At 39.4% G+C, this 144,179-nt stretch overlaps 1 protein-coding gene across 4 annotated transcripts; it reads left to right on the top strand.

The window, feature by feature from the left end:
• Window positions 1-50,079: 50,079 nt before the first annotated feature.
• MAPK10 (mitogen-activated protein kinase 10) lies at window positions 50,080-132,629 on the top strand (the record flags this gene model as incomplete). 4 transcript variants are annotated; one of them, XM_081998953.1, is made up of 12 exons in its annotated part: window positions 50,080-50,151; window positions 62,587-62,756; window positions 82,096-82,225; window positions 84,504-84,562; window positions 86,123-86,261; window positions 87,746-87,911; window positions 91,216-91,287; window positions 108,896-109,078; window positions 111,265-111,389; window positions 125,552-125,615; window positions 126,203-126,280; window positions 132,487-132,629. In XM_081998953.1, 12 exons carry the CDS (start codon window positions 50,086-50,088, stop codon window positions 132,627-132,629), a joined length of 1,395 nt encoding a protein of 464 aa, XP_081855079.1. The 4 variants fall into 4 exon arrangements, with proteins under 4 accessions (XP_081855079.1, XP_081855081.1, XP_081855080.1 ...); XM_081998955.1 differs by lacking the exon at window positions 91,216-91,287 and adding an exon at window positions 101,923-101,994 and having other exon boundaries at window positions 50,086-50,151; XM_081998954.1 differs by having other exon boundaries at window positions 50,086-50,155; window positions 62,531-62,756.
• Window positions 132,630-144,179: the final 11,550 nt, after the last annotated feature.

Genomic DNA, 144,179 nt, shown 5'->3' with positions numbered 1-144,179 from the left:
TAGACACTGTTTTATTCTTCAAGCCATTTGTGCAGCAACATTTTTTTTTTCAGTGTGAGAACTTTCCTTCTCATCGCTGATTCTTCTGGTGATCTGTAAGCTCAAAACTGTTTCTTGCTTAGTTCTGTAAAGCAGAACTGTGTTAACAATGATCTGACAAATTACTTGGTAAATGCTTATTGAGCATCTTTAAAATGGATGACATATTAGTTATGTCATTAGTTATTAGTTAAGCTTTTATCCAAAACTGGTTTGAGAGAGCCCCACTTCCTTCATATGAAGTGCATGAATTGGATGGAACTGCTGGTTTGAAGGTTCTACATTTTACTCGTTATAGGAAGGGTGCACATGTAACTGTTAATAGGCTAGTCCATTTTGAGTCTGCAAATGGAGTTCAATCAGGAACGTACGTGACAGTATAGTATTTAAGACATTTGGATACTTGACCTCTGTCTACTAATCATTTCAATCAGCAGCAACATTTCTGCATTTCAGCAGCATAAATACCTACTTTTGACTTAATCACACTGTTCTGAGATCAAAATAGACATAGTCCATACTAACAAGTTTTTGCAAAGGGTAAGGCATGAAAGAATTGAAGTCCTCAGAGTCCAGAGCATGCTGGGCTGGGTGTTTTGTTGTGGTTTGAGGATAGTCACATCTTGGAAACCCATGTTAGCAAGTGTAGGACAACATTTTTATCAGCCGAAGGATATATTTTGTGTTTGTTTGTTTGCTGAGCAATACAATATTGATGCAATATGAGATACTGAGGTTCTCCACATGTCCTGAAGGAACACTCATGTTTTCCGAGTGGAGAGGATTTTGGTGGCGTTTCAATGTATGATGTCATTGTGCGTGAAAAACATCTAGTATGTGAAACAGAACTGACCTTCCACTTCTGCTTGGGATAATTTCAGCATGTAAAACGTCCAGCTGAGTGAAAACCTAGTTACAGACTACTCAGTCCCTTGTTATGAATCAGAATGACAAATGTAGTCAGCAGTTTAGATAGTTCAGGGTCTAAGCTGAAGAAAATAATCTATATTATGTTGAGGATAAGTGTTTACTGACATGGGAAGACTTGCTAATACCATTAAAGTGATCAGCAACAGTTGCACTGTCAGCAGTGGAAAATGTTCAGAGTTAATTTCAAATTGAAATCCCAGAGCTTTCATGTGAACACCTGCTGCTTAGACTTGGAATATGAAACATTAACTGTGATTACTTCCCCTCCCCCTGCCCCGCCCAGCACCCGAAAATGAGCAGCTGTTACTCCTTAAATTAAGATTATGTTTAACATCAGTTTAAAAACAGTAATACTAGTGACATGGCTAGATTGCATACAAAGTTCTTAGGGTTCACTCTTTATAACAAACTAAAATTACAGTGTGCTGATAGATCAATGAGTAAATAGCAGTATTTTCTTGTGAAACATATTCTGTGAGAAATGAGAACACTGGCTATTTTGCAGTGAAGTTGAGCAATGTTACTAGTCACTGTGAGGGACAGGAGAAGAGGCAATAAATGTTGTTTTGGCTGCCCAATTAAAAGGCTAGGTTTATGTAGACTTCCATGCTCAAAGGATCATATACTTTCAATGAGTATGACCAGATAAATTTATGTAGTATACATATAGCTGGTGTATGTGCTAGGTATTGCAGTATAGTATGGGCTTTAGAAAGAAGTGCTCTTGATTTAGGAAATAGAAATAACATTAGTATGAGCAGGGCTTTCTTTTTGATGTTGCATGTGAGAGTCTACCTTTTTTAACTATTTGATGGGATTTGGGCCTGTGTAGAAAAGGCTTTGAATTGGAGTGTGATAAAGTGTGACTTTTTAATATTTTTTTTTCTGCACAATCAGCTGAGGTGGTGTTTGTTTAGTTGCCCAAGGTATTTCATACTTTAGATTTTTTCCCCTATTTTCAGTTTGTAAAATACAGGACATGAGCAAGACAGAAGTTTTATGAAGTACTTAGAAATAAAGGGGCACAAAATGTTGTTCTGTAATCTTTCATATTTCCTATTGATACTTTTCTGTTATCTGTAAAACTTTCTTGATAACGTTGACTAGTTCATTGCACAGTTGTGATAGTGAAGGCAAAAAGACAAACGGTCTGTATTCTGGTTTCTTTTGCGCCTTTGTATGTCTGGTCTTAGTCTTAGCTTTCATCACAGTAGTTTTATGGAGCAACTCTTTGAGGAAATTAGATAAGAATTAGCCCTGGATCTTTTTTGGGTTTTTATAGTCCAGTTTTGTTTTCCATTAGCCTCAGGTCACTGGGTAGTTTGGTTAAGGGTGGGGAAAAAAAGGGAAGAAAGATCTTTAGTTTCTACCTTTATGCACAAAGGTTAAAGCCCTTTTATTTTTTTTTTTAATGTCAAATAATTTTTCTTTTTCCTATCTTTTGTAAAAGATGCTAGTTGCATGCAGGCATTTAGGAAGTCTCACAGCAATTTAATTAGACACATACAAAACTACCTTAAGAGACATGCAGCAAGTGTGCTGGTTTTGGCTGGGATAGAGTTAAATTCTGAAGGATTCCACTAATTTGGAGTACTTCTCGCTTTTGGGTTCCTAATGAAAGAATACTTTGGAGTTTATTTTCTGAGGAGCTGATTGTACCCAGACTCCTGTGGGAGGTTATTGGATTTTTGAGTTTTCTACTAGCCCTAGATTTTTGCTCTTGCGAACAGTTCACATAGAGCTTGTCATGGGATGTTTGAATGGTGTGCTGAAGAGAATTACTAACATTAGCTGTCCCCTGTAAGCAGTTATCCATTTTTATACCATCAGAAATGCTGTGGTAGCAACACAAATGATATTGTTGCCTGGAATTTAAGGTGTTGTGAAACCTCTCAGCCTTGGAAGATTTGAGCAGTTAGGCACAGGATGGCATCAATGTTAGCCAGCGCAGTGGGCAGATAGCTATCTTGTGCCATTTTCTCTCTGTTTCCTGTAGTGGAGTATGGCTTTACTGGATTTAATTTTGTTTGTTTTATCTGACTGTTCCTAATATCCATGTGGATATTGTGATTTATGTTTGATTTATTTCCACTTGATTCCGTTTAATTATGTTTGTTTATTTCCAGCCTCATTTACTGTGGGTAGAATAGTCTTAGAGAAATGCATGTACAACGATAATTTACGACAATAATCCGAGTGCTCCCAGATAACTAGATTTTTTACATTGCATGTGCAGGTAAAAGCAGCCTCATCTGGATTGTTGGATCATTTAATCTCTGAACATCTTGAGTTCTGTTAAAAAAGGTGCTGTTATGTCAATTCTATTTCAAGCTGTTTGTCCCACTGCACTTTATTTCCACCAATATGTCATCTTTCAAAACACATCTGTTTGTAGGACATCTTTGTCAGAGACTGCATTTCACTCATAAGTGATTGAAGGTGTAATTGCTTTTTGAAGTCCTGTTTGTGTTTTTCTTAACATGGTACAGCACTCGTATTGTACATGAAATATCTACCTCATCTGATGTCTGCTTATTAATATGTTCCTATGATGAGAAGTAATTTCTAACTTTCCTTTTTCTGTTCTGGATGCAGCTTGTTTGTACCTTAGCTAATGTTTTCTAAATAATATTTTGCAGGATAGTGCCCCTTGTCACATAGGAAGATGAAATGGAAAATGTCTTAGGGTCTGTATTAATTTTGGTTTATTTCACTATCAGTGCTTCTTGTTTTCTTTAATACAGTGGAATGTGTGGGGCAGCTTCCTAAAAAAATTTAGATTAATTTGCTGTAGATTTTAATATGCCCATTCATCTCTAAGCTGTCCTTTTATTCAGAGATTTTTCTATATTTGCAATGGCTTCATCTTTCTTTATCCACATTAAAGCTATGCTCTGCTCACATTATGCCATCCTAACAATACAAAGATACCATATACTAGTCAAATAAACACATTCACATCTACCTTTATCATCAATGGTGTTGATTCAGAATTGGTTTGCTGTGTAGTGTGTAAAAACTTAAAATACCCCTTAAAAGTGACTTGTGTACAATTCCAAAATTCCATGGATGATGGTTTTATATAAGAATAGGCATTTTGCTATTGTCAACAGCAGGAAGGAGAAAGACTACAGGTATTGTAATAAAAAATTTCTGGGAAGTTGACTGGTTAAATGTTTTCATATAGATAGATTGATTTATCCTAGATAACATTCAGATATGCAGTGTGCTGGTAGATATAAGTATTATTCATATGCTTTTTTTCCCCTTGGAACAGCTGATGATACTTTAAAGACAGACAGAACTGTGGTCATCTATGGCCCTTCCAAATGAGGCTTTCTGTGTTGTACCAACAAAGTAAGGCTATCTATTGTACATAAAACAAGCGGAATAATGAAACAAGGCCAGCCTGGGATGTTTGTTCCCCATTTGCTTTTGCAAATTCTTGTGTTGATTCTAGGGCAAGAAGTATGGCCTGAAGCTAAAGGAGGAAGAAAGGTTTCACTGGATATTAAGAAATCGCTTCCAAAAGGAAGAGCAATTAGTAAAATAAACCAAGGTCGTCATTGAGGCATCGTTACTGCAACTAAACCGTAGCTTTCCCCATAAAGATTGACACGGTGCCACACAAAGAATACAGGCTGGGCTCTATTAGCAAGGGTGTGCTGTGCTTGTAACTTTACCATACAGATTGTTTTCACTGAAATGTCTCTGGACAGTCGCATGTGCCAAAAAGCAGGACCTCATTCTGAAATCACATCACAGTCTGTCACATTCAGTTACTTTTTCAGATATTCCAGTGAATCTCCTCTCTTATAATGTGCTTTCCGACATTACATTTTTAACTAATCATAAATTTAAGCCTTCATACAAAGTGAGTAATTTCAGGTCAGGAATGCACTGTTGCTCTGTGTTTTTGTTGCTCTGTGTACTGCTGTCCTTAGTGCACACTGGCAAGTTCCTAAGCACGTGAGAAATGTCATGGAAGTGAATGTAATGCCTGTTATCTTTGAACTTAGACTTATATTAAATTATTCTTCTGAATCGGCACAATGCAGACAAAGAAAAATATCTTTGGAATAGGGAGTATGTTTTCTTTTGTGGGTATTACGTTATAGACATTAATAGCATGCAACGGATACCTTGGATAGTTTCTTATTAGGAAACAGTGGAAGGTAGAATTTCTTGTAGTAGTAGTAGGGTGAATTTTGACTATAGAAATGGAAATTGCTGGAATAGATATTCGTCTTTTTGTAAGTAGAAGGTAAATATAACTTGTGCCAGCATTGACAAGTTGTTTGCATGTGTTTCTACTTAACTTTAGATATTCTGATGATACACCTAGTCTTTTAGAAAGCTTATCAACTATATTGTATGGTCTCATTGTTTTTAATACTTAAAGTTCTCTGGTAATAATTACATTATCATGTCTCATAAGTATTGTGTTACTGTAGGTATGTTTTTGGTCTTTTTGGAAGATGCCAGAAAATGTTGTAGTGTATGATCAGAGGTTGTGAAACAGTTTCATTCAAAATATTCCCCTTTCATATGCTGCAAAGTAGTTGTCTTGAACTGTTAAAGTGTTCTGTTTTAGTGAGTGCAGGGTCTGAGCTTCAGAAAAGATACTACCAAAATAGCATTCAAACTTTGTTAGAAAACTACAGGTACTAGCTTCAGTGGGGAAACACTTCACCCTGCAGCAGTCTGCCTTACCTCCTTAGGACTTGGTATATAAGAGGATGCAAGACACGTTCTTCCAGTTGGTAGATTTGGAAGGAGATCTAACAAATGTCTCAAAGTCGAGTCACTCAAAATATTCAGTCAAAGGTAGCTGAAGTTGTGTTATCAGCATGAGTTTTGTCACCAGAATTATGAGGTATGGGACCTGGCTGATGGGTCAAGACCTCTGGAAAGCCAGGTTTGCTATTCTTGCAGGTGATAGGAGAGCTGATGAAGGGGAGCATAGAGAGCAGGGACTACAGAAATTGCTTCCATAGTAGCCCTGACTCCATATATGCTAACTTTTATCGTAGCAGCAATAGGAAATTTGTCTCTCTAGGACTTGGGCACAAACGTATTATCCAGAGGAATCAATGGGTATGTGCTGCACCAGAACCATCCTATTGCAAGTAATTGCTTATTTTGCGTATGCCAAAGTTCAGGCCTGAACTTAACACCCCAAATTTCCTTTGGTCAGCTTTTGCTGACATGTGGGACACGTAAACTTGTCTTGTGTGAACTTAAGTCAGTCCTTAAAATGGTGACTAATGTTCAGTAAGATTCTGCAATTTGGGATAGTGGAGGTTTCCTTGGGACAAAAAAAAATGGTAACAAAAATTGGGAAACGAGAAAGGAAGAACAGTGGTAGAGTGGCAGAGAAATAGAAACAGAATTTTATTTTTGTTTATGATGGTGAATAGAATGTCTTTGTATGAAGAACTTAATTTTTTTAAAACTAGAACTTGGCATCTTAGGACAACCACTGAAATAATGAAAGGGCCATTTTGAAAGGACATTCTGAAAATAATTAGTATCCTTTGCATTCCTTCAATAACTTGAAAACAGTCAATTTCTGCTTATATTCCTATTAATGAAGAAGCAATTTACTTTTTGATACATGGTAAACATTGTTGCACTTCCACCCTAGTGAAAAAAACACTTTTTATAACAGTATGACTCCCTGTTTTTTGAGTATGAAAGCTCATTTCTGGAATTCAATGAAAGAGAAAGAACCAGCAACTCCTGTAAACTCATTACAGTAAAGATGGAATCATTAAGGACGTGATCAGATATCATAATGTGGACCTAGGAAACAGTTTGACAAGCTTTTGATTTTTCTATGCAAGTAAAAATGTCATCAAGAAAGTATATCTGCCCACATTTGTAATGGACTTAAAAGAATCTAGGGAGAATGTCAGCGAGGAGAAATTTTGCACAAGGAGGCTCAGCTACAGGAATGTAGCTCTGTAATAAAGTTAGACCAATTAATTCTTTAAAGCAACCACCAGTCCCCATCCAAAGATCATTACAAGATGGGCAGTAGTCTGAGAAAAGGAAAATATATTGCCATTTCATTTTTAATACTTTAAACCTAAACTATATGTAAACACATTGAATGCTGAGAATAAAAAAAAAGGCTTTTTGAAGGAAGACCCTCTACTTGTGCACTTCTCATTTATTCTACATTTTGTACATGTTTTTTGATGTGTGCACATGTCAGGATGATCAGACAGTTTCAGTTGTAATATGCCACAAGAAAATGCCCTCTGCCTCCATCCTTACTACCTTCTTGTTTTGGCTTTTCACAGATTTTTTTTCTCAGTGGATCAGACTGCTTTACTGCTATGGAAAGTTCTTTCTGTTGACTTCCATTAATTTTCTACAATTTGCTGTTGTCTGTCCAATAATTGCGCTACAGTAATATATGTGACTGCTTGGTATGGGACACTGACAAGCTCACACTGGACTTTTGTAGACCAGAGTATGATATACAAAAATAGCAAAATGTAGTTGTGTGTTGCATCTGTGGTCTGGTTTCTGGTACAAGAGTATCTGTAGTTCACAGTCCATTCCCTAAACCATGGCTTATTAAAGGCTTTGACTGATGGGTAATAAGCATCTCAAAGAAGAAGGAAGCTGAAAAGTCCATGTTTAAGAATATGTTCCAAGGTTCAAAGTAGTTGTTTTTTCTGTGTCAAATGGAGCTCAACTTTAAGGGGTTACTGAATTATGACCATTTTAGTTGGTTTGATGTACGTTTAGACTGAGCTGCCATTTTTGGAGGTTACATTTGTTACGGGGCCTTCAGGCCACTTCCAGTATTCACTAACAGATTGACACCCAGTAGAGTTCACTTCATTTAAAACAATGCAAAAAGTTATCCAACCCTTTTATGAAACTCATAAATTTGTGTAAAACAAGGTCTTTGGCATTTTGTTTTGCAAGGGAATTATCCCCCATTTCTATCGTCATGTCCATTACAATCATATTATAAGGGGGATTATAGAAAAAGATATTAAAACTTCTGCTTTCCCAATAATGTTTTTCATGCCAAGTGTTCTTTTTTCACCTTAGGGAAGCTAAAAGATTAATCTCATGAATGCAGTCTGGGTTCATACGTTATTTTGTCATGCTAGCAAAACTTAGTGGTTTTCTAGCATGTATTATGTGTGGAGAAAGGTGGTTGACTGACTTTTTTTATATTTCTCCTAATTACATTGGTTTCTAATAGCTGCACATAATATTGTAAAAGAGTGGAGGAACAAATCAGCTAGCCTTGAACTGTTCTAACATTCCCAAGCACTGAGAAGAGGGCCAGGAAAAAGCTAGTCTATGCTAGATGTATTTTTTCTCCTAAACAAGAAGAGGTAGGGAAGTATTGTCTTAAATTTTCTCCCGTGTTGTTTGGGTTAAAATGCAAAGTTACTTGGATTGATATAGCAAATTGTAGTTTGGAAAGTGAAATGACAGGCAGTATTATCCCTTTCATTTTTACTTAAGCATGCAGAAGGTTTTTTACCAGTTCACGGCACCACAATGTCCTCACCCCATCCATGTTCTAGAAACAAATTTTTAAGTTTATAAAGTCACCTCAGCGATCAGCCGCTTACTGCTGATGTTCTGCTGCAGTGCTGTATTTGCAGAATACTGGCAATGTTATCTGTCCTGCACAAGACGCAAATATAAAGGGAATTTCTGCTCCAGTGAACTCCCGTCCCAGAAAGCAGACACAAAAGAAGGGCTCAACTTCCTGTGCATCCCAGAGGAAGGAGGTGATTGTATATATAATTCCATGTCATTAAGTAATTTCTGGAAGGCTTCCCTTTGTGCTTTCAGTTTTCAGTGATTTCGTGTGGCAGTGGCAATTTACAAAATATTTGGCAGTCTCTGGGGGCTTTTCAAAGTGGTTTCGATAACCTCAGACAGGAAGCAGAAGAGAGTCCGCTTTTTCTGGAACAAGTTATAGCTTCTTATTTTGATAGTTTTTTACTTCTAATAGTCATGTTGAAATTGGTGAGGATTCCCCTGCCTGACGACTCAGATTTTTAACCATAGTGTCTGTTCTTAAACTTCAGATATTAAGAACATCTCTCAGTTTAGTGAGAGACACTCAATTTAGTGTCAAGATTCTCAGAAAGTTGAAGGACAAACAATTAATTAAAGAAGTCGAGTTCCTTTTTTCTACTTGTATGGAATTACGCTTTTACTGCTTTTGACAGATAAACCTATAGTGACAACCACAGGCTTGTGACTACTGTTTGTTTGCTGTAGGCTTTGTGATAGCAACAATGGGAGATAAATATAAGCTTGAAGGACAGAGATGTGCAACACCCAGCCTGAAATGGACATTGGCTATCTGTCTAGGTTGCTCGTAAAAAAATAATGCAGCTTCATAAAAATGAACTCTTGGAATAAAAGCCTGTGAGATGGGTATACTGTGTCTCCCTGGAGAGGGATGGATAGGAAGAGTCAGTACAGACAATTTTTTCTCTAAGGTTTTTATTGTCCGTGAAATTATTAAAACAGACTCAGTAAGTTAAAATCTACATGATAAAGCTGAAAATGTTTAAATGAGTCACTAAAAGTCTTAATTGTTTTCTGTTTCATATATGAAGGATTCAGGATCTCAATGGGGCACACCAGTGGGCAGAAAACTGTTAAAACTCAGTGAGCAAATCTCTGCTTGTTGAGTGCAATTGCTGCTGGAAGTTTCTAATCATAGAGGAGATGAGATAGAATCTAAAAAGAAAACCCACGTGGGAACAGTAGGGGTTTACTTGTAATTTGAATGGATATTCTTCATTCTTCTGTACTGCAGAAAACTAAAATAATCAGAAATTAGGTGCTCTGAAAAGAGCTAACAGGCTAGGAAAAGCTGCAGCCCATGAGGAAACAGAAGGTGATCTCTAAACAGAATTAAGGAAAGAAAACCTTTCTTCGGAGGGAAGGTTATAGATTCAAGTACATGTAGCTAAAACACTGAAGCATGTAGTTGTTAGTAAAGGGATAGTACTTTTTCTTCCAAAGATTATAGGGGCATTTTCCAGAAAGTTTTCTGGTGTATATAAGTTTGTTGTGACATCAGCATGCCCAACATGGGTCATTTTGAACAGCTTCGCACTGTATGATGCTAAAAGTTCCTATATAGTTCATATAGGAAAAGCATGGAAGAATGTTGAAAATACAAAATGCTATGTAGTTAGCTTTAATAGAAACGCACAAAAAATGTGTGAAAAGCAGCACAATAAGAAATATTGTAAGAAAAGAAACACATAATTTGGGAACCAGACATGTGGACAACACAAAGGTGTATTTCTGGAAAACAAGCCTATACCATAAAGAAAGGTGCTGTTTCAACAAACACACCCGATGCTTATGCTCTTTTTACACAACCTTCAAAAGCAGGTGAGGCCATAACAAGAAAGAAGAAAAGCCCGGAGAGGAGGACTATTCTTGGACAGCGTGTCGAGGGCAGACAGTGGTCGGCTGTATTGAGTGCGACTGCGTTGCAGTGACAGAAGCAAACTGGACACGGAGCTTGCTGTTCAGAGAGGATGTGTGCCCTGTAGAGAGGGGGAAGGGGAAAGAAATGGAAACCACAGAAAACCTTCAGTAGTCTGGCAGCATATCCATTTCCTGTGTTTTGAAAATAAAGAAATACCAGTAGGATGTGGTAGGTTAGTACATTCAGGATACTTGAAAGGAATGGAGACTAATGGTTTCTCAGGGTTTGGTAAATAGTCAGGGTTGAGAAGTGGGAAGGGGGACACAGCAAGCTCTAAAGAACCCTTTTGTTTCTCTTCCAAAATTAAATGAGGCAGATTTTCTTTGTTGGTGGTAGACATTCAAGTGATACTGTCTTGGCAGCGGGGAGGGAGAACAAAACAACAAACCAAAACTTATTTACCCCTTCTGTTGTTTTGTGGAAGAAAGGATTTTTTTTTTTTAATTTTAACTTTTTTTTAATCTACCAGTTCACTGAGATCTTGACATTTATCAGTATGAGAACACTAACAATTTGTTGACCTAATATTTCACTGTATTTGTGTTTTATGGCTGTGTTTTGGTGTTATGGGCTATAGCTCTGGCTGACAGGCAGTCATATCAACCAAAGTGTCTGACATGAAGGCTACAGGTAAGGACATCTTATAGTGACCTTCAGCTTGTTAAACCATTTGATTTAGTGAGCTGGGAACTCTGGCAGTGAATTTGTACAGTCTCGTGGGGTGAGGAGAAATGGGAGTAAGCCACACAGCCCCAGACAAGATCTGAAAGGTGCCTCATTTTCTTTCTCAGCAAAGCACTGACCTGCCCTTTTGATCATTGTAGCAAAAGTAGGAGTCTTAATACCATTAACAGCCATAATAATATGATAATAAAGCCTTAAAAAATGAAATATATAGATTCATTGTTGATCCAATCAGTATATATTTTCAGCTTTCCAGTTGCCATTGTCATTGTCTGTTTCATGTTTATTCTTTATTGTTTTATCACTTCTTGCCATTTGGGATATACAGCTCTGTGGGGCACAGATCCTGTCTTTTTGGGTGTGACTGCTCTACAAAGAACTGCTCATATAGCAATTGCCACAAAAAGCTGTGCCTGCCTTCAGCTACAGTGAAGCAGTAACTGAGCTTTCCTGCTGAAGCATTTAGTACTTGATCTGAAAGTTGTGAAAGCGTATGGTGCTGTGCCATGGCAATAGCTTACGTCTTGTTCAACTGTTGTATTGTGTTGTGTTCTTAATAATACATTCAGTGGAAGATACAGCTAGTTATTCAGCCAAAGAACAGGTTTTGTTGCTAAAATCCATAAAGGTAAATAACTGCAATTAACTGACAGGTAGCTTCAGATGGCAAGCTGAATAAACTGTGGGTGATAGTGGAACATTAGAATCAGTCCTAGAAATCATAACATCAGCAGTTTGGGTGGTGAATGTGTTCTGCAATAGCTCATTTCTGGCTGTCTTTTCTTAAAGTTGGCTGGAAGCAGGCAGAACCTCCAAACTCCACTGGTGGTAGTGAGGTTAGAGCATTAACAGCTAACGCTTATGGCTTTATCACTGAAAGTTACCTGCTCTGTGTATCATAGGTAGATGACTGCCATGGTTGTGACTGTTACTTTACCTGTTGTCTTTGATTTTTGCAAAAGGGTAGATATATTTGCCCAAACAGCATTCTGCTCTGAGCAAGCCAGTGCTGTAGTGGCCTGCTCCTTGTAATCCAGACTGGCAACTGTGCCAAGCAACTTGGCAGTACTTCAGAAAGATAACGTTTACATTTAAGGAAGGTGATGCATTGTGAAAGCTGTCATGTTATGTTGTACTGATGGAGGAGCCAACCTGAATTACTGAGACAGAACTCTCTTCAATCACTGTAACCTGTGATTCCTGAACTGAAAAGCATTTTTTTAAAGCCAGTGAAAATGCATCTTTAGATACTTTGAGGCAAAGCATGCTACAAATACTGTAAATACTGCCCATCGAATATTGCATGCATAAGGATCTTTGTCTATGTGAACTGCAAGAACACTTATGAATGAATTTTTGTCCAGAAAGATAAACCCATTAAAAAACGATGTAAAAAATAACCGACTAATGATTAACTAAGGTGCATGTTATCTAGGTTATGTACGTGTATAGTTAAATTTTTGACTGAACTGCTTTTTCTTACTGCATGCAATCTTGGCTGAAGAAAACAATCTGATTATAGCCTTGGAATTTCAGTGTTTGCTATTATCACATTTCTCAGCAGCAGTTATTATTTGAGGCTCATTGCTGTGCTAGTGTAGCTTCTGCACAGGAAGTAATGGGCTTATGGGAAGTCAAGAAATGGAATGCAGCAAGGAACTGATTGGATTTGATGAAGCCGCCATACTGTACATCATCTGCTCAGCATTCCTGTATGACTTGTTGCTAAAGTCAATTTAGAGTTGCAAAATCACAAGTTGGCAGCCTTGTTCTTCAGGCCATTCCTTCATTTGTTCTAATCTGAATTATGTTCGTACATATCAAGAGGCAATATTCAAGCTGGCACAGCTGTATGTGGTGGGATGGGCCTTTGGTAATGTTTAAAGTGAGGTTAGGTAACTAATATTAATTTAATTGTGACTTGCCTGTCAGCAAGTCCCAGACAGATGAGAGTTCGATGATGATATGGGATCAAGGGCATCACAGAATCATTAAGGTTGGAAAGATCTCTAAGATCATCAAGTCCAACCATCAACCCAGCACCACCAAGCCCACTAAACCATGTCCTGAAGTGCCACATCCACATGTTTTTTGAACACCTCCAGTGATGGTGACTCCACCACCTCCCTGGGCAGCCTGTTCCAATGCTTGACCACTCTCTTCGTAAAGAAATTTTTCCTAATATCTAGTCTAAACCTCCGCTGGTGCAACTTGAGGCCGTTTCCTCTCATCCTATTGCTAGTTACTTGGGAGAAGAGGCCAACACTCACCTTTCTATAACCTCCTTTCAGGTAGTTGTAGAGAGCGATAAGGTCTCCCCTCAGCCTCCTCTTCTCCAGACTGAACAACCCCAGTTCCCTCAGCTGCTCCTCATAAGACTTGTTCTCCAGACCCCTCACCAGCTTCGTTGCCCTTCTCTGGACACACTCCAGCACCTCCATGTCCTCCTTGTAGTGAGGGACCCTAAAACTGAACACAGTATTTGGGCTGCGGCCTCACCAGGGCCGAGTACAGGGGCACGATCACTTCCTTGGGTCCTGCTGGCCACAGTATTTCTGATACAGGCCAGGACGCTGTTGGCCTTCTTGGCCACCTGGGCACGCTGCTGGCTCATGGTCAGCTGGCTGTCAACCAGCACCCCAGCTTTCCCGCCACTCTTCCCCAAGCCTGTATCATTCATGGGGCTTGTCTCTGACTGTCCATCTTAATGATTCCTCTGTAGTTTTTATGAGATAAGGTGCTATGCAGTTGCAGTTAATAAGAGGTAATACCAGACATGGCGCTCAATGGGAAGTATGAGCTAGCTGCGTGAGCAGTGAGTGTGTCAAGAGGTAAATCTTGTAGCCAAGTCACTGGTTTTACTGAACTCCAGTGCAGTGCGCTCTCGGTTGCTTGCTTTTAACTTTCCAGATGTGATGTAATTGGTATGATTTCCTTACTCATATAATATCTGTCATACATACTTTAACCTTACAAGTCTTTTGACAACTACTCCAGCTGTAGCAGATGAACAAGTAGCTTGAGTGTTTTTTGGTGGGTGTGTTCTTCTCCCTTGAAAAAATATAGGCAAGTTTCAAACATACTTTGTTTGTGAGTTGTTATTCTCAGGCAGTTCATGTACTGACATAGAGATGCCCTCAAACAAAGAGCAGCTGCATGGAAATGCAACCTTGCTCTGTAGTGCTTTGCTTCTGATTATGCTTGAAGCCTCACTCATGGTTCCAAGTAGTAAGAATCAGATCTTGTTTAGCACGTACAAGGTCACAGTACACCTACAAAAGCAGCCCCTGAATCAGTGAGTGTTCGTGCTTTACCACAGATCACAGAGAGGTAAAGAGTAACCGCATCAAGAGAAGATGAGAACTGGAGAGTGAAATGAACTCAGAAGAGACCAGAATTATGGCCCAAGCTAAAGGAAATATGAGCCAGTGATTTTGCTTTGTTATTTCATTTTTTACATATTCTGCTGCTTTTCTTATGCAAAATAACTTTTCGAAGGGTGAAAGAGACAGAGCTTCAGGAGCACTAGAGTTCATTCACATTTCTCTACCTATGCAGACCTTGGGACCAAGAGGGTGAGCTAGTATTTAACTACGTCTGATAGAGTGAGCCCAGCAACAGCTTTTATAGTTACATTTTTATCTTCTTAAGTTATTTAAAAAAAAAAAAATCTTAAGAAAGATTGCTTTGAGATTGTGGAAGTGAGTTAGAAATGCAAGTTTGAAAATCATCATTGTCAGACCTTTTTATCTGATTTGGATGTGGTTGGTCTGTGGTGGGTTGTGTTTTTTTTCCTGAAGCTGCTAGATGAGTGATGTGGAGTAGGCTTTGCTTCAGATGTCCAGCAGCAAAAAACTTGCTTGGCGAATCTGACTTAGTGTCTTGTTTTGGGATTGTCAAAGGCAGCTACATATGATGCTGTTTCTTATAATCTGATCTACATAGCTGCTGGGCTTTTCTACACCCGTGTGGTGCAGCATCTGTTCTTAGTAACTTTTAAAAACTTATTTCAGCATCTCATTTTAAACTCTAGATCCCTGGTAGCAGAAAAGGCCTGTATGCGTGTATATATCTAAAAAATAATCTATATCCGATATAGCTAAAGATATATCTCATAGAATAAATAAAATTATTTAAGATATTTCATTAAAGTATGTGACTTTATTGTGTTTATATATATTTAATGAAACATGAGATTGTGGTCTCTGCATGTCTTCAGAGTTAAGGGCTTAAAAAAGTGTTGCCAAATAACAAACATTTCACCATAAAAGTGTGGGTATTAGTTACCTGCCTTCAGGGTCAGCGTACCATCAGTGAAGGAGGAGAGAGACTCAGCAGGTGGCTTTGCCACTGTTTTTGCCAGAGAAGCGTGCTGGCTGCTCCCACAGTAGTAGGAATCAGTCTCCATCTATTCACTCTATCACAAGAGGAACTGTGAGTGCCAGGGTTGAATAATGTTGTCCACTCCTCCATGGCATTGCTTCTTTTCTCTGTCTTCTCTGGACAATGGCCTAGTGCTGCAGCTCGGTCAGTAACGTCACACTGATTTATGTTAAGATGTTAATAACTAGAAGTTTCTGATTTATTTTACTTTTATTTTGTATTATACAGCTTTGACTAAAACGTGGCTGGTTGGTCTTGGATATTAGAGAATATTTAAGTGGTGATAACTTTCTCTTAAAATTACAAAATTTTCTTACATGCCTAACACTGATCAGGAGAAGAGAGCTAGTGAAATAAGGATGCTTTAGCTTAAAATTCAGTTCATCAGTTAAGCAATTTTCATTTTGATTTTTTTAGATTTGTTAGGCCAAGTCCTTAAGCACATCCATCAGGGAAGTAGAATGCTCTAGACTAATTACTCTGCTGAATCCAGACTATAAAACATAACCGAAAGGTGTTCGGTTGGTGCTGTAAATATGAGGCTTTTATTGCAAACTAGAACACCATTTAATGAAATAATCCAAAGCCCAGTGAAATTGGTAGAAAGATGTCTATTGACTACACTAATTCCATACCAGACAAAGTGTGACCTGCAGTAATTTTTTTGAGATTGTGAATGTGTTGAATAATCAGAAACAAAATTACTGAACTGGCACAAAAAAATTATTCCTAAGGTTGAAACATCTATATCAATCGTAGGAAGCTTCTCTTACAAGATTAAGAAAATCTTGTCTTTTATATAAATAATGTAGTCCAAAGACAAGATGCAACTGATATTCAGAGAATGGGGATCAACAATTGCTGTCAGTATCTGGCTGTGCAGGAAAATTTATCTTGTCTTTGCCCCACCGCTGGTTCATTCCTGCTGAGTGTGAATGCCTTCTAGGAGACATGTGTATGTCTTCTCCAGGCTGAGACTATGGATGTTAATTTTTTGCCTTTTATTTACTATTTTCTGGCTCTTGTTTGTTTGAATATTTAGTTTCACAGTGACACATTTTGTACTTTCTTTACTAAGCATGTTAAACTGTAGCCTCTATTAAAACCTGAAGTAATTGTATAGCCTATTCCTTTTGGCTGTCTTGAAGAGTTGGGACTGGCCTCGTACTTCTACTGCTTCCTTTTGTATATGTTTAGTTGCAGTCTTATCACTCTGTTAGGCTCAGTTGTCTTGGTGTTTTTGTTTACAGTATCTTTTGTTTTGAGAGAAAATAAGTGTAGCCTCTGTAGTACAGATACCTCTGTATCCATACAGATTCTCTCAACTGTTTTGATCATGCAAATATTTTATCTCATTAGATAATGTTTAATGTTGTAATGTTACAGTGTTACTGCCCATTTCTGTTGACTACACAACCTTTTTGGTATTATTAAGAGTAAAGTATTAAAACACCGATCTGTCTTTTTTCCCTGTTTTCTTCTGTGTCTAGTTATTGCAGATATTATTTAATTTTCCAAATTTGTAGGTATGTTGCTATTTGTGGATCTTACTTTGCCTACTTTAATTTAGTTTTTATTTTTTTTTCTAGCTACTATCTTAATATTTCTGTTTTTAACACAACTACCAGTTATGTAGACTATTTATCCATACATGAAGTGCAGGGAAAACCAAATTATTTTGAGGTATCTTTACTTTAGGTAGACTCTGTGATGTACAAAACTGGCTCTTTATTTAGTTTTTGTTAAAAGTATGTCTATACTGTAGTCAGTGCAAGGTGATAGTGCATGTGCAACGGGTTTTAAATTAGCTAACTTCGAGTGCTGGTAAGAGTGGAGTCCCAGCAGTATGGAGCTCGCCATGAACTGCAGCAAAAATGGATTGATGCCCAGCTGTTGCTGCTCGACTACGTGCTACTGTGGCTATTTTATTAGCAGTGCCCAAGATGGCTTGTTCAAAGCTTGTGTGCCTTATGTACTTAAGCTGAAGCCGCAGCACTCTGAACTCACTGATAATTTAATGTGAGAATGCTAAACCTATTTTGGAACTCAGGCTTGCTTTCAGTATTGCAACAGATACTGCAACCTGACTTTAGACGTTGGATTCATAATACAAGTTTGCATTCCCTTCAGACCTGAAGGCATTTGGATTTAGTGTCTAGGTCCAGTACAAAACAGAGAAAAGATTCAAGCTGTCAAACCCTTTCCTTTTCAAATGGAATTGGCTCTCCTGTCCTTATTCGTCTGTCCCTAAATTTCACAATGTCCTCCCGTGTGAAACACGATTGTAGCAACAAGCAGTGTGCAGATGGAATTTTAATGAAGGGGTTTTTTTTTTGTTTTGAACTTTTTGATGAGCTCAAATGCATCTATAATGTGCATATCTGACAGTACAGAGAGGTAAAGGACAAAGGCCCATGCTTGCTTCTGTCAGGGAGGTTTTTACATGTCTTGCCATTTGATGTGCTTCATTCCACTGCAGAGGTGGAAAAGCTGTAGATTCATTCCTGACATGAGTAACCTAGCAGCATGCAGAGAGAAGTAGCTGTACTAAATTCAGGAAAGGAATTAAAACAGCTATCCCTTTGAATTTGAGAAAAACATTAACTGAATTCTTCCGCTGTACCTTAATACATTTGCAAAGAGTGCCTTTGTAAATCTGTTTATTTATGGAAAGGTCATTGAGCCCATTACAATAGTTATTTTAGCCTACAGAACTCCTTATACTTGATTTTGCACAGTATGTAAAGAAACGAGAATTTTTCATAAAATATGGATACATTTTTTTCAACCTACCGTCTCCACGCTGCAAAGAGTGATAGTCCTTTCGGAGGTAGTGGTGTCTCTGTACTTTGCTTCAGGTAACAGTTGCTTATGTCTCTGGTCTCTGAAGACAGTCGTTTTTAGGCGTCCTATGGTGGTAACTGGATATTGGCGTTTCTTGCAAAGACATCAGTATCTCTTGGCTGTTCATTCTGTGAGCTCCTTGAACACATTGTCTGAAAAACAGTGCTGAACAGCACTTCACAAAAGGTGGATGGAATCAAACATTAGACTCTATACATTTACCGCAATTACATAAATTTATTTGAGTAACTGTCCAAAGACACATGCTTGCAAGGACTTCTGCATGTTAATGTATTCATGGACACCTGCTAATCTGAGTTTATCTTTATGTGAGTTGCACTTAGAATTTGTGGTGCATATTGCATAGAATATAGCAGATGAAGTTTACCTTTGAAGCAGCAAGTTGTGGTTCTTCCTATGTGCAACTACTCTGTCAGGTGTATCATGGTAAATTCACTGTTGCTTCCTAGAGTATGGTGCCATGTGCTCTGCTGTTTTATTTATAGGATTGTCTTCTGTTTCTGCTGTACATTGCTGTTTCTGCTCATGTTGCTTGTGGACAGTTATTCAAGACAACGTAATTGTGATTATTTTTTACTTAATGCTTTATTTCTTTGAAGGACAGGTAGTGCATACTCATTTTGTAGGCCTGGGGAATCCTGAACATAACCCTACTGGCAAGTAGTGCTACTTCATTGTGCCTTTTTGAGGAATGACAAGTAATCAACACATGGGCCCATATGAGCTGAAATCTTTTCAGATGGAGGACATAAGGGGGCTCTAGGTGCTGTAAGTAGAGAGAATATGCATCTGTTTGGCAGTGAAACTATTGGGCCTATGAGGTGATGTTTCTGAAAGCATTCCTCTGATAGTAAGTTTCATTTATGTACATTTTAAATATGTGTAGTCTGAGCTCGCTACTTAGGCACTAGGCAGTGTGAATTAGGTATTTGTTGTTTCCATGGGATAAGTAGGAACATATAGTAAAATGTGCTTATGCCAGGGTATGAACTTTGTTTCATCAAAGCATACAGTTAGTAGTTTTACTCTTTGTAAGTAAAGGCTGGGCCAGTCAGTGAAGTCTGTCACAGTGTTTGTAGACATTGAGCTAGAGTTGACAAGAAAGAAGAAACACAGGGTATTAGCATAGTATTTCTGTGATCTTCTGCCACATTCACATTTGTGATTAAATACTGCTTAGCATCAGGTGGCTATCTTCCAACTGAGTCATTGTCTTTCTTGAAGAAGAAACTATTTTCACAGTATTTTCCAATATGAGCCTGAACAGAAGAATCATTTATCTGTTCAGACTGACTTAGTGTGAGCAGAAATGAAGGAATCTCAGTACAGTCAAGGATTCTCCCAAGGTAAGACCAGCTTTAGATTATTTTAATCACTGATTTGGCTATGCATTCTGTAAGAGGAAATTCCCAAAGGAACTGGAGACAATTGCAGGTTATTCTAGATTGTAAACTTGTGACTTCTGACATGTATAGGGTCTGCATAAGTATAAGGAGGGATGCTCCCAAAGTGTACAGACACAGCGGTCCATACTCAATTTGGTGTATCATTAGGACTATGAATACAGCTGCTGGCTTACTAGTGAAGCTAGGTAAATGTTGGTACTCAGAAAGGAAATGTATTCCCTCTGCAGCAGATGATTGTACGCCTTGCAGATATGGGAGTATAGGAAAGCTTATAAACTTTAGTCACCTTCATGATTTATGCTCTCACAATGACATATTCTGACCCATAGAACTTTAGGCAGCTTGGTCACTTAAGCTATTTTATATTTTCTAATTATGTGTATTTTTTCTGAGACTAAGTCCTTTGTACCTAAGACCTTCCCTCTGAAGCAGATAGACAGTACCAAAAATAATTCTTTTTTTTCCCCTCACTTTTGATGAGATCCTCCCTCCAGCAAGGAATTCTTTTGTCTCTCGTGGCATTCCAGTTTGAAATATAACTTATGTTTCTGTAGACACTGGGAATTTGCACTCAAAGAGGGATTGGATAATACAGTGCTGTACAGAGAAAGCTGATAAAATGTCATCTTGGTGAAAGCTCCTGTGTAATCTCAGTAGAAGAGGACAGTGTAAAGATGAACTCAACAAACAATTTAAACTATCTTTGTGAAAGGCAGTCTGCTCTCACTTTTAACCATGGTTCAAATGAAGTGTAGGTAGGCTACTCTTGGATGGGGCTTTGAGCAACCTGATCCAATGAAAGATATCCCTGGCCACAGCAGGGGGGATGGACTAAATGATCTTTAGAGGTCCCTTTCAACCAAAACCATTCTAGGATTCTATAATTTGTGCTTAAATATTTAGCATTCGTTCTGATCGCTAAGTTTCACATCATTAGCTGCTTGGATACTTGACTTGGGTCACCATTTGGGAGAAGAATTAGCCAAGGAAGGTTCAAGTTGTATTCTAGTCAGCTGTTGCAACATCAAGTGTCATAGCAAGTAGTCAAGGCTTAGGAATGGCCACTGTGTGAAGTCCCTAACCCTGGCAACACCGTGATTCAGTGGAAACTTTTGTACAAGACTGTGTGTGCAGGAGAGTATTTCTGGCTGTTCTTATGGGCATAAATTTGCTTGCTTACATTATTCAGGCAGAATTTGTTTATTAATACGTTTATCATTCTTGTTGAATACTATTTCTCTTTAATTTGTATTTTATTGGACTTTGTTATTGTGATGGGTTATTATACAAAACACAATATGATACTCTTGTAATAATGCTATTATGACAATAGCATTGTATACGAGATCTTGAAATTCAATACTTTGTGTTAATATCAATCTCTGAAAAGTTGTCCAAAAAAACTAGTATAACAGTTCTTATTATTGAAGATGTTTCAGGCTTTTCATGCAGATCTCTTCTTTGTATTTTTTCAGTCTTCTGCATCATTTTGCCACATTTACGTAAGAATAATTACATTGAAATCTCCTGTTACAGAATGTCCCTGATACACTGGAGTAATTTCTGACAAATAGAATGCTCTCCTATACAACAGTGGCCTACAATTCCTCCTTCTCATATGCAGGTTTTTTCAGATTAAGCCAAGAAGACTTCAGTAGCACACTGCACACATGTGCTTTGCTTGTATGTATTCATAAGGGCTGCAGTAGAATTAGGCACTGACAAGGTTTTTTAAAATTACTGCAGTGCTCATAGTCACAGTGTAGATGAGATTTTGTCTGTATTTTGGCTTTGCATTACTCCAAGCTAACCCTTAGTTACTGCTGCAGAATTTTTTTCCGGTGGTAATTTTTGTCAGCAGATTAATTGTCCATTCTGCTCTCATGTCTTTGTTTGGACTCTTCACTTACCCTGACCTTTATTTTAACAATTGTGATAAAGAAACTCTCGTATAGTGAAAAATTTCACTTATTCTTCAGTAGCAGTGATTGATACCAGTCACCAATAAACCTGCTTTTCCTCCCACTGAAATAACTGGTAGAGTTTCCTTTAAATTCTGATGTTAGAAGAAAGAATTTTTCAAGACAAGAAACTGTCTTTGATTTATGGCTACGTGTTGGTTAAATAAGCATATGCCCAGGTCTGCCTTTCATTTGCAAAGTGGATTTTTGTCTCTGTGTGCTCATAAATCATGAGTTGAAGTCTCAAAAAATTATTGGGTCATTTTGTTTTTAAATGGAGAATCTGTGTGTGTCCTTGTTTTTCATCTTTTGAGGCTGTTGAGTGTGTTCTCTGTTTTTCTGCAACTGTGAGGGACAGAAACTTCTTTTAAATTAAAGTTAAAAATCTTAATCTGAAGCTTTGAGAAGAGCAACGAACAAGTGAGCAAAGGCTGGTAATGCTGGGCTGTGGCTCATATCCTTTTGAGAATAGCACACATCTGAAGTTGGAAGGGCTACACTGTGCTATGGACTTATGCAAATGAGTAAAACATTTCTGTTGCGGAGGATTATTTATAATCACAACAAAACTCTGTTTCTGTGCTGGTAATGATTGGCTTTGAAATTGCCCTTCCATTACAGCTTTGAAATTTGTCCAGGAAAGACTTGTGGTAAATTTTGTGGACTTGTGGTGGTCACATTCCTCTTCTCCTTTTTCCCTACTCTCCTTCCCACTCAAAGTAGACTTCCTGCAAATTCAGTTTGCATCCTGTCAGCAGCAACAGCTGCTTTGTGCTCTGCTGACTCTGCATGTCTTTGAGAAATTCTGCTTCAGAAATTGTCTCTTCCATTCCCAGTCAAGGAAGTGCTCCTACTGTGAAGCTGGTGTAGTGGACATGCCATTTTATTTTTATCTTCATTGAAATGCAGCTGGGACTAGGCATGAATCCACTAAAATGTCTTGGAAATGGAAATGTCTTTCTGTGACTGGTTCAGTGCGCCTTTCTGATTGAGAACTGGAGATGTCCATCTTGCTTTGATGAGCTTTTTAAACATACAATTCATTATTGCTGATGCTGTGAATTTCATTTGTACAACATGTCTTTCAACATATGGACTGATAAACTGCATCCTGCTTAGCAGTAGGGTAGAGATTTCTTTTTTACATCATGGTTGAATGATCTTCAGGGCTGATTAACTATTGAACAGCACATGCTGGCTAGTCTAGAAAAGGATCTGATGGTCTTCTCTAACCATTGAAATATTGCAGGTAAGTTCTGTCTACCAAAAAATCCCAACCCCCCAAAATCCCGAACATTACACTGTGCTTAGTGATTCACCGTCAAATATCGGTTTGACAGCAAATGCTGCTCGATTCTTTAAGTGTGAAGCAATTCTATTAAATGAAATAGGCTTAACTTGTAAACTTTGTTGAAATAATAAAATTAGTCCAGAACTAATGCCCTTTCTGCAATCTAGTAAAATTGTTTCATTGGTAGTATATGGTTGTTAATTTGGGGGAAATTATGTTCTACTATAGGACAAATGGATGCATTTGTCACAGAAGACTGGTTGCTTGACACCCACCCTTTTGTGACTGACTGGATTGTTCTGCAATCATGTGGGAATAAGTATCCCACAAATGTGAATTTATTTTTCTTTCAGTATATCTTTGAGGTAGGAGCTTTTGCTAAAATAAAGCACCAGCATTCTCACTGAGCAGCTTTCAGACATTATTTGGATTACACAGAGGAAAAAGAGTTACAATTATAATAATACATGCTTTATTTTATCACTTGCCTCTGTCTCATTTAAAAATTCATGTTTCAAAAGGCTGGTTTAGAGAGAGTAATTTCTCTTGAAGGAAAAAATCCCAAAGAAGTAAAGGGGAGAGTAATTATTCTGAAGCATGTCTCTGAATTAATGAAATTGCTAAGTAATGAAATACAGTGACTCATTTTTGATGAAAGCATTTTGCCTTGAGTGGCTGATAGACCAGGAGGCTGTGCTGCCATTCAACAGGATCTGGACAGACTGGAGAGTTGGGCGGAGGGGAACCTCATGAAATTTAACAAGGACAAGTGCAGAGTTCTGCACCTGGGGAGGAACAACCCCATGCACCAGTACAGGTTAGGGGTTGACCTGCTGGAAAGCAGCTCCATGGAGAAGGACCTTGGAGTCCTGGTAGACAGTAAGTTATCCATGGGACAGCAATGTGCCCTGGTGGCCAAGAGGGCCAATGGTATCCTGGGGTGCATTAAGAAGAGTGTGACCAGCAGGTTGAGAGGGGTTATCCTCCCCCTCTACTCTGTGCTGGTGAGGCCTCATCTGGAGTATTGCGTCCAGTTCTGGGCTCCCCAGTTCAAGAGAGGCAGGGAACTTTTGGAGCGAGTCCAACGGAGGGCTATGAGGATGATTAAGGGACTGCATACTCCTCTCGTATGAGGAAAAGCTGAGAGACCTGGTGCTTCTCTTTAGGAGAAGAGAAGGCTGAGAGGGGACCTTATAAATCTCTATAAATATCTGAAGGGTGATGACTGTCAGGAGGATGGAGCCAGTCTCTTTTCAGTAGTGCCCAGTGACAGGATGAGGGGCAATGGGCATAAACGGCAGCACAGGAAGTTCCACCTCAACATGAGGAAAAACTTCTTTACTTTGAGGGTGACGGAGCACTGGAACAGGCTGTCCAGAGAGGTTGTGGAGTCTCCTTCTCTGGAGACCTTCAAAACCCGACTGGACGCGTTCCTGCCCTAGGTGATCCTGCCTTGGCAGGGGAGTTGGACCAGATGATCTTCAGAGGTCCCTTCCAACCCCTACCATTCTGTGATTCAGTGATTCTGCCTCTGAAGGAGAAGGGTGTTGTAAGCCATTGCTCATTGTGTCATGCTTCATTGCTACCTGCTTGGCTTTCCTGAAGTGTATGCAATGTTAATGGACATAGTGATTTCTTTTGCACACCTGCATCTGTTTAGTAAGACTGGTATCACGTTAAAATCACTATAAGAGTCAACAGTAAAATTGCAAAGCCAGGAAGATTATCTCTGTGGCTGAGGTTTGCTTGGCTTGTACATCCCTTGTCCTAGCTGCAAAATAGACAAAATACTTCTTGTGTTGGACATTTCCTACAAGTAGGACATTATATGTTCCCAAGGGGGTAAATAGCCTGTCCTGCTTGGATACTGTTGCAAGGTCTAAAATAAACATTAAGGTTCTTATATGGTGGATATGAAATAGTGCTATGAATTTTCACCCTTGTTGAGCTCTACAGTGTGCATTGGTTGTTTCACTCATCTTTTTCCAGGTCTGTGATTCATCTCAGGCAAACCTCAGCCAGTGGTACTGTATTTCTGAATCTTCTGCCAGGCCCTCATGAAGTATGCACTGAGCAACCCTCAGTCACTTCACGGAAGCTGGGTCTTGAAAATGCTGTGGCGAGTATTAAGGGCCATCCCCATACAAAGGAAATGCACTGCAGTTAGAAGCTCTTTCAGCTGCCATGTGCTTTCTTGTGTCTTCCAGAGATGCGTTGTGAGCCCTCAGAGTAGGCACCCATCCCATTTTGAGCAGAAATTGATAGTTACTGTGGTTAATTTTGAAGAGATACTGATAATTTAAAAACAAAACAAAACCAACACCCCTACTCCCACTCCAAACAAACCAACCACGAGTAGTTACCGGCTAATAGTCCATGTCTGGCAGACTTTCAAAATCCAGAGGTAAATGACCATGCAAAGGCATTTACTCTCAATGTCGTTTAAACTCGATGCAAATGTGGTGGAGAAGTGCTTTGGAGTCACAAGAACCAGAAGTCTTGTTGGCTGTAGTTTCTCTGCTTGTTGTGAAGTGGAAAAGAAAACTCCTTGACTTAAATGAAATACTGAGCTCTTCTGGTCATGTTGACTAGACCTGTTTCATCAAATTACAGTAATTCAGATGCAGTGGCTGTTTACAATAGTATTTGGCATGTGTAAAGCAACTGACACAAGTGTACTAAACATATAGGCTCTTCATTAACAGATCATAGAATGGTTTCTGTTGGAAGGGACCTTTGAGGGTCATCTAGTTCCAACCCACTGCCGTAGGCAGGGACACCTTCCACTAGACCAAGTTACTCAAAGCCCTATCCAACCTGGCCCTGGACACTTCCAGGGATGGGGCATCCACAACTTCTTTGGGCAACCTGTTCCACTGTCTCACCACCCTCATAGTGAAGAATTTCTTCCTTATATCTAATCTAAATCTGCTCTCTTTCAGTTTAAAGCCATTACCCCTTGTCCTATCACTACAGGCCCTTGTAAAAAGTCCCTCTCCAGCTTTCAGGTAGGCCCCCTTTAGGTACTTGGAAGGCTGCTATAAGGTCTCCCCAGAACCTTCTCTTCTCCAGGCTGAACAACCCCAACTCTTCCAGCCTGTCTTCACAGGAGAGGTGCTCCAGCCCTTGGATCAACTTTGTGCCCTCCTCTGGACTCTTTCCAACAGGTCCATGTCATTATGTTATGTTGGGGGCCTCAGGGCTGAACACAGTACTCCAGGTGGGATCTCACTAGAGCAGAGTAGAGGGGCAGAATCACCTCCCTTCACCTGCTGGCCACAACCCCTTTTGATACAGCCCAGGATATGGTTGGCCTTCTGGGCTGAAAGCACACGTTGCCAGGTCATGTTGAGCTTCTCAACAACCAACACCCCCAAGTCCTCCTCCTCAGAGCTGCTCTCAGTCCATTCTCCACCCAGCCTGTACTTGTGCTTGGGATTGCACTGATCCATGTGCAGGACCTTGCACTTGGCCTTGTTGAGCTTCATGAGGTTTGCACGGGCCCATGCCTCGACCTTGTCCAGGTCCGTCTGGATGGCATCTCGTCCCTCAGGCATGTCAACCACACCACACAGCTTGGTGTCGTCGGCAGACTTGCTGAGGGTGCACTCAATCCCACTGTCCATATTGCCAATAAAGATGTTAAAACAGTGCCAGTCCCAATACTGACCCTTGAGGAATGCCACTCGTCACTGGTCTCTGCTTGGACATCGAGCCGTTGACCACAACTCTTTGAGTGCGACTGTCCAGCCAATTCTGTATCTACAGAGTGGTCCATATGTCAAATCCATCTCTCTCCAATTCAGAGATGAGGATGTAGTGCTGGACAGTGTCCAATACTTTGCACAAGTCCAGGTAGATGATGTCAGTTGCTCTTCCCTTATCCACCAACGCCGGAGATAAAACTCGCAAAAGTTTTATAGAGGGTATGTACTGGTTCATCGTGGAGGTGGGCATAACCCTGATGAACCTTTCTACCAGCAATTAATTTGGCCCAAAGTATATCAATCTTCTGTGAATTCTTTTGTATCTTTGTAAGCCTAGCATTCTGTTGAGCACTGTTGTTCTGATGCTGCAGATTTTATTCTTTGTAAACAGGAACTTCTCCACTGAATGTAATGTACATTGCAAGGGCATGTTCCATTGTGAAGAACAAGTTATGAAAATATCTGTCAGAAATAATTACAGTTGATCTTGCTGTTGGGCAGGAATACAGACTGGATAATTTACTGGTGTCTCCTCCAGTGGTACTTTCTATAGCTCTGTTACCAGGAATATCAGAATTTAACTCAAAATGGTGAGAAAAGCATAAAATCACATGTAAGGAAAAAAAGGGAAAGGAAAGGTTATTAATCTTCTATTCTTGGCTTTGCACAGTGGTTTGTGACATGGGCTCTTGTCTTTCTACATACTCTTCCATGACTCTGTAGAAAGCAGAGTATGCTCATGGATACTGTTTTTGAAGATGTGGAGACTCTTGAATGTACAAATGCTGCCCTGTTTTTCACTGACACCTAAGGATGTCTTAAAGGCCTCAAACAGCTGTTTGTTCCTTTTAAAATTTATACCTTAAGTCAGATGTGGCATACAGTACAACCTTTTGTAGAAAACTAAGGGTGTATGCAGGTAAATACACCATATGGTGGTCTGAAGTGCATGTTTTTCCAAGTTGTCTGTAAGAGTGACTTTTAAGCAGCCTCTAGAATAAGTTAATGGGAGAAGTTGCAAAGCTGCTGGTTGCCATTGCCCTCTGCTCCCCTGTTCTCTAGTTTATAAGACTTGCTACAGTTGCTCAGGACAGCAAGGCAAAAGAGAAAGATGGAATGCATAGTTGTCAGGACCAAAAAAATGTAGGTTGGTAAACGGTGTCAATGGTATTCTTAAAGAGTGGATAGCAATACTACTTTCTTCTATAACCTTTCCTCACTGATAATGCAGTTGATAAGATTTTATTCACTGTCTCTTAAATTTCTACTCTTGAGTACCTCAACACCGATGTTTTGGGGGTTTTAATTTGCTTTATCTGAGAAAGTTTTTTTTTTTTATCCAAATAAGGAATTTTTCCTTTTCTGTAAACCTTCAGTACTGTGCAGAAAAAAGATCAAGGTTGTGGACTCCTTATTCTTGTATAATGCCACATTTAAGGAATGAGGTACTGCTTGCTTATTTGCCTTTCAGACTATTCTCTATGCCCAAAGGTCCACAGCTACAAAAAACTACAAAAACGTTCTCTACCCAGCGTTGAACAGGAGGATATTGGAGTCATTGACTATCGCAAAGCATTGTAGTGACCTCCAGGCTCTTTTAATCCAACAGAGTATACCAGTGGGTGAAAGTACTGACCTTAGAAAGGCTGCAGAGGGTTTCAAAGAAAACAGCTAGTTTAATGAAAGAAAATGAACCACTCAGTGTCCCTTGCTCATGTTATCTGCCTTTTTGAGTTGGAGCATGGTAAAATGGAACAAATGGTCCCCAAATGACCTAACTGTCCCAACTCAGACCCAGGCTTCCTTAACCCTGCATGTCTTTAACTCCTTTGACAGCTGTCTTCCACTGGGACAGAGGTGAAACTTCGCCAGGCCGCATTTGTTGAGCAGTGGTCCCCAGATTTGCAGCTCTCCCCGGGAAGACCTCAGACCAGTTACAAGTGTGTCACCTGGACAAAATGTAAAACTTCGCTGTCAGACTATCCTATCCCTGGTAAGGCATCTGGGGCCACCTAATTACTGATGAAAGCAAGCTTAATAAAAAGGGAAATCCCTGCAAAAGGAGTGAACTACTACAGAGATGTTATGTGTTTGTGAAATGTCCATATTGCACTGTGATGAGTATACTGTAAAAATGCAGACAAAGTAACAGGAGGAGAATCAGTACAGGAAAAGAAACACTTTCTAAAGGTGTTCTGTAATTTGTTTGTAGCTATTGTTTGTAGTCTGCCTGCTGTGAGGGAGAATTGATTGTGACCAAAGACTTCATTTATGAAAAGTTTTATTATGGAGCTGGTTTTGATTTGACCAGTCAATGAACCTTTGAAAAAACATTGAATGGATATGATGTCTTGCATGATAGCTCTAAGTGTGTGGATGAGGTAGGCTGTATTCTGTAGACCTGACCTGTTTGTCTGTGTATCTCACTGTGAAGTTTCACCTCTAAATCTAATTCCAGTATTACTTCCCTTCCGTGAGCATGACTGTGCAGCTGTAGATGCTATGCAAAGCCTTATGCACGTTTGTCCTCTAGACCACAGAGGTACTGCACATGCTGATTATTTCCTTTAGTCCTGTATTTAAATTTTTTCGAAATCAAGATTTCGATACACTTGTAATATTCTTCTCGGTGTAGCATAGATGTGTAGTATTATAATATAAATAGAATATAGTAATAGTGTAAATGATAATATAAAAGATGAGTTAGCAGTATCCAGTCCAATGTGACTGTTCTTACTTCATCTTTAAGTGCCTGTACATTAATATGATAACAATGATTAATCATGATAATGTGCTAAAACACTAGCAAGGACTAAAAATAGTTCTGAGTGACATCCTGTGTTAAATTAATTTGCTAAGCAATGCTGAGAACAGCTGCAGAAAATCACAAAGCATTCTTGTATCTTATGTAGCCTACTTTCAAATTTTTTTTACTTGGTGTGTGGTTTTCTTGGTTTAACTTGATTTGTTGGTTTTTTGGGTTTTTTTTTGTTTACATTGATAAACATAACCAATTAAGTCCATGATATGATGTGACCGACTAGCTTCCTAGGTACTGGCCGTACTGGAGCTATAACTGTTGGGTCCATGTTAAGCGAGTACATGGGAAATAAGAATAAATGAGACATTTCCATTCTTGGGTCTCCAATATGTCATTTTAAGATGATCTGCCATTAAAAAATACTTGGGTGATGCTGTAGAGGTGGTGTTAATGCTGTTCCAGCTGTTCTGCCTGGCATCACTCCCAGGTCAGCCTGGGAACCCTGGTGCAGAGCCTGTACTGGGAATTAATTTTGTTGGCAGCAGCATTGCCATAATGATGTTCAGGTCTGTTCATACCATCTGTGGAAGGTTAGAGAAGCAGCACAACTTCACGTGAATCTGTGTTGTAGAAAAGTTGGTGGCAGCCCAATATGCAAGACAGACTCAACCTGTGCTTATTAAGAAGTTCCTGTTCTGTCTAGGTGAGTACAAGAAAAAGCCTTTGTTCCCTTTACACTAGTAAAGTCTAGTGAAACGTTGCACTCTATCAGGGTTTTCTAACAACTCCAGCAGCAAACCAACAAGCAACAAGAGTCACTGAAATGGTGGAGTTGACAGTTTATGGCTAACGGAGGGAGGATGTAGGCTGAAGCATGCAGGTTTAGGTGCAAAAAAACTAACACTGAAGTTCTTACCACACATGTCTCAGAATATTTTTAAATGTGCTGAATATATGCAAATTCTTTATCCTTCATTACAGCTTGAGGATAAATAGTACAGTTCAGGACAGGAGAATCTGCAATATGCTATGTTGGATCCTGAAATCATGGCATTCACAAACACGTATATATTTCACATGTCTAGTGTTCCAAGGCAGTTCCATTCAGTTTATAGTTTTTCTTGAGGTGTAAAATGGTCAGAATGTAACACTGTTCCATGAATCTTCTTTTTTCAAAGATAGTAGGTTTGGCTGTAAATTACAAAGACATGCTACCTGCAGATAAAATGTTGCTGTAAATTAGAAAGCCTGAGAGATCGTGAGAGGGAACTGAAGAGAGACACAGTTTTCGGATAGGACTGCGGTACGATCTAACTGGTACGTTGTAACTCACAGTAACCTGCTGAAATTATTCTCTCTTGTTATTTCAGAGAATGTGTTTGACTTAAACAGTGTAGCATGGAGTACTAGCCCCTATGCAAGCAAAGTAAAGGCAGCTGGCACAAAGGATTAGTTCTGATGCCTTTTTTTTTATTGCAGAGATATAGCCCTGTAAGTTAGAGAAACAAGCTAGAGTCATGAGGAGGAGAACAGGACATTTTTCCTGCTATTTTATTGTGGTCAATATGTGGTATTTCTGCTGCTTGAGTTTCAGTTTGGAAAGTGTCTGAATCATTTTATTTATGTTGCATTACTGCACATGGAAAATCAATAAAGGTATAAAAAAGTCTGTCTTCAGTTTGAACCTGTTTTGTGTAAATTAGGGATGAAGCGTTTTTATAACATCATGTCTCGCCAATTGTCTACTGCAGTGAATTTTTTGGACTCATCCTAGAGGACAAGATGGCTGTAAACTCACTCAAATTAATCCATGAACACTTAAACTACTAAAACTTGTTTTCCTCTGTATTTCTAGCTCCCGATTAATTACACTTTCAAAAGTTATTTAAAGTTGAAGGATGAACAGACAAACTTTATTCCAGTAAGAGAACAAGTTAAAACTTTCAGCCTGCGTGGCAGTGCTTGGTATCCTGCTTGGCAATGTCTGCAAAGATGCCAGGGTTTACCCTGAGACGCCGCAGGACAAGAGTTGTCTCAGTCTGTGCAGCTTACGGTGCGTTCGCTGGAGCTGCAGTGGGTCAATGTGGCATCTTTCATGTGTGCTCTCTTGTAATGCAGGAAGGGTGAAGACCACACTTGCACAACTCGCGTAACGATCTGTTAGGTAAGAACAAATGCCAGTTGAAGACAAAGTCTGGAACAAGAAAACAGCAGTGATGGTTAGCCAGATTTCAAGTGTCTTGTGGTAACCAGTGTGGCCAGTTCTTATTTGTTGTTGTAAAAGTTGTGAAATAGTGTTACATTAAAGATCTTGTGATAATGCAGTCGGGCTCTAATAAAAGCGGCATTTTTCTTCAGTTTATGTGTTACTGTTTTAAAAAGCTGTGGTGTAGAGTTAGAACTCTTTTAATCAGAATTGTTAGTGGGAGTCAGCTTGGGCCAAAAAAAGCAAACGACCCTTTTAATATTAGCCTCAACTAAAACCAAAACAAAACCCCTAGACACCAAAAAAACAAACAAAAAAAAGAAAACAAACAAAACAACCTGTAAAAGTAGCAACTGGCTTGGAAAACAATGCATTCTGGAAAATTGTTATTCAAGGTGATGGGCTGTCTAGTTTTAAAATAAAATTTTTTAAAAATCCAGTACTATAAAGTTCTTCTTGTGAGGTCAGGATCTGGTGCAAGATTTTATCTTTTGTTTTTAAGGCTACGGCTTGTATATTGGTAGTTGTAGGTACTTAAATAACACAAAATCTAAGCCTTCCTCTTTGCCATGCTCTGAAGAACAGAGTATTGAGGACAAAGAGGATCAGGGAGACGTGGAATGACTGATAAAGCTGTTTGTACTGATGCAGAGAGGTAAGGGGGGGAGGTTACTTTTATAGCCATGCTGCCAAGTGCTTTAAAGGCTCATTGTGCTTCAGAAATGTCATGTTCCTTTTCCCTGTTTCCCAGCATCATTCACAAATTTCTGCCCAGCCCAACTTAAAACTCGCTGCTACTCAAAAGAATATGAAGTCGGTTATTACTCATGCATCCATTTGATTTCACACCAAAACCCAGAAACGTGTCCTAAAAAAAATAAATTAGAAAGTTAAAAACAACAACAAAAAAAACACCAAAACTAGGTGTTACAGAGAGATATGTCAGTTTATTCAGCTGCTCATTTCTACACTCCTAAACTTTGGGATTCAAAAATGAAATACAAAAAAAAGAAAGCACTTGGCTATGCAAGAAAAATTGGATTTTTGTTCCTTTGTTTCTGGGCAGCTGTCAGAAGGATAGGTTTCAGTGAAGCCCAGTCTTCCTTAACTTTTGGTTTGTTTAGGTATTTGACCCATCCTGTTTATATTAGCTTTCAGTGGTGCTTTCAGTAGCTGGATTAAAAGGAGGTACCCAGGCCACTGTTCCCGACTGAGTGGACATGTCACTTATTTTGCTGGTGCCTTGGTTTTATTATCTGTCAAATGCGTGTGAAAGAGCTCTTGAGGAGTGTTGTAAACCTGTTTTTGTAAAACAACTAGCTCCTGCTTTTGCTTAGCATGCTGTGCTTGGAGGGTGGTGGTGGGGGAAGTCTACACGGTCAGTTTTTTTTATCATCAGGTTTCCTCCCTGTGGAGTATCACTGAGCCTGTCTCCTATTGATTTTTGCTGAAAAAGCAGTAAACAGTCAATTCCCTACAAAATACATAAACTATGCACATTATTGCAAAGAGTTTCTGTAGTGTAGGGTGTGGAAAATATGCTCTGATCTGTAGTCTACAGGAGGCTGGAAACCACATGAAGGAAATTTCTTATCTAAATTCAGGTGTCTTTCGTGGATAGCGAGTCATTTTTGTGTGGAGTAGCTTCATGACATTCATTGCGTCTTGCAGTAGCTCATGCTACCACTTTGAAATGGAGAAGAGGAATCAATCAGCTGCCTCACAGCAGGATAATTCCTTGCAAGTGATGCCAGGTCAGTTGGATTTAAGTTGATTTGCCTTATGCAGCTTCTATGGGAGCTGGAAATTATATCAGAAAATACTTAGGGATGGTCATATCTGATTCTCTGGGCATCTGCTCTCGTTTAGGAAGCAGGGCTCAAACTTATTTATGACACGGGAAATTAGTCTCCGGTGCATTTTTTCAGCTTAGCATTGAAAAGCAAACAGCAGAGCTGTCTGTTTATGCTTGTATTCTAGACACGTGGCCTTTGCGAGGTTCAAGAGAACAAGAAATCATGGAATTTCCTAACCTTCTGGAAATAGGAATAGAGAAAGAAGCGGTCTGTCTTAAAATGGTCTATCAAGGGAGTAATGGCAATGGTTCAGTGCAGGCACAGAAGAGTACCTCTTACCCCACCCGTGTCATCATGGCAGCAGCAGCTGCCACTTGCTTCAGAGAAGAGCAGGTACCTCAATGTAAGCAGCCTGTGTGCAAGATTGGGGTCACAGACTGCCAGCTGGGACACCTCAGTAGGTGATGTAGTAGGCAGAGTAGACAGTTGCTTCAAGCAACTGACTTCAAGCTATCTAGTTCAAATTCTAGTTGCAAATTATGGACAACAGCATAGAGCTTTGTGCAGGCCAAATGACCAGGTATTTATACATGAAATCTCTTCCTGAATATTTACAAAAAGTGTTAATAGGTTGAGCTGCTAGCCCATGGTATTTTCCAGGTAGGTACTGAAAGGTTGTTATTGGCACTTCCTAGCTGCATTGCAGTGTAGAAATAACCCAATATGAAGGTAAATGACAAGATGAGAGTAAAATGAGGGGAGGGAAATGGCAAGAATATGATAAATATGAATGAATTAGGACTGGTGCATATTATCAGTAGTGTTGACAGCATCTCAGTTGTCTGTGTGATTAGCAGCAATAAAAGCAGCTATCAGTGATGGATGCTCTTATTACACTTACCTGGAACTTCAAAGTTCATTCACTGTTTCATCATGTATTCATGTCCATTAGAAATTGGGAATGGTCATTTCTGGAAGTTCTCTTTAGTGTATTTCTTAATTCACGTTTCAGTATATCATCAATTGGTCTTCTCTTCAGATAGTTTCTTTTGGAAGTGATTATTGCATTTTATGAAGTGACCTAGAAAGTGCACCTCTTCTGGCACATTGTATGTCTTTTCCTATTTCTAATAGTTTCTGTCTTCTTGCTGGCTGGACGCTTTCCTAAAATTGCCTGAAACACATTCTCTTTTTCAGAAAAACAGCCACGGTATTCATTGCCTTTCGAAGAAGAAAAATAATTATTTTATTCATAGACTAGGGGAAAGAGTTTGAGGGAATTTATGAATTCACATCTTTTGTTCCCCTTGGACTGAAATAAGTTATCTTAAAGTATTCATGTGAACTAGTGCTGTTCTGTGGATAAAAAGTTAATAAGGATTTCCTCTCCTTATTTCGTAAACTGTTTTGGTATAACTTGAGCAAAAATACTACACTTGACCTTGGGAAGAAGCAACACATAAGATGGTGATCAAGCTGCAGCCTGTCAACTGCTCAGTTTTGTCCTGTCCATTTTGCCATGTTCACATGCTGGAAATGTTGCTGTACTATTTTTCTAGTGTGTTCCAAATTATCTTGTAAATGGCAACTTTTTTTTTTCTTTTTTAAGGTATATACACCACAGTGTCTAAAATGTATCTGGCAATGTTGATTTAATGTTTCAGCTTGTGCGATCCCAAGCTCTTTCTGCCAGACAGCGTAGCTTTGGAGTGAAAGGCTGTGACCAGACTGGCAACTCTCAGGTGGCACAAGCATCTCGCAGAATCACCAGAAGAGGATCAGGTTTTTTTCAAAGCAGGCTATGTGTGAGCATGTATTTTTTTGAACTTTGAGGATTTAGACTCAGAAGTACGTTTAGGAGGTATTATCAACTTTATTATTAACAAGTGGTTAAAGAAAATGTTGGTAGAAGACTTTTTATTACAAAAAGCCCTTTTAACAGACCAGAAATATTTGCTTGGGGGGTGGGAATTAAAGAAAATTGATCAAAGGCTAAATATTTCAATTAATTTGTGTTTTCCTGTACTCTGAGGAATATTTTTGTTAGGCTTCTTTTCTTGAAATTTTGACTGTTAAGATTTTCTTTCTGGTTTGGAACAATTTTTTAAAGTGTTGGATATACTGTAGATTGTAAAATGCAGTTCCAATGGCTCTGTTAATAGTGTGGGAACATGAGTGTACTAGAAACAGTCATAGTCCATCATGTTTAAGATGTTTGTCACTAGTGTTTAATTAAAAATATTCATATATTTTATATACGCATATTTTTCATATGTTTTTCATAACATTCATACCTATCGAGAAGTCTAGAAGATAGGAACTGAATAAGAATAAAATTAGGCAAGGTGCTGCTAGCTTCTGCCTAGTTCAGGAAAGATTTACATTTGTAGCTAAAGCATAAAAGCACTAGGAAGTCAATCTAGAAACCCTTATGTTGGCTGGCCCATTGCTTATTCAAATGGGAGTTGCTTTCTTGTGGTAGCCTGCTGCAAGAAAAGCTAAGTGTAATTGTGACTTTACTGGCCAACAGACATTTCAGAAGCAGAAAACGATCCCCTGTTGAGCCCTTGATAAAGACTGACACCCAAAAAAACCATTAAAACCCTGAAACTGTAATCTAAAACTCTAGAGCCCCGACATGTAACAGAGTTCTACGTTTTTCATTCATGTTTACATTTCTAGATGAGGAGAGTGGATGCCAGTGCTCCAGTGAATTGCGCGAGGGCTGTGTTATGCTTTATGAGCCCGGGACTCCACTGAGGCTAACGTGAAGCTGCACTGTCCCCGTGGGAGCTCGAGCTCATTTATGCCTTGGGCACACATTAACGCTCTGAGATTTTCCTAGAACAAAAAGGACATGTGGGCTTATATCTCCCTTAAGAGCTTTCTATTCTTTAGATGACCGCATGCATTATGCACACATGTGAGGGGTGTGATTATTACTGCTGTGTAATGCTGATCTGGTAGCATGTGTGTATGAAGCTTTACAAAATGTGTACTGCTTATACTCTCTAAGCTTGTACTCTAACTGGGATGACTATTAGGCAAATGGGTTAATGATTCCTAGGGAGTAGAATTAAGCAAGTATGAAGGGCTGGATAAAATAAACAGTATTTACATTGCTGTTTTGTTGTGAGCATAAAGAAAGCTTGGCACTATGGACATCAGAAGGTGTTCTAGCTGTGGAGAAGCTGTGGTAATTGCGTCACAGCTGAAGACGATGACAAAAACTTTAGAAAAGCAAGCTTTGGATTGCAGCATTTTTGGAAAAATGCATAAGAAGTGGTAAATGAGAGCACTTGAGAATTACTCTTGCACTTACATTTAGGCAGTCAAAAGTAGGATAAGGTTTTGTTCTTGTACTTAAATTGTTTAGTAGAAGTAGCTTACGTAAAGTATGTGTTTACCCTGATCATGGCGACGTATCACTTTGTGGTACCTATCTCAGATTTTCTAGGCCAAACTCTTCCAAAGGTTTGTCATTTAAGTTATTCTTTAGTCTTTTTCTCTCTCTCTCTTGCTTCCTGGCATTACTCACCACAGAGTTGTTCTGGTGGCAAAGACTTTCTCAAGGATGCTCAGCTTGTTCTTACTAGGATATACCATACTTGATTACTGGCAGTATTTGGGGGAGAGAAGTCTACAGTCTATCTGGTGTACCCAGGTGAATTAAACCTGTTCCTATACTGTCCTTAGCCCCCATGGCTTACTGGATCAGACACCCATATTTGTTGCTCTTCACCCCTTTGCCCAACTCTGAGGGGATAGATAGGATACAGTTCTTGATGTCAATTCACATTTGAATTATATTCAGTACCTGTGAAAATCTTGATTTCATATGAGGTGTTTGACCTTGCGCGTTTCCATAGGTTTTGAAAGCCTTTCATCCCAGTCTCTGAACTCTGGTTCCGTGGCAGAGTCAAGTATTTCTGAAAACTTTTGACAGCTGTCTGAGAATAGGGGAGGCAGACAATTACCTGTTTGTCTAAAATATCTGCACTGTATGTCTGCTTTAATGCACTTACAGCATTTCTGTAGTAACTGTGGGGGTGCCCACGCTTTTAAATGGTGCTGGGTGCTGCTGCCTGGCAGAATCAATTCCAAATTGCTGTTTACCCATAACAGGGAGTCCTTCCCTACAGTTGGAAGGATGTATGAGCTAGTGTCTGTGTCTTGGTGGGGATGAGGAGGGAGAAATTACATAACAGCCTGTTTTGCTTTCCATTTTCTCCTTTCCCAAATAGTTTGTCTAGAAAATTGCCCAGTTTGCCCCTCTTGCTCCTTTTTGCTTACCAAAGCACTAGGAGAAGTTCTTCTTTCGTTAAAAGGAGCATGACAAGAGGGCACCTCTGCCCTTACACCTTCAGCTTAGTTTGCAGTGATCCCATTGTTACTGGGATCTTGATATGCTGCCTTCCATTGCAGTACATTTCAGTACTTTTATATTGCTGTATTAGTTCACCTCCATGAATCACTTTTCTCCTCCTCTCGCTTTGGTGGTTTTAACAAATGGCTTATGAAGAATCATTTAGAATTTTCCGTTTGGAATGGATGACACACTTTTCTGAATAGATACCGTCTGATGTAAAAGGTTAATCCCCAAGTTCCTCAAATCATTGAATCTTTTGCCACTCAGCAAAGTAAGACCAAACATGTCTTTATGCTCTCTTGTAAAGATCTGTTTGGTCTTCTGTTGTGTATCTGCAAGGATATGATGTGATGATCTAATATGATGATCTAATATGATGGAAACTCAGAGGGAGTACAGTTTCCTTTCAGAAAGTGAAACTGGGAAATGTAAGTAGAAAAGCAGCTCTGCAATTGCAGCTAGAGAAGAACATGATGCCCCGTGAAAATGCAATGTCTTCAATGCTGTAATGTTTTTATTTACTACAAAAAAAAAAACCCACTACAGGAAAGTATTTTGCAGCAGAGCTGTCTTTTTTCAGTGTTGCTGCTTTAACTTCACCTGAGTTGTTTTGTGCCACTTGGCACAGGAAAGTAAGCTAAATTTGGCACATATGATTCCTGCTAGCTATTTCACACTTGGGAATAGAACCAAAGCTAGGATTATTTTCACGCACAATTCTGAGTCTGCTACATCCCAGCTCTCCGAAGTCCCTGCCCGTTGAAATAAACTGCTGGGCCCTCTGCAGGGGTCAGTGTTCTGTGGGGTGATGTTTGAGGTGAGCCAGCATCCCAGGCTGATGGAGACTAGCCATGGGATTCAAGAAAGTCCACACTCCTCCACATTGTCTCTTGTCCCTGCTGCTTCATTTAATCTATGACAGTCTATTAAAAATGGAAGAACCTTGAAACAGAGGGGTACTCTAAAGGCATCTTCCTGAAACGGCAGAGGCTTGAAGAGGGTGCTGTAGTACATACAACAGCGATGCAAAGCTGCTGTTGCAGCGAGGCCAGAACATGGGAGTGCTCTGGCTGTCCTGTTCGTGTGTGCTGCTCATGGTCTCTCGCCGAAGATTCCCAGGCAGGTATAAGAATCTGTAAATAACCATATAGGACATTACCTGCGTAGTAGGCCTCAAATAGGAGGACCCTAATTGAAGTCCTAAACCAGAGCATCTTATTTGCTGTAACTATTAGCTATTATAAATATTGATAGCCTTGCTTTTAATGTAAGGCTCAAATTCCTCTATTAAATTCCCGGCCTTGGTGCACTGTCTGCAACAATATGACAGTTCCTTGGTCTAAAAAGAAATGTACATGAAGTGTTTCTACTTGCCGTCTTTGAAATTCCCATCCTCTGACTTTATCAAAGTCGCTTTGTTCCAATGCTACAGAACAAAGAAAACAAAGAAAAAAATTACTTTCTTGTGACAATTAACCTTTGCTTTTTAGTGTGCTGTTCCTTGTTTTACTTGTATAAAAGAACCTAACAGGAACATGACCTGGTTTTAATCACTCCTTAACCTGTCCAGTCTCCTGTAGAATCACTCCTTAACCTGTAAATTTTCTTCTAATGAGCTAGTTTGTGATCATCTATATTACAGATAACTAACAATAACCTTCACGATTCTGTATCTTTGCATTAATCAGCTACCGTATTTCTGGTTTTGCTTATGGGAAAACAAATGGCTGTTGCAGCAATGCCACTCAGCAGCAGTAGATATGCTTTCTTTAAATAGTTCTCCTCTCATTGTTTTGTCAGACCCTAGAACTTTAATTGTATTCTCGGGATATATAATTACTGTTGTTATTCTTTGAGTAACTGATAGTTTTATTTGGTTTTGGTCTAGCTGCTAAATATAGTAAGCTAAGGGGTTTTTTTTGCAAATTGTGTGGCAGGCATGAAGAATTTGGGCATCAGTGAGAGCATAGGTGCTGTTCTTCAGTTTTTGTGTTGTTAAGGGCTTGATTAATGTAAGAACTTCATGGCCAAATCTGATGTAGCACTTGAGGAAAAGTGCCTGTTTGGAGACGGGAAAACAAACCTACGTGGGGTTAGTAGAACGTAGTGATTGTAGTATCAGTGTACACGTGCTACATCTAATGCATGCAGACAGTCAAGGAAGCTAAAGAAAACATTGTGCAGTTATGTGCATCAGCTTGTATTATTAGAAAATCGTTCTGTATTAGTATTTTATTTAGCACAAAACCAATTATTCTTTTTTGCAATAAATCCTGCTTGCACCCCTGAGATGAGTAGTTCTAGTAACATTTTTGTTATGGGAGTAATTAAAATTTACAAATGTTAAAGCTTAGGAGGGGGAAGAGCTTTTTCAGAAGGAAAGGAATCAGGATTTTAGTTGTTTGAGAAGCAAGCTGTTTTGTAGCTGCAGAATTTACAGTGTAATCTGCTCATGGCCACAGGCTTGTACTCCAGAGCTAAGCCTCTTATATTTTTCAGAGTAATAGTATTTTTAGTTGTGTAGCTAGTGTATTTATATGTAAATGCAACCAAGGCAGGGATTGACCAACCTGACTTTGCAAACAACTGAAGCAACTGTCCTTGCTTTGAGCAGAGTGGTTGGATAATAGATTTCCCAAGGTCCCTTCCAGTCTGAGTGATTCTGTGATTCTGTTCCTGAATAACTGTGAGGTGTAAATTGGCCAGCTGGGTTCAGTGGCCAATGATACAGTTCTTCTAAAGTTATGGTGATAAATATGGATGTTTCAGATGAGCAAGTTATTCTATAGTCCTAAACAGCTTTTCATATCTCCATCGTACAAACTTTGATATAGGAAAGATGAGCATTAGTGGAGTGTAATATAATGTTTTATCAAATAAGTAAAAGCATAGCTAAATATTATTACGTTTACATAATTTGTTCTTCTTAAGTCACCAAATCCATGAATTTTTCCTCTACATTGAATGAAACTGTCATAGAAATTACTGCTTAGTCTACCATAGTGCTGTAAAATGAAGGTAATTCCTCTAGGAAGTGGCTAGATTTTATTTTCTCTTTGAATTTGCATTGAAGAATTAAGATATTCAGCTACAAATGAAAAGATGGTATGAGAGATTATGACAAGATCATCATAAACTTTGACTAATTAATCTGTTGCAGCATCTCACAGGAGCAGGTTCTTTCTCTGATAGTACCTGTTCGTAAAAGTAAGTATTGCTTAGGTATGTGATGTCTTCGACTGTTGTAACTTGGGCATTTACACCAGGTATAGTTAAGTGTGGAAATCCGACTCATGATATAATTGACTTGAGACTACATGGAAGGCAGACTTGGAGCTCATTTGTTCCAGTCTTCTGCTTGTGAGCTGTGATCATCAGGAAAACCTGCTTATCAGTCCCCCATCTTTTCAGTTTGTATGCTCTTTTTCCTTTCATGTGTATGTAATCTGAAAGCCTTTTCAGTGCTTTTCCTAAATTCTTTCTTTACCACTCTCTTTTCTCTTCCAGCAGTTCAGTTTTAGAGCTGCTTGCATGATTCTCGTGTATTTTTACATGCCATCACTTCTCATTCCAGTGGAAGATGATCTGTTTCTGCTGGGATTTAATTATTAAGATTAAATTAAATTAAATTACCCTGTTCACACCATTGTTTTCCCCAGTTATTCCAAGAATAATTAAAATGGGAGCATAGACACAACAGAAAAATGCTCTTTCTCAGTAGAAGCACTCTCCTTGTCTATTATTAATCCACTTGCAAATTTCAGTTCATATTTATCCTCTGTCCTGTCTTGAAGCTTCTTGCCAAGCAGTGGGTCTCACTGAAGCTGATACTGAAAATGCCCTGTTGTTGCAGTGTTCTCAATTAGATGTGAAAAAAAATTTAAGTTCTATAAAAATTGCTGATAAGCCTGAAGGTCTGGTCTTTGAAGACCAATTTGATAGGATATTTGGACATGTATATCCCAGTCATAACTGGCAGCAATTATATGAAAAATTCAGACAAATTGCAGCCCTTCTTTCTTGATCCAGCATGTTAAAGAAGACAGAGCCCACATATGAATTTCCGTAGGAGTCTGGAGATCAGAAACTACTGTTCTTTCCCAGTAGGCTTTCTCATGCTACGTGACTTTGGTCAGGTCTTCATTATTTCATACATTCAGGATACAAAGATGCTAAATGAAAAGATGCAGTATACTGACAATATTCTGTAACTCCTTTATTGAGCTGCTTTTTGTCTATACGGAGCAGAATAGCCAAATTTCAGTAAAGGAAAAATATAGTTACAGGAGCGAGGGCATTACTCAAAGCTTCAGAGAACTGATAAGCTACTGTGTATATATTTTCAGATGGAGAGAAGAATTCCAGTACTGGAAATGCATGAAATGCTTAAAACATATTTTCAAAACAGGAAGCATTAATAATTCATAAATGTTAATTTTTGAACATTAGTGTTTTACAAGAAGGTTTTTAAGTGACAGCTGACTTGATAAATTGCCCCCTCTCACAGAAGTGGGACAGGCTTTTTTTTTTTAAATAACTTTAAATGTCGTGCTATTTCATTAATTTTTTTCATGTTCTGAATCTTTCTGCTCATGAATGAAATCTAATGAGGCAGCAATAAATACTTTAATTAACCTTCTGTAGCACAAGTATAGAGCTACATGCCTGGGACGGTAGGGAGCAGCACATTCACTGTACTCCTTGTGCACATGTGATGTATTCAGATGGTAGTATCAAACAAGCAGAAATGTTGGATTTGAATACTATAGCTTTCTCTTATTATTGAGATTATCACATTTGATGGGACTGGGAATAGATTATAGCATATTATTTGGGGATGTCCTGTGGTTTTGTTAAAACTTTGCTGTCATACTGTGCCAGTTTTATATCTAGTGATGTTTTAGATACAAGTAGTTCTAATGATGATATCTTCAGCCGCCATTTGATTTCTGTTTAAATTGGAACTTGTACTTTTTAATTATTTTTTTTCCACACAGGGTTATTTTTTAAACTAGAATTTGAAGGATCTGTTTCCAGTTCATTTTGTTGTGGGACATATAAATACCTTTCAGCGTATAGCCTCAGAAGTGTGGGAGGTGGTGAGAACAGCACCAGGGCTGGTTTGGGACTTGATTCATTTTAACTGCAGCAACACAGCTTTAAATACATGTCAAACAGCTGCTGCAGCTTTGCTCATCAAGAAACTTCTTACAACCCTGGATTGGTGTATTTGACATAGATGATATTGCTGTGGGGTGAGGTGAAGAGTCCTGCCTGTCTAGGCTGTGATGAAGAAAGCAGTATCACAGCAGGGCAGCTGTCTCCTTCATCTCTCTGAATTAAAAAGTTATATGGAACTTTCCTGAGGCTCCACATTAGTCGTCAGAATTGTCACAAAAAAGCTTTAAATATGCTTTGACAGGGCAAGGCAATATCCATCGGGCATGAGGGATTTGCCTGATGATTAGGAGACACAGGGATGAGGAACCATCATGGAGGTATTTTCTGAAAAGAAAGTGACTGTGATGCTTTCTCCAGACAAGAGAGCTTGTTAAGTGTCAGCTAGAGAAGCAGCTAGGCAACATGGTGGGTGCAAGTGCTGAGACTCTCCTCAGACCAGTACAGCAACAGTTCTTCAGGCCCCTCAGGCTCAAGGTTTGCATCTATTGGGCCGAAGGCAAACACAGGCTCTCCATTCATGATCCAGAAGCCAATTAGGTGAACAGTAATGCAACCTGGGGAGGAAAAGAGGCTCCCTAGGTCAAAAGGCTGCTTAAGTACCAACATCATATAGCTTTGAGGGTGAGGAAAGAATTTGAGGATGAGCAGAAAGATTTACTGCAGGAGGCTATGTTTGAGAACTACAGTTACTATTGGTTTTCTAGTCTGCTTTGTCTACTGTCATTGCATGGTTTCCTCTCTGCTCTCAGTAATTATACTAATAGTATTGATTTAATCCTTTCAGTCTTCAAAGAACTGTTTGAGTAGTAATGAGATAATCCTCCTGACCCCTGAAGAGAAAGAGAAGCATTATTAAAAATAAACAGTCCTTCTCCAGAAAAGATAGATTTGGTAGCAGCACTAAGGGGAAGGGGAAGTTCATACCTGAAACTGGGGTATGTCATTAGCCTACGTTCTGTTTGGAAGAGTAGCTCTTGATAAGAGAGGAGGAGTGAAGAAGAGGATGGTGAAGCAGCAGGCCAGGTAGAGGCCAAGCCTCAGCAATATCTTCACAGGCCCAGGCAGCAGTTCACTTGGGGGCTCTGCCACTGGACAGCTCAGAGGATTTTCAGGATTTTCTTACCCTTGCCTTCATGTCTACTTTCCTCCTCCTATTTTAGTACTTCCTAGTTTTGCCTTGCCTGAAAGTAGATCATGTATTCGCTGCTGAAAATTGTATGTTTTTACAGGTTCTGGCATACTGATGAAAATTTGAGATCCAGTTGTGGTGTTGGTGTTTCATACACAGGTTTTCTCCCTGTGATGCTACTGTGATATGTGACTTCCCAGCTGGATGCCAGCCTGGGTTACTACAAGGTGTTTTGTTCTATCAGTGCTGTTTGTTCTCCCAGTTCTTCCCACCCTGGGTGATCTGCTCAAGGTTGAAAAGATAAAGCGTCAGAAGTAGGGTAAAGAAATATTGGATGCTTATGCTCTCACCTAAAGCTCAGATCCCTAGTGAGGCCGTTTGTCAGTAGCTTATAGTTTTATAACTGCTTTATGTTGTGACACAATTATCTCGGCATCAGGCCAGTTCTTCATTTGCTTTATACTGACAGTTCTACAATGTCTCTAGTGATGCAGTGTCAGCTAGCACAAGAGGAGGTATGATCAAGGGTATTTACGCAGTTGAGTGTGAATGTATTTTCTGCATGAAGAAATTAGAAGTTACATACATGTGTGATTGAAGGGAATCTCATAACAATTCAATATACGAAGACAGGTGCTGTGTAAATCATGAACTCAAATCTGTTTTGTCCTGTGCTACAGAAAGGTATTCTCATTCCTGGTGTACAGTTGGAGGATCTCAGGTCTCTAGTGATTCATTTAATATATCTCATGTACAGAGGAATATGAGTATTGATCTAGGCCATTAAAACATATCATACTTCTATTATTTTATAAGCAGTAACTGCATACAATGACAACATGATAAATTGTAAAATACATCCAGTTTGTAAAATTCACCTGTATATTGCTCTGCCCAGGGTGACTATTAACAGCTACAGTCACTCTTGTGCAAAGCTGAGGAGCTGTGTATGACTAGTAATGCATATGTAATACAAAATGTGTCTTCTCAGTAGACCCTTACAGCAAATTCAGTGAGGAACCAAATTTCCCCAACTGTCTTCCCTGCCTTTCTTCACTTCCCATTATTAGACTCTGTATTGAATGTTGTGTGTTATGAATAATGACATTTCAGTCATTGATTATTATACCAGTATAATGCATCCAGCCAATAGGATTTCATAGTGTATATTTCTGCAGCGTGAGAGTGTAATTATCTGCTGTCTTTCCAGAAATCACTGACAATATGACTAATGTTAAAAGCTTTTTTTGTATCTTTCTTTCACCTCCTTGTTTTAATATAAACCCTCCGTGGAATGTGAGACTCTGGTAATGACTCACTGGGCAATGAGGCAGCAATCTCAGACACTGTAACGTGATGCAGAAGAGGTCATACACTTGCTTTTGTAACAGGATTATTCATTCATTCATTAAAAATTAAACACATGTGGGAGCATGTGATGCATTCAAGTTGGCAAGTATAGGTAAATACTTTCTTGTGGTTTCTTAAGTCCTGATCAGTTTGTGTGAGGTAGTTACTCCAATTAAATCTTGTCTTTGTTTAGTGGCAGTTACACATGAACTTAGTTAATTCTTCCTATAGAAGACAGGTGCTGTAAGGAGGCACATAGTGTTTCAGAGTCATCTTAATGGAGTCATGATTGTGTTTTTTTGTTTTTTAAGTCTTTGTAATGAGCTTATATTTAAAAGAAAAACATGAAGTTCTATATTATTTATCTCATCTTACCTAAAAGCTGCAGGTTTTTTTAATTGTACTGCTAAAAGAGTTTTTTTTTTTTTTTTTGGTTTTTGTTTGTGTGTTTGTTTGAAGTGTAGTCATGCAGAAAAATCAATGTACTCCAAAGTCTAGTGACATAGCTACCTATTTCAGCCTGATAGCATTACTGTGCTGCTTTTTCATTGATGTCCCATGCTAGAATGCAGCTAGGAAAGGATTGGTTAGTCAGAGCTGAATGTGGTACTGTGGAATTAAGTTAAAACAGCTGTAGAAGGGTACACAAGGAGGCCTCTCCAGTCTAGTGTATGGCTCCCTTGGCCAGTATCATGTGCCTGTGAAAGAATCTGAAAACAGGGTGAGCATATAGTGGCAGACTGTGGTCAGGGTTGTCTTGAGTCAGAGGTGATATTTTTGAGGTTAATAGCCTTCAGCAGACTCCTTATGTGAATTTGCCTAATTATACTAGGACTTACATTGACTTCTGAGATCCACAGCAACATGAGGCTTGGAGTTTCACATCCCAACAAAACAGCGTATGAGGAATTCTTTCCTATTACTGATTCTGAATCTGTTGTTTGATAACAATTTGATGCCACAAATGTCTTTTATTTTAAAAAAACAGGGAAGAGTGTTTTCCTTTTCACTTTTCAGTATGATACTCATTTTGTGTCTCTCTAGCATATCTCCACTCAGCTCTATTCTAGACTGAAAGAAATTCTCAGTCTGTGCAATTGTTTCATGTAAGGAATCTGTATGTGCTTTGGACCCTTCTTACCACCCTTTTCTGTAATTTTTCTAGTTGTAAGATGTTGAGAGCCAGAACTACATGTAATATTCATAAAGTGGTTGTGCCACAGTTTTATACAGTGTCGTAATTAGTCTTTCCATTTCTTTATCTTTCTTAATAATTGTCAGCTTAGGACTTGTTTTTTTTCCTCCACATAATAATAACTGTCTCCCATTCCCACATTGTTTAGAATGTTATTGACCTGATTTTTATTTTTGTTGATGTAGGAATATACAAGTCACATGATAAACTTTGAGGTAATGGCATCAGTTACTGTACAATTTTGTAGGTTTAACCAAGGAGGCAGAATCAATAGCCCAACTGAAGTGCATCTACACCAATGCACGCAGCATGGGCAACAAACAGGAGGAGCTGGAAGCCATTGTGCAGCTGGAGAACTCTGATAGTTGCAATCACAGAAACATGGTGGAATAAGTCACACAACTGGAGTGCTGCAATGGAGAGCTATAAACCCTTCAGAAGGGATAAGCAAGGAAAGAGAGGCAGTGGGGTAGCCTGTTAGGGAGTGTTTTGACTGTCTAGAGCTTGATGATGGTAATGAAAGGGTTGAGTGTTTATGGGTAAGAATCAGGGGGAAGACCAACAAGGCAGATATCATGGTGGGAGTCTGTTATAGACCACCCAACCAGGATGGAGAGGTAGATGAAATATTCTATATGCAGCTGGGAGAAGTCTCATGATTGCTAGCCCTTGTTTTCATGAGGGACTTCAGCTTACCAGATGTCTCCTAGAAATAGAATACAGCAGAGGAAACAGTCTAGGAGGCTCCTGGAGTGTGTGGAAGATAACTTCCTGACACAGCTGGTGAGTGAGCCAACTAGGGAAGGCATCCCGCTGGACCTGTTGTTTGTGAACAGAGGAGTTGTGGGTGATTTGATGGTTGGAGGCCGTCTTGGGCATAGCAGTCATGAAATGATAGAGGTTTTGATTCTTGGAGAAGTAAGGTTAGCAGAACTGCCACCTTGGACTTGCAGAGGGCAGGCTTTGGCCAGTTTAGGGGCCTGGTTGACAGAGTCCCTTGGGAGGCAGTCCTGAAGGGCAAAGGAATCCAGGAAGGCTGGACTTTCTTCAAGAAGGAAATGTTAAAGGCACGGGAGCAGGCCATTCCCATGTGCCAAAAGACGAGCCAGTGGGGAAGACCACCAGCCTGGCTGAACAGAGAGCTTTGCCTGGAACTCAGGGTAAAAGAAAGAGAGTTTAGGACCTTTGGAAGAAGGGGCAGGCAACGCAGGAGGACTACAAGGATGTGGTGAGGTTATGCAGGGAGAACATTAGAAGGGCCAAAACCTGACTAGAACTTAATCTGGTTACTGCCATAAAAGACAATAAAAAATGTGTCTATAAATACATTAGCAACAAAAGGAGAGCTAAGGAGGATCTCCATCCTTTGTTGGATGTGGGGGGAAACATAGTAACAAAGGATGAGGAAAAGGCTGAGGTACTTAATGCCTTCTTTGTCTCAGCCTTTAATAGTAAGACCAGTTGTTCTCTGGGTACCTAGTCCCCTGAGTTGGAAGACAGGGATGGGGAGCAGAATGAAGCCCTCATAATCCAAGAGGAAATAGTTAGTGACCTGCTACACCACTTAGACACACACAGGTCTATGGGGCTGAATGGGATTCACCCAAGGGTACAGAGGGAGCTGGCAGAAGTGCTCACCAAGCCACTTTCCATCATTTTTCAGCAGTCCTGGCTAGCTGGGGAGGACCCAGCTGACTGGACATTAACAGATGTGACACTCATCTACAAGAAGGGCTGTATGGAGGATCTGGGGAACTACAGGCCTGTCAGCCTGACCTCGGTGCTGGGGAAGGTTATGGAGCAGATCATCTGGAGTGCCACCACATGACACATACAGGACATCCAGGTGATCAGGCCCAGTCAGCATGGGTTTATGAAAAGCAGGTTCTGCTTGACTAACCTGATCTCCTTCTATGACAAGGTGACCTGCTTAGTGAATGAGAGAAAGGCTGTGGATGTTGTCTACCTGGACTTCAGTAAAGCCTTCTACACAGTTTCCCACAGCTGTGGCAATGCAAAATTTTTCCCTTTCTCCTGGAGAAACTGGCTGCTTGTGGCTTGGATGGGTGTACTGTTTGCTACGTAAAAAAACTGGCTGGATGGTCGGGCCCAAAAAGTTGTTGTGACTGGAGTCAAATCCAGTTGGTGGCTGGTCACAAGTGGTGTTCCCTAGGGCTCAGTATTGGGGCCAGTTCTGTTTAATACCTTTCTCAATGATCTGGATGAGGGGATTGAGTGCCCTCTCAGATGACACCAAGTTGGGCAGGAGTGTTGATCTGCTTGAAGGTAGGAAGGGTCTACGGAGGGATCTGGGACAGGCTGGATCAATGGGCCAAGGTCAACTGTATGAAGTTCAACATGCCTAAGTGCCAGTTCCTGCACTTGGGTCACAACCACCCCAAGCAATTCTGCAGGCTTGGGGAAGAGTGGCTGGAAAGCTGCCTGGTAGAAAAGGACCTGAAGGTGTTGGTCGACAGCCGGCTGGATGTGAGCTGGCAGTGTGCCCAGGTGGCTAAGAAGGCCAATAGCATCCTGGCCTGTATCAGAAATAGTGTGGCCAGCAGGACTAGGGAAGTCCCTTTGTACTCGGCACTAGTGAGGCCGCAACCTCAAATACTGTGTTGAGGTTTGGGCTCCTCCCTACAAGGACATTGAGGTGCTGGAAAGGCAAAGAAGGGCAACAAAGCTGGTGAAGGTTCTAGAGCACAAGTCTTATGAAGGACTGGCTAACGGAACTGGGATTGTTTATTCTGGAGAAGAGGAGGCTGAGGGGAGACCTTATCACTCTCTATAACTACCTGAAAGGAGTTTGTAGTGAGGTGGGTGTTGGTCCCTTTTCCCAAGTAACAAATGATAGGACTAGAGGAAATGGTCTCAAGTTGAGGCCATTCAAGAGGAGGTTTAGATTGGATATTAGTAAAAATTTTTTCACTGGAAGGGTTGTCAAGCATTGGAACAGGTTGCCCAGGGAAGTGGTTGAGTCGCCATCCCTGGAGGTATTTAAGACGTGTAGATGTGGTGCTTAGGGACATGGTTTAGTGGTGGACTTGTCAGTGCTAGGTTAACGGTTGGACTTGATGATTTTAGAGGTCTTTTCCAACCTAAATGATTCTATGATTCTAAGTCATATTTGAGGCCGTAACCTTGATGAGCGTCAGAAAGAATTTAGACCCTATTTACAGTTCAGTCTTCTAATTGATTTCTGTTGTTCAAGAGCTGGGTAGCAACTCAGGTTGGTTTTATAATCCAAATGTAGATAGAGCTGCATTGTACTTGCACATCAGCAGACATACAAGATGTCTATCTTTTCTTTAATTGCAGGTATTTATGAGCCGCTATTTCTTGTATTATTGTGGTGAACCTACTCTGGATGTGAAGATTGCCTTTTGTCAGGTGTGTGTTCCTTACAGGTAAAACAAGGTACAGTATATACTTGTACTTCACTTTTGCCATAATAGAAGTGATTTTCAGCAGTTCACTGCAAGTAACTGGTTATAAGAATGAGAGTAGATATAAAAAATAGAAGAATTACTTTTCTATTTATTTTGAAGTTTGTTTTGTAGTTTGCTCTTAATGATTTTTAATTTTGTTTTGCTGTTAATTTTGTTTGTCTGTTAATATTCTGAGATTTTTTTTTAGGTAGAAATAATAGCAGAGTTTGCAAACAGAAAAAATGCTGACTGTACTTCCAATAAACTTAATGATGAAGCAAACAACAGTGCATACACAGATGCTTTCACAGAAATATGCATACATTAAAACTATTTTATCTTAGCCTCTGTTTTTGTGAGAGTCTTTTACATTGCAGCCTGTGACTACAATTTTCTGTCCCTTAGTTCACCTTTACTAGAAGTGAAGGGAGGGTAATTAAAATTGTGGGGTTGTCTTGTCTTCGGTTGAACACCATGTGCTATGCAGGTTCTGGAATCATAAGACTGCACTATAGCCAGTTCTGTATTTCTAAATTACCTTTTAAATTGTTTGGTCTCAATGCTTGGAAGTTTGTGAGGTTGAAATTAACTTTGTATTGATTTGTCCAGTTTTTGGTTCTCTTGCTTACATTAAGTTAACATATATGTTTTAGTCACAAATCTGTGTGCATGTTTTTCCATCATGAATGAAAGATGACTTTTTTGGTCACTTCTCAATAGCGCTTTGTGTTTGAATTCTGTCTCTTCATATTTCTTTTGGTGAGATGGGACACCAGCAATCTAACTAGCTGGAGGCACGTTAGAGACTTGCTTCATTTTTTGAGGGGTGAGAACAATACTCAGAAGCTATTCTATTTTTAGAAATAGAATTATGGTAAACACTGTTTTTTTCCTCTTGTATTACTTATGGAGTCCAGGTAAGTGAAAGTACAATTCTAAAAAAGAAAGGTCTATTGCTTGTATGTAAGCATTTAGCACAGAACAGTGGCAGGTGTTGGGAAGTTTCATGTTTTTTAACACAGGAGTACTAAATATTTGTTCTGCTGCGAAGGTTGGCTCTACATTTAGTAAATCATCAGCTCTAGGATAGACCTTGGCTATTCAGTTTGATAATGTGTTTAACTGTCTTCTCTGTCCTTTTTTATCTCCTGTTCTTCCTGTGCATATGTTTATCTAATTGGCTTAATTCTTCCACTGTTTTTGAGAGAAGAAAGGATTTTGTCAAACACAGTATTTCTGTAATGTTTTGACAGAGATTGCTTGCAAGAAAGAAAAGAAAATTTGTAAAAATTGCAAAAAAGGGTTTTTCCTCAGTTTATATGAAACAGATGTTATTAATGAAAAAGTTACTTTTACTGTGCAGGATACAGTTTTTTTCATAGCTCTGCTTGCCAACTTGCCTCTCCCTTTTATTTAGACCAAAGCAGAGCTGTACAGAAACATTTCTATTTTATACATGCAGAGGAAAGGTACTCTTAATCACTTCCTTTTATCATAGAATCATAGAATCTTTGGGTTGGAAAGGACCTTTAAAGGCCACCTAGTCCACCCCCCCTACCATGAGCAGGGACATCTTCAAGTTGCTCAAAGCCCCATCCAACCTGATCATGAATGGTTCCAGCAATGAGTTATCTACCACCTCTCTGGGCAAACTGTGCCAGGGTTTCACCACCCTCGTTGTGAAAAATTTCTTCCTTGTATCTAGTCTGCATCTGCCCTCTTTTAGTTCAAAACCATTACCCCTTGTCCTATCACAACAGGCCCTGCTAAAAAATTTGTCCCCATCTTTCTTATAAGCCCCCTTTAAGTACTGGAAGGCTGCAGTAAAAGTCTCCCCAGAGCCTTCTGTTCTAACAGTCCCTTTCAACAATAGTCTTTCTTCATACGAGAAAGACAGCCTGTCTTCATAGGAGAGATGTTCCATCCCTCTGGACCTCTGTGTTCCTCCTCTGGACCCGCTCCAACCTGTCCATGTCTTTCTTGTGCTGAGGGCTCCAGACCTGGACGCAGGACTCCAGGTGGGGTCTCACCAGAGCAGAGCAGAGGGGCAGAATCACCTCCCTCCACCTGCTGGCCACACTGCTTTGGGTGCAGCCCAGGATACAGTTGACCTCTTGGGCTGCAAGTGCACGTTGCCTGCTCACGTCCAGCTCTTCATCCACCAGTACCCCCAAGTCCTTCTTGGCAGGGCTGCTCTCAATCGCTTCAACCCCAGCCTGTACTGATACTGGGGGTTGCCCTGACCCAGGTGCAGGACTTTGCACTTGGCCTTGTTGAACTTCATGAGGTTCATGTGGGCCCATGCCTCAAGCTTGTCCAGGTCCCTCTGGACGGTATGCTGTCCGTCACGCATGTCAACTGCACCACTCATCTTGGTGTCATCTGCAAACTTGCTAAGGGTGCCCTCGATCCCACTGTGTATGTCATTGATGAAGATATTAAAAAGTACTGGTCCCAGTACAGACCCCTGAGGGGCACCACTCATCACTGATCTCCATCTGGACATTGAGCCATTGACCATTACCCTCTGGATGCCACCATCCAACCAATTCCTCGTCCACTGAACAGTCCACCCATCAAATCCATATCTCTCCAGTTCAGAGAGAAGGATGTTGTGGTGGACCGTGTCAAAGGCCAAAGAATTCCAGACAGATGACATCGCTAGTTCTTCTCTTGTCCACTGATGTGGTCACTCCATCATAGAAGGCCACTAGGCTGGTCAGGCAGGACTTGCCCTTGGTGAAGCCATGCTGGCTGCCTCGAATCACCTCCCTGTCCTCCATGTGCCTTAGCATAGCTAAGAGGATCTGTTCCATGATCTTCCTGGGCACTGAGGTGAGGCTGACAGGTCAGTAGTTCCCAAGATCTTCCTTGCTACCTTTTTTAAAAATGAGTGCAATGTTTCCCTTTTTCCAGTCTCCAGCGACTTCACCTGACTGCCAGGACTTCTCAAATATCATGGAGAGTGGCTTGGCAACTACATCAGCCAATTCGCTCAGGACTCTGGGGTACATCTCATCAGGTCCCATAGACTTATGTATGTTCAGGTTGCTCAGGTGGTCTTGAACCTGGTTGTCTTTTACAGTGGGAGGGACTTTGCTCCAAGTTGTTCTGTGTTCCTTCAGTTTTGGCATCAATCAGTGCATGACCATGTATAGCCAATGCTTTCTGTCACTGCACTCCGGGTTCTTGATTTATTGGAAACATGCTGCTGTAATTATTGCTTTGCCCAACCTAATAAAAGCTGTTCAGAGGCACAGACAGAACCAAACGTATTTACAATGTTTTGTTGAAGTACCTATGATGAAATCAACAGCATTTTGGATTAATTTTTATCACTGAATTAAACTGATTCATGTTTAACGCCTACAGCAGGTACCCAAAGTGGATTCATGCAGTAAATACATACAAGAGATACTATCCTGACATTGCAGGAAACAGGATTCTGTCCTTCAAGCACTTACTGCACAAATACCTTTTCAGGGCCTTCACATTTATTCTCCTGAGGATAAAAACTGCTTCAGGCTTCATGTTAATTTATTCTCTCTATAAAGATAGGCCCTAATCCAAATAACAGTTAAGCACATAGTTAGCATTAAGTACAAGAATGGTCTCTAAATTAAGCATTTTGTTGCATTAAGACCTTAGCTGTCATGGATGTATGTATGGATGGATGATGGATAGCTGTCATTTGTATTGCATAGAGCGGGATGTCGGTGATTATCTGTATCCTGGTAATACTTGGTCCAAACATCTAGATCTTTATTTAAAGACTGTTAACAGTCTCCAGGTAGTAATATTGTTTATTCCATTCTTATTCATAATGCTAATGTGGCAATCAAATGCCCTGTGATTTACTTCTGCTCTGAATGTAAAGTTTGTTTGTACCTTTGGGAAACTTCTATCTGCTGAATCAGTAAATCTAAGAGGTTCAGGAACTGCTGTTAACAAAAGATGATGATGTGACAGCAGAATGGTTATCATCAGCAAGAGGCTGATACTGCCACCCAAATCTTGAGGTGTCTACAACTGACAAGGATCCCAGCAGTATCTAGGCAGGACTCCACAAAAAAGTAGTTTCCAGTGAACAGAATTCAACTCAATACTTTTTTATGTGTTTCAGCAAATGCAAAAATTATTTCTACTCTATAAGCATGCAATAGATATCAGAAAAAGTCAGTGTGGTATAGTTCAATCCTGCCCTGTTGACTTGTTAAGCCTCTGTTGATGGTGTACTAGAATATACAGTTTATCCAACGGACCATTGCAATTTTGTGCCTCGTGTTTACCACGTAGACTAGAAGTGCATTTCGAATTTGTGCATTACTGCAGACTATTCTACAAAATATATAGTTTTGCTGAAGTGTCATTTATAAAGGTACAGTATTGAAGAGTACTCCAACAATTGTTAGTACTGTGGACATTTTTCTTGTAATAAATATTTTGTGGTGATTTCTCTTTCATGGCCTAAAAGACATAGTTTTATGTTCTATGAAAGTAAGTGGCATATACCTGATTATAGGCTGTTCCTCTTGACACAGAGCTTATATCATTGAGTATACTAGTTTTACATGATGAAATGCTAATTCAGCAGGAATAGAATCTTAAGGATTTCCTGCTTAAGGGAAAAAAGAAAAGCCCTTCCTGAGAAATACTCAGTAGCATAAGTGGGGTAAATATGCCTCTACCCACGTTTGCAGTGTAAAAATGCCTAAGTCTGGTATTACTGAACGTTGCTAGCCAAATCATGTTCTGAAACATGAATTTAGAATACAATATATTTAGAATATTTAGAATACAATTCTATAATTTTTTTTTATTGGTGTGGTAGTCCTGAATTTTCTTGTCTTTGAAAAACACATTTGTGTTATTAGAATTTATATGTCACAGTATTCCCATAGTGCTGCAACAATTATTTTTTTTTTAACAGAAAAACAGGACATGGGATTACTGAGATGAGATATCGGGGACCTGGCCATGCACGTTAAGAAAACATTTAATGTGAATCAGGAATGTAAATTCACATGCTAGTTCTTTGGTACGGCATCATCACTAGTCTTTATTGCCCAGTTTAAACAATTTCCTGTCCCAGATAGAGTGTGTCAGCAATTTTGCATACTGAAATTGGAATTGGTGCTGTACTGATGCCACAGAAAGAAAACTTTAGAATGAAATTTTAGTTTGCATGTCAAGGGTGTTTTTGCAAACTTCTACTCAATTTGTGCTTAAAAAAAAAAAAAAACACCAACAACAAACAAAAAGATTTTAAAAGCTTTAATTTCTGTCTAGACATCCCTGAATTCTGCTGACTTGCTTTATTTCTGCAGTCACGCTTATCTGTCTTGAACAAAACATGTATAGACTTCCTAGGTGCAATATTGCATCAATGACTGTTTAAAAATTGCATGATTTTAGAAAACTTTTCATTTTACACAGAGGAAAGACCAGCTTTATTAATTGCATTGCTCTCCATTGATTAGTTGATTCATCTGGTCTGTTTTTTAATTTTGTCTTATCGTTGATGAACCACTTCAATTACAACTAATGCTTCAATCAGATTAATCAGAGTTACTACTTTGACCATTAAAGAAACCGTCTTGATGCAGAATGTCCTATAATTATGCTGTCTATCCAATGGAGATTAATTGGTATTCAACAATTAAGCCATCAACGAGCAGTGACCTATATCTTAGATTTCTAGAACTAAAATGATACGTCATAGTATCAAGAGCTGTCTATTACTAACAAAAGATGTGATTAAATTATTCAGCTCCTTATAGCCTTTACTTATAAAAGGGAAAATCTTTTTATTAGCTATTATCTTCACAGAAAATACTGTATTTTGTAATTATAGTGAGAAATTAACTTTTTTTAATACTTTGTCTGTACTGTTATGTGCTGCTGCTTTACCATTGTTTTTAAAGGAAGCCACGACGTGCATTGGGGCATAGCATTTTGTAGTCAGTCTCCTTGTTGCCCTGCTTGCGTACTAGAAGAAAGCTTTTTAAACAAAATCCAGTATTTTTGTGTAATTCCGGTTTTCCTGAGAAGTGTAAACCATTTGAAATACACTGTATTATCAATATATATGATAAATAAAGAGGAGCTGTTAATCCCATCTTGGCTCTCCTGTGCTATTAACACACTGTGCTGCTATGTTCCCTTCACTACTGTTAATAAATTGGGTGTACTTTTCATTTCCTAGTGTTGTGATATTTTGGCCAACTTTTAGTGATCCCATTTCTCTTTCCTAATCTTAATTGTATCTTGCTTCTTCCCATATATTGCTTCTTTTTAAAATCTAGGGCCTCAGAACAAAACGATTAATACAAACTGCAGTGTTTCCTCTCTTCTCATTTCTCCTGCGAGTTAGATGTGGCTGCTGCCATCGCTTTCCTCTGTTTTGGACACAATTCCACAGTGTGTCTTTACTATCTTCCTATCTCTGGAGCTGTGCCTGAACGAGATGTTTCCAAACACCTTTACCATAGCTTTCTCACCTGCTCCAAAATCTTCCTTCCCAGTATTTTGGCTACGTTTTTCCATTTGGATTACTGATTAAGGAAACCTCGGTCTCAAGGAATCTTTACTCTCAGTGTTTCTTGATCAGTCTTCTCGTCCTTACCTTCTTTGGTACGATGACCAGGCTTGGATGTTACCTCTGTGTCAGTGTTGAATTCTTCAGGCATCGGGGGAATGAGGAACCGTTCTGAACTAGTTGTTCTGTTGTGCAGATACGCGCATATTGCTCAGCTCCCAGAGGTCTGGTCTGGCACGAAGCCGGCACCTGTGGGTCACAGCGACTTCCGAGCAACACGTGATGCCACAGTTAAGAATGAACTACACAAATTTTGTGCCTGTAAGAAAGAAGCAAGTAAAAGTAGTTAAAGTGAACATGTGGAGGACGAGTGACATATATGTAAATAGTGTTTTGCTTTGTGTTTTGAGTAGATACCAATGAAAAGGAAACAGAAGGCAGTCCTGCTGCTTCTTGTGTAATCGGAACTAGGCGAGAGCCAGTTCTGAACCTGCTGAGGTTTTGGTATCTCAGAAGATGTGAAACAAGGACAGTGTGTTTAAACAAAAAAGAAACACCTCCCGCCCCAGCCAGCACTTACCAATATTGTACTCCATCTAATAAGATGTTTTAATATGATGTTTTAAAATAGAGTGAACAAAGCAAATATAGTGAAAAGATCAATGATTAATCGATCAAGTTTGAGTTGCTTGCAAGGGTCAGTTGGCTGCTTGAAAGGCTGGTATCATAAAGGAGGGTAGATTGTGTCTGGGGGCTAGGACAAGGCTGCTGGAGAGGGATTCAAAGAAGGCAGAGAACTAACCGGTTAAAAATCCCACTCAAAACACACTAAAATCAGCAAGACTGGGTGACTAATGCAATCCTTGCAGGATGAGAATGAGATGGAGGAATGGGGAACTGTGGTGTGATGTGGCTGATAAGATAAAAATCTGTAATGCTACACCCAAACATACACACAAGCTGAAAAACCTATTTTTTGTAGGAGATTTAATCACTATCTATGGACTTTTCAGTTCAGGGAGAGGCAGAACAAGTGAGAAGTCTGGCTTTATGGTGAGAAAAATAGATAATATTTCTGCCATAAATGTGGCATGTGCAGAATACACAATGAAAAATAATTTAGTAGGCCTCTCTATGCAAAATTACTTTGTATTTCTCAGGCGGCAGCTTCTGTGGCCATCCAAATTTACACAGCAAAACCTGTGACGGTTAAATCCAAAGCAGAGGGTTCAGTAAATGTCCGTTCATCCCAGAATTCTGGCACTTTAATCTTCTGATAAAATTGCAGCTGGGAGGATAGCCATTAAATTAATAGCACTGTTGACCTAGCAGATGCAGACAGGTAAGCAGGGCTTGCCCGTATGTACGGTTTGAGAGCTGGCAAGAAGACTCTGAGGATTTTACCATGCTTCAGGATTTCAGTTTGTATAATCTCAGCATCTGACTTCTAAGGTCAGATTGTCGCTTTAAGATATTATCCTTTTGGAGCCTGCGGGAATCAGAGGTAGCCACCTCTGCAACGTGCCGTCCTTCATACCAGTCTCTTTGTCTGTGGTGGGGTGGAGACGTGGGGCCCCTGGGGAGCCGTAGTGGTTGCTAGCTCAGAACACCCTCTCTCTTGCATTCTGCTCATCTTTGGGCGCTGTGCCCGCTGCGAATTAGGAGTCAGCCTCTCAGTTTCACCAAATTATAAAATAATTGTTATTTGAAAGTAAAAATATATGTTCTCTAAGCATTTAGTAACCATGAGAGTACCTTTTTCCTTCATCTCAAATGCTTGAGTCTTGACAGTTCATTTTCTTTCCTCCTCCCCAGTTGTTGGGTATTAAGCAAACATCATTGCAGGTGTGGCTATGTGTTTAAGTGACCCAATAAGGATAGCTATGTTTTCAGGTCTGAAGAACTTTTACTCCTTTTACTATTAAATTTCTCAGTATGGAGGAAAGAGAATGGCATTACGTGTGTGTTAGAAGTTTTCAATTAGATACTGGAAAGAGAAAATAATGGTGCGTGCATTGTTGTACACGTGAAACGAAAGTTAAGTTCCTGTCAGCGTTGAAGCAATGCATTTCCATTGTCCAAATACTTATGGAAACCAAGAACAAATGGCACTCCAATGCACGCTTTGTCTCTGAGGAATAATCTTTCACATTATGCAGATGTGTTTTGTTCAAAATGAAAAGGATGGAGAAAATTGCTTTTGTTTAACACCTGCAATGTTTGCTGTTACTTTGGGGCCTCAGTATTGTAGCTTGCCCAAGTTAATTTGAAGTTCACCTCAAAATGTATTAACTCAGTGAAATTCACTTTTCTATATGAGACACGTACGTCTTTACTATGATATCCGAAGAAGTAAACCTGATTGCCATGTGTATGTATACCCTCCCTTTCCCCGGTTCATTCTTAATAACATGCTAATTCCTAGCTTCTGAAGATGTCAGTATCAATCAAATTTGAAAGAAGTTTTTCGTTTAGGTGTGTATACAGAAGGGCAATACTGGAAGTTCCTAGCCCTGTGTGTGTTTCTGCTGTCAGATAATCAAAGCTTTATCTTAAGCTGCCAGTACAGAACTTGTAAGCATTATGCGGTAAAACCTGAATTTGAAATAGCTTACGTGGTGTAGCTGGGGGGTACAGGGGAGTGGAAGGAGGTGATATTAACTGCTATACCAACACCAAGGCTTCTGGAAGGTGTTTGAGTGAGCACTGAGAATGTAACAGAACGAGGCCAAAATGTGGTGTGTAGGTTTCTTTAAGATCAGCAATGTGGATTTGAAGACTTTGAGAAGAACCTTATAATTGGAGTTTGAAACTAAAACTAACATTGACATCCTCTATTAAGAGTATGAATTTCCTTGCTAATGGGAAAAGTTTTTTAGCTTAGTTTTAGAGTGAAACAAAACTGCCATTTCCTTGTCCTCATTTAGGACAACTTGGGGGTGGTTCATGATTTGATTCCGTATCATCTTGGTTTGGAGATCTGATCAAATTTTATTCATCCAATAACCCTGTTAATTCATTGATTTAGGGATTTGATTTAGATTATGATTATGACATCATTCATGTCCTGGTTCTTCTAAAAGTAAGCAGTACTTTGGGCTTAAGCAGTAGGCTTACTGTGTTTGAACGTGGCTTATTTAGGCTTTGGTAAAAACCAGGAAAATATAGAGTAGGGGTTTTTGTATTTTTTTTATCAGTGTGGATTTAAAAAGGGAGGAGGCAAATTAGTAGATGACCTGGAGACTGTTTGGCCAGTCCACAAAGCTGAAATATTTGTCACTCGGAGAAGGCATTCTGCTTGGAGTGAACTTCAAACTATATCAGCCTATCTTGAATTTTATAAGTAATTCTTGGTGTTGATATTTTCTATGAAAGCTCTTTATGGCTCACAGATTTTTATGTAGACAGACTTTGAGAAAAATATTAATCTAAAAAGAAAAAAAAAATTCCATGAAAAATAAAACAGTCTTTCCTACTTGCACACAGTTAGGAGCGGATTGTTGTAGGCACATTATGCAGAGAAGAGCTGCTCATCGGGACATTTGTGCATTCTGACCAGGTCTTATCGGTTGTGGTCTTCTGCATCCTGAACATCACTTTAATTGCTGTTGAAATGACTGGAGTGATTGCATGCATTAATTATCCATATAACTGAGGTGGTTATATGGTGGTTATATGAGAGTGGTGGTTCTCACCTGTTTTAATTGATTTTTAAGACATTCCTGGATTTAAAATAACCACCTGCTGGAACTGCAGTAGTTCAGAAATCCCACTGTAGGCAGCATGGGATTCCTGAGACCAGCAGTTCACAGGGTCAGTCTAACTTGAAAGCAAGTAATTTTGATGTGCACAGGATCCTAAATGTAGAATGCCAAAAGTATTTTTTTCCCCATGGAGCTCCATACCACATGGCAAACTGTTGGGTAGCTTGGGCGTGAGGATGCAAACAAGTCATGACAGGCCTGGCTCACCCGAGCCCTGACAGAGTCATCTGGCTTGTTTTTAAAAAAGTTGCTGTATCTGTACTTCCAGAGGAGCTGGCTACGAGTCAGGCTCACTAAGGAATGCAGTTTTTATGCTGACACTTTATGTAACATTGGTTTCAGAGTAACGGGTGTTAATGCTGAATATCATCTGCATTGTTGTGATAATGACATCAGAAAAAACCACGCTGCAAATGTGTTTGTTTAGCCAGAGGGACCTGTGAATATTTCGTATCTATCAGGAGCATATTACTAAAATAAAGCCTCTCAATTCCAGGTCTGGTATGGATAGCTGAGCTAGCCAAATTTATGCATCTCTCTTCACATAGTGGAGGGACTTTTAAGACTAAGGCTACACAGTGCAAATCAGATACAGTCTGTCTTTCTTCAGATGAGAAAAATTCAAACCTTTTTTCAGAGTCATTTCACTCTCTGTAAGCTTAAAATTAGCACTGTGTCAGTGTCCGTAAATGTCTCAGTTTCTGCATTTGGGGAAAAAAAAAAGCCTTGCCCTGTGTCTGATTAACAAGTAAATGTAATGTTTCTAATTGCTCTTCTGAAATGATATTTTCTGTTTGAATGAACAGCTACATTTATTTAAATGTTTCAAAGTCTCTAAATGAGGTGGTTAGGATTATCCAATGCTGTCTAGTGACAGTGGGCCTTCCAGTGAGATAATGGACAGAAAAAGAATACTAATCGTCCTAAGGCAAACCTGAGAATCCAAATTCTCAGGAAAGTCAGTTGTCTGTTTTTAATGACCATCTTCGTGGAGCACTGGAATGATGTCCTTCTAAATTGGAAAAAGAATACTCTTCAAATTGACTTTGTTTTTCCCTGCTCCATCAAAATTCAACTTATTAGTCCATAGTCATGTCACATGGTTGATTATTAAGATTTTTTTGGGGGAACGCAATTTAGAATAGAGCAAATAAGAAAATTTAGAAGCTGCATTTGGGAGCACTGAAAATAAATGCACAGAGAGGCATGTCTGGGTTTTGCTTCTCCTTATAGAAGGCGTTTGGGAAAAGTCTTGACTTCCATAAGTGAGTTGTCAACTACTTGAGGACAGATCCATCATGATATGTTGAACTTTTGCATCCTGTGCTCAGCATCATGTAGTGTAGAATCCTAAATTACGAACACTGCATTAAAAGTTTGCAGTACCTTGTCTTTGTGTCATGAAAATTAGCCTTTGCTTAGGAGTAATGCATTTGTCAGGTCACGTGAGCAACTCTTCTATCTGTAGGAACCCAGAACTTGGGAAGGTCTCCTGAGCTACTGAATTCTCTCCATGATACTGAGGCATGTCCGGTCACAGTTTGTCTCATAAACTGCTCTGTTTCTTTTGCAAGTCCTGCTGAAAGGTTCTTAAGGATTTTACCATATGCTCAGGGAAATTTTTAGCACTCGCCTGAATAGACTTATTTGCTCTATCTGACAAATGATGAAGAGGCTAATTCCTTTGTCTCTTGTCTCACTTCTACACTGATACAAGCCTTCTCATTTTAAAATAAGATATTTATTGCAGTACAAATGAGGGCAGAATCAGCATGAACGCCTAAGCCTGTAGTCATAATGCAGCAGCAGTGGCACACAGGGACCAGTAGTTGAGAGTGTGTCACAAACATCAGCAGGAGAATTCACTAGCTTGCTTTAATCAGTGACTTTTTGTGGTTACTTCTGGGGTGAGAGAGGGTTTGATACAGTCTTGGAGAGCATTTGAGGATTCATGTAGTTCTATGACAATGAGCCTAACATGACAAAAAATTATATTAGAAAATTAGGCTGACTGTTTTATGATTCTGATGTTTTACTAGCCTTGGTTTCTGTGTTTTTTCCACTCCCTTCCCCCTTCCCTTCTTCTGTACAACAGGGATTTGGGAAACAAGTGGATGTGTCATATATTGCCAAACATTACAACATGAGCAAAAGCAAAGTTGACAACCAGTTCTACAGCGTGGAAGTAGGTGACTCGACCTTCACAGTTCTCAAACGCTACCAGAACTTGAAACCTATTGGCTCTGGGGCTCAGGGAATAGTTTGGTAAGTATCAGCAGTTTCTCTTATGCTTTTAAATAGGATTTGCCTTTCGCATTTCTTCACAGTTTGCTAGCTACAGACATTGTCTAAAATTGCAAAAATAACAGTCAGGCAACAGACATCCTGAGGCAGAAGGAGCCTAGTGGTTCGCTAATAAAATTCTCCTGCTGGTGAGAATGATAGCACTAGGTTTGCTTCTCCACACAGCAAAATGTAGCTAGCACAAAAACAGAAGAAAGATCTTATCATAATTGACAACTGTGGCACTGTTTCCAGAGGCAGTGCAAGTAATATCCCAAATAAACCCTGTAATTTTAGTCTTTGCACTGTAAAAGTCACTGAGAGCAATATAGAAACTTGTCACATCCCATAGCATTTGCAATTATTCACAATGGAAGCCTTTCGAATCGAGGTAACTGCTAAAGTTTCCTTTATTTCTTAAAAGAGACGTTGCAGTGATGTGAATAATGCGAACAAAAGCCACAAATTCAGTAGCTCTCCTAAATAATACAAAAGGCTTGTGGGATTTGAAATTATTACATTCAAAAGTTGTGATATCCTGGTTGGCTTTTGCCTCTGTTTTTTTAGAGATGGCTCTTAAATTTCAGTGGCTTGTATTCAAATGTCTCTGTGCAGGCATTTGTTACCTATTTAATTACAAGGCATTAGAGTAACCAACAAGATCTTTTATCTATAATTCGATCAGAGAAGAAGTCTAATTCCATCTTCATCACCACTCTTTTCTGACTTTGTTGTTGTGTGTGTTACCTCACAATTGCAGGCAGTGGTAAAGCAACAGGTTCCTTTGATCTAGGGGCAAGTGGGCTTCCATGGATCATTGACGTCGGCACTATAACTGACAGTGTAACAACAATTAGCAACTCATCCTTAGGTGTCAGTCTGTCACTTCCAGTGTTTGGTATACTTCGAGGCCACACAATTCCAAAGGTTGATCTAAATGACCAAGTACTTTATTTCATATCTTAAACACAGAAGGACTAAAGGTTGCTTTAAAATCAGCTTTGAGAAAGAAACATGCTTTGTGTTGAGTACTATTAATGTTAATTTTGCACTATTTATCCACTTCAATATATAGCAACAGATGTTTTTCTTCCTACTTACTATCCTCTATTGTTTTAGAGGAAAATCAGATTTTGTTGAACCTCTCTGCAACTGAATTGCTGTAATGATCAATTACGAGCGGAAAAAAACCCATAGAAGTTAAGCTAAATAAAATCAATAACATCCTGTGAATTTGTCTTTCATACTAAGAGTTGACAGGCAAAACTTAAGAGTGCCTTAGGAAAGAAATGCAAATCAGAAAACAAGTAAGTTCAAATGAAAGTTAACACAAATCCCCTGAAATGGCTGAGCAGCATGGAGAGGCCATGAAAGGCCTTTTACGGTTTGATGATGCAGATGTAGAAGTATTACATGATAGATGGGAAAGATAATGATCATTTTTGCTTATTATGTGCTATGTGGTAATCTAGCTGTCATGAGGCATAATTTACCAGAAATACATTAACAAACTATGAGCAAAGCATGAAGAATCGATGGTGAAGTGATAAATTAATGAAAAAAATTGTGAGATAAATATATGTAGTTTAGCTAAGGGAAGACAACACATGATAAAAAAAAAACCCTTCAGTTGTGTTTCTACTTGCATGATAATAATAATTATACAGTAATAATAATAAGTTTGCATAGTAAACTTAACTAGTGTTTCTATTGTAGAAACTTACACTATTTAGAAACTATAGATATTTTGATGGATTTAGGATTACATCTAGAAAAGGCAGATTAATTTAAGGGAAAAAATATCCTGGAAAATGGCCTATTTGTGGAGTGCTGCTGGCTCTGGTGGGGGAGGTATTTTGCCCTGCTCATCTTGTTCTTTTGCAAAGAATATCCATGAGGAGTGCCTCTATGAAAACAGCGCAAAAAACCCAGGTCATAGTTTCTTCTAGATCCAGTGCCTCCGTTTATACGTAATGACTTGTTGTTCGAGAAGTGTAACAGGTCTGGAATGCAAATTCTGTTGCTTAGTGCCAGAACTAGTAGAAGCGCAGGAGCTGAATGGGTGATTTCTGATGGTTCCCTCTACCGGGGGCGGACACAGGTAGTATAGCTCAGAGGGGTTTAGGCTCAGACTTCTCAAGAGTATGCACCGTTTCTGGATTTTCCTTCCGGATAATTGTAGGTAAAAGGACACTACTCGTTGTCTGGCTGGAGTGACAGGCTACTGGAGACAGCTTTAGTGCATAGTCACATCTGGTTTTTTGGAGTGATAAAGGTAGAGTATTATTGGTAAACGCTAACTGCCCTTTCAAGACTGAGCTGCTGCCAGCAGTGGCAGCCAGTGGTCTGCTTCTTGACTAGTCTACATTTTTGCAGCTTGGCAAGTAGAGACCATGCTGTCTTCCCCACCATGGAAGAGCTGAGCTGCTGATGGCTTTTCTGCTTTGTTTAGTACTTGGCTGCACAACTGCAATTCCCACGTCTTGAGAAAAAGGGGCCTATTTAATAATAGGTTTTTCAGTAATTTGACATCAAATCTCTCGGTACTGATCAGGTGCAAGATATTGCATGCCAAGGACTGCCACAGCACTAACTTCGGGACCAAACTTCACTCGCTACCCGCAGCCTCCCTCTTACCTTGGGTGTGGGACCCCACGTGCCCGGCACGCTGGCTGCCTTAGCACCTTGCCAGATGTACTGGGACAGGCAGAATGTCTGCAGCCCGGGAGGTTACTGCAGAGGCAAAAGCAGATGGAGGAGAGACATGATGTTTTTCAGGCTGCTCTGGAAGCTGGTGTTGCAGTGTTCCTAGGCAAAGTCACAGAGTACTCAAGTCTTTCTCATGCAATTCTATAAATAGATGCCAACATAAGCAGGAGAATTTCAGTGGAAAATAATTCATGTCGTGGAACAGGAGCGGGCACGGGAAGCAGGGAATATGGTTATGAAAGAAGTTGGGACTTCATTTCACTTGATTATTCTGAAAATTACATCAAAGACAAAATAATTTTCTTGATATGGAAGCATTAAAGGAAAGATATTAAGGTCTCCAGGGGATGATAATTCATTAAATTATGTGAAAAAGAGAAAGCCATATGGTGTGAGTGTTAGTTATAATTGTCATTGTGCCTATGTGAAATAATTATAAACTCAGTCAGAAAGTGGTATTGGTTATAGATGTAGTGCATTTGGTATCTTTGGAAATTAATTGTGGGAGATTTCCATGGGATTTGTGTTAACTATGTTCACAGAATTATTTTTGCCAGCAGGAAGAAAGAAAAAGCTGCTTGGAATCTCTTGAGCAGGGAAGTTCCCCTTCACTCTGCAAAAAATACTTTTAATGCAAGTGTAGGTTGTTTGCTCACTGTACATCACACAGACATCTGTGAGAATGACTATATAGGGTGTGTTTGCATAAAATTATCATGATGTTATAGGCATGATGACAATGGGACATGGCTGAAACAGAGCTTGTAGCTTATTAGGCCAAGCTGTAGTTGTAAAAATTACACAGGCTTTTAACCACAGGAACTGATCCTCAAGTCTGTGATAGAAACAGAAAACATTAAAGGTAAAAGGAGTTGAGAACAGGTTTTCTGAGTTTAATTAGATATATGCCACTTAAACCACTGAGAGAAGAAGGGTACCTCTCTGCAATGTTAGAAGGGAGGTGACAACTACCTTCTTTTTCAAGGGGGAGAGAAAGAGACGGGTCACTTTCAGCCTGTGGGTATGGATGGTTTAGATGAGGGTGGAGGGAGTGGAATTCTCATGTTCCATAAAATCAACAGAAGTATGCTGATGTCGGAGTGGATGTTTCTTTGTGTTTTAAATGAATGCTTTTTGCCTGGAAGCAAGACAATTGATCTGTAGGTTTTCCGCTGTGGTTTGCAAGCTATCAATTTTTATATTGCCTGTGATATTTTTGATGCTGCCTGTGATGTCTAGAAAAATGATGTTGTATAGGAATATTTCAAAAGCAATTTGAAGGGACTGTGATAGTTTTTGAATTTACGATGGAAGCAAGGGTGATAGTCCAGTTTTCCATGGCAGGTAGTGAAGACATCACCTACAGGCTTGAGCATATAAGTAATTAAAATCTTAGAAGCAGCTTATGAAAACATTTGGCCTGTTTTATGACCACATCCGTGCATATACCTGTGTGCATTATGAGGAGAAAGTGCTAGCTTTGAAAACAAAGTTGTCTGAGTGAGTATGAAATAGATGAGTCCAATGATGTCCTTCAGCTGAAATCCTGAATGTCTACCTTGCTATTCTCTGAAGAGTGAAAACAGGCTTTCATGCTGTATGATGTTGGGATGTGGTCTGGACATGTCAGCTGGACCAGGGGAATGTTAGCTGGGAAGTGCTTTATGCTGTCTAGTTTATGCAAGAAGTTTTTGTGTCTTGGAGCAATGGGACGGGGGAGGTGGGGAGAGGAGGAGTACGGGAGCAGGAATGATGGTTTGAGGATAGTTTTGAAGAGTCGTGGTAGCTCTTCAGTGAACGCATTATACATTTAGGAAGATATCTCATCTGTGGATATAGAGGAGACTATAAATATATTCCTGAAGTAGTAAATTGGGCATTTTGTTGTGGTTTTATTTTCTTGGAATTAGTGATTTGATGATATCTTTGAGCCTGAATATGAAGGAGATTGCAGAGTCTTTTTTTGTTCTCCATAAAAGGTAGAGTCAGCAAAGTCAACTGATAGCTTGTTGTGTTGCCTAAGGTTACAGTAGGTTCTCCTTTGATGATTTAATTGTAATTTGGCAGTTGAATCTTAAGGAGTGCAGACTTCTTTCAAATCAGCATTGGGATTGTGGTGCTGGTTGTGGCTTATATAACTGCTGACTCTTTCCCTCAAGTAATGGTACAGAACCATGGAATCATTTAGGTTAGAAAAGATCCTTAAGATCATCAAGTCCAACTGTTAACCTAGCACTGCCAAGTCCACCACTAAACCAGTGCCACGTCTACATGTCTTTTAAATACCTCCAGGTATGGTAACTCAACCACTTCCCGTGGGGTTCAAAGGTTGGAGGAGGAATGTGACAGATATTGTCCACTACAATATGTCCAGTATGAAGGGTTGTTTGTTGCTGTTCTCCTTGGAACTGTCACAGGGAAGTGTCCTGTTGTGTCATGATACTGGTAATGGAAGACTTGTTAAGATGGAGTTGGCTAAAACTTCCTCTAATTCTCCACATATTCATGTATTGTATATACAAAGAAAATTATTATAGGGAAACCTCTTGCATCCCATAGATTGCTGGTGGAGGTCTGTGAAGACACGAACATAGTCAATCAATAGAACCACTTAAAATAGATTCTAATTTAATGTGACTACCTTCTGCGTGCAATGTGCCTGTAAACGATGAAGAGGATCAGATCTTTGAGTTTGCAAAAACACTTGCGCTCTTTTGTATGACGGTAATCCTTCAGTTCTTCTTTTGTGTAGCACAGTTGACTCCCAGTCTAAGGTTCTAAAGCAATATTGCAATGGGAATAATGGTAAAAGCCATAGAAAAGAGGAGCTGACACTTCTGAGCATAATCAATCCTGAGCCCACACTGATCAAGGAAGATTAGTCTATGCTTTTGCTATGGTGCAGTGGAAAAGAGGCAGAGAATAGTGGACATCCCGGTGTCTTACAGTTAATGTGCAACCTTATTTGTGTTATTTAGCTGGACACTGGTGTATTAAAGCTCTTGAGACGTCAATATAACTCTACATTGTGACTTTGCTGTCCCAGTAATATTGTTTTGGTTTCTTTGTGCCACTGAATTGAAATACTGTATTCCTTGATAGAGGTCAACATTTCCGCTTGTATAAACTGGCATAGTTCTATTAAAGTTCAGAGGTGTTCTCATGATGGGATAGATCACTAAATTTCCTCAAAAGAGGAGAACAAAGAATACATGTTGCTCAGAGGAAAAATGAAAAGAACCATGTACCCAGATATGCCTAGAATTTCAGTGGCCCTGAAGTGAGTGGCAGTGCTAATTTTGTCAGTCCCAGTCTCTCCTGCGAATCAGTACTGAGCGTATGTCATGAGTTAGTTACTTGCATTTCAGTTTACACAGTCACATCTCTCAGACTTTTTGTACTTAACGTTCTGTTGGCTGGCATTGCAGATTTCTCCTGTTCTGTTAAAGATTCTCCAGATTCTATCCGTTAGTTCAGCTTGTGTTCTCTTTCTCATGCTGCTGTGTGCTTTGCTGATGTGCTTTGACACTTTGCTCCTGAGGAGGTTTTTGAAGACAACCTTTAGCGAGTTTCACAAGTGTTTTGTGTGAGGGTAACATAGAAAATAGCTGTCAATTTGTACTGTGAACTATTACTGTACTGTTAATGACATAAACACATCAATTCTCTGATGTTTCCCGGTGCTAATACAGTCACATACAATGGCAACACTTGATGAGATTTTTTTTTTCTTCTCCTGAGAACAAGTGTTTTAAACTATTGCCAAAATTTTTTTTCACTTTGGGGAGTTCTTAAATGTTGAAATACCGTAAGTAAACTCACAGCAAGCTTCAAGCCTCACTCATTCATTTGTACATTGCAGGATTTTTCTCCAACTACCAATTTGCATTCACATTGTAGTATTTGAATTTTCTTGCATGTCGTTGCTCTGAAATGACAAAAATTTAATTGCATATATTCAGTTAGCCATTGATTGTCATCTGATGTGCATCTGGAACAGCACATTCTTGTTTGTTTTTCTGATATATTTATGCTTTGATTCTTCAGAAAGATAGCAAATTTCTTAATTGTATTTGGAATCTGGATTATCAGCATGTGAATTTTAAGGTGCCAAGAGACAGCCAGTGGGAACAGCAAAGACTGAGTATCTCTGTGGATTTGAGCTCCAGAATATTGAGTGAAGGTGCTTATCTAAGTTTTGATAGACAAATCTATCAGATTTGTGTTTCTTAAGGGGGTGTTATTAGAAATTGCATAGTAACACATATTCAGAGATGGTTTGCTTGGATATGGGGTGAGAGGAGGAGGCAATGTCTTGCAATGCTCTTGCTAATGACTCGGCAAAGAACTTAGCTGTTGTGGATGTGGAGGAAACTGCCATTAGGATCATAGAGAACAGTGGTCATGTGCCAAACTATACATAACACGTCTGAAAAGTGAAGTAAGTTAATTGTCTTTAAGAATAAGCAGCTTCTATTCCATGTTTGCTTTGATTCTTACAACTTCTTCTGTCTACTACTACTACCTTTAATAGAAGTGGGAAAGAAGCAAAAAAAAGGGTATACATCCAGTTGCAGTGCATGAAGGCATCTGAGGCAGGATGAAGACCCATTTTTATATGACACAGGTACCGGAGGTGTAGTGTCTGAGCAAGAATTATTGTTGTGTCTTCTTTTTTAACGGTCTGACATGTGATTAATTTGCAAAAAATATTTCTCATTTTTTTTTTTGTAATGTCCTTTTTCTACCTAGCTGCAGAGATTGCTGGTAGGCAGGAAGTCACCACATATTTAATTTTTGTCTTCTCGTGTTTCATTTCCCTTTGCTAGTACACAGAAATCTAAAATGTAATTTAGGTTGTGATAATCACAAACGATATGTAATAAACCATGCCACAGTATGCTCTCTTAGCAAAGAGATCAGCGGCTCTGTCTCTAAAATACTCAGGCTGCCTATATTTCTGGCTGTCCTTTTTTTTTCTTTTCTCCTTAAAGAACCTGTATAGTTTCCATGACTACAATAGTTAAGTGGGCAAAATCTATTCCAAATTTTGTCTCTGCAAACTTATGGGAAAAAAAATGTAAATAAGTTGGTGTAGAAACTATCTCTGCACAACCTGTTTTTGTGAATCCTGACAGCAATACTTGCTTTACTTGGTCATAAACTACAATACTGTAAAGGCACTGTCAGGCTCATTTGAGAGTCGTGACACCCAGGATTTTCAGCTGGATCAGTACAATTCTTAGGTATGTTCTGCGGGTTTGTTCATAGCAATGACTGGATAAGCATCTATGATGTTAGAACCATTAAAAAAATTTATCAGCTGTAAATTCTGTGACTGCAGAGAAGTAACTGATGTTTGTGTAACTTAAGCCCTTTCTGTGTTGGCTGATTAAAAACTCCATTTAATTTATACTTTTCACTATCAGGCAGTAACATTTTATAAATCTCTTTACAGATGTCAGGCACCTATCTGCTCCTACACCTTCGAAACCTTCCTTTTGATCACTGCCAGATCTCCCTTTTCTCACATTTGTTCTGTCTCACTCCTACGCTGGGATGTATTGGACAGATTTTTTTTCCAAACTGTCCTGTCTTCTCCTGTTGTGTCAAGTTGTCTGCCTCGAACTCAGTCACAGACAAATTTCAGTTCAAGGCAGAAATCAGGGTTGGAATTAACTACTGTCAGTGCATTGCAGCCATTCCTTAACTGATTTCAGACTTATTCTTTTATTTCATTCACTTGAAATCTTGTCACCCGTGAAATGAAGACCATCATCATAACTGATTATTATGTGTTTAACACGAGAGAAATTGCACTAAACACTTATGTTCCCTCTTAGGGACAAGGGGTTTCTCCTGTGATAGGAGAATAGCTGTGACCATATGGAATCAGAGAGGTAGGGCTATAGGACAAATAAAAGGGCAGGTATCAAAACAAAGAAGCAATGGAACCAAAAATAGAAAAACTAGAGCCAGTCTGGAAGGAAATGCCACTCAGATAATTAAATTTTCTTTGTCGGCATGTGTTGTTGATATTTATTCTCTGATATTAATGCGGTCTACAGAATTTCACAGTGCTTTACAGAAAGCAAAAGGTCGTCTCTTGTCCCAACACCTGCGGTCCTTAGACAATCATAGAAAACAGTGACAGCCAAAAAAATTGGAATATAACAGAAGTTGTACAAAATAGAAAGACAATATGAAACAAGAGATCGTGTGTGAAGCCTAGGTGAAGTTTGTGAACAATGAGAGACACGTCTGGCTTGACATGGGTGGGAAAACACATCAGAATGGGCAAGAGTTGGCAATAAAGAGAGAGGGAGTTAGGAAGGGAAGAAGAAAGGTGGAAGACTCAAAGGCAGGAGTGAAAGCAAGTTGGAAACAGGACATCAAGGGTTTGGGGTTTTTTTTATTATTATTTTTTGCTTTTATTCTTTTCTGGATTCATGGTGTTACACATTTTCATCCAAAATTAATTGGTGCCCATTTACAAACATGGAAATACATTTTGTAACTCTGGGGTTGCTAATTCACCATGAGCCACAGAAGGGGATAGAGTTTCTAATTCAAACAAAAATCTTGGTTTAAAATTGTGTCAGAGCATCTACATCTCAAAATTTCTGGTGTAACAGGGCAACTTGAAAACCTAAGTAATTTTAAATTTTGTTCCTGTTGAACAAAGGCATTTTGGCTTGTTATAGAGCAGGTAAAACATTTTGTATCCCTACAGACCATCAGTTTTACATGCTAGCATCTAACCTCTGTCAGAGATGTCCCTCAGCATGAGAGACTGTAGATAGGGAATTACCCCAGCTGGACGAGTGTGCGCTGAATGAGTTCGAGCAACCTGGGTTGGTTGAGTTAGTGTCAGCGTAGGGGCGGGCTGTGCACTGGCCCTTTGGCTGGGAGGGTAAAGGGCACATATGTGGCAGCTTTGGCTTTCTTCCCTCCTAGCACAGCACCAAGCAACATTTTAGCATCTCTGATCTTCTGTTTCTGTCTGCTTAAAATAGCCTTGCAGCGATTGCAGGGCTAGTTTTGGGAAACTGGAATGTGAGTAGCATTTTAGGGTTAACGTTTTTACATTGACCTTTTTTTTTCCTTCCAGGATTATCACATCGCTGATGGTGACTTGCTGACAGTAACGTTTTTAGTGCTTGGTTGAATTTTTATTTTTAATCAGTTGAGAAATGCAGCAAGAAAAGGTTGTGGAAATGATGTTTCTTTTTCTCCAAACTGACAGCTTTTGTTCTGTTTGTCAGGCAAGCCGCCACACCTTTTAAATTATGACCGTGAGGCAGTTATGGAAGATAGTAGCTGTTTCCTATTTCAGTTTGTAGATCCAAAAATAACAGTTTTATCATGTGACTGACAGTTTGCATGTGCAAGGCACACCAGCCAGGTGTACAGACTCTGCCTTCATGTCCGTGTTTCCCTAGTCTTGTAAGCTGCTGTTAAATGGACTTTTTCTGGCTTTGCTGTTTTGATGCTTAACACAACTTGAGAACTGTCCAAAGTTTATATACCTTTCTGACAATTCAGAGCACTGAATATGAGATCTCTTTGCCAGATTCAAAATTGTCTTATACCCATTCTTCAAATGCTGGGCAAACATTTACTCAATATAGTTTAACTAGAAATGATGCTTTAACTTCCTTTGCCCATGTATTTTCTGCCGCTGAATATTGGTAGACACCCCCAGCTCTGATCCATTTTTCAGATTTTTACCTTGCTTTGGCTTCAGTAAATCCTTGAGCATACAAAGAATAGTGTAGCATACTTTGGAAACCGTGAGATTGTTGTCTCTTACATGTCGCACACATAAGGGAAAGTATTTTGGCCTAGAGCCCTTTTAAAAGCAGAATGAAAAAAAACCCCATGGTTTCTTTCACTGAGCAGGTTGAATTTCCTAGGCTGGCAGTTAAGAAAAGTTTTTTGTCAGCTAGCAGACTATATAGTGAAATAGCGACAAGAGAAATGCGGAACCAGAAAGTACTGGTTTTACAGCTCTCTTCAGAAAACGATTCTACAACCGAGTCACTTTCAGAGCCAAGTATAAAGAATTAGCAGAGTATAGACGGATGAGAAGTATGTCAACGTACTTTATATTCAGCATCCTCATGAATATTTTAGTCACCAGGCAAATTAAAATGGCATGAGGCATGCCAGGCGGTGTGTGAACAGGATAGCTGTTTCCACATTGCCTTTCCTACCATATCCCTGCACCGTCTTTGTGAGCGAGAACAGCTATGGGAAAAGAGTTTGTCTTGCCTCAATATACAGAACTGATCAGTGGATTCCAAAACGGTTCTTGTAAGGACATCACCAGCTCATGTAATTAGAAAGATAACTAAATTGAGGTTCAAGCTGTGGATGGGAGAGTCACAGAGGTATTTTTGTACAACTTGAGCTGAAAGGGCATAATCTTGTGCATCTGAATCGTCAGGTCAGTGAAGAGATTTTGGTCTCTGCAGGGTGTGGAGCTTCTCTATGCACAGGCTTGTGGTTTATGGTGGTGATGGAGCTGGAAAGGATAGTCACCTTTAAGAACTACTAGAGGTTTTAATGGAAAAGCACTTTGTTAACATGAACAAATTTGATACTTTAATGTGTGTAATTGTTTTAAAAGAAGATACCAGCAAAGCAGGTTCAGCCTACTAATAGAAGAATTTTTCAGCAAGTAATAAAGGGCAAATTTTATTGCAGACCCTTTTTTTCCTTAATAGATTCCAGCCTGTGATTCCTCTTTTTTCCAGCAGTTTTCCAAGTGTTTGGCTTCTTTTGCCATGTAGTGAATTATTTTGTTATTTTACAGTTTTACCCAGTAGCATAATTGACGAAATTATAATATAACACATTTGGAGCCACCAGTGACAGATATTGAGTGAATTTTATTTTAAATATGTTTACTAAAATTAAGCATTCTAGTCTTTTTTTTCTGTGCAACGTCTTCTACATTGTCTTATGTATGATGGCTTGATCATATTCCTCCAGACCACCCATCTGAAAGTCTGGCCAATAAGAGCTGTCTCAGCATGACTGAATTGTAAAATAGATTTCACAGCAAAGCTTTCAAATCTCGTTGTCCTTAGAAATACAAATTCATTGTGCTTCCCAGGTTACCTTTGCTGGAAAGGGCTGCTTGGCTTTGACGTTTCAGGAAATGGCTGTATTACTTTAAACACAATGAGTAATAGGGATTCACAGCTGGACTGCAGATGTCACGGATATGAGAACGATACTATTCTAATCCTTTATGGGTGACAGTAAAGGGACTGGATGAGTTGTGGACTTGGACTTTGTGTTTGCTTTTTCAAGACTAAGCATGAGTGCATATGGATCTCTGAACAAGTTCTTTAAGATCATAAATACCTAGGCATACGCTTTCAGAGATCTGACTGGGGAAAGATTCTTGTTGAAGAAGCTTCTTCTAGCTGTGTCAGAGATTTGTCTGTTTGACTCCCATCTCAATACGCACAGTTACGACTGCTCATATTACCATTTAACCAGGGCCTTTAAAGAGCTGTATTTTTCAACGTGGGAAATAGAGTAAGTATGTTGTACTGAAGTGAAGAAACCTGCATTAAAATGCTACAATAATAATTTCAGTGATGTTACAATGAAATGATAGAAGAGACATAGACATTTTTTAGTCAAAATGTGCTACGTATGATTTTTTCTGTTCTAAAATATTTAATATCTAAATGTAAAATCCATAATATGAATTGGACAATGAACTACATTTTCAGAGGACTTTATTCCAGTATCAGAACCATAAGTCTTACAGGCAAAGTTTGAGAGCAAGCATTTTCTGGTGTATACACTAAATTAAGTGTATTGTGCAAGCAGAGAGCAAGACATGTCTCCTCTGCTTCTAACTGGATTTTGCCTGCCATAAATTTATTAAATATATGAAAGCATGTGCACACTGAACTATGGGCCTGATTCTCTGAGTTTTCAAAGACGTGACACCTGCCTTTCGTATATTAAACACTGAAATGTAAAATAGAGCCACACATTTTGAACTTTTGTCTCAAAATCATCCAGTTTTAATAGCACATCTTTGAAATTTAAGTGCCACAGAATTCACTATATGATCTTGACAGCAAGGTTGAACTTCAGTGTTGAATTCAAGGACTCGGATGATAATCCGAAACCATTCAAGCGCTTCTGTCCCCTCTCATGTTACTTCATTCCAACACAGGATAAGAGATCATGTGTTGAATATTTGGCAATGAGTTACCTTGCTTTGGCTGCAACATTCCCAAAGGCCCAAAGACGGGACATGCTCCCATTTAAAAAGCACTGAAATGGCAGCTTAGTTCAACCTTTCTTTTTGTCTTTGCTGCTTTCATGTCATCTTGGCCTGCGAGGGTGCTCTCAAGGGCACCTTGCCGGCAAGGTATTTGCTGTGGCAGGATCACGGTGTAGCTGCCCTGCCCCACGCAGTGCAGGAAGGAACATTTTGAGCTCAATCGGTAATCTCTGCAGCGATGAGGAAGCTCACAGAAGGTCTCGGAGGCTGATTTATTTATTCTGTGAAACATCCATGGCGATAGTAAAAAAAGGAAATGATTCCTTGTGTTGCGGCTGGGAAGGCAGCTTGATTGTATTTCCTAATCCAGCTGTTACCAGCTGACGGCAAGAAGCTGCGAGCTGATGGAAACGCAAAACGAATCGCTGGAACCGTACACGGTAACAGGAAAAGCGCGACAGTCATCCCTCATGAAACTGCATTGGTCTCCTTAAGCGTCAGCTCTGAATGTTGTCTCGGGGGCCACTGAATTTCTCTGCATTTTGAGGAGAAATAGACCTGACCTGGAGTACAGAGTAGCCATTCCTGACAACTCTGCATTAGGGTCATGTTAGTTATCTTCTGGGTTTTCAGCACCCAGGCTTGGCTCCAAACCTAATACGGAAATTGAAAGGCTCTCATTCATTACAGTGGCCTTTGACTCATACTGTTTGGGGGAAACTGTTTCTGCATGTTGGTGCATGTATGGAATTCTTCTCTTTTACACCGTTTTCGTGGAAAACATTCACTATTTTTACAGATGCTTTCTGGAGAGAAGTTTTCATTCTAAAAATAATGACAATAATTTTTTTTCTGTTTAAAAGTAATTATTGGAGAGAAGACTATGCACTGTTTGCAAATAGAAATGTATCAATGTCTGCCTTTAGAAACTCAAAAGTTACTTGTCAAAAGGAGGAAAAAAAAAAAGGTAAGAAGGAGAAGGTCTAATTTAATTTGAATCATCTGACGCCAGCATAAGAACCAAACAAAACCCACAAAAAAACCCTACCAGAATACACTTTAAAATTTGCTTAAAAGAAAATAACTTTTTCACTCTTTTCTGTTACAGTGCTTGGCTGAAATCGGACCTTAAGTACAGGGAAGAAAAAGCACTTAAAATATTTTATGGTTAAACTTTCATAATCCACTTTTACAGAAATTTTGCTTGATACAGGAAAAAGAGATTTGTCTCTTGTTGTTCCTAAAAATGAAGTAATAGTTATCTGAAACCAAGGGCAGGGAGTTTGAAATCAGAGAAATTACTGTGAAAATGATTTATATATACATCCATCTATGCTTTTCTTATTATGTATATGTGTATATACCTTTAGATGTGCATTTGTGTGTGTATAGTATGTGTTCCGCTCCATATATCAGTGGTGACTGTTGAGGATGAGCTATCATTAGCATTCTTGTTAAACGTGATTTTTCAAGTTACCAATTCCCTCCACTGATGGAGATCTCAGCACTAAATAACCAGATAGGTGCTTTGTTTAACAAGATTACTTTCAGCTTTCTTCCCTCTTGTGCAGGGGTGAGGGAAAAAAGGCAAAATGCTAATGTCAGTGGCAAAACTACCTTACTTAGAGGGATCAAGTATTGCAGCTATGAATAGCAGTGATTTGTAATAAACAGAGTTGCAGCTGGAGTCTTTCTGGAGGAAGGCAAAGATGACCAAAGTCTGTCACTTTAGAAAGTAGGTGTAATACTAAGTAGCTTTTCAGAAAGTTTTTAATACTATATTTGTTGCAATATATGCATGTAGGGATAGGTAAGAGGAATGTTTAGTGTCCCTTGGATTTCTACAACGTTCCGTGAAGACACTTACTTAATATAGAAAGCTGTTTGCTGAGATTGCCGAGTCTCCATTTCACAGCCTGCCCCGGGAGGCTGGAAGCCGGGAGCTTCCCTTCCAGTTTGAGGCTTCCATTCCGTCATCTGAGAGCTAATAATAGTACTTCAATGAAGTAGTAGCTTGAGAAAGGGTAAGCGTTTTGAAAAAGATATGTGTGCCCCATCCAAAGAATCTTGAAACTAAAGACTATCAAAAATTGCCATTTGTTATCTTAGGAACCCAACTCTAAGAGCTGCTTTTAAAAATAGAGGTTTTATGTGGTTTTGGCAGTTTATTCTGTGGTAGAATAGAATGGAAGTGATAAATGTTACATTTCGTTGTTGACTAAAAGAGTTATTCCTCTATGGGAAGAATAATTTTAAGTATTTACTTGGTAAGTGTCTATTGGAGTAGAAACTTGGACATGAAACTACAATGCTTTTCTTTGCTTTTTGAAATAGGTATAAAAATTAATGCCTAGTCCTTCAAGTGTATGATAACAGAGCGTTGCTCATTGATCATTACAGTCTGAACTCACGTAGAATATTAGTTGTAAATGATGATCTGGGTTTGTGAAATCTGACTAGAATGAGTTTAATTTATTTCTCCTTCCCCCGCCTCCCCCCGCTGAAGTCAGCAAACAGTCTTGTTAAATAGCTGTAATTACATACATCTCTTGATAGTCATGAATTTATATTTGCATCTGGCTAAAATTTTTTCTCTCTGATGAATAGGTTTGTTTCAAATTATTTACAGTTTAAAAAGGCATTTTTAACACTAACATTTACCTTGCCGAACTAGCTGTAAACAGAATTTATAGGGAAAGTGTTTATTTACTGCATTTTCTGTCTGTACAGCTGCCAGAGGTACGGTAGTAAACTTGGAGGATTTTTCGGAGCGCATGTTGCGGTAAAACTATCATTTTATTATAAGAACAGGGGTAAATTATAATCTTAGTTATAAAAAAGAGGCAACTGTATAAATTAAAAAATAAATTCATAGTTGAGCAAGAGGTGTTACGTTAGCGTTTCCAGAGAAAGAAGCACAGGCTTTTAGATGCAAGTCCAGTCTCTTATTGGAGATCTTGAAATTGACTTTCACGCTCAGCCTTTTCCCAGCAGTTCGCAGACACTCATTACTCTCTCTCTCTTATTCCCGCTCCCTTGAGTCACCTGTTTATACAGCCACTCTTCTGCCAGTGATTGAAGTTTGTCTTAAGAAGGCTGATATATCATCAGTACTAACCTTGGTGTTCCAAGGTAAGGATTTTGTGTAGCAAGCACCAGAGAGAGGACCTACATGTGGTATCTGTAATTTCATTGTAGTAAAATGCATAGTTGGCTGTCTGTAAACAAAAGCTTCTCTCTGGTGAATAGAAAAAAAACATCAGTGCTATTAATTTACTCAGTGCAATGAATTTACTTATTGACTTCTTGAAGTAGTTGGACACCTTCCATTTGATAGAAGACAATGATAGAACTGCAGTCAAGATCCTTGCATCTCAAAGTAAATATCCCTCTACAAAGGATTACTTTAGTTGTTTCATTTTCCTCCATGATATGTAAAGGACTGAGAATGGATCATAAAAGCCAAAGGCTTAAGAAACCTTTGGTTTTATGATTTTAAATTGTTGCTTTTTCATCTCTTGCTTTGATGGAGAGAAAAAATTCAGAAAAGTAAGCCGAGATCAGAAACTGGAGAAAATTGTTGCCCAGACAAACTTTCAGTGTTACTGTTTTCTAACTCCTAGTCAGTGATTTTGTGATGTAACTAATGAGATTAAAATATGAGAAGATAAAAGATTATTAAAATGATTCAAAGTACTCTTACATAGCTCAGGTGAGTCTCATGTTGGCTTTTCTTCTTAAAATAAGTTGGGTGGTTGAGTAATATGAATTAGCTGAGAGATTTGTCTACTAAAGTATATTTGCAATATATGTCCGTGATTGATAGAAACAAAACATTTAACTGTTGAAAGATCATGTTTTTTAAATCCTTTGGCTTTACATGTTATTTGTTCAGTACTTAATGGAAATAAGGGGTATTTTAGTTGTGGCCTTTATGATGCCCTGTTGTGGCTGAACTAAATGAGAAAGACAGACACAATTCTGACAGTTGCTACAGGAGGTTTGCTTTCTGCTACATACTACTAGGCTATAAATCACACATGTTGTTCCTCTTGATGTAAAGTTTAGTTGAGTGAAGTTCCCTGACCACAATGAAGTCAAGTCAGACTGGATCTTTGATAGCTCTGTCACCTAAGCTGCTTCATATATGCTCTAACTAGTGGGTGCAATATCTTTGTTTATGCATGTGCCTAGCATATTAGCTGGGTCACAAAAGTTGTATGCCTTATTAATGAATAAGAGAAGAAAGAATTGTTGCCAAATGACAGAATGGATGATGTTGGAAAGCGCCTGGTCCAACCCACCTGTTCAAAGCAGAGTTGAGCAGGTTGCTCAGGACCACTGGAAGAGTGTGGCTCCATCTTCTTTACTCCTCCCAGCAGATACTTAAGAACAGTGGTAAGATCTCCCCTGAGCCTTCTCCAGGCTAAACAGCCCCAATTTGCTCACCCCTTCCTTGTATGACAGATGTTGCAGTCCCTAATCATCTTCATGGCTCATCAGTGGAATTGCTCTAGGACATCCCTACCTTTCTTGGACTCGGGAGCCTGGAGCTGGACCCAGCACTCCAGGTGTGACCTTGGTAGCACTGAGCAGAGTGCTGCCAGCTCACTTCCCTTGACCTGCTAGCAACAGTCTTCCTAAATGCAGCCCAGGATGCTGCTGTTCTTTGCTGTGAGGGCACATTGCTGGCTCGTGTTCAGCTTGTTGTCCACCAGGACCCCTGGGTCCTTCTCTGCAAAGCTACTGTCCAGACTGTCAGCCCCCAAGCGTATAATGGTGCGTGGGGTTATTCCTCCCCAGGTGCAGTACTTGGCATTTCACAGTGCTGCTAATTTGGGGAGATTCAGTATTTATTTATACTTTTTTTTCTGGAAATTAACATTTTGATCTGAAATAGTTTCACTATGAAAATGTTAAAATGGAACTTCCTGGCAGTTTCAGAATACCTGCAAAGGCAGTCATGAGAATTTTTTTTTCCCTCCAAATATATTGTCGGGGAAAATCCCACCATCCTGCCCCAAATGTCAACAGTGGACTAAAATATTCTTTGCAAAACTCCTCATCATCTTTATCAAGCAATTATTGTTATTTGTGGGATGTATTTGGTGTGTTATTTATGCAGGAGTAGTGTAATTGAAATATTTCTTATTCTTCTCCACCTGTGTGGTTTCCAAGACATACATTGCCAACACTTTTTTAATTATTTAGAGCACTTGTATGTTTTTGTTGGCTTTGTGACTAGGCTTCTGATGCTTGCATGCTTTCTGCTCTGTACTTGGAAGAATCTGGAAGTGAATGTCAGTGAAAGTCTACAGTAAGCAGGAATTAATAAGAAAAAGATTTTTAATATTTGCTTTAAAAAGTCATTATTTTTAGAACAGCTAGTGGTTTGGTTGATTTATCTTTTGGGAAATACACTGTTGCTCTTCATGGAGTAGCAGAAAACTTGTGTAATGCTGTTCCTCATTCTTGGTGAAATGGAGAATCAGGAAGAGTGTCTAAGGACTGTCCATTTGGGAACATTTCTAAGAATTAGTATGCTTTGTGAAATGTAGAAATAAAAATGTGTGTAGTCAGATTTGAAACACCAAAATAAGTGGTTCAAATTCATAGGAGGTGAAGATTATCAAAATAACTGAAGGTTGTACAAAACAGTTAAAAGTTTAAGGAGACTTTTAGGAGCTCAGCTTTAAAAGCACACTTTGCAAACAAGAACCTATCTTTCTTCATGTTTTCAAAATTTTTAACTAAGCATCTGTAACAAATTTTTTCATTATCAGAAGGAAATGGTAAGGAAATTTTGTGAAATGGTTCTGTTTCTAGGTATGTTATTGGAATTGGATGATATGGTCTCAAGGAATGAATAAATAACTTGATTCCATTAGAAATATCATCAAGAAAATACAAACTTCATTTTAGGTAAAGTGGGCAATTGTTCATTGAGCCACTCTGTGAAGGTGTCCTTAATCATCACAGGAAAAGCAAAAGCCTCTCCGCTGTACTCAATGCACAGAGAGTTGCTTTATGAAACAACTTTTTGTCTCATCCAGTTTTTATTGTATTTTTATTTGAAGTTGCTTAATTTTTTTTTCCCACTCCTTGAAAATAAGTGTTAATTTCCTATGGAAATGGAATTCAAAAGTAGTGGTGCATGCTGATGTGTCTTCTGCTGATGTGGTGGTACATGTTTCCTTTTGATGTCGTCTTTTTTCTCACTAGAAACTCTCTCCTTTTGTCCCAGTATATTTCTCAGTGGAAAAAAGGCAATAGTAGGTAAGGCTCAGGAATTTGCCATTAGAAATGCAGGATATCCTCTAAGATGCATAACCCCTGTGTTTGTAATTACTGCAGTGCTGCATATGATGCCGTCCTTGACAGAAATGTGGCCATTAAGAAGCTCAGCAGACCATTTCAGAACCAAACTCATGCCAAGCGAGCTTACAGGGAGCTGGTCCTCATGAAGTGTGTGAATCACAAAAATGTAAGTTTTCAGTTGGTAACTGGAGAAGTGGTATGTGAATTGGTTTGTTAGAAAGAAAATTATTTTGTTGGGTGCCTTTATTTAAAACAGAAGAAATTAAAAGTAAATTATGCTCAAGGGTTGCAGTCTTTCTGGTACTATATGCCCACATGAGAGAGTGAGGATCTTCCATGTGCTTATTTAAAGGCTGTGCCAAATGGGGGTGCTGCTAGTAGGGTCAGGGTGGTAGAAGCGGAGAGAGCAGAATACGTTCTTGTCAACTCATTATCCAGAAATGCATAGTGCTTGTTGGAATCCTGGCTCCATCCTCTTGTCACTGGGATTTGTGACTCTAAAGCAGTGTCTCCTGAGTCACTCCTTGTTCTCAACTTCATCTGAAACCTAGTCGAATAGATTGTACAAGATGAAGGGTCATCATAGTGAAGGTTGCTGCAAAACTGATGAAGAAAATTAAAAACCAAAAGCACTTTTCCATTCTTAAGTATTTGTGTGTAAGCTGATGTTGTGGAGCTGGGGACTGTGAAGCCTCAACACATTGTGCTCTTCCTTCTAGTCACAATGTTCTTGTTGAAATAAAGAGCACTAACAGGTTCTAGACTTTCCTGTTTCTTACATCCACTACCTACTTTATAATATGTATTATCTATAATAAATTAAAATATTCCTACACTGCAGCAAAAGAGTTATTCCAGGGCTGTATGTTAATTGTAACCATCTATCTATTCGTTAGAACTATCTGCCTGACACTGCATAAGCTTCCTTTTTTGTAGTGAGATGTAGGATCGCCCCATTGCATTGTCAAGGGATCTCTCAAGGATTTAATTTTCCTACAATTCCTTGATTTCTGCTGTGGCTTGATGCCATGCCTGTGTGCCCCTTCCTTTTCATTAGGAGTGAATTTTTCAGTTTGCTATGTGTTTACTCTTGTCTCAGATCCTGCTGTGACTCTTTCTCCTTATGCAAAGCATAAATGAGCTTGAAAAGTGTGATGTAAGGTGAGATTTGACGCTTGTTCTCAGTCACAAATTCACATGGGAAGAAAAAGGACTGACCCGAAAACAGCAAACACCGGGTCTTGTTACCTATAGTGTCCTCCATCCCACTTCTGGGCGTTGACTTATCCTTACATTTCCACTGTGGTGATCAGGACGGTACCTGTGTCTTCCCTGTTGGCTTGGGTGGAAATTACCCTCAGTCAGACCAATGCATGGGTCTTTGAAAATGTAGGGATGAGTGGGTAGTTCTCCCTGCAGGCAGGAGAATGATGCATTTTCACTTCTTGTTTTTAATGGACTGGAAAGAGCAGAGGGCAGCAGGAGCAGTACTGATATTAAATATATAATTTTTTAAATGCTGCATAAGAGCTGATAACAGTACCACATTTGTTGGGTCAGAGTTTTAATCTGTCTGTACAGAGAAGTGCAAAGGAAGGAGGCGATTATAAAGGCACCTGTGCGGAGGCAAGAATCAGAATAGGTGGAGTAGACAGAAAGAATATTGAACCATTCCTGTTAGAAAGTGTAGAGAGGTGATGGAGGCATTCAAATGTTGTCTTCATGGCGGCTGTGCTGATACTTTCTACCTCTGTTGCCCACACAGAAGGAAAGCATGGTAAAATCAGATCCCTGAGGTCACTTTTTTCCTCTATGCTGTTTCACACATTCTTATCAGTGTCTTTCAACAGCCCAGACCATTTAAAAAAAACGGGTGAACAAGTAGTTGCAATATGCAAGTGTCTTTGCCCAGAATGTGTCTACTGTTTCAAAGCCCTACTAAAAAGTGGTACTTCTCATGATGGAATTTTTGTCAGCATGTGTGCGTATGTGCCCTCAAAGGAATTGAGGCCATGTCAAAGAGAAGGAAGGTCTTTTGTTCATTTTTAATAAGATGGTCCTTGATTATTTGTCCCCTCAGATGAGTGTCCTTCATATATAAGAAACTTCTGGCTGTAGCACAAGGACTGCTGTGCCAGATTGAGCTTAAGTTGGTCTTTGAATCTGTAACTATTCGGAGGACTGTCAAACCCTTGGCATTTTGGTTTGTCACTGATCATCCTTCTCTCAGAAACCATTCCAAGTGCACCTAGAAGAAATCTTAGAGACCTGTGGTGTTTTATTTTGGATGTTGCTGACTTTTGACTGATCCATAAAGTGAGAAGTGTTAGTATAAATTGAGCAGTGAAAAAACAGAGTTTATCCTTTAACACACACTTCAAGATGGGTTCAACTGCTTACATTTATCACTTCTGTTCATTGTTTTGTCTTACTTTGCTTTTCAGATTATCAGTTTATTAAATGTCTTCACACCACAGAAATCTCTGGAGGAGTTCCAGGATGTGTAAGTAACATAGGCAGTAATTAAACTAAAGCTGTAGAGAAGTGTGGGGCATTATAGTGTACATTGAATGTAATAACTCAGCAAAATACAAATGTTATAAGCCCCTCTAAAAAACATCATGTGTAGTCTACGCTGTGGGTAGACAGATATTCTGCATTCCCATATTGAGAGCACTTTTGATATTTAAAAGGTGCCAAATACTGGGTTTCCTAAACACTGTAATAGTGTGCAAAACCTACTGGTGGCTTTCCTTGAGAGGGTTAGTGTGTTTACATTTGCCTTTACATGCAGCAGCAGAAGTATGAGTAGTTAAAAGGGCCTGCTTGTGTTACTAGTTTGCAGAAATGATGGTGGTTATGTGACTACCTGACATGTGTGAGATTTTTGAAATGTGGCATTTCTTTCTGAAATAATTTCCTGTAAAAGAGACTGATGTGAAACTTTTCTTTATTTCATATTTGTTTTGATACAAATTTTGTGTAAAATTACTTGCCTGGGGAACCTAGTGCTAGGTGTAGAGGAGAACTAGCCTCTCCACTGAATGTTGTCCTATTGCACAAGAACTACTGTAGTGTACTACTGCCCTGAATGAAATTTTAAATATTCAGTGTTTTATATAGTTGTACTCATTTTATCTTTCAGTCTTTCCCATATTCTGTATACATTGTATGGAAATATATTTCCACCCTGTACTCCAATATCAGCAGTGATAACAGACAGATAGCAATGGATGACTACTGTTCTGGTTTTGGTATATGGAATTTCCACATAATGTTGTCACTGCAGACTTTTGCAGGGCAGAGGAGGTAACTAGTGCTGGAAAGAAGGCAAGGTGTGCAGCTCACATTGGGGAAAACACTAGCTCTCCATTGCAAAGTTTGAGAGTGCTTTAATGTAGTGTTACAGTTATGAATCAGCTGTGCTGGTGAGATGTCTCGTAAGAAATGAGCTGATGTGTTTAATGTATTAACTTACCGCTGAAGGGGATTGGGTTAATGTCCTGCTGAGCTTGTCAGTGAAGCTTATTTATCAGAAGCACAAGACCAATTAGTTATAATGAGAATTGTGTGAAGTCATGCAATCTTAGGGGGGTTCTTGGAGACACTTTGCATGGGGATGGATATTTTAGACTCTCAGACATCTCTACTACTCTCTGATTCCTACATGTACTGTGGTAGCCATTCCTCATAACGGTCAAAGGCCAAGCATTCATGTCATTTGGTGTTTGTGGCTCTTTTCTGCACGTTTCAGTGTCTGCTGCCTGTTTGCCCATGTAGGGGAAATAGTGTTTCTATAGTGTCTGTTGTGGGGAATGCACCAAGAAAGGGCCAGCAATCCACCTGTTTTGCTGGGATGCTAAAAGAATGGTGTCTCTGCAGTGAGAAACAAACACCACAATGGTACTGTTGTGAGTGGCCCCAGTCTCCAGCTGTGTTACTTCTAGTCATCAGAAATAAAGTTAATTTTGAAGCAAGAAAAGTCATTGTTACTTATTTGAGATGATGCTGTGGTTCCTCTTCAACACAGACAATAACCCTATGACTTTGCTTTTTCATTCAGTTACCTGGTAATGGAGTTAATGGATGCCAATCTGTGCCAGGTCATTCAGATGGAGCTAGACCATGAGCGAATGTCTTATCTACTGTACCAAATGCTCTGTGGTATCAAGCATCTTCACTCTGCAGGAATTATTCACAGGGTAAGGGGCTTTTGGTTTAAAACTTAAGGCAGCATATGACATCATTATGAAGACTTTAGAAACCACTTGATTTTCTTATGTACTCTGGATCAAAGCCCTATCTTTCAGTAAAATGACTATATAAGTCATAATCCATCCCCTTAGCAGAGTAGCTTCATGCTTATAGAATCATTGAATCATTAAGGTTGGAAAAGACCTTTAAGATCATCAAGTCCAACCATCAATCCAACACCGCCATGCCCACTAAACCATGTCCCAAAGTGCCATCTCGACATGTTTTTTGAACATCTCCAGTGATGGTGACTCCGCCACTTCCCTGGGCAGCCTGTTCCAATGTTTTACCACTCTTTCAGTAAAGAATTTTTTCCTAATATCCAATATGCTTATGTTAGGAATGACATTGTTTGTGAACTTAATCGGACAAAAAGGTAATGTAATTATTAAAAATAAATAATAACCAAATAATGATTTTGATATAATCAAAATCATTATAATCTCTGAGATGTTTAGATAAATGTTACTTTTCCTGAATATGCAGCTGGCTACATCTACCATGCATGACATTCAGACACTTTGAATTGATGTTGTAGTGTGGTCCAAGTATTGCTTGATCAGGATCCAGAGGTCAGGGCATACGGAATTGGCATTTGCCATTATTCACCTGTGCTAAAACAAATTAAAAGACTGCTAAGTCTATATTAAGTGCATCCTCTCATTTTGCTTTTTCATGTCAGAGTGCTGTGTCTGGTAAGAATGTGGTACCTGGCTGTGAACACCAGAGGTAATGCTGTGTGTGATTGTTGACAACAAGAGGGAACAGTTCATGTGACTGTGAGCAGGAGGCAATTCTGAATGGACTGAAAATATCCTGACTTAACTTCTTTATTGAAATGTGCTTTTACTAATTTGGGATTTCCAGCTGAAAAGACAAATCCAAAAATATTCTCCTCCTGTTGTAAGAGGAAGAAAAGAAGGGCTGGTAAAACGCATTACAAAGTGGATGTTGCTTTACAATACGCAAAAGTCTCCTTTTTTGGCATGTTGTATGTTTAGCAAAGGATGATAGATTGGGCTTCCAGATAGTGATCCAGCAAAGGATGAGTTGAATTATAATAACTAAAGCACTAAGGTATCTCCACACGTACAGCTGGAATGTCTCTATTAGGCTCACAGGATTATACTCAAAATGGTACTCTAATACTTAATCCTAGTTGCTTGAACAGCTAAATGCAATTTAACACCAGTAGGCTCCTACTATTGAGGTAAAGCCCGACAGTATGCCAAGTTAGAACATCTTCCAGAAGACTTTGCTAGAGAAACAGTAGCAAGATTTTGCTGTGTATTTACAAGTATTTCTGATCATAACTGTTAAGTGTCAGAAGAGTAAAAGAATATTTGAAGGGTGACCTAAAATATCAGTCCATATCACAGCTGTGTCTGGCTTTATGAAGGACAGTCATATGTCTTTTCACTATCTTTTGCAGGATTTAAAACCAAGTAATATCGTGGTAAAATCTGACTGCACGTTGAAGATTTTGGATTTTGGACTGGCCAGGACTGCAGGCACTAGCTTCATGATGACTCCATATGTGGTTACACGTTACTACAGAGCACCAGAGGTCATCTTGGGAATGGGCTACAAGGAGAACGGTAGGGCTGCAATTTCATAGGAAGCACAGTGCAACCTGAGTGTAAGGTCTGCCGCTACAATTGTAAGGGGCACCAGAAGGAGAAAAAGAAAACATAATGGGAAATGACATCTTTAATTTAAAAGGCGGCTCATTTAGGACAGTTTCTCACTGTTGTGTACTGCAGCTACAGAATGTGTTTGGGATGCAATGCTGGTGCATTTGTTAGTGTGGGATTGCAGAGTAATGAGAAACTTGTTCTTAGTTATGGCTGAACTTAACAAATGCAATTAGCTCTTTCTGACCAGAATGTCTTTGGCTTCTGTGGCTGTGAAACAGTGTGGGAACCACTGGAACTGCTGAACAAGTGATGTGTTCTAAATTTGAGTCTGGTTCACTGAATTGTTGGAGGGAAGAAGAGGAGGTATAAGCTGAAATAGGGAATCCTAGCCCTTCCAGAATTTCCCCAAATCCAGAGTTAGATCTGTATTTCAGGAGTGGTTTCTGTCTTTATGATAGGTTTAAGTAAGGTGCCATGTTTTGCTGACAGGTTTCATGTGGTCAAGGTCTAGGTATAAATTTTGCAGTTTGAGTCTTTTTTAATGGGAAGTAAAGTTGGAGAGAAGAGGAAAAATCTGAAACTAAAAGAACATGCATCTAATTTGTATGTAATCTTCCTAGATGTAAATAGGGTTTTGCTCTGAACAGTCTGTGAGGGATTTGGATACCTCTTGGCCCCTGGAAAGATTGTGAAAAGCAGGTAGGGGATGCTCACTATAGAGAAGCAGGTAAGGAAGAATTCCCATTTTGCAGGGGATGAAGGGAAAACTTTATAAGCGATTCTCATTTCTAACAAAACTGAGAATTGCATCTGAGTGCCAGGTAGACCAGGCAGGAAAGGAAGGGATTACAACATATAGTGGAGAAAAATCTGCTATGACTCGGATTCTGCTGTCAAAAGCTACCACTTGTCTGTTTGACCAGGAGACTTTTTGATGACATATACAGCAAATGTCAAAACCAGGAATTTATTAAAGTCTCCTACTTAACTTACATTGAAGAGGTTAGCTAACCTGTGGGAAAACTTTTACTAACAGTCAACTGCATCCTGTAAAGGGCGGTGGAACTGATTTTGGGAGCCGATTCCGTAACTTAAGAATAAAGATATGCTCACACAACCTCTTTCAAAATTAGCAAGTGTCTACATGAATTATTTGTAATGTTTATGAATTTACAGCACACATTTTAATATGAAAATCTAAAAAGTAGAGAATTATTAATCAGTCTTAACCATACAGAATCATTTCTAAAAAAGGAATAATCTTCCTTAAATTATGTTGTAATTGATATTTTTGGTAAGTGTCACTAGAAATCTGAACTAGGCTTAGCAGGCGTTAGACAGTTCCTTAGTCAATATCCAGAGTTCCTTCTATTGTGTAATGAATTATTTTGCGTTTATTTTTTTTTTCTCTCCAGAAATTTAGTAGATGATTACCATTGTTGTTGTTATTGTCCCTGAAAGCACAGAGAAAGCACTTGCTTTTCACATGATTCAAATCGCACCAAGAAAAAGTTAGACACACTTTTGCAATGAAGTACATACACAGCTGGGAAGGTACTGAGAATGTTTGCCAGATCCAAAGGTCCCGACTGAAGTTAGCATAGAGACTTCCTTTGACTTCCCTGGGCAATGAATCTGGCTCAAGATGAATGTTCCCATCTTACTTGTACAAAGCAAAAATAAACAGAGAAGGAAAACAGACTATTTCAAAATGAAGGTCAGCTGTCTGAGGAGCCGGTCTGCTTGGAGGCTCTGATCCAGCTCCTAAGGAAGTCAACAGAAAGGGTTGTTCTTTGCTTCCCTGCTCTGGCCTGTGCTGCCACATTACTGAAGCTCCCCTACTTTTTTTTTTTTAGCTCTTACGGTATACACTGCCTGTATAAGGACTGTTCACTGCTTTCATTTTCTTTCTGCACTTGGTTGGCTAAAGATGCATAATTATCACCAGTTTGCTGCACTTCTGTGGAAGGTCCCAAAACTGTCACTATGAAGAAAACTCTGCCACTGCCTCAGGCATGCTCTTGCTGTCCCATGCCCCTGATACCTGTACCCTCCTTTTCCCAAATGGAACATTTCACCTTTATTTTGTTTTACCAAGAAACGAGTTGTTTGTTTGTTTCTTTGGTTTGTTTTGGATTGCTTTTGAAGGATAAAAAGGGGGAAGAAAAAGAGGAGAAACTGGTTGTGTAGGTCAAAGATGACCACAAAATGAGGATTCAAAGCTGAGAAACATCGTAGTCTTTTAAAGCATTTGAAAGCCATTTTTTCCCCTTCATGTGGAATACAGGTCTTTTCTTTCTGTGCAGACTGCGTCACTATCTATATAGCCTTTTTTCTTGTAAGACTTAAAGGGAAAAAAAAAAACCCCACCCAAGCCAAGCAGATAAAGTAACTATGCATGTTGCATCTAAAAGCTGAAGGCAGGATCAGGAAAAACAGAAATGCTCTTAGTCTTGTTGGTACTTGTCCTGCGAAGCGTTTGGTTTAGCATTTATATTGAGTACCTATGCAGCAAAAAGCGGAGTCCATACAGGTCACACTCTCCATTTGCTTCCAGCCGGTGTGTAGGTACAGACGGATACATATAGATAGATACCTGTAGGTAGGATATAAGTACAGATCCTGAGGCAGGAGTTTTAAATAACACTTAAGGGTGATATTTATCCATAGAGCCTTTACTCGTGAGAGCAGTTCCATTTGGAACCTCTTGTGTACTGCTGCAGAGACTCAGTCCTGCAGGGCAAAGCCTAGAAACTGCCTGGCTGCAAGTAGGATTTATTCCAGATGATCATTGTCTGGGTTGGTTTTGTGGGGTTTTTTTGCCTTTTTTTCCTTAAAAAAAAAAAAAAAAAAAAAAAACCAAAAAAAAACCACAAACCAAAACCCACAAAAAAACCCCAAACCCACACAAAACCCCAAAAACCAAACATTTGTTTATTCACCATAAACTCAGTGTATACCATGGGTCTGTGCAGTTGTTACTTGATCTTTATTTGCTAGCTGTGGGCCTTTTCCCAAAAATGTTTATTTTAAACTTTTTCCACCGTTGTGCCTAACTGCCATTGAGCTGCCGCAGCTTTTACTTATTAACTTATTTATTTTAGCTTTTGGTGAGACATGAAAAAAAAAACCCACAATGAAACCACGAAACAAACTGTACTGTTCTGATCAACCTGCTCTTTTTCCCCTCCTTTAGGAGTGAAATGTTGTAGTTAACTTTGCTTTTTTTTCCTCCTTCTTCACTTCCCTGTCTCTGTTGTTCTAGTGGATATATGGTCTGTGGGATGCATTATGGGAGAAATGGTTCGCCACAAAATCCTCTTTCCAGGAAGGGACTGTATCCTTGTGCCATTTGCTGCAGCTTCACCTGTTATTTGTTCCTCTCCTCCACCCCATCCCTTTTACTATATACTGACTATACCAGGACTGTAAAGATAGAAGCAAAAAGTTGAATCCTAGAGGTAGGAGTAAATGAATATAGCACACTACTGATACGAACAAAATTGAAAGTTAAAAACAGATGCACAGAATTATTTCAGTCAAATAAGTTATTTTAAAACCTGTAATCATTCAATTTTGTGTAGTCTTTATGTCATACAAATAAGCAATATAGAAAACAAGCATTCTGATTGCAAATTGGATAGCTTTACTTATTATTCTTCAAAGGAAATATAATAAAAAAAGAAAAGAATCCTAACTTGGCCCATCTGGTTCCTGTAAACCTCTTTTTCTGCTTTTATGTTTTGGAAATAGTGATTTCATGACATTTGTGGTGACATCACAATCTTTTGCTTGTTAATGCATCAGGGATTTGGATTCATCTCAATGCTGTATGGGCTCAACAGAGTTGAGTCAATACAACATTTTTTTTCTTTAAAACAAAATGAAGAATTTGACTCGCCCAGTTTAAGGCAACCGTTTATCTGCTGTGGTTTCCAAATCGGCCTGAAATCAGATTCTCTTGATTTTAAAATGGACTTTCCTTTATTTGCATGAAGTCTGTGTCGTTAAGTAAACTGTATTTCCTTCCCATCTTGTTCTTCTTGTCTTGGGTGATATTATTTTTACCACTGCCAAGGTGGTGAAAGCAATATCAGAAAATGAAAACAAAAGAGGGAGAGTCTACTTAGCCTTCAGCTTATCACAGGCTAAGCCAGGCAACCTGCCCGTGAAGTGTAACTAGTGTGTATTTTGCCCATCAGAATAAAACGCAGCAACACAACGTGTTTTCCACTCTCAGAAACAAAAAGGCATGTTGCTTTTGGCAGGTTGGCAGAAAGACACCGTAAGAATCTGCCATCGGCAGGCTCTGGCAGTGGCGTGTGAAAACCCAGCTTTTACGGACATGTAGTCATGGAAGTAACTAATTTTTGCTGGCTTTAGAGTGATTCCTGCAGTGTTCGTTGGAGTTGGGTCCTGCCTGTCCTGTTTTCGCAGCCCTGTTGACTTTCTCTGAAAACGGAGCTGTGCCCAGCAGCCTGGTGAAGGTGCGGTGACACTTTACTCACAGGTAGATGGGGAAACCGCAGGTACCTCCTGGCTGCTGAGGAGGGAACAGCAACCTTGTCCTGGCTTCCAGTCCTGTAGGAATATGGACTGGAAAGTTATCAGGTGCAAAGCACGACGATGAAGTAAGAACGGTGGTGTTTATTATTAGTGGAATAAGGATGGTGGTGTTTATTATTAGTGGATGGCTTGGAGATGTCACTCCACGGGTGCTGAGGTTTTCCTGCGCCGTGGGGCGCGGGCAGCGCACCCACCTTCTGCTGTAACCGGCGCGTGCCGAGCAGCTCCCAGCGTTCGAGAGATCTGTAACGCGGTATGATAGTTTTGCTGTGTTTCAGTCGTAACACCACCTCATAAACACCACCATAACTCTTCTTACAGACACGGTGCTCTTTTCCTCTTTTTTTCTTTCATGTACAAAGAAAAACAAAACCATCTATAATATACTTGAGGCTCAGCTGTAAATACTGAGGGTATTTCCATTTAATCTATTTGGAGAGAAGTCTGAGTTTTTGCTTGATAAGCAACTAGAATACAGAAAAAAAGCTATTTAAGTGTAAAAACATAGCACTGTGGTTAGTGGGTTGCTCTCCTTTTTCAAAAACAAATTATATTTAAGAATCATGTTCTGCCCATTTACAGAAAAAAAAAGTTATATAATTTAAACAACAAAGCTTTTAAAAGTCATTCAAACATGAGAATTACTTTGTTTCTGTCTGGCTATGACAGCAATCTCTTATGACAGTGTCTTATTCAGGGATAGCAACAGAATATTTTTAAAATACCTCTTAACATTTCAGTATCAGTTAAAAATAGAAACTGAATTTTTGAACAAATGCAGAAAATGTGTAAATTGTGGGACAGTCCTACTTTTTAAGTCATTGGAGATCCCATACCCTGAAATACAGTGTATGTGAGCGGGGTCACAACTGCTACCATGTTTTAGTGGTGGGTTTATCCAGGTGAGTTGGAAGTTTAAAAAGAAAAAAAAAAAAAAGAAAAGAATGGAACTTATACATTCATTTGCAAGTCAATACTCATTTGTTAACCAGTTTGACTCCATGAATAAGTTTTCAGTGTTAGAAAGTCTGGTTTGTGTATGGGTCCATATTATTTTCCCTTCCTCCATGGCTGTTGATTGGCAGATCTGGTTTGCCTCCTAGATGCAGGGAAGAAAGAGCTGGAGAGCTGCAGGTAAACTTCACAGAACGACATTACAATAAAGTTTCCCTTGGGCTACTTAAGGCCTTCCAGCAGTGGGTTTTCTAGCTGAAAGAGGCAAGTATATATAGAAACTAAAAATTTCAGTTCTTTTTAATTTTTCAGAAGAATGTCTTCTGTGTGCACTTGCTATCAATATAAGGAGCTTACTCATTTCTAGCCTGGAGTAAGAACATTCATATATGGCACAGTATACATCGAAGAAAAATTTCACAGCTGTTGGCAAGTTTTATGGAAAGAAAAATTCTAAAAAGTTAATCTTAACATCACACTGAGCTACCATTATACTTAGGTACTGCTGACTTCAAATGAAATTTCATTTTTAAAGTCCTCATGGAAATTAGAACATGGAGAAGATTTATTTCAGATCATCTCATCTACATAAATAAGAAACTCTCTCTCAGGTACTATAAGAACACTCTGAAATCTCTATAGACTACAGGTACTAGTATATGATAAATCCCCCGTTACTATAGATGTAAGTTAGGCATTTTCCAAGAAAATGTGTATGTTTCTTAATTTTAGTAAAATGCTCTCTGAACACGTTAACTGCTATTTTCTTTAGCAAAAAGCCAAACAGTACTTGAAAATGATTGCTCTGTGAATATTGCTGAGGTATTTAATCTAATTGACCTAGTAGGACACTTGAGATACAGCAGGGCTAGAGGATTGGTCCATTCAAGCGCTGTCAGTTTGCAACGAGGCGCCCAGTTTTCAGAAAAATAAGGGGTCACTCCAGCCTCCTGGAGAGGAGCGGGTAGAAACTGCATAGCAGAGACCTTTGTTCCTCACCTAAAGCAGACATTGCAAAAAACTGTCAGGGGGACTTCTTTGTCAGCAGTTAGACTCTCATGAGAAGAAATCCATCTTTTGATTGATTTCCAGATGGATTTACAGACCAAAATATTCCTGGCAAGTTCTGGTAGCTTTTGTAGTCCGCTTCCGAGCTGCTCGCTCAGTGTGTCTTCGATGCTTATTCCACTCTTACTTAAATCAGAAAGAGTGTGAGCAACTGAAAACTGCCCAAACTCTTGGATGCCACCGAAAATATGTTGGGAAAACTCCAGGACTTTCCCCAGTGCTGTGTTCAGCTCTACCTAATAATGTCTTCAAAATCTCATAAGATTTCAATTTAAGGATTGGAAATGTCTTTCTGTGTATTTTTTTTTTTAAGAGAAGGGAAAACTTAAAATGGTCTGAATGCTTTCAAGTGAGATAGGCTTATTAAGATCTGAGCTGCTGAGGTCACAGCGATGTCCCGCAGGCACACATGACTTAGTGGGGAAACAAAGCAATCAAAGAGCATTTCAGTACTGAGGAGGTAAAGGATGGTACTCTGGCAAGTTCATGTGTGAGTCCCTCAGAAGATCAAAGCAGAAACAGTGACTTAGTCATAGAAATATGTTCTGATATCAGCCAAGTGTCTTAAGTTGTGCTAGGCCTGGATTACAGTGGTGAATATGGAAGGCAGAATTCCTACTGCAAATAGCTTAGAGTCCAAGACAGCCAAAAGAGAAAATACCATTATGATAGACGGGGGAAAAAATCCAAACTTATTCTATGTAGCCATGAACATCCAAAATGGGTGAAGTCAGCATTAACAGATGAAGTTAATGTTTTCTGTAGCCAGATTTTCAAAAATGCCTTTGTCTGCCAGCTGTCTTTGAGAGTGGTGGGATTAAGAGATGCTCTCTGACATCTGACAGAGTATCCTATTGTATTTTCCCAGGAATTTATATGGAAAAAAAATTTGAATCAAGAAAGTCTTTTAGGAAAAGAGGTTGCCTTGCCACCTCTCATTAGCAGAATTTGTCTTTGCATTTAAAATATGATCTGCATTTATTACTGGGTATAGTCTTAGTATTTTGAGTGCATGTTGAGGGTTTTCTTAAACTGTGGTATAATAAAACATCTGCGCTTTTGTTTAGTGCAGTCCATTGTTTTTCATGTTCCCAGTAGTATTTTCTTAAGACTTGTTTTGTCTTTTAAAAAAACAAAATCAAAACCAACAATTAGCATCAGGATTATTTAAAAGAGATTATTAAAAATGGCTGGCCTGGATCTCCAGGTTGCATCAGCTGGTATGTGTTAGCCTGCTACTTAAGTGTCTGTTAGCTATGATGGCACTGATGGCTAAGTTTGGATTTTGTTCAGCTGGATGATTCCTACCTGGGTGTATGGTATTTGGCTTTGGACTCTGGATTTTTCTGAGAATATAGCAAGAGTTTGAATTATGATGATTTTATTGGGGGAAGTTTGCTCATGTAGGACAAGGTCTGTCTCAAAGAGACTTCAGTATATCCGTGAATATGATTTGGCTGTTGTATTCTTCTCTTTCTTTTTTAATTCAGATACCTATACTCCAGCAGTTTATAGTACAATTTGTACCTAGCATGAGAGCCCCATGCTGTCTGTGATCTGCCTGGCCTTCAGAGTGGATCCCAGCTGCTACAATGAAGAGGATCCATTGCTCATTTCCCAACACTCAGATTGAAGTGTTGTATTGTGTAAAGTGTTGTAGTGAGTATTAAAATACTCACTTAAAGATTTTCAGTATGGATCTGAACATGCAGTTTCAAAAATAGCCAAGTGTTGAGGAGTAGATATGTGCTACACCTCATATGTGCTGCCTCATATGAATTTCAGCTGAGGCAGGTTGGTTGTCTTTTCAGGCACTTGTGAAAATTGGATGTCTTTTTTTTCTTTCTTTCTTTTCTATTCTATTCATCAGCTTTTGCTTGATGGCAGCTGTACTAATTTGAGCTGAGTTTCACTGGTACAGCTGAGCAGAGGATTTAGAACTTGTAGACAAAACAGATAGTACTGAAGTGTCTTTTGTCAAGAGCATGTAGGTATTTGGTCAGGATCAAAGTAGTGGACTGGAACACACTCAAAATCATGTATCATTTAGCAGATACGAAAATATACAAGTACACTTAAATGATATGCTAATCTGTATCGTAGCAGGAGAAGACTACCTGTGTGATTCCTGCTGGAAGAGGTAAAATGAGTGTACCTGAATACTGTTTGAGACCTGGGAAGAGATATTTCAAAGTCAAAATTTAAATTAAGCTAAAAAGAGGGTCTGAAGCTAGCAACTGCAGGATCTGCAAAACATGTTTTAAATGTTACTGTCTGTTAGATGCAGTGTAGTGCGTTTCACATTCCTTGGCAAGATGTTCTGTAGGTCTCTCTTACTGCGAAGATTTTTTTTTTATATAGTTATATTCAAAATAAAATAGACAGGGAAGGGCATGAGTCATTCCTTGTGCCTCCACTCATTCTTGAGCTTGCATCTCAAGATTCCCATGGCCTTTTCTTAATATACATGTTTCTCTTAATATCCTGTGACATCCCTTCCTGTCCCTCTGCAAGCTCTGCTGTTCTGAAAGGGACAGTGGAGCACGAGTTCCCAAGTCAAAACAATAGTTTTTCAGCACTTTCTTGGCACTGCAACTGAAGAGCCAACCTCTGAGGAAGAGCACAGATTTGGATGTGATTTGTACCTCCTCCTGCATTTTCCAGGTGGGCCAGGCTCTGGCACCTGCCTGTCTACTGCAGATCAATTCTGTCTATGCCAAATGAAGGTGAGCATCTGCTAGTCTGAATCCCATAGACTGATGGCTCAGCTGTGTCATAAGCAAGCGTGATGCATATTGGTTTGGATCTTGCAGAAAGTTTAAAAAAAACCAAGGAGATAAATTCATACATTGGTTTGAAGCACCACACTTGTAAAATTGTGGCAACTCCCTTTTTGTTCCATCTAGAATCTGCCAGGAGAGTAGCTGTACTCTGCAGAGTTTTGCAGCTTCAGTTGCCGATAGTAAATTAGAAGTCAATAATGCAATATTCAAACACTTTGGAATCCTATTACTGTTACTGGGAAATATTAAGGTTTTAATAACATCGTGTGGAAAGTAGTGTTTCAAATCAGAAAGGAAAGACTTTCTCAGGAGTCTTAACGGATTGAGCTGATACTGTGCTGAGCACCTGTTAAAACATGTTGAAATCCGTGCATATAAGAAATACAAGCATGAAGGAAAGGTTTTTGGCATCTCAGCAAGGTCCTGAGACTGCAATGTTGCAGAACTGGGAGTTTGCCATGATTTAGAAAGAATTGAAGGAGGGAGGGTTTGGTTGGTTTGGGAGGCTTTTAACCTTCTTCAAGTGTTTGAGCCATCTTCACAATTGTCATTAGGAGCGCTGCGCATCACAAACTTCCCTTGGCATTGGCAGTCTGAAGCCTTTGTAGCTGTGCTATCTGGAGCTTGTGAAAAAAGGCAGCTTTACCCGTGTATTACCAAGTATTTTGATAAACCATGTCCTTTTTTTATTGCAGAGAAATAACAGAAAACCCTGTAAAGACAAGGTACAGTGTCCAATACAGATTGCTGTATTTTCCTTTCTGAAAATTCCCGTAATGGCCTAGAAGTGGTTCCTCAGAGCAAACCTCAGTGCAGATCTGCAGGAGCACTCAACAACAGAGATGGAGATAAAGGGAGGTCCTACCCAGCAAGGTGTCTTTCCATTTTAGGAGGATTTGGAGAGAGAGGCTCGCTGTGTTATGACGGGCATGCTCAGTTGCCTTGAAATTTTACTAGAGTTTGCACCTCCAGCCTTTGGGAAACAACATTGTGTGCTAAATATTTTGGCCTACAGTTACACAAATAAAAACAGGTATCATGTTTTGCTTCATAAATGTGTCTATCGTAGTCTTCCCAAGTCAGTTTTGAGGACTCGATCATCTCTTTTCAGCTTGCAGAGGGGTGATTTCTGCATCGCTAAAACAGGAGCTGTTACAAACACTAGTGTTGGGCATTCTCACGAGTGCTCTGGGCAGAAAGAGAAAGTGTGAACTAGCCCATGAGGTTGGGAGAGATAGCAAAGCACATTCAGCTGTGCCTGCATCTCTGGTCTCCAGGGTTTCCCATGGCATGTATTTCATGAATTTTAATTTGAATGTCATGATTTTCATTGTATTAAAACTGGAGCTTACTAAGTGCAGGTCTGAAGAGCCACCTCAGTGGGAGTTTTAGCAAGGGCAGTTGCAGATTTTCCATATGGGCTCTCTTTCACTGTGTTTTGTCAAGTCCCAGAGAACCTGCAGTTTGGCAGGAGTAGAATGCGGGGCCATTACAAAGGAATGAGGAAGGAAATGAGCTGTGGTGTCTTCCGTATCAGAGTGACACCCATGCTTTTTCCAATTCATTGAGCATAACAGGGGCGGCCTTCTGCAGAAACAGAAAAGGAAATTGCACCCACAGCCAAGTTACAAGGGAGGTGTCCATGGAAGGTTAACTTGGATCCTTTCCATATAGAAATATCTTTGGCTAGTTCTACAATTCTTCTGCATGTTTGCTGAAGGGAATCTGATACCTGGAAGGACGAGCAAGCACTCATTTGGGTCAGGAAGTACGTGAGACTAAAGCACAAAGAGGAATAGATGTCTTATTAACGTTCTTCCGTCCCAGCTCTCCCTTCTCTCCTGACCGTGTCTTCTGGTCATCTTCCCTGTGAAGGCCATGTCAGCAGCCAGACCAGACTGCTTCTCCAGGACACAGGAAGGTTTGCGGGGTGGGAGGCATGCATGTGTGACAACAGAGCAACTCTTGTTCAGCCTCCCCAAATTCTATTCAAGCCCCCAGGTCGATTTTGGGAGGCTCCTGTGGAGGACAGCATCATTGCCCAAATGTTTTGCAAGACAGCCCTGACACAATCACTGGAGAGGGTATTTCTCAACTGTTTGGCATGGAATCAGAACCAGGGGGTGGCCCAGAAGTTAAGATTTGCTGCATGAGCGAAATATTTCCTTTGTTGAGGAAAACACTTGCATGGGGTTTGTGGTGGGCATTTATTCAAGGTGACTCTGCCAGGGAGACATGTGGTGTCCTTGGAAAACTTACTGGTATTTTGAAGTATGTGTAGACCTCAAGAATGCATTTCAGAGCACCTCTGTGCAATAATCTGGTTTGTAGAGATTTTGAACAAATTAAAAATCCCCTACTCTTAGTAATCCAGGACATGGGTATTCTAATGGAGAGGGGGCTTCTCATCAGGGGCTACCCAAATCTCAGCAATTTCACTTCAGAGAGACGTGAAGAGTTGTAGGTTTAATTCCTTAACACTGTCTCATGTGATCCTGAAACATCAAGTTGGTAAACTGAAGTTTTACCTAGAGTCATGCAGTGGTCTCTGGGACTATATGACTATATGACTATTTGATTAAAGCTTAGGGATATTCCACGTATTGGTGGAGCATTGCCAGTCTTTGTCAATATCTTGCATTTGGAAAAAATCTTAATGTAAATGTAAATTTTCAGTGCTTTGGAGTTGAGTGCAAATGTTTAGAGATTGTGGCTTGTTTTTCTGATGCTTGTACAACTGAAATTACTTAGACTACGTCTGTGTGGGTTGATGTTGGACTAAATGAAAGTGTGGATTGATACTGGCCTAAATGAAATTGAGGATGGAGGCTTAGGTCTCTGTACTGCAGTCCCTTACGGAGCTTTGCACAAGTCTCAGTGCCTTAACTGGGGCTTCTGACAGCTGCTGTATATGCTGAAACTCCTAACCTCCAACTAACTGCTTTTCTTAAACACACAGTGAAGCTCTGGGTTCCAATTTGACTTATTTCTAACTGGCTCAGGAGAGGAAAAAGAGGCAGCACTCAAGAAGGCTGACAAAACTGTCAGGTTTTTTTTCTCTTTCGACATTGGTTATATTTAGATGTTCATCTTTGCTTCTTCTGATTCGGAAATTTTCAAAGAGCTTCCTTCCCAAAACCTCAGGAGTAGAGGAGAATAATCTCTGCTTTACACAGTTTACCGTTTAGTACGTCACTAGTTCAACTTTTCTGTGTGTGCTGTTGAGCACAGCACAGAGCAGTAATGTCAGAAGGCAGCCTCTGAAAATAAAAAGGAATTAATAACAGATGAACAAACAACTTGCTTGCTCTATCTTTTCCTGATATTTTGCATGCCATTTAGCTTGTGATGAAAGCAGCAATAATTTGCATCTCTAGATTTGCTTATTGCTTCCAAACAAGTAGCCTTTTATTTCTTTATTTCTTTATTGATTTTTTTTATTGTGTAGTGATGAAGCTTTTCATATGCTAAATAAAGCAACAGGGAACCTTAGACCCAGGCATGTAAAGATTTCCACAGACAGGACATTTGCCTTGAAAGTCAAATCCACTTTAAACTGTTGCTCAATATGAAATTATAAGAGTAAATTCAACCAAGCAGCATGACGCTTTCATTTTTTTCCCACAGTTTCTGGCCCTGAGAGACCAGTCTGTCCCTTTTCTGGCTTCCATGCCCTATGACTTATCATAGAGCAAGGACAGCAGAGGTAATGTGGTTTCATGGTATTGGTATGGGGAAAAGCGCCGCCTTAATCCCATCCTGGATATAAGGAGTCTGATTTTCATCTCATGTTCTAGCGTAAATTGCGGTTAGCTTTGTTTGACCCAGCTGCACTGCTCTTCTCTGAACAAGGTAAATAGTGCCCCGCTTTGCTCTGAATTTCAATGCAGAAGGTACAGCTTAGTGCTGCTGTGTCTCAACTGTCACAATCTTGTAAGACTCTCAAGACCTCTATTGTGGACTGCTGGCTTCACTGAGGTTCAATGGAAGTAAGCCAACAGGCTCTGAAGCAAGCATTATTGGAGTCGGATGATCTCAACAAATTCTATTCGTACCCCTGAATAAGAGGTGGATATGTCTTCACAAGGACCCAAGTCCCTTTTGTGGCTTCTGGCAGTTCAGCCTGTGAAAATATGCATCGATCTCTGGTAACTGAAAGGATGAAGGAAAAGCAATTTGCATATCCTCACTGAATACAGACACAAGCATTCATTTGCAATACAAAGTGGTATAAACCTAGGTAATGAATGCAAATGAAAACTTAAAAAAGACAAAATTAGTTGGTAAATTTTAATTACGAAGTTGTATTGTGACACAGTAGCCAGCCGTGGGTCTCACTTGGTTTTCTGTATTTAATAGTATTATCTTTCATCCACACTGGGGTAAAGAAAACTGTTGGAGTCGATTTTTCTCAGACCTGCTATGTTGTCATGAAACTTGTACCCTCAAGCAGAAAAGCATCTGCAGAGACTGAAAGGCAGGTCTGTGTCTGCGGTGCGGGCTGCAGGCTCTGTGCTATAGCATGATTAGATAAGTCTTCTCATTTATTTGTTGTTCTGTTCCTGTTTCCTTGTTTACCTTCATTTCATTTTTGTTTTCAGTTGACATGTGGTCAGTAGGGTGCATCATGGGAGAAATGATTAAAGGTGCTGTGTTGTTTCCTGGCACTGATCGTATCCTTCCTAGCAGCCGTCTTGGCCTCAGTAGGTACTGCCAACCCTTTCCCCTCCAGCCCCTTCCCACTGGACTAGTGCTGACATACATTTGTACTGTACCGAAAGGGCTGGGTTAAGTCCCACTGCAAAATCCTTGCAAACCAAAATGTCAATAAACCATTAGCGCCTCTCAGTAAAAGCCTTAGGTGGAAACCGCAGCGAGTATAGCGTAAGGAGATGGAAAACAACGTCCTACGTGGTTTATCAGAATCACTTTCTGTAGCCAGTGACCACTTGGTTTTAGTTTTGTTGTTATCAATGTCTCTTTATGAATTTGGGTTGGGGTGGGCGTGTTTCATAAATGACAGGGTTTTTTAAGTTCAGGTTGTAGCATGGTAGGCACAAGTCCCTGTTTACCTCACGATGGTGCCTAAGAGGTTCTGTATTTTAGAAAGAAGGTATGATTAACTCAGGCTAATTAATTAACTAATTAATTAATTAACTCAGGTTAATTAATTTCAGAAAGGCGTATTTCTTTGCTTGTTTGCTCTGCAATTGGAATTGAAGTAGGAAAGTAGGAAATGGCTTCAGACTGGGGACAGCTACTGCTTCCCAAGACTAAAATTATCACTTAACTTTGTAGCAATTTGATGACTCAGAAGGCTGGGAATTTCCTTGGAAACTGGTGTAGTAGACTTCAGTCTGTCATCCTTTATTTAAGTACATGTAGCTACTATGTGAAAGCAGAATGTATTTTTGACATCAACAAGAAGTGATTTATAGATAAATGCATTACATCAGTGGACAAGCTGTCCAAGCAGACTAGGTATATGTGCATTTTCCTTAGAGACCATTCTGCATTCAGGACTGAAGCAGCCATAATTGTTACTTTATTTGATGCTGTATTAAAGCTTTGATATATACTCTATTAATTATCAGACTGTGAAAGTGGTTTCTTCTTGTGCACAATAGCAACTGAGCTCCATGCATGCTTGATCTGAGTCCAGTGATTCATGGTCTGTGGGATTACACAATGAAAAATGGAGATCACCTGTCTACAAGTTTTCTTTCTAATTTGAACTCTGTACTTAGATGACAGAGGCGTTTCCAGGCATTATTAATTTTTCTGTAGCTTTCTCTGATGTGTGTGTGTACACTTATGTATATATGTGTGTGTGTGTATACATACTTACTAATCCAGTTTAGCACTTCACTTTTGCCCTCATTCATATTTTAAAGGGCTCAATGTTTTGATTAAAATGTGGAAAAAGTAATATCTGAAGACTATTAAGGAAATGAAAGTAGGCAATGATATTAGTATTTTCACAGCCTTGTCTGGTAAGATTCTGATTTGTGTTTTGTCCAAAAAGTTGGATGAGTATTTGTGTACTGAAATGAATGCTAAAATTCCCAGGCGTTTTCATATATCTGGAGCACATATCACCTGCATATGTGAAAGTAAACCTTTCTCTTCTATGTGTTAATGTAAGTCATTAGCAGCTATATGTGCTCCATGAAGATTTTGGCCCAGGCTGGGCTTGTGTTTTCTGTCAATGTGGAGTGAGAAATTTAAGTTTGGGGGTTACCATAGTTCAATGTTGTAGTTGGAACTGGTTTTATGTTAATAGACTTACGTTTTGTAAGATACCATTTCAAGAAATCCCCAAGTAAGTACAAAAAGAATTGAACATGTCTTATATAGCGCCTCAAAAACTGGTTTGTTTGGCGCAGCTGCATACTTGTTAAAAAGAAATCGCACAAAGCCTCTATAATTAAACCATTGTGTGCTGTTTATTATTGCAATAACCCCACAGAAATTGGCATTACCAGCTGCTGATTTGTTTGGGATTGTTCTGTAACTGAGTTCACGTTCTTCATTTGTATTTATAATACATTGCTAAATTTGCGCTGTGTTCTATGTACCGCTCTGCTTTTCTTCTGCTGTTCCATGAATGTCTATTCTGTGAACAGAGAATGATGCCGTTGCCTTCTTTCAGGCCGCTGAGCACCCCACCTCAAAGCCACCTCTTCTCCAAATCCATCCCCCCCACCTCTCCCCTGCTGCTGAGGGGCTGCTGGCAGGGTTCGGCACTCTTTGCTCCTGTGCCCGTCTGGGCAGCTGAAAACCAGTCAGAAGGTTGCAAGGGCAGACCCAGCCTGCTGGGACTCATGGCCTCGTGGCACCATCTGCCTTAAATCTGCACAGAAAGTGTTTAGAGTTTCTGTAAAAAAGACGCTTTCTTCAGACATGTGATGGAGTTGGGCAGCTGTATAATTCCCTCAGCAGGGACCATGAGCCCTAAGAGCTTGAGGGCAGCATACTTAAGGATGTATTTAAGTGTAGAAGGAGCAAGAGTAATTAGAAACCTGTTTCTTAATAAAAAAAAAAAAACAAAAAAAACCCACAACTTCCTCTTTGACATAAAACGGGTGTAAAACGGATTAAGACTAGCAGTGTACCAGAATTTATCAGCAATTTTTTCTTCACAGGCAGTGCTTCATTTCACAACCTGAATGAAGAGTATTTAATACTAATTTGTGTCAATTTTTATGCATAAGTAACTGTGAAAAGCAGTTTTGAAATGGAAAGGTTGAATATTCATGAGAAATGCACTGTCAGTCATATATTTGGCTGCAAAATTTACTGTTTGCCATTTTCCAGTGATTAAGGAGTGTAGGTCATTTGATATTGTTTCTGTTTACAGAACCAAATGGTCTGTTCAGCTAACTGAAACAATTTCTATAGCAAAATAGAGCCATCTTACATGGTCGTGGAAAATTCATAGGCAGAAAAATGGGAAATGCCTTTGAGTACATGTGGAGTGGAGTGCTCAGCTAGTCTGCAGCTCTGCTCCGCTCCTGATCCATTTGAATTCACTGACATGGCTTGGGTGGAGCTGAGAACAGAATCCACCTCTGTTCTTTTTTAAACACCAGTTGTGAGTTAATGCTTTGCAGTGCCCAAAATCCCCATGGTCTTTACTGATCCTTGAAAAGTTACTATTGCTCTATCATTTTTGGTGTATGCACGTGATGCAGTTAATTGTAAGCTAAAGCTTCTTTTTTTTTTTTTGAATGTTATATGAAACTTCTTTTCAAGGTTGACAGCAGTAGTTCTGCTTACAGAGAAACTATTCTCATGAAGCTTGGATGACTTGTACCTTGAGCAAGAAGAAAATGGCAACATGGTTTGTTGTGTTGCCTCAGGGGCTTTTTGGAACGGTGACCGTACCTGTGAACTGACTCTTGTTCCACGTGTTCTTCTCAAAATTTTATGAGGAAGACTGTTACTCTTTTTCTCACCACTGCATAAATGATATGAAGAAATTGAGAAAGTGCCTTAGTCCTCTGGTGAGCTGTGAAAGTGGTAGTTATACATGGATTTTTTTTTTTTTTTTTACACAGATGTATGTATTTTGGGCAGACAAGGAAGAAAGTGCCTTTAAATTCTGTAGTTGGGAATGCTTAGGAAGACAAGTATATATTCAGTAGAGAGATGTAAGGTTAGCGTGCTGTCAGCTTCTCTTAGTATAAATCACAGATGGCCATACAAGCTATTGCTTACAGAGCCTTGTTCTGCAACTGCAACCATGTTATGCATGTCGCAGAGATTGGAGTATAAGATTTTTATGCACAGCTTTACAGTTAATTTTCTAAAGATTTAATAATGCTAATGTTTGTCAGCCGCCTCCTAGGTTAGGTACGTGATCATCGTGCATCCAGCTGTATACGTTGCAAAGACGGAAGTAGATACTGCAGTGGTGAGGAGATGTCCACGAGGGAGATGGTAATACTTATCCAAGGGCAAGATTGCAATCCTATGCTGCAGCATCTGGGCTATCCACTAAGTACTGATTTGCTTGCCACTGTGTAAGCAAAGATGCTCAGCACCTGAATGAAGTGCCAGCAAAAAAAAATAGCAGTTGAAAATTTTAGTGAGGTTGTCATCATAGATATGCATCCAAAGGGTTAATGACAGCTACACAACCAACACTCCTATATCCTAACTTTCGAATGATCAGTAGTAATCTTTTTATTTATGTGCTACACGTTATTTTTATTATCACCACATATTCTACTATAGCATATAAATAGCAACTACAGTTCCTAAAGTTGCTAAAAATTTTCTGTTGCGGTCTAATTTTTACAAATGCCACATTCTTCTGAAAGCATTCACCTTGGCACAGAAAATGCTTTACACTTGCTGTCTTGTCAGATACTAGCATTTTCAATTTCTTTTGTTTTTTGTAAACTGTGTTGACATCAGTATGTAAATTATGGGACTGTGGAAAAAATATGTATCTGACACTGATGTCTCCCACAGTGAAGTTGGTTAGTCTGTTTTTTATTAACAAATGTATGTTTTAAAAAAGGTCCAATTTAAAAAAAAAAAAAAAAAAAGGAAATTAGTTGAGCTATCGACTCTACAGTTGGTGCGACAATTCGGTGTTGGGGAGGGAAACACAGAGCTGCTCATAGTAATTATTCTAATTTTGACGAGTTAGGAGCACCAAAAATTTGTACCCGAAGCAATGCAGTTAGTTTTCGCTGGTGGAACATGCACATTTAAGGAGGAAACTCTCGGAAAGGTGGTTGCCTTAAGATTTTGAGATTGAAAAGAGATGAACTTACCCTGTCTGTTATGAAGGAAGAGCTCCGTGTCCGTTTTGGTTTTGTTGTGCCCACCTTAACAAAAGCAAGATTTGACATGCCCTAGTCCTAACCATCTCCAGAAGAATCACGTTTAACCAGAAAGAGCAAATCCTGCTCCAGTGCAGTGTAGTGCAGTGCAAAGCTAGTGTAGATGTGCTGCTTGTGAAGCACACATTTTCTTCTTGGCGAAGAAGATTCGTATACTGGATTCCAGTATGCTGGGCAGGGAAGCGCTTTGAAACAAGTTCTGTATTTGGCCCTCCCTGTTTATCAAATGACCTTCACTCTGCACAGGGAATGCTTCCAAGTGATGCTTTTATCGCTTGGCTTTCTCACCCGCTTAGCTTCTCGTGGCACAACTAACAGCACCTTCATTTCTGTATGCTCTGTTCTTCTCTGCAAAGCATTTACACACTCTGTATTTTCAAGTTCCTCAGAACGACCTGCCTCTGAAATAGTCCAGCCAGCAAACAATGAGGTGTGCTCTCAAGTTTAAAATGTCAAAACGCTTTATTTTTCTCATAAAGTGTTTAATGATATATTCAGGCTACTCTTTGAGCGGCTATGGTCTTGGATAAGTTTCTTGTTATTGCGATTCTTTATTCTTCTGTTCAGAAAAATGTATTTTTCAAGGACAACACAAGATACGTACAACCTATGGAGTGTGTGTGTGGGAGGGGTTGTTCTACTTAAATTTACTGATTTAATTTAAAAAATGAAAGTTATTCAGAAAAATCTTTACAGACCACTACTATCTCTAGCAACCTTTTTCAGTTGAAATTAAAACCATTCAAAACACTGCTTCAGCATTCGTAAAGCATATGTTTAAATTATTTTCATTCCTTTAAATACTTTTGATTGAAGTGCTTTGATTAAAGCTGCAATTTTTAAATGGATTACTTGATTTTGTTCACATAAGGCAGTTCAGGTGAACCCGAATTAAGTCTGCCTTGAACTTTCAAGGTATGTGATATTAAGTTTCCATTTCCTTAAACTAAAATGCTTTTAAGAAAATCTGAAATTGCGACTGCACCAAAGAGCTGGTTTTTGCCTATTTTTTTTTTTTTCTTCATTCTGTGGACCTGATTTCTCTCCTAGATTGTGAGGAACTGTCTTTAGTATTTGGGAAACTTCTCTACACTTATGACACTCATAACAACAATAACTTAGAAGAATAATTAAAAAAATATACCTCTGTGCTGAAATGCTTTGAATGTTCGTCTTTTAAAAGCTTTTTGGTTCCAGTATGTTCTTAACAAAACTCCCTTCATCACATTTCTTAACATCAGAGCACCCATGGCTGCATGTACTCTTCCTTTTTTTTCTTTTATGTTGTCATCAGATTCTTAGCACTGTGAATGAGACAGTGTGATGTAGAGATGGTACTGATTTTGTAGACATTTGCTTAATCTTTTTTTTTTTTTTTGGCACAATAAGGCTTCTTCTGGTCATGGCTGGAAGAGCTACGTAACACCTATCAGACGCCTAATTGTTATCTCAAAAAAACCTTCAGAAATCACCACCAAAACAAATTGCCTGTAATAATGATTTCTTTTTAAGCATGGGAGCCTGTTTCTTATTAGTCAGTAACAGTTTAGCAAGGCAGCCGTCACATTTGCAGCTAGAGACATCCGTCTATACCCGAGGCATTATTTGCCTATAGAAAATGCGTGCCAGTGCGTTCTGATAAGACCAAACAGATTGCTTTTGAGGCGTTGCTGGCTGGGTGATTGTAGCAAAATCAGCACCAATAAAGTTATTGGAGAGACTAAAGGTACAAGCGCGATGCAGATGAGCCGAAGGTGACTCCTGTCCCCAGCAGAAGTCCTTCGAGCCAGCTGGGCCTCATGCTCCACGGGCTGCATGGAGAGGGCAGGTGAAGGCGCCTTCGTCCCTGCTGTGCCCGCGTAGCTGAGGTGGCATAGAGGAAACTACCTACCTGTAAAAAAAAGGGAGTCCAAGCCATTGGACTGCAAGTTAAAAATAAAAGTGGTAACGAATGTTGACCCAAAGAGAAGAAGCTGTGTGTTTTCCCATGGTGGTTTTAGGATTGCACAATGCCCTCAAGTAAAGCTTAGATGTGAGAGAGTTTTGCCCTCCCAGCCTGTAGGACCTGGAGGCGTAATGATGAAAAAAGATAGTGACTGTAAAGATGTTATGAAGGGAGATAAACACCTCTGAGGATTCCCGTAGAACACTCAAACAAAAGTGTCAGGAGACTACACTGGGATTTGTGTTTTTGTTTTCCTTAACTACTGACGTTCAGATATTGATCAGTGGAATAAAGTTATTGAGCAGCTGGGAACACCCTGTCCAGAATTCATGAAGAAGCTGCAGCCTACGGTACGGAACTATGTTGAGAACAGACCCAAGTACGCTGGCCTCACTTTCCCCAAACTTTTTCCAGACTCTCTCTTCCCAGCTGACTCGGAACACAACAAACTCAAAGGTATGTCTGACACAGGGACATGGTTCACATGTCAACAGCTACAATGCAATGAAAGGTTTTTTTCAATTTTTCTTCTCTCGAGTTGCACTCCTTTTTAATGCAGCTAGTTGCAGAGGTGAATGACTGCATGGGTTTTGTTCAGCTGAGAGGCAGCTTTTGGAAATGATTTTTGGAGACCCTGGTGCTTGGGCAGCCAAGGGAACATACATTATCACTGATGTATTGAGCATATCCCCATGTTCTCTGTGATGTTTCTGTACCATGAGGAACTGAGGTGTTCTTTTACTTTTATTCTTAATCCTGTAACACAAAGAAACAGTAGAACTTCCATCAGAAGATCTCGGCGCTTGCACTGTTTTGTTTTAGGTGAAAAACACCAGTTGAGCGAGATGCCTGCCTCATAGCTCTACCTTTACTAGACAATAGAAAGATATTAGCAACGTCAGCCAAAACGGTCTTGATGTAACTGCGGTTTAATATCTGCTATGGGTGGATTTCTTCTTTTGAAAAATGCTGTGAGTCGGTTTGGATATGTGAAGTAGAGCGCTAACTTAATTTCAGTGTGGCTAGATATACCCCTGTAAAATATCAGTTGCAATGATTTTAATCATATATCGAAATCTTGTTTTACTTGAACAGGACATTGACTTTTCAATTGGAAAGAGTGATTAATGTGTGTTTAGTATAGACAGGATTTCTTGCCACAGCTCTCGAATCCCTGGAAGCTAGTCCTGTGTACCAGTTCTGCACCACTTAAGTACCTGGGGATGCTTAATACAGTGGCACATAATGGTTTTAAACTGCTTGCAATTTGCATCTCATTACATTACCCAGAATACTCTCCCAGTTAAGAACTGTTTCATAGCAAGGCTGCTGTCTCAGCTGTGGGAGCAAAGTGAAAGGTCTGAGCAGATGCTTTTAGATACAGGGAATTTTAAACTCCTACTACAATAAAATTGGATAATGGGATTTTCTCAGGTTTGGAGTTAATGTACAGAAATGACTGTAAAACAGTGCTGTTATCTTTTGGATACAGGAAGCACATGCATTTGAGCGTACTGAATGCCAGTTTTTAAGATATAGTCACAGAACAAAAACCAGTGCATTAAAAAAAATCTGCTTGTGCATCACAGTATCATCCCAAGCCCAGCCTAAATATTTCACCATAATGTAATGTTAATGATTTAATTAGATATTACTTTTACTCATCCATGTCTGATGAGATACTTAATAATACTTTTGCAGTTATATCTCTTTACCTTCTTTTTCCTTTAATTTTCTTTTACATTTACACAGGAAATAATTTTGAGCATGGAAGAGCTTAGAACACCACATTGATAATAATACTAGAAATATATGTTGTTATATTTTTTTTTTTAAATGGGTTTAGATGGTATTTGTTACAAACTCTAAACAGTAAAAAACAATTTGGGTAATAGAAGGATGAATTTGTGGCCTGATAGGCACAATGGGCTGTATTATCAGGTAAAATAAATCAATGTTGCAACACAAACCTCAATGTATATATACATTGTGTATTTTTGTAGTGGAGGATGATGTGTCCCACTGATTTAAATTTTGTTATGTGGGACAAACAAGGCTGAAGAAGTTCCAAGGCACTTCCACACCATTATGTGCTGATCCCAGGCTACAGATTTGCCATTGCTTCTAATGGCATGCCCTAAGACAAGCCTTGTACCTATGCTTCACTAAAATATTTGATGCCTCTCGGCAAGCCAGGTGAAAAACTTTAAAACATACAGAAAAGTTTGATGTTTTTCTGAGCCACTGTAAGAGTACCTGTACGTTTCAGGCTTTGATTTAGTAATGCCATGATTTTAGACTTCATTGTGCAAGCTTTTGTTTTCTGATCCTGGCAATAATACAGATACCTCAAGCACATTTTTCTTGGCGCATTCAGCCCTCTATATGGAATCTGCATACAACATGTAAAATCTCACTGAAGCTGGTGAGGGGACTTACGCAGGTGTTGGCACCTTCCTAATGAATCCAACCCAAAATGATTACTGAAGAACTCTTGCTGTAGCAAGGCAAGGGGCGGAAGTACACACAAACAATTTCTAAAAGAACCGTGTCACTGTTACTTTCCTAACCCAATTAACCCTCCTCTGCAGGCAGAGATTATTTTGTACTAATGCTATGTTTATCTGATTTCATTGTTCTAGCCAGCCAAGCCAGGGACCTTTTATCAAAGATGCTAGTCATTGATCCGGCCAAGCGAATATCAGTAGACGAAGCCTTACAGCATCCATACATTAATGTCTGGTATGACCCAGCAGAAGTGGAGGCGGTAAGTGAGGCGTGACTCCTTACTTCAGACTGCTAAATGCAGATACGATTCATACATTCCTGCTGCTTTACAGCAGCCTGATAACGAGCATGTTATAAAGAAACAATGTTGTGACTGTGGTGGTCTTCGTATTTATGTGAAATGGGATCTATAGGGACAAGATATATCTGTCTGTTAGATTAACTGGTAATAGATGGGAGAAGCAAAAACACTTCAAGCATGTGAAGCCATTTTCTTTCTTTTCATTGTCTTCTAGACAACGGGAAGAAAGGATTTTGAACCCAGTAGCTCACCTGGTTTTTCTAGTTATAATCAGTCTGGCAAAAGATACTACCTTTCTCTCTAAACCTTTCCTTGTGGAAAACAGCAAGCATCACTTCTTATGTTTGTGTTCAAGGATATATGTGGAGAGGAGAATTAAACAAAATAATACAAAATCCTGAAGTCAGGATTCGGAAAAATCTTAGCAGGACAAATTTCTTAAAATGAAGCAGGGGCTTGTGTGTTTTCCTGGGCCACGGTCCAATGTTCAGTATCACGTACACTGTGTGCAAACAGATGGAATTTTTCTTATAATCCTGCCACGCTGTAGACACCTTTCTGTATACCTTGATGAGGCTGGTGTTAACAGGAATAAGTGCAATTTGCAGGCACTTCAATGACATGGTGTAATAGGTATAGGTATAAATTCAGAGATGTTTTCTGTAATAATATGTATAAAATGCATGAAAGCAGAGGTCAATATTTCAAGAGGTTTAGAAATCTTATTTAACCACCGCAGGAAACTAAGACCCTGAACCTTGCAAAATTAAGTCACTGCTGTTTAGCAATATGCTCCAATTCAGTGTGTGTTCTGGAAAGTGCCGCAAACTTCAAAAGTAAACAGAATGCACAAAACCCCATCAAATTTTACGCGCATAAGATTTTTGCAGAGTATGTTACTCAGGAGTGCTTTATAGGGGATGGTTCTGCTATCTAGAGAGCCTTTAGGTTTTGTGTCTTGTTTAGTTTTATTCAAGAATAAAGTTTATCACTTTGAAGCATAAACATTTGATACCCTGCAGTATTTTACCTCCTGGCATGTACGTTTTCATTTCACATCCCTCTTGAAGATCTCCCTCCATTGTCAGATACTTTTGCTGTGTTTCCATGCATCTCCTAACTCCATTTTATGGAACTACTCTGATGTCAGAACTCAGATTTGGGTCCCTCTTTAGATGTGCTTTGCCTGTGAATCTAAGCATGGAGAGCCACTTCTGATGCAGAACAGGAGGGGAATTTGGTACAGTGGATATTTCAATGTAATGATTTGCCCAATTTCCAAATGTATGCTCTTAGTTGTATTTCAGATTGAAGAGGAGGTTGAATTTTTGTCACAGTGAAGTTGCCTTTTTAGAAGGAAAAACTCGCCACACAGCGGATATTGAACCTTGTATTACTGTCCTCTCACGCAGAGAGAGATCAGGGGTGCGTCTATGGCTGGAGAGGCAATGATGTTTGATTGTACCATGAAGTCCTCACGTGATCTAGAGCAAACCACATCCTTTCTCTAGATTGTGACTGTAAAAAAAATAATAATTACTTGTTTTGTCTGCCAGGTGAATTACCTTGAATCTAAGGAGCCCACTAGCTCTCAAAAGCCTACAGTGGTTACATTCTAGTTCACTGAGGCATCAGTCTCTTGCACGCACCTCCTATCACCATAGATACCTGTACAAATGTGGTGCCACACACTATCAAATCACATTCCTTGCATTTTCACTGTTGGCTGCATTTCATTGCTCAGTAAATGACTACAGAAGGTGGAAAGAAATGGAAAACCGAACTCTGATTGCTCCCATAGCACCTCAAAGAACAGGGGACCTCCTGAGAGGAAGGAACAGAGCCTTTAAATGTTCAACTTCAAATACTCGATGTTGTCCCCAGTTATTTGTAGTTTGCATCTTTGTCTGAATTGCATTTTTTTAGATAACCCTCTGTTCTCTTCACCCACCTGGTTCTTTGCACAGTTATTGTGTCGTTAACATGAGCTGAACACCAGTGTCCCCAGCTGCTTTCTCTGTCTCTCTTAGCTTCAAAGTTTTCTCTTCCAAAATATGCTATATCTTGTCAATAATATACTATAGCATCATACTAATACTTTTGTCATGAGTACTTTGACAGTGAAGTGTTATTGAATTGCTTTGACACCAGTCACTCTATGGTACGGAGACCCATCTTTTCTTGGGATCCCAGCAGGTTAAAAACCAGGAAGGTTCAGGCTGTGTGCAGTGTAACCTAAATAGAAGAACATGGGATTAATAAATATTCATTGTATTTTGTCAGAGTGCTAGAAATTCTCAAAAGGATCTGGCTTCACTTAACAGCCATTATTTTTCCAATCTCATTTTCAGAGGGAAAGTTAAACTGGAGGACTTTCTTTTTGCATTTAACAGTTTATTAAATTCTAAATTTCCATCTATTCATGCTGACACACCTTTAGTGGCTAGCTGTGAATCATTTACTAATTATTTTCTGGAGAAAACTTAACTCAGTTGGATTTTCTTTGCCTTTTGATTCAACTGTTGATGTGCAGTCCATCTGTGCTTTTCATCAGCGTTATCTCGATGTTGGAATAAGTTTCTCATTCATGGGATATTGGTGGCTTTCTGTTCTTTCTCAAAAGAGTGTCTGGAGGTTCTGGGACTACTACTAACTGGCAGTGCCTCTACGAAGAGTACTTGTTGCGACACTGGAGAGAAAGTTTTACTTGTGCATCCGTGTTACAACGTGCCACTTGATATCTGATGGGCTATTAGTTCTTTATAAGACAGCAAGGTGCCTGTATGTGATAAATTTGGTAACATGAGTGATTTAGTGCTTCAAGCATGAAGTAACTTGTTTCCTCTTGGAAAAAGCTGTGTTGGTGTGCGCGACGGGCTGTGTCCATCTGTCTGTGACCTCAGACATGGACTAGGGGAACCTAGTGTAACATCCAGAATACCTTTTGGAGTGTCTGTTAACACTACACTGACATCTGATGTCTTAAATGATTACAGTTTCGTGCAGTAGTTTATATTATGCCCTAAGCCCCAGCCTCTGCATTATGTGAATTCCCTTGTTCTACTTGTTGTTGCAGTTTTGTGTTATTAAGGGTATTGGATAAAGAATTGAATTACTATCATAAGAGTCTTTGCATTGCTCTCAAATACTTGACTGAAATATCTGCCTTGTTACCATTGCAGAAGAGTTAGGATCAAATTCAGTAAATATTTCCTAATGCCACGCATTAAGCTGTCATCTTACGTATTTTGTTAGAACTTGCCAGCTTTGTAGCAGGGGTGGGAGTTGGTACTCATCTAAAAACATCCAGCAAATGAGCTCTTTGAGAGGTAGGTACTTTTACTGATTCATTTAGTAATGTGACTCTGCGAATATGTCTATACTGAACTAAAGTGTAGAAGTTATAATAGGGTTCAATTGCATGGAGAAGTAGTATTCGAATGACATGTAAAAACCTAAAAATGGTTTTCTGGCTCAATAATGTTATTTTTTGCAACAAAAAAACCTGTGAAGAACAGATTGCAGTCTGATTCTTCCAGGTTGTGTACATCTCAGGTTTCCCATTCCAATTTGAATGGAACAAGTAGTTTTTCCCTGTCATAGAATCATAGAATCGTTTGGGTTGGAAGGGACCTTTAAAGGTCATCTAGTCCAACCCCCCTGCCATGAGCAGGGACATCTTCAACTAGATCAGGTTGCTCAGAGCCCTGTCCAGCCTGACCTTGAATGTTTCTGGGAATGGGATATCTGCCTCCTCTCTGGGCAACCTGGACCAGGGTTTTGCCACCCTCAATGTGAAAAATTTCTCCCTTATGTCTAGTTTAAATCTCTTCTCTTTTAGTTTTAAACCATTACCCCTTGTCCTGTTGCAACAGGCCCTGCTTTGGTAAGCTATTTTATTAATGTGTGCTATGAAACAACTGCACCACCATCTTTCATCAGTGATTTTTCTAATGGATCTCTGGATCTATCCCACTGAATTTTGGAAGGTGGAAATGGAATTTACATCTGCCACTGGACCTCAGTTCTGCAGCTGAACCTGTTTCTATTTGTAAACCAGAAGACGATTCTAGATGAAAGCGCAGTTGAAGTGTGTTGAAATCCTCACACTACTAGTCTAGGTCCTTTTTGTCCACAGACTATGCCGTAGTTTGAGAAGCTTATAAAAACGCCTCGTGGGAAATGTAGAGAAATGTGTACTGATCATTAACTGTTCCACTGAATGCAGTTAAGAGTTTGTTCTGGTGTGGTCTCAGCTTTTTGTGCCTCCCCATCTTAGTTGTGTTTGGGAGCCATCTTCTATAAATGAAGGACAAAAGCAAATGAAAGACTACAATCTAAATAGTTTTTTCAAACAATCTAGCCCCATTTTTCCTTATGATTATTCATGTACAGATTTAGGACCTGTGTTCATGATTGGTATAGATTGACAAAGTGTCCGTTCTCAGTATGTAATAAGTTGCATGAAATTGTTTTTGTTCCCTGTCTGGAAGATTTCCAACCCAAGGAAGAGCTGGTGATATTTTCTCTTTCCGTGACAGTCTTAGATATAGTACAGTGGTGGAAAGAGATTGAGCCTATGTGGAGCACAGTAGCCATTCTTATTCAAACTGATGTCCTTTGCAACATTTATTCAACTCTTCTCTGTCTCTTAAAGGTATTGTTTCCTATTTTGATTATCAGGAGACTGGCTATTCTAATGCTTCACTGCTTCAGTTAGCTGACAAACCAGTTAATGGATTTTGCATTTGCACTCTCTGAGTATTCAGTTTTGCTCTTTTTTTTTATTCTCTTTGCTTAGTTCATGTTGAAATTCAGAAGTGCTATTTTTACTATGTTGGCCATTTTTGAAGTATTTGATCTTTTGTTAAAACAGGTTTTAGGTGGGCATTTGTGTTTTGTATTTCACTAGAAATGCCACAGGTAGTCAGCATCAGATTTCATCCTTTTTTCACCCTTTTTGTGGATTTTCCTTGAGGTAATGATGAGCCTTACTAGTTTGCAATTGCTTGCTCCTGCGTTTTACAAACATACTGTTTTGGAGCCTCTGAATTTTCTTCTTTTACAATTGCATTCAGTGAGTCTTCTCTTGTGTCAGAATCTGGCTTCTGCAACTGGTCTCATCCAAGATGCGTAAATTTCTTTTTCCTGTCTGAGAACAAAGTTTTAGAGACAGAAATTTAAGAAAAGCCTGTTTGTCTTTGACTCAGTAAAAGCTCGATGCTTCAATTCTTTGTTTTCTGGATTCTGACCCAAGCTGAATTATACCAGTCCAGGTGTGATGAACAAGCAGATCAGGCAGAGGACTCGGGAGCACTTTACAGAAGCTTACTAGGCACTGCGGTGTTCTTCATCTTTTCCTCTTTTCCTTTACACAAGCAAGTACATTGTATTTGGGGATGTCTACTACATTTCAACGCTGGCCAAGGGAGAAGAAAAGCTGTAAGCCGGATTTTACGTTCTTTCTATATCACAGACAACAGGTACTAACTGCAGTTTTCACTTTGCCTTCCCCTTGGCTCTTCCTAGATGAGCACTTCACCCCACTAGCCCACAGCTTCTGAGATTTGCACCTATTTCATGGGCGAGGAGCTAAAGAGTACGATAGGAGCCTTAGCTATTGACTGCAAAAGGAGCAGGCAAGGACGGAGTGGAGGGAGGAGTGGGAGAAAGAAAAGATGGGCTAGCAAAGACGAATATTCTGCCACTTCATTAGGGAGAGTTTGCAGAGGACTAGCTGGCACCTTAATGAATTCTGCTTTAGGATTTGCAGCATGACGAGGCTCTATGAAGCAACCCTGCTTTTTCACAGACTGCCCTGCAAATGTGCAGTTCAGGGAACTTGACAAGAGAGCGATAGGAAAATGAGTGATGGAGATGCTTTTGGTCACGTGTATTGTGCTTAACATCCCACTATTTTTCCTGATTGCCCCACTGGGGCTTAGAAGCGTGCAGTGTGTTGCATCTGCCCGCACTCCCTGCACTCTCTCTTTCGTAGCACTTGATAAGCACTTTTCCACAGAGTGAGATCTTTCATCATGAGACTAAAAGTTTGGTGGTGGGGTGTTGGTTGGGGGTTTTCTTTGAGTCGTCCTCCTCCCACAGTGTGTAATATGAGCCAGGATTCCTTCCACTGTCACGAACCCTGTACAGTAGGGATAACACAGAAGTTAGGATACAGAGGTGTTAAACAAGATGGCCTTTTCAACCAGTATAGCACTGGGGGGGATTTAGTTAATTTAGCTATCTAGTTAGATTACTCCTTTGCCCCAGTAAATCAGAAGCAGCTAGGCATCTGTTGTACAGTATTCATTTGGTTCAGAGGCCTGGGAGGACAGGTACCTGAAAGCATTTAATGGGACAGGAATTTTGAAGTGAGCTGTCGCGATACCATAAGATGTCAGCGTTTGCTGGAGTAGACCGTGAAGAGCACTGAAGGCAGCTCAGGGAGTAAGTAGAGAGAATTTGGTGTCAAAGTTTAACCTGGAAGTAACGACCCTCTCCGTCTGCCCAGATTTACAGCATTATGAATGTGAGTGGAATAGATAAAATAGCCCTGTCCAGTTAAAAAGCAGACTAGTGAGACAATTACAGTCCCTTTTTATAAGTCAATTAAAAGTTTATGGTCTTCCACAGGCTGTATGGGGGCAATAAAACTGTTATGTCCCATTCTAATGGGCACAGACTATACCACAAATGGGAAGTGGTAAGAAACGCAATACCCTTTCCCCCCCGTGACGTGTAATAGGATTAAACTCTTCTGGTCAGCCTTAAATGCCATGTTGTGATTCCCTGATACAGAGAGGAACACAATTATTAGATGTGGCACTTGCTATTCACTAAAGCAGGAGGCTACACCAGCAGCACTGTGACTCTCCCGCAGGCTTCTGCATAAAAATAAACCACACCCAAAGCCCTCAATAGCTCTGAAATATTCATCATGGTCACATTTAGAAACAGGCCTTTGACAGTTTTTAAGCTTACCTGTGGAGTGAGTGGGTAAGCTAGATTTTGGATTTAGAGGAAATTCATATGTCTAACATACTAACCTAGTTAGCTTCTTTTGAGCCCACTCAGCTTGTTGCAATATCTTTGATAATAAAGTCACAGTGTTAAGTTCTCCAGAGCATACATCATTGCTCTGAAATTCATTTGAAGTGTTACTCACAGGTAAGATAATTTCTGTATTCAACCATTTATAACTAACATACGTGTTTTTAAAAAATAGGAAAACATACAGATAATGTGTGTTTATGATTATATAGAATTCCCCAAATTTTAGGAACTGTTGAAATCTGTTGTCTGTCTTCACACCTAATATATATCTAAGGAATCCAGATTTCAAAGGGAGAAAGTATTATTTTCTAATATTACACAGGAAATCTATTGTAAAATCAGAATAGGAACATACAGATCTTACTTATCTGTTTTATATCTAAGTTAAAGGTTCCTTCTTCCTGTATGTTACATGCAGAGACTGCCTTGGTTCCACTTTTAAACAAATACTATGTTTATTACTCTCGTGTTATGATATTTACTTTATCTACGTAACAGCCTTTGGACTATTATCATTAATAAATGAGGCATACGATACTCTTTCTCCCTCAAAGTGCTCTTGTTCTATTTTTAGGAAAGAAGACATTTCCAGCATCTCTTGCCTCCACATGTAGTCTATCCCGTTTATTTTAGGTAACCTTAATATCTTCCTGATGACATACTAGCTTCTCTGTTTTCTTGGCTGAAAACACTGTGCTTGAGACTTTGTTTTCATTTACACAGCTGCCTTTTTGAAGTTCCTATGCTTTCTTATCCTTCATTGGGATGTTCTGTGAATAAATCCCAAATCTGATATTTAATTTTTCATGTCTCTCCTAATGTTTATGTGATGCTGCCTATATGCATGTCACTGGTTTTATCCCCAAATGTTTAAATTGTTTGTGAACAGAATGGATTCCTAGACACGTGCTTTAGAGTAGCTTTAGCATTGCCATCTATGTGGCTCTGAAATCAAATTTCAGAACACTTGTGCTGATTGTTCTCTAGGACTGTGTTGGCTTGAGCTGCCTGGTCACCAGTCTAATTCCCTCCATATTGTTGGCATTAGAAATAATTTTGAATGGGAGAGATACCTACTTACTGGTATCCAAGTCACATTCTTATGCAAGACTCTGGCTGCTTTCTACTCCTCCCCTTAATTTCTCAATTATTATGTCATTTCATAAAAAAATAATCAAGTAAAGATTTGTTTGCACATTTCTGGAAGATGCTATGTTAGAAGAATTTTTGCTTTTTAGGGGCAATTGTTTAGGACTTAATATTGCATGTGTTTCGTTCACCTATAAATGACTTTGGTTTGGAATCTTTTGAATATCCGTTTGATCTCATATTGGTTCCTGCTTGGGAACAGTATTGTTCTGTTCCATGGGAACAAATCTAGTAGAAAAATTTGCCACAGATTATTATATGATGTTTTCTGTTAACTGGTTTCAAAATTGATCTTAGGTTTTACTGTACCTGTAGTTATTGCATATTAGCTGACATATGCCATCCATTAGAAGAGAGATCGGCTTGATCTACACTCTGTTTTTTGATTTAATGGTAGTTTAACTATATGTTTTCTGAAACCTGTACATACTAAATCATATAGCTCCCAGCTGGGGTGTGCTGTATGAAGGATTTGTGAGATTGTCTATAATACTGCAGCTGCATCCACATAGAAAATTAATAATTATGAACTTGATCATTTTCTAAGGCATTTGACTTAGGCAGCAAATTTCTCAGGAAATGGAAAGGTCAGAAGTTAAAAATATTCTTTTTAAGCATTTCTCTATGTTGACAGAATTTCACAGCAGTGATAGATTTTGTGGGGTTTTATTTGCTGTAACGCACACTGCTTTTGTTATTGGTTTTGTTTTCATAGGATTTATATTTCACTGGGGTATCTCTGCACCTAGGACCACCCACAAGGGGCTGAGCTGTGAATTATCATTCATTTTTCTGTGCTTGACAACCTGTTTGTTACCTTTTATTAATGCGGTGCTGTTTCTTACAATAAAAGGAAGAGAGCTTGGTTTGCGGTTCTCAGTCTGAGGTCCTGTCCAGGATGGAAACTGCTGCTATATTTTCTTAGCCCTGTATAAACTACCTATGACCAGATGTTAAATACAATCTGTTCAGATGAATTTCAAGTTTCATAGTTTATCGTAAAAGAAAAAAAAAAAATCACTCATGTCTTGTTTTACCTGTGAGGGCTGAGCACCCATGATGGCAGAGAAGCGCTTCTGGAGAGCTCTGCGACCTTGGCAAATAACACTTCAAAGAAGGTGTCACCTTCACTACACATGACACTTCATGGCAAAATGGAGGCTGTCAGGTTGTGCATCTTTTCTGGTATTCTTTCCTCTGGCTCAGCTCTGTGTGGATAGATGTTGTATCTAAACTCTTTGGTGATCTGCCACAGAGCTTTTTTAGCAATCAGTTACAGGGTTTTCTGCTTAGAGGTTGATGGTGCACATCTGTTGTCTCACAAAAGAAGTCTGCAGCTCTGCTTTGTACACAGGCACGGATACTTCCTCTCATCAGCAACATCTACCCATTTATAGCTGGTTAATTATGGAAGCTGAACACAGCTCCTGCAGCAATCTTTGCTCATGTCAGTGAGAAGTAGCAGTTAGAGAAAAGGCATTTCTTTTCTTCTTTCTCTTTTCCAAACCAAACTGAAGCTTTTTCCAGCTTGCTGTTGTGCGTATCTGCAAGCTGTTCAGTCATCTGTGTGTAGCCAAATAATCTTGACTCCTGCTGCATGGTATCCTGACAGTCCAGCTGTTCAGAAAGAGCTTAGACCACAGTTTCTTTGATGCATGCAGGAACGAATGGGCACAGAGGCATCTCTTCTTCCATATCCGTAGTTGAGATCACGCTCAGCCCACTATGGAGTCCCTGGGCAATACAGGGTGAAGTCCAAGGCCCTTGACACTCTCCTGTCTAGCTAGAGACCTCGGGCTTCTGGCGCTGGTGTACTTTGCCTTGCACTACGACAATAAATAAGTATCAGTAACACAGTCTAGGTTGTAGCAAAACAGAAGGAATTTTTATATTCACCTGTTATGAGGATCTAAGGCATTCAACAAATTTTATAACCTCACACCATTAATTTTTACAGCCTCCATTGCCTCTGTTGTTTGTATATTGCTAATTCTACCGTTGCCTTGTACGCCACTCCACAGCTACTGCTCCAGACCCTGCGATTCTGGGGACAGATGCAGGATCTAAGCCTTGCTCCTGCCAAGCTTTCTAAAAGCAGTTCATCCCAAGGTCTCCACTGTGCTGGCACCAGCTCCGCAGAGGCAGGGACAGAGATGGCAGGATTTATTCAAGTGTGAGCTCCAGCCCATTCCCTTTGCTTTCTAGCAGTGACATACAAACCAACCCGTGTTGGTTTGGGAAAGTGAGAGTATATCAGCCTCAACATATGTTTTGCTTTTTTCCTTAGTGAAATACTTTTCCTTCCTGGGTATTAGCAAGGTATTGAACAAATACAGTAGTCTCCTGATGTTTATCTGACCACATGAATAAAAAGATCTTTTGTGGGTTTTGTTTGGTTGTTTTTTTTTTGTTTTGGTCTTCTGTTTGTTCGTCTGTTTTAGAAAAAGGTCTGTGTGGATATTTTCTGGGGTTTTTTTTTTGCAATTTGTAACGTTCAATGAATGTTAAATTTAATACAAAAACATTTTACAAATCCATTTATAAAATGTAAAAGCCAAGAACCACTAAAACAACAAGGTATTATTTTAATATCTACGAGAAAGATTTAATTTATTCCATCCTAAAATAGATTCCATCCTAAAATAGATTCTATTCTTTGTTATTGTTGCCAATGCAATTGCTTACAAATCAATCTGATTTGGGGAGAAAATGGCTACCTTAAACTGAAGCTAGATGCTGCCACCCATCGGCTTGAGCTACACTCTGCTTTTTGATTTAATGGTAGTTTAACTATATGTTTTCTGAAACCTGTACATACTAAATCATATAGCTCCCAGCTGGGGTGTGCTGTATGAAGGATTTGTGAGATTGTCTATAATACTGCAGCTGCATCCACATAGAAAATTAATAATTATGAACTTAATCATTTTCTAAGGCATTTGACTTAGGCAGCAAAGTAGGTTTTTAGGCCAACCTTTGCACCAAGACTGAAATCAGGTGCCCAGGACGACCCAGGTATGTCAGCTGCTCTGTCTGCTCCATTGCTGTGACAATACTTCTGTTAAAAACCTCTCTTCCTCTCTCTAATTTTAGAGACTGTTTTTAAAAAAAAAAACAAAAACAAAAACCACAAACTAGGTAGCAGAAAATGGGTGGTCAGCCTGGAGGGAATTATCTAGGTTGGTAACAGTGTATTAAGCTTTGTGGTTCTCATTAAGATTAATGAGGATCATGGGAAAATAAATTCATTCCTGAAACTGTTGTGGCATTCTCAGCTCTGTGCCTTGAATCAATGAAAATATGTCATAAGGGCCCATTTCCTTATATCAGGGAATTTAGATGGGAAAACTTCATCTCCCCCTGAGTGAGAGTGGTGGCCTGGCCCCTCAGCAGAGCTCCATTCACCTGTGTTCTGCACAGGCTTTAGAGGTTGTAGATCCTGCCTGTGTGAAGAGGAGGGATATATTCATGTCATTATCATGCTAAATATTTGTTACCCTTGACACTCAGGTTCCTGCCGAGAGCCATGTTTTCTAGCTGTGGGTTCTGCTAGCTCAGAAATAAAGGTCTGCAGTATAAACACTGGTACAGCAGGAGGATGCTGTGCAGGAGCAGTTTCTGGCATCCTGCGGTGTGTGAAGTACAGAGTTTGGTTGCTCTCCCTTGATTGTCTTCATAGCAAAACAGGAGTTTGGTAACAACAGAGATTATTCTGGGTGCTCGTCCTGGAAAATGTCTTCATTTCCAGAATGTGTTAATCTAGGAAATAATTACTGCTGCTTTTCTGGTTGCCGTTTAGCCAATTCTGCCTGTTTAAGACATAGTCGAAATAAATTAGAAGTGACATAAGCCAAAGATTTTGTGGTTGTGTGAACAGAGGCCAGGAATGTGCATCTGATCACTCGTTCCTTTTGATTCTGTAATTTGTGTTTAGGAATTGAAGTAGTGAAGGAATCTATCCTCTTATTTCTGGCTGGGGGAGAAGTACCCCTGTTTTTCTATGGAAGCTGTAAAAAGAGTGTTTACACTTGGTAGGAGCAATTTTTACCCACAGCCTGTGCTTTTTGTAAGACCCTTCCCGAAGCTTTTAGGAAGAAAGGTATTTGCTGGATATTCTTGACCAGCTTGGTTTACCTGCTTTCCTTCCACCTGACAGCAGCAGTGGGTCTGTTGCTGTGATTCAGACTACGGCTCAGCCAAATGCCTCCCCTGCTGCTACCATAAAAGCCAAGAGCCAGCTATGTAGTGAGCTGACCTGTAAGTCTCCTGTAAATTCCTAACCCCCCACAGCTTCCTCGTCTTCACCAGCTTTCTCTGCTGGTAGGACGTGCGTGCTGCAGGGCTGGCTGAGCAGCAGTCCAGCAGGCTCAGCTGGAGGAGCTGAGCTTACTTACCGCGTCCTGGGGGTCGATGGCGAGGCTCACCTGCACTCTTTCGTAGTGTTCAGCTCCCTGATGTCACAATCAGCAGAAACATGAGTCCCCACGGACATTGCATCGATTTTGGTTGCATCTATCTTCAGCTTCAGGACTGACATGAAAGGACCAAGAAGGGTAGTTATGCTGAGTGTGAGAACAGCTGCACTGGTTTTGGACTCAGACTATGTGGTTGTGTCTCACCTTGCTGATGTAGTGAAACCTCAGGTACCCCTGCTGAGGCCTGGCACTCACTTTAACTCATGGCATGTGTTTCAGGTTCCCTCTCGGCACCTTCTCAAATATGAGACTTGGCGGTCTGGGACCTCACCTAATTCCCTTGTTTTTAGCCCCAGTACAAATGTCACTCTGCAGGAATGTCTCTTGTTTTCAGTGGACTTGCCCAGTCCAGCTATCATAATTTTCCTGGTCCATATTACGTCACTGAGCTATTACTTTCCAAGTTGTATCTGTAGCGTGTAAATAGCTTAATGGACTGATGGTGTTATGAGTCCTAAGAGCAAATTCTCAACTTCTTAGTGAATCAGAAAACAGCTTGGTAAATGTGCATTTAATAGTAGGATATTTTGAAAGGGATGCAATGGCCGAGTGCCCAAGATGAAGGTCAGAGGAAATACCTAGAAGCAACAAAAGTATTGTGGATCTTGTTTCCATCTTCATTAGATAGTCTTACCTTGGATGCTGAAGCTTCTCGGTAGAAGGAAGGAGGAGAGAGTCCTCTGCCTTGCTGGCTGCTGTATTTGGCAGCTAACATGAGGAGAGATAATGAACACATGGTTTAGTTGCCCAATGAAAGCAGGTATTCAGGTTCTTGGAAACCCTACTTGCCTTTGTCTCCATAAATTCCAGGATCTGCTACTTCTGTGACATTCTGATCAACTAAAAAATGAAGTAAAAAAAAAAAAAAAAACACCCCAAACAAAACCCCACCTTTCTGGTCAAAGCAAAGTTACTTAAAAATATGTATACTGGAAAGCTTGGGAATTTGGAACATGGATCCGAAATTCTGGCAGGGAGATTTACCTCAAAATTAGAGTTACTCTGAGAAGTTTGTATAACAGCAAGTATGATGTCTAAAGCGCAACTTAAAGATTAATATAGTAATATTACTACTAATTAATCAGGATTGGTATTTTTCTGGTACTCTGTCAGTACTTTCTCTGCCAGTGCAAACAATCTGTGTGTGGAGGTTCCGGGCTCAGTATAAGCACAATGGCATTGTTGACCTGGGTGCGATTTCAACTGCAACTATGCCTCTTGTTTATAAGAGGAAAAGGGAGGAGTATATTGATTTCTTCTACACAAAGAGCTGAATTCCAGAAGCGTTAATTTAATATTCAAATGTGTTTAATGTGTTTTTGCATGTACAGGGATGGATAATAGAGAGAGAAGAGAATTTATCTTTACTTGAATAATTACTCCTGATTATTTACAATATAACAGACGATGGACTAAATAAGCTTTGTTTCCCTCCTGCAGCCTCCTCCTCAGATATATGATAAACAGCTGGATGAAAGGGAACATACAATTGAGGAGTGGAAAGGTAATTGCAGTTTAGAATTATATATGAAGGGATGTTTCAGTGGCAAAATGGCCACATCCCACCACCAAGCGCGTCTGTGGAAAACTAAAAGTATTCCTTTGACATGAAGAACTGACACTATCCCTACGAGCTGTAGCTTTGGTACCGAAAATACAAGAAATGTCTTGAGGACTATCATTATCTACACAAGTTAATGTTAACACAGGAGGTGCAAATTCCAGTGCGTTATTGAAATCTAAAGATATCATCTGGAGAACAGAATACTGTTCAGCAGGACGAGGCACCAGAATTTTACCCAGAGTAAAAAGCACTGTATTACTGTGCTGCTTCATTTCTAGATAGTGTTCTAGTTTAACCCTATTTGTCTCAACTCAGCTCCGAAAAGAGATGATAGGAGAGGAGGGGAATGGAAGACTTAGGTCTTAGGAAGGTCTTAGGTGAGTAGAGTTGTCAGACTCATGAAAACAAGGTAGGGCAGACCTAGGGAGCTCGTGACAGGGCCATGACACTGTGTTTCACGATAGTTGTTTTGTTCCTGATGACAGGCACTGGCTCCTGTTTGTAACTGTTGCAATTCTCTCTTCCAGAACTCATCTACAAAGAAGTAATGAATTCTGAAGAAAAGACTAAAAATGGCGTAGTAAAAGGACAGCCTTCTCCTTCAGGTACTCGGCCCCATTGAATAACTTCAATGTGTTTTCTGTACTGACAAAAAGAGAGCGGACGTAGATGAAGCACTTGGGCTACGCTTGCAGTTATGTAGACCAATTAAGAAGTTTTTATGAAATCCAGCACTTCTAATGGGTTGACTTGGATTAGCTGCGCTCCCAGCGTCATGTTGTTGATACTTAAAAACTGGTCTGCTCGCTATTTGAGATATAGTTGTTCTGGTATTTTCTATGGAAGGAGCTGTGGTTACAGATTATATTCGTGTGGGTGGGAAGGCTTATCTCACACTATTATTATTATGCTGCTTATGGATGGATAACTGAACTAATACTCTGCTAGCTGATGGAAGCAAAACTGGTGATGTTAACATGTACCCATCTGTCGGACACATGACACTGCACCCCTCCCATGTAAGCATTTGGTACCCACTCTGGTAGTCGATCCTTTCAGAAGTCTGGTAACATTAGAACGTCTTGCTGACAAGCCTGGTTACACTTCCATGACAAGGGAAAGTTGTTTTCAAACACAGATTCTTAAAGTCCTGTCACAAAAAAAAAAAAAAAAACAACTGAATTTTATCTGAGGAAAATTCACATCAGCAGTCTTTCCACAGAAATACAAACCGCGACTGCCGCTATACAGAAATACATATTTGTGAAGGTACGCTTTCACTGGCAGACTTGAAGTGCCCAGATTTTGAGCACACTGTTCCAGTAGCGTTTATGGGTAAAACTACCTTCTGCAGAGCCTTTCCTCAAAGTAAAATCATTTATTTCAGTGTTCTCTGTCTATTTTCAGAGAGATTTTTTTTTTGCATTCTCACTTTTCACTTGCTGCTGAGCTAACTTAATGTTAGAACAAGAATGCATCATTAGTAACTAACAGGACAAGTGGAAACATGTCAAAAATGGAGGAAGTGAATAGAATGCTGGATGGTAATATTACAGCACTAGCACTGCACCTGGATTTTGACATCGATGAAGTAAGATAGTGAAAATAATCCACTGTGTTCTTGCCGAGTAGCAAACAAAATACAGGACTTGCAGATTTAATTTAACAAACTACTGTAACCACCACTGAAAAGAAATCTGGGGCCCTGACAAGTATCTGATAAATCCTCACCCTTAAACCTCTCTGCCCTACAGAACGGTGGTTGCAGTCTGATTTATGATCAAGAAACATTGTAGTTGCTCGTTTCAGGAATAAACTACCCAGGGGTTTCTTTATGTATTCCTATGTTCTAGTTTTCCTATGTGGAAGGTTTTTATTGTTTATGTAAAACGTTTCTGAACATACAAAGTTGTAATTTCTTACCTTTCTTTTGCTGTTCCCTTTTGACTGTTCTTGGATTGCTAGGCACCAACGAGTACAGCAACTATTTAAAAATGCCTCTGAGATGAGGTTGTTTTATGAAAAAGTAGATTTCCTGTTTTTTCATCACTTTGTGCACGTGATTTAATTTTTTTTCAACTGAAAGAATGAGGGAAAACGAGTCACCAGTTCCGAGCATAAGGGAAATGAGGGAGACGCTGCGCACACGTTGCTCTTTGGTCAGGTTCTTGGCAAGAATTCAGAAGGCTAAGATTTCACGCTCTATCAATAATCATAGCAAGCAAAATGGAGATGAGTTTCCATGATTACTTGATCAGAGCTTTTGGGGACACTGCTGAAGTTGACCGGGGATAATAGTTGCCCATCCATAGTGCAGGCTACTTAGAGTGCCTGTGTATCAGGGTGTCAGTCACTTAGTGCTTCTTCTTGTCCTGTGAAGAATTATTTAATACAACATACAAGCTTGAAATGTGGGGCTTGGGGGGAACATCAAGTGTCCCTCGAGTTCACGTCCAACAAACAAAATCAACCGCTTCTAAAACTGTTCCCAACAGACACTTCTGCTGCCTGTTCAAAAAAAGCTATGTAGGCTATTTTGTTTATTTTCAAAAAGCTTTCTGTATTGCCTTGCCTAAATCTTTTCTTGCTGCAGTTTAACTGTGTTAATTCTTGCCCTGTCTCCAGAGAACAGTTTCTTCCATCTTTCTTTCGGGCAGCTTTTAGCCCACATAAATTCCATTATCGCATCCCTAATCAGTCTTCCTTTCTTTGAACTTCACTACCCGCATCTTTCAATCCTTCAAACTTACTGCTTTTTCTCTACACTTTATCTAGCTGACTTCTATCTTTCATAGATTACAGTGTCCAAACCTATCTGCTTAAGGCACTAGTAGTACTGAATTGAGTGGAAAGATTTGCGTGTAGGTGTGTAAATGTGTGTTATATGAGTATGTAAGCAACACGTGCAAACAACATATGCATGTCCACAGGTACACATATACATTGGATTTAATCTTAGATGGTAGTTTTTGCTTTTCTATTCTTTCTATGTCACAGAATTGCTAAACAGTTCTGGTTTATTTATAAATTCAGATGCTGTATCCCTTACCAACATGCTCACTATTCAAAGGGCGTATGCCCTGTCTTTACGTGGATGGGAGAATAAAAGTGATTAGAATAAAATGTTTTGTCAGTGAAACTCAATCACAAGAATACATGTGAGAAATAGCCACTAAATTTAATCAACTTCAGGATTGCTGACTAATTCACATCCTTACAGCATGAAGATATATACCTTTTATAAATCTGTATCTTCTCCAAAATACACATCTCTCTCTCTCTGTGGCTATCACACATGCATATGTGCATCTTCTGTTGAGGTCTCCTTCTGGGTTGCACAGAAGATGTATTATTTATTTTAAATTACTCGCTTTCACAAGAAGTGCAGTAGAACTTTTCACTAGCTGTCTCGGGACACTTCTGCTCTGTTACTTCTGAAGCAGAGAAGCAAAGGACATAAATTGTTTTATGCAAAGATATGGGAGGAATTTACCAATACTGTTTTCTATTTGGTTAATGCTTTTTTTATTTAAAAAGTGTTTCTGACTGGTATTATCAAACAGTAGGTATTTTCATTGAATAAAAAACTTAAAACAAGGCTCTAGATTATTTAGAATTAAACTTAAGTTCTGTCCAAAGTAAATAACCTCGCTGCTGTTTGCAATCTCCTCTGCTCTGACGCTGCATACTATCTAACCTCCTCTCACACTCTCCCCTCGTCTTCACTACCCAGCCGTAGTTTGATACCTAACATTTTCAACTGTCTTCTCGTTTCTGGATACGGAATATAGCAAATAGCCCTGATCTTAGTGCAGCTTATACTTCGCAGTTCCCTTGCTGAAAAGTGCTCTTCTATTCTTCCCTTCCTGCCTTTCAGCTGCTGTCTGATTTGGTCAGTTTTGTTGCTACCACCCAAGAACTACTGGATACCTGCAGTAGCCCTCCTCTGTCACGTGCAGAGCCTAAAATAAGCAGCTGATGGACTCGCCAAGCATTGCGACATTGGATATCATGAATCACTGATTACATGATTTAGAGGAAGCTGAGTACAGACACAAGGTGTTTTTTGGAAACAGCAAAAGCTGCAGTTCTCCTTTCAGTTCCCCCGCCCGCCCCGCACCTGTGCCACTTTGCAGCTGAACTCTTAAAGGCACTTCCATAGGTGCTAATTAAATAGGGCTTCACAGGAGCCCTCTGAGGAAGGAATCCCTGCTTTACAGCAGGGAAGCTGATGTTTGGGTTAAAAGAGTAGCTGTCAAGCCAATGGCAGAGCCAGGAACAGATCCCAGCAGCTGTTCCTCACCTGCTTTAACCTTTTGCTCTTTTCCTTGACCCTGCAGCCACCGAGAAGATTCTTGCCAAAGGGCAAGTTCATAAATGGGGCTCATTCTCTCTTTCGAGTGCACCTCTGTCATTTCTGCACTGTTCCACCTGGCACCCATCCCTTCAGGAACAAGCTGAGCGTAGCGAATGAAGCATTACTTACTGACGAGGACAGCTTTTGGTCGGGTTTCTGCGTGGCGCTGCGTACGTGCTGCTTTGTGCTGCTGAATTCCTTAATTCTGTCACTTCGGCTTGGTGTGGTGTCATTGGGTTTTGTGGGTATTTTGTGAGTCTGGGTGCTTCGGGGCTGCAACAGTAACTATCAGGTCTGTGTGTTGTGTCCCGTGGGACTGTGCTGAAAGCTGGGAATAACCATAAAAACGCGCTTTGCAGAAACTTACGGGCTGAGTTGATACTTGCTGAAATGAACATAGCAGGGTTTATTGAATTCAGTGGTGCTGAATCAGGGAGCGTGTAACAAAATCTTCACCCATACGATTTCTGCAGCTACTTCTTCGGTTACTTTGCCTAGCTAAGTTGCTCTCACGTTCATCAAAGCAAGCTGCACAGCAACAGGTTGATCAAAAGCCGATTGAACCTCCTGGAATTCTTTCAGTTTGATTCCTGGGACAGTATCCATGACTTAATGGCAGGCTTCTGTCCCGCACTGTAAACATGTAGAAAGGTAATATATTGTTTAGGCATTAATATAATTAAACTCAGTCATATTTTGACTATTTCTAAATGCATTTGTCTTGACTGATTAGTATTTTCATAAAATGCCACATGGTTTAATAACATGTAAACATGAAGTAACAGTATTGTACTGAGTGATTACTGATCAATATGAATGAGGTACATGTAAATAACTCTTAGAAAAACAAGTCGTCTGTCAGGAAAGATGGATGATTGCTGTCTGCAGTCGCCAATGAGATGTCACTGAGATTGCTCTGTCTGCATTTACAAAATTAACTAACTTATTTTCCAAATGTATCAGAAGACTAAAGTAATTTAAGAGTTCTTCTGATGACAGAATATCTTTGTTCTACTACAGCAGCAGAAAGCAGTTCCTGTCTGGAGCTCTGAACGTGAGCATATCTGTCTCTGTTTTGTGCATATTTATAGTGGATATGTAAAAAGGGAAGAAAAAGTTTAGGAAAATAGAAGAGTGATTGGAGGTATAGTATAGTGGCTCGTTTTCTCAAAGTAACGTTTTCACTGCAAACTGACAGAAATCCTCTCCTTTTGCCCATAGCGTCGTATATTGTGCCTAGGCTATATAGATGGCTATTAATTTCTGTATTAATACATGAGTTTTGTAATTCTACTAGATGTGTTTTATATTAGGTGTGTTCCCTTGCTTTTCAAGGCAATAGATGTTAATTTCTGTCCATTTCGAGGAAATGAAAACCTGTAAAAGTTAGCCAAGAGAACTTTTTGGCCATAAGAATGAAATGGCATTTATCTGCAGAACAGATCTGTGTGTCACAGTGACTAGCTATGATTTCCAGCTGTGCAATATCACACAAAATCACATATTTTATTGTCATGAATATTTAATGAAAATTAATGTATCCCTCTCAAACTACAGACAACTGTTAATTTTGGTGGAAAGAGGACAACAAAACATTGCCTGAAAGTTCAGTGGAAAAAAAAAAAATCCAATCACACTGTTGTTTTCTACTCTGAGAACTTAAGTATGAGCTGAAGTTAATGTGCAGAATGACGGTTGAGCAGTCACAGGTGCACCATAAATGCATTCTTCAAGTGGCTCTATATTTATCACACAGTCATCCACATTTATAGGACAGATAAGTTCTAATAATATTCAGGGATGTGATAAATGTTCAGTCACGTTAATGATGATCTCATGAAGGTATGTTCTTCATTTCACAAAGTCAAAGTGATTTTTTGGATAATACCTGGTACTATGATCATTTTACAGAGGACAGGTAAACTTGGATGTACAAAAATACGTCACAACTGAAATCCTGGGCTTAGTTGACTAGTCCTTAACTAAGAGGAAGAAACCAGCCGTGCCTCCCTCATCTTCTCTGCATTGCCACTAGGTGATTCGATGCATTCTACTAAACTACATACAAGAAAGCTGAGATTTGATGAGAGAGTATGGAGAATTGGGTTGGTTTTTTAGTCATCTTGTTGGTGCCTGTGTGATTCTAGCAGGCATCTGATTGTTGGGTGTTTAGTAGCTCTAAGAAGGCTAGAACGACATAGAGCGATAGACACAACATGAGCTATACTTCTTCAAAACAGACTGTTGAGGGAGAGAATTTCCTGGTAAAATATTTAATATGATCCAATGCCTAAAGTTTGTATGGCCCGTTTTCTGCTAATTTTTGCCATTGTTTAGAATCGTCTGTGTACTTGCATGTCTGTTGCCACAGGGTAAGTGTCCTTTGCTTTTTAAACTGTGAGAAGTTCTGGGGTTTCAGGTTTAATCACGTTGGTGTTCATTTTCGTAGCACAGGTGCAGCAGTGAACAGCAGTGAAAGCCTCCCTCCATCCTCATCTGTCAATGACATCTCATCCATGTCCACGGATCAAACACTGGCGTCTGACACGGACAGCAGCCTGGAAGCTTCTGCGGGACCCCTCGGTTGTTGCAGGTGACTAGCCGCCTGCCTGCGAAACCCAGCGTTCTTCAGAGGATGATGTAATTTAGGAGGAAAAATTAACAGGAGTTAAGAGATGAAAAGGAAGAGAAATAAAATACAAAGATTTAAACAAAACAAAAAATATTTTCAGCCTGCTTCTCCTACAGAGTTATGTAATGCAGCTAAGCTCAAGTGTATATTTAACTTATAGTTGCTCTGCTTTGGTCTTCTTCCAATGATGCTTACTGGGGGGGGAAAAAAAGGAACTGAAAAATCCTTTTTTCTTCACCCCCTCCCCATAAGATGTAAAATTAATGGCTGCAAAACCAGCAACCTGCAACTGTCCTTTTCACACTGGCATGACAAGGTGTGCAGTAGCCACTCTCAAACGTACGAGTGTGTATCTGCCTTCATTCTCTGTTCCATCATCTTCTGCCCAGTGAGGCGGATAGGGATATACATGCATTTTTCTTGGTGTATGAATAGCACATACACACGTGCCAATAGGATTCTGGCAGTGTGTGCAGCTGTGTGCCTACAGGAGTACACACATCTGCACACATACTTAGTGTGCACTCCACTAATAAATGGCCCATTTCAGGTGAACTGCGTAATTACACATGTGATATTACCAGTATATATTCTATTTGTTTGTTCATTGATGAGGTTGCATATCTTGTATGAGGATTTGTGGAAGTGTAAATAACCACATCGAACTGTGGCTCCCTCAGACACTTGAAGATGTAGCACCAAAATTTCTGCTGAGAGTTGTACATATATTTTGAAATAATAACCAGTTTGTATAGAAAGAAGAAGCCACAGAGCTTCATAGAAAAATGTTTATTTGTGAATGTTAAGACTTGTTGTTCTGATTTTTAGAGCAGATATGCCAAGCTAAGACCAGGTTAGAAGGAAGCACATGTATCTTTGCAAGCTACAGGGAACAAGAATGAAAGCTTTTTATGCATGTCTAAGCCCAGAAAGATTTATCTCAGTAAGCAACTTTTCTTGTCAATGTTAAGTGAGTTATCATCTTAGTTCATAGATAGGCTCTCTATTATGAATTACACGTATGCTTGTATGTTAGGAGGTGTGACAAGGTTGGGGGACAGGCAGATTATGATCAAAAGGACACACAACAACTTGGGTTTTATTTTATGTCTAGATCTTTCCTAGGTTAAATAGAGAAAAGGATATTTGCGGCCCACTCCCTCTCAGTGTATGCTTGCAGCTTAGAGGTTGTTTGCCCTTCAAATCATTCCCTTGCAGGGATCTCTGCTACTAAGAGAACAGGCCCTCTCTAGGTGCTTTTGGCTGTTCATTTGCTCGTGACAAATCATCTGGCTCCCTAGGAAGTTTTATCAGCTGCGTTACATGGAAAAGAACCACAGGGTGCATGGGTTTAGTATTCCCATATTCTAAGTAATAGCAGAGGATATCAATCAGCTAGCGTGCTGGGCTGAAAGGGTCGCAGTCAGAGGTCTTGGGCAGTTTTGACAAGTTCTGAGGAACCCAATAGTGACTGAATATCAAATTGATTTTACCAGGTAATAATACGTACGATTCACAGTGGTAAGTAACAGCAAGCGTTTTTACTAGAGAGTGGCAAAACTGCACAGAGAATTTCAGAACAACTGAACATTTTTTTCAGCCAAAATAGCAATTAGCATTTTCCACTGCAAGGTCGTCATTACCAGAGTTGGAAATCAGCTAAAATCTGAGTCATCTTTCCTCTTAGAAAGTGAGCCATGTAAACTGAAATGAGCTAAATCACACTAATGCTTTTCCAATTGTCAGAGAGAAACTGTTTAGAATATATTACTGGATATTTTAAATTCACTAATTCTTATGTATTCAAAATTCTACCAAAATAGGACTGTTCTATTTCTATACAAGCCTGCCATTCTGTGGTAGGAAAAAAAAATTAGTATCAAGCCAGATATTGTTCAAAGGGAAGAAAGCAAAGAAAAAAACTTCTGTCCAGGAGGAGGGGGGAGAGAAAAATTAAGTGGATATAAAATAATTGCAGGCTTGGTAGGTCTGAGTGTCTCAAAATTGCTGTAGGAATTTTTTTTTTCCCAAGTGTATTTTCGGTAGACTTTAATGGAAATTTTTTTGAGAATAAAATTAGGTCGATAATATTCTAAAAACTCTGAGCAGTGATTGTAAAAGCAATAATTTACTACTGCTAAAAATATTTAGCAATATTGTCTCTTAAGCCATGAAACACCAAGTCATTGTTGAGTGATGTAACTCCTACTTCAAAGCCACTGATCATAAAAGTATTGAAAGGTAAACAGCAATGCTCTGTAGGTATGAAGGCAATAACACCAAGGGTGACTTCTTAGCAATAATGAAATGTATCACCTCCAGATATAATTCACCATAGATATACATTAATAATATTCAGGTAACTAGTATCTGCTTTACATTCCTTAGCATGCACCATGTGGGTGTGTTGTTTAAACAAGTGTCTCAAAGAGGCAAAGCTTGTACGTAAGAGAAACTGCAAAAACACCACAAAAGTAGGCCGTAGAAACTTGGAACAATGACAGTTCCTTGCCAGTGATACTATGGAGATGTGGCATAGGCAATAGCAGAGAAGCCATTTATGGATGCTTACAAATCTCGCGTGTTTCATCTACAGAAGCCAAAAAACGTGCTCTTAGTCCTATGGTATAATTCAGTCTTGTTTGGGTTCATAAGTGCTGGGTGGAGAATCGGCCACCACAGAAGATGTCCTAGTGATCGGCGCTAAATGAACCCACAGCGTAGAAGTTACATAGCTTTATTCCCACCAGCCCTGATTCTGCTAAGCACCAGTGCTTGTACAAACACTTAATGGAGACCAGAGTGATGCATACACAATTTTAACTAGCATGTGCTTTTGTCCTCGCAGCAGCGGTCAACATCAGCATGTGCTTAAGTGCCTTGCTGAAATGGGGCCTAAAAGAATTACAGCATCTCTTTGTCCTCAAATTAAGTAGTCTCCTTTGTGATAATCTCTACCTGGAGGAGGATACTTGGGGCTGTCCACATTGGACACTAGAAAAAAAGCCATCAATGAAGAAAAGCAATAGTTCTTTACAGTTCTGGTCCTTGTATGTCCAAACTGAAGTAGCGACCACTGAACAGGAATAATATCCTTTGGTTTGCTTTGTGTCAGGAAGTTGGTGCTGTCAGGTGATACCTTTCAAGAATGGATGTACTCTTGAACAAAAGATTGCAGTGATGATGTTCTGTAGCTGTCTTAAGGTAAACAAAGTTTTTCTTTCAGATTGTAGAAGTGCTGGTACCTTTCTCTTCAAGTCTATTCACCTTTATTCCAGTATTCTGTTCAGTTTGGTAATGATAGATGCTTTTCTTATTTTTCTTGACAGTGGTCTTTTAAATGTGTAAAATGTTACTAAATAGCACTTCAGTAACAATTTTCACCTCATTCTCTGAAGTTTGCAGCTGTAAGCGTAATTGGCACCACTGCGGAGATATAGGAAATTGGGAAGCCAGAGATCTATGACAGATATTCCAAGGTATTTGGGCACTAAAGGGGCAATCAGAGAGCCTACGCGAGAAGTGGCATATCATCCATCAGCATAAATGACAGATTGGACACCTTGGTATTTCTGAAAATATGCCTAAGACCCTGTTGATATCTTAAGTGCCTGAATACCTGAAGAAATTCTGTCTCAAGTAGCTTAAATCATGTAGGTAGCTATCAGCAGGGTGAGGAAAATGGCAGAAGCATCTTAACTATCAGTAGCTGCTCAGAGCACTAGCTGCAAAAAATAGCATTGAGAAGGTAGAGAGGAAAGTTGCTGCAAAACATTCCTCCTTTATTTTCAGATGGAATACTTCTGGGTAGTATGTGAAACTAAAACAAGGGGAAAAAAAGTCAGAATTGCTCTTAAAAGACCCTTCCTCCATTTTCCTTCTCACTGATGAGTTTAAATGAGCATGAGGTACTGATTTACTTCAAGTTGATGCAAGGATATGCATGTTTTCAATCCAAAATTTTCTGTAACTTTTGAAATCAGTCTTCAGATACTGACTTGGTAGCTGGAATAGTATCTTGTGTGTTTTGACTATATTTCATTACAAGGTAATAGCTCTTTAGACAGTTCAGATATTTGAGTTTGTCACACGCTGATTTATTCGAATTGCATTGTGGTTTATAATCCTCCCATACTATCTAGAATTTCATAGCACGGGTAGAGTCAGGAATCTTAGCAAGCTTGCAGTTTATAAAGCAGAGCTTAAATTGGAGTGCAAGTATGGTAATATGTCAAAAAAAAAAAAAAAAAAAAAAGCTATAGAAAGCCTTATCAGGTGTTTCCCCAATGCAGTGATGGTCTTCCTCTGGAAATCACCAGTTCCTGCATGATACTGGCCTCCTGAGATAACAGAAGACAGATGATCATGTCGCTGTATCACTCTTCTAAACTTATAACCAAGAATAGATTCACATATATGGCTTTATCTTCATATATATTGCTTTACTTTCAAGCTTTGGGCTAACGATACTGAAGAAATTAGACTTGTTGCAGTGCCTTTAGGAAGTTTTCTAAAGTAGTGCTACTCAACTGATTGGGATTGTATTCTAATGTTTCTCAGTGGGCACCAGTGATTTCTTTTCCACCAACATATTTTCTCATGAAAAATATGCTAACAGTCAATTTTAGAACTGCCTGAGAGAGTCAGTTTCAGCAAATCTCCCAAATGTTTTATTTAAAAAAAAAAAAAAGGAAAAATGTAGTTTGAGTATCCTGAAATAATCGTAAAATGTAATTGGAATATTTTAATTCAAAATAACTTTTAATAGCCAATGTTAACTTATATTACAATCAAAGGATCACAAATTATTTTAGTTTCAGCTCTATCTATATTTCTTTTTTCATGCTTATTGAGATTTTAAAATTTTGTGTAAATTCTAACATGCAAAAACAACAAAAAAAGGCATTTTGCAACAAACTCTATGTGCTTCCAGGGAGAGCAATATGAAAGAAAACCTGCAGGGAAGAATGAGACTTTTCATTTAATAGTCTGGCAAAAACACCTGAGTTAGTGGTTCACTTTAAGTTTAGGCTTTTGTGTTTCTTTGCTTCCGTATGTGTGTGTAGGAACAAGAGGGAGTGCATATAGATGTGATTTTTAGAACCTGTGTTCTATTCATATTTGATCCAAGTTCTCAGTGTGGATGAAGAACGCAATTGTAACATAATCACGCATCTTCAAGAATCTGATGGCTGTGCTTATTTGAACTTCCACCACAAAGGTCACGGTTAACAAATTGCAAGCTCAAAGTGATCCTTTTCACACACACACACAAAGAAAATCATTGTGCAGTAAGTTTGAATATTCCACAAATATGTAATGTCATAATTAGTAAGATGCTTGGGGGAGGCAGGGGAATGGTGAATCTGTCATATTCACCGATGAGCTGGAAAACAGACCTGTCCAGTGGAATTTAGTGGGATCTGATTTAGTGTATTAGGAACTTGCCAGTGTGGCCTGATTATTTTTTCTTTTCTTTTTGTTTTTCTTTTTTTTTTTTAATTAACTATTGATTGCAAAAGGTGAACTGTCTAACTTAATTTCTGTTCAGGCTCATTGACCAATGGCAAGTTTGAGTTTTAAAGAGGGTTAGATTTGGCAAAAGAATGTTGAAAAACTTCGACTGAGGCTAATGGTGCCTTTTTGCTTGAGAGCGAAAAGCTGAAAAGCACATAATGAAGGAAGACACAGTCAATTTGGGAAATAAATGTATCCCTACCATGCTTACCATTTTAGACAGGTAAGCCTGTCTCTCTTGCTAATTTTCACTGAACAGGGCCATTCTTGTCTTCTGGAAAGTAAGATACTTAAAATGTAAATAGTTGTATTGATTCTTTTTTTCCTTCCTCTGTAACTAATATGTAATAATCCAACACACTATTTCTGTTAAATCTTTTACAAATAAGGCCTCTGTATGCCTAAATATGGTTGACCTCTGACATTTTCCTCAGTCAGTCATGCTGAAAAGGAGGATGCTGGAGGTTTCAGTGTACATATAGAATCATGTATATTTAGTAAATTGAGTAAGTGGGACTTATGGCCAGTATACATTAAGCCACAACAGTAACAAAGCTCCAGATCTTAACTAGCAAAAACAACTGTTCACCTTGCCATGTCCATCCTGTAATAAGATCTACGTTGCACCTGCCTGTAGTTCTGCATGATCAGACTTCAAAGTATAACTAACAAGATCTGTAATGTATCAGTGTTGATAAACGTAGATGTTAAAAAAAAAAAAAAAAAGAAAAATTAAAAACTTGACCAACAAAAGAAAATCAACAACAGCAACAGTTCAGTATCAAGACTGGGAGTTGAGACATGTCCGATTTTGTTGCACAGTTATAGCTGAAAGGAACAACCAGTGTCAGTCAGCATAAATGGACTGCTGTAGTGACATTTGTTAAAGAACCAACCTTATTTCCATATTGTTTGTTCTTACTCTCTTTTCCTTTGACCATCTGTTGTTCCCTGTGTGTAGTACAGGGGAGAGCAGGGCCTCAGTCATCAGTGTTTTATGGGTCATCAATTATTTCTGTTTGTTTAGCAATTACTGAATTAAGATGGGAATCTTGTGTTATCCCATGTGTCAAAAGGAATCCTGTCAGAGCTTCCTCATGAGATACTCTCTCACTGCTGTCTTGACTCCTGTCGGTTGAATGACTTTGCAGTGTTCCCAATAAATAGCACAACACAGCAAACCATATTGATTGAGGGCTTCATTACATGTGTGTTGTGCATCTGTACTTTCACAGGGGCTCAAAGTCATGCAGGGACAGGACTCAATCAAAATATGGTATGTACTCTATGCATGACGCCTGTATTACACCTTTATGACCTTATAGTGGTAAAACTGCTGATCTTTACAGATGTGGATGTGGACCGCCTTTTTTTTGGAGGAAAGTTGTCGTGAACTTCGGTCCTTATCCCACAAACCACTCGCTCCTATCCAGAGCAGCTAAGTGGAAGTTAAAGTGGTGCAAGGGCCTTCTGGGGGGGCCGTGCACAGGGGTGAATTTCATGCTGTTTGAATGTGATCTTGCCAAAAAGCCTGTATGTCTAGCAGGGGAGACTGTGACTGTTCCATACGGAGTGTTTGTGTTGTTTACTTTAAAACAAGCTTTGCTAATTAAAATAGTGTATTCTGGAGTCCTGTTTGAATGGCATGAAGGGTATCAATGAAGAAGATACAAGGTATGCTCGTACAGCTTTCCTGGCTTCTTGTTCCTTTTCCTTCAGCCCTCGCTAGAGGACACAGATAAAGCTGTAAACATGTGGAAGTTGCCAGGTTTACAAAATCCAGTTAGTGCTCTTTCTGATGTGCTTCATAGGCTTAACCCTGTATACCACCATTCATTTAAGAAGCATTTACAGTGCTACAGAAATGTAAAGGGATCTTAATGCATATGAGACTCAGACTTTTTGTCTTTAAGTATCTTAAGAGTTTATTCCTCTGGTTGACTGCCTAAAAACATTGGGGAAAAAATGACCACATGACTGGACAGAATGAAGAAGAACTGCCAAGTGAAAGCTAGTCCCTCTCCCATCTCTTGCCCCATTAAAAAATGTAAAATAAAATCAAGCCAACAACAACAAAAATCCAAAACAAAGAAAATCACCATACCAACTGCAGTTACTGTTTGGGGACTGATTTTTCACGAAGTTGAACACACTTCACTCCAAGTGAAAAAAGAACAAAAAGGAGAGAGGTGCTGCCTTTTGGAAAACGTTGCTGTTTTTCTCAATTCTTGCACAAGCTATCTGCGCCCATTATATTTCCAAGCAAGTCAAACCATAATACACAAAGGACATTTTTATGTTTGTATTTATCATGTGTAGAGATGAAAAGAAAAACCACAAATGGCCTTCTGTCGAAACAATTTGAAGGGGGGAGCTATAGAAAAGAATTATTAAAGCACCTTGTAAGCACTGTAAAGAAAGAAATTCTTACAGTTGTTCGTACTTAAATGCCATTTCAAACATACTGTGCAGAGCTGGTACTCTTGCTCTGATTTGCTAAACCAGGACAATTTCCAAGGTCTATTCTTCTCCCAGTTTGTATGTGCAGAGATTGGCTAAGCTACAACATATAATACAAACCCCTGATTTGCAGTGGCTGGGGAATTTTGGCTTTGTGACTCTTATTGCAAAATGGGAAGGGTAGGGACCAGCTTTTTTGTTTTACTGGGTACCTTTAAGATAATTGAAGATTCATCTTTTCTGGAGACATTTGCCCTTTTCAGAAGTCAGAATTTTTACAACCATATTTCAGTGATTTACACATCCATTGAATCCAGCTGTAATTGTGATTTAACATCACACAACCCAAAGTTCTAAATTCCAGAAAATCTGAAGTTGTATTTGAACAGGAGGGGTCTATCTTCTATAACGCTCCTTAGTATTCAATGGAAGTATCTTTTGTAGCAACAGACCAGCCTTGGAATCTTTTTTCAGTCAGCTTGCATGATGGTCTAAACTTCTCTTGTTCAGTAAGGGGGAGTATGTGTTGCACGATGATGAGCTGTAGCAAATCAATGGAATCATCTGCGTTGAAGGAGAGCTGAAGGAAGGGGATCAGAGCGCCTCTGCAAAACTCCCTCTCCCTCCCCGCTTGAGGCAAACAAATGGGATGAAGGTCAGTGAACAACCTTTGTGCTCAAACTGATGAACATTCACTATGGTGTTGTGAGGCCCATTTAAACGCAGCGAGACCGAGTTCACAGTCCCCTTACAGTATGCATGATTCTGGTGATCTGCATGTGGGAGTCACTTTCTAGTTTGATGGCAGAGTCGAAGTTTCACTTCTCCTGTGGAACCCTCTGCTGGAGGCTGTTCAGTTTTGGTGCTGTTTCTATGTATGTGCTGATGCTTAGAAAGCAACAATCCTACAGGCTCTATTCACTGCCCTGTGGCGGGGACTCTCTTCAAGTACGTACATATAAAGACCGAGATTATCTTGCTTTTCAACGCTGCTCTCCCAAACCCTCTGGTAATGGTATAGCTTGAGGCCTGAATTGCAAATCTGCTGTGCCTCCAAGAAAACATGATTATTGGTATAGTGTAAGGAGCCAGGGAGGAAGTTTAGCTGGTTAAATTAATACTGATTTCCTAATGTATTTGTAATCAACTGCTGGGAAGGAGTAAGTGTTGTTTTGTCTCTTGATGTTTCCATACGCTGTTCTGTCCACATTCCAGGAGCACTTATACATGGAATAGTAATTAGGGTGCTGGAGAAAATAGTACACTCTCTGAATCTATTTATGTCTATTTAATGGGTAGACTGGGGCTTTTGTTAAGTAAGTCCCATTACGGGGAGTGGCTGACTTGCTGTCTGGGCGATTTTAGCCTTTCTGGCATCATAAGCCTGGAACTAACAACGGGGGCATTTAATGTTTTTCTAGGCTGAATTTGAAACACGTGAAATTATTCCCACCTCTACTTTACATCTAACATTGGAGGATAAGGGGAATTATCTTTGATTCTTACAAACTCATGAGGCAGAAATTACAAAGAAGTAGCTGCTGCAACAAAATACCCCTTCCATTTACCAGAACAATTAATGGTTTAATGTGTGGATGAGGGAAAAAGCTGTACAATGACCCCTTCTTGCTGTTAACCCTAGCTAAAGACATATCTAATGTTACAACATTATGCTGTGTTAGTGATTAAGAAATTGATGGCAAATACTATGAAAATGTCTTTAGGTCTTGATTTGTCATCAACAAATGTTCGGAAGTATTACCTCTGGAATTTTTTGCCTCTGAAGATATGTTTATGCCCATGCTTTGCTGGATTTGTCCTCAGCATTCTCTAGATTATATTCCTGGTCTTGGAGTAGTCTGACCTTTTCAGTTCAGCTGCATCACCTTACAAGGGAAAGGATATGTTTTAAGTGATCTCATCAGAATGTGAAATCACAGCTAGAATAAATGTTCACTTTTTGGTTTTCTTCTTTTTTATATGAATAGTTACGCTAAGTACTTCAATAGCAAAAGTCCTGGAGGTATGTCACCACAGGGTGCTGTTAAATGTGCCCATCCCACACCAGCTTTCCAGAGATCAGTCTGCCTTTCAGGGAAAGATTTGTGGATGCAGGTGTTCGGGGGGAGTGGAGACTCTTTATGTCAGCCTCAATCCAGAATTAACGGGGTTTGAATACAGAGTATGTACAAAAGCTCTCTTCAGTAAAATTGGAAGTACCTCTAGGGGCCAACACGTAACTGAGTGCACTGAAGGATGAGGCTGTGGTTTTACAACTAATGAACATGATGAGAAATAGTCCAGGAATCAAATCTCATGTCTGAATACCACCGAATTTCAGAGTTCCAAGCAGCCAGAACATTGTCCAAATTCTTCTTCAAAAGCCTAATGTCATGTAACAGGTCAGAATGCATAGCTGTGTTTTCAGGAGTCCTCTGAGATTATTAGTGTATGTCTTTCTGAAATGTCAGTTAGTTGAAGGATTGTGATTATTGTGATTTTCTGCATAAAAGGAAAACACAAATTTTTGGCAGTGTGCAGACCTCTCATCTTGTTTTTCACCAGAAAGGAGAAAAGTAACATCTCCTTGAACAACACTACAACACAATACCATGCTGCTGACTGCAGGTAGGTCAGTGGGAGAATGCTGGCCAGGTTTCAGCACAATTATACTCAGCAATTTTAGCTTTCTTTTTCTTTTTTTTTAGTTTTGTCACAAGCACAAGAGAGAGTTAGTGAACATGGCAATAAGATTACAGCATGTATTGCTGAAATAATTCATATGCTAACAATGTCATGTGACTTCTGAAATACACGAAGGAAGTTTTTATTTTCCTTTTTGGCCATAATTATTAGCAGAGCAAACTGACAGGATAACCAAGCTGTCCGTTGCTTTTAGCATTTGGTTTTTAAGCAGTTAGCACAGAGACAACATAAACACTCACATGTACTGCAGAAATTCACTGCCACTTTTATGTAACACTGAATCCAGTGATTGATGATTTGATTCCACATGAAATTTGCACTGTGTTGCAACAAGTGCACAGGACCATCCAGTAACTGAGGAGAAAAAAAATAATTAAAAAACCAGAGTGTGCATTACAAAGTTTTTTTTAAAGCTGATGGAGGAAGGCAACCATGGTTATTCCAGCTTCTCTTCTGTGCTAGAGCAGATTCTTTACATCAGGGTAATGTTGCGCTCGTCTTACTCCTCTGAATGTGGTATTGCAGAGATGTATAGACACAGCCTCCCTTCTGCAAGAAAGATGTATGATACAGGTGAAGAGTGCCACCTAAAGGCAAAAATGTGCTGAAGGCTCCAGAAAGAGCAAAATTGAGCGAACACGTCAGCCTGTAAATCATCTGCTTGTTGCATTTCTTCTCCAGCCAGACTGACCCTGGACAGTTCATCGTGTACTTGATGGTCTGGAGCGTTTCTTGGACAAAGCATAATTCTACATTTTCAGTAAGTTTTTGTTAATTTTTCTTCATTTTCCAATACATTTTGTGTATGAATGTGTGTAAATCATGCCCTATA

The sequence above is a fragment of the Phaethon aethereus genome (genome assembly GCF_964289735.1).
Source record: "Phaethon aethereus genome assembly, chromosome: 4".
Lineage (NCBI taxonomy): Eukaryota > Metazoa > Chordata > Aves > Phaethontiformes > Phaethontidae > Phaethon > Phaethon aethereus.
This window is presented reverse-complemented; position numbering and strand designations above follow the sequence as displayed.